Here is a 144179-nt window from a genome sequence, read left to right as displayed (position 1 = left end):
TCCCTCACTCCCTCTAAAAAAAAAAAAAAAAAAAAAGAAAGAAAGAAAGAAAGAAAGAAAGAAAGAAAGAAAGAAAGAAAGAAAATTCATGAGTCCTCAATGATACAGATAAATAAACAAATGGGGGAAAAAGAAATGCTTCTTGCAGTTTAATACCAAGTAATGTAGAAGGGATGAAGAAATTAGAAAATGAACATTTCTCAACCAATAGAGTAATAATCAGGTAAGAAATAGCAATAGCTATTAGTAGTAGTAGTAGCTATTATTTAGCAAGGATGCTAAAACTAATCCATGATTGTAGGCAGAGGAACAGGATTTTACAGTTTCAAAATCTCTCTCCACAAAATAATTGCTAATTCAAAAATCTAAAAAACATCATACCTTTATAGTAGAGAAACCTCAGAGACACCAGCTCACTTAAGTGATCAAAGCTAACATCACCAGTAATGAAAAAATTTGGCACCATGTGCCATATGATTAGATGCAAGGAAAAGAGAAAAGTATCACTTCTGTGAGATTTTGTTCAAAAAATGCATGGCCTGGATATAATTCTGAAGAAACATTAAATAAACCCAAACTGAGGAACAACCTCTCAAAAACTGGGCTATAATCTTCAAAAATGATATAGCTGAGAAAGGAAAGGAAAGGAAAGGAGGAATTATTTCAAAATACATGAGACAACCAGGTATCACAATCGATCCTGGATTGCATCTTGTGTCATAAAGGACATTATTGAGACAACTGGCCAACCTTGCATGAAGTCTCTGGGATAAGGATGCACAGAATTTTTTTTCTTTTCTTTTTTCTTTTTAGTTCAATTCTTGCAACTCTTCTCCAAATTTAAGACTATTCCAAAATTAAAAGTAAAAAAAAACAAAAAGCCCCAAAAAACAAAAAGTATTTAAAATGTTCTTCCTTGACAATGACTCCAGTGATTGAATGTCCTAAAAGTTAGGTTCATATAAGAAATATCTGGTACATTTGCAGAACCAAGTTGAAATACCGAACACACGGTAAGTAGTGAGTCACCAATGCTTCACCTGTAAATTACTGGTATTGTTATTATTAGTAGTTAACATTCATTAGCACCCACATTGCTGTACATAATACAGCAAAAGTAATGGCTCCTTCAAAGAGCTGTTCTATAAAATACAAACTTCTCCATAGGCGCATATCCAAATACAATGTCTCTAAAGGGGTGGAGAGCCATGGGTCAGCTCTCACAAAGACAGAACTAGACTCAGGCTTTTCCTCTCCTTTCTGCTTCAGGTTAAAGGAGGTGCAATCCAGGTGTTCACACATTACCAGGTTACTGCTGTGTAGGTTGAAAGGAATGACACAAGGTCATGGCCAATTTAGTATTACACCACACCTGTGAAACCTGAGGCCACCAACATTTCAGCAAGGCTGTGTAATTAAAGTGGTGACACATATTACTTAGAAATATTATTGACTTCCAGGACACAGCAGAAGCCCTCTGTCCACCTAACATTCAATTACAAATGGGGTCAGAGAAAGGCAGCAAAAGGCAGAACCTGGAGGAAACGGTGGTTAGCTGTTTGCTGCTCCTCCTTGGGAATCAGACCTCCCAGAACATTCCTCTCTGCAGCCAGGAAGCAAACTTTTAGTGCTGCCTCTTGAAAAATCTCTTTAATTATCTCATGCTTAATTTATGTCAGAATCTACCCTTCCCTCTCATAACACTGAGTTTTAAATAAACATTTGCTTATTAGTATATAGACCACAGATTGCCATATGCACAATTGGTACAGAAATAAGCAATATCACGTTGGAGAGAGTCACAGCTTGTTCACACCTAAAGAATCTCTGAAAACTAAATTGACAGAATGTCAGGGATTACAAGGCTCTTCCACACAAACCCTGGTATATCTGGGCCACTTCAGAGGAAATTTTATTGGTAAATTAATAAGAATAAAAATCATAAATTAGTAAGAGGAGGACAAGATTCTAAATAGTTAACATGTCATGGTTATTTTAATCCTTATAACAACTCTAAAAGGGCATATTATTGTTATCTGATTTTATAGTCGATGATATTGTGGCCAGAGAGGTTAACTAACTAACCTATCCAAAGGTACAGAGCTGATAAATAGTAAAACCAGCATTTGGACCCAGTTTGGTTCCAGAATCTAAAGCTCTTAACAATAATATCCTGCCTCTCTCTTAGAGAGCTTTATGGGTTATCACCACCACTATTTTCATTCAACTTTTTCTCTTCTATCAAGACTGAAATTCTAGTATTTCAAATCCAGGGGATTATATCAGTCTCTCTAAGATGAATGGGAATCCAGTTATTATTTGACATATGTTAGCTAGGCTTAAAGGGTATCAAGAACTTTTTTTGGGGGGGGGTATCAAGAATTTAAAGTATATTTGAGATGGAATTGAAACTTTAATCCAGTAAATATAAATTGGGGTGCCTGGGTGGCTCAGTTAGTTAAGTGTCCGACTCCTGATTCAGCTCAGGTCATGATCTCAGGGTCATAAGATTGAGCCCCATATTGGGCTCCATGCTCAGTTGTGAGTCTGGTTGAAATTCTCTCTCTCCCTCTGCCTCTGCATCTTCCTTTGCTTGCTCTCTCTCTCAAAATAAATAAAATCTTAAAAAAATAAATAAATGGCAGATAGTAGAATATAGATTAATGAGAACATTAATATTGATTTTATTTTAAGATAAAATGACAAAGCTCTACTTCTTTATACCCCCCAATCTATGTCCAGACTTGTAAGCATTCATGTAGCCTGATATATAGCAGCCTGATATATAGTGAAATAAGTGATTAAGCACTTAATGTGCCAAAAAACATCCGAAAGTAAAAATATCACAGTACCTGGGAAAAATCAAATTAAAGGTCGTATCTGTGATCCAGGAAACAAATTTCTCTGATCCTTTAAAATACACGTATTTTGATTAGATAATGAAAATTGCAAAGCACTAAATTTAATGTCTTATATCTTTTTAAAAAATTCTCATGCATGTGTGTGTATATACATTATGTTATGTAAAATATTAAATCTGTTTATGTATAAATAGAAGGGATTCCTATTCTAAAATATTGTTAACAATTACATAGACCAGTGTTAAACATCTCAGAAAAAATGTCTCTGAACATCTCAGAAAAAAAACTCTCTCTAAGCAACTCTGATATCAGTGAGCATGAACAACAATAAAAGTTTAGACTTTTTCTTATTTAAATTTTAACAAACTTTTGTCTGCAGCAGCAACAGAATACAAATGCTGCTACATTTAGAGTAAATATAGTGTGAGTAGAATACATCTTGGTAACAGAAAATAATGGCTCTAACTTCTGAAATTTAAGGAGCCTGTGTTCACCCTGTAGCTCCATCTCACTGACCAGGCTCCTTAGCCACCTCAAGCCACTTTGCTCTTCTATGAAACGCATCTACTAAAACTACTTACTTAAGTAAAAGGATTGCATGGCTATTTTTTTTAAAGATTTTATTTATTTATTAGAGACACACAGAGAAAGACACACACACACACACAGGCAGAGGGAGAAGCAGGCTCCATGCAGGGAGCCCGATGTGGGACTCTATCCTGGGTCTCCAGGATCATGCCCCAGGCGGAAGGTGGCACCAAACCGCTAAGCAACCAGAGCTGCCCTGCATGGCTATTTTTAAGTTCCAAATCTAGACATAAAAAAAAAAAAAAAAAAAAAAACAGGATTTCAGGAAAAAGAATCGAACCTTGGTATGTTGCATGGCCTTCGGGGCCTGAAAGCGGGAGATAAAAGCAAGACCCAAGCTAGTAACTGGAGTTCAGGTCAGGATGATAACAGTGGAAATGGAGATAAAAGGTGACTTCGGAGACATTTTAAGGGAAAAGATGACAAAATAAATTAATTTAAATATCATCTTAAAATAAGAATCAGATGATATCAAATCCTTAAATACTTCCCTATTAATTTTATTTTTGCTGTTTTTACTTCTTGCAGACCAACCTTCCACTTAAGACAAACTAGAAAAGCAACTTGTTTTTCAATCTATTTCAAGGGATCATAGAGCTGCAAGATACTAAGGATTTGGGGGAAAGAGCCAAAAGGAAAAAGAAGCCCAGAGAGATGAACCTTTGCTAGCTACCAGTGTCAGAAGTAAATTCTTCCTGGAGGATGACACCCTATAGAGCCTCAAATGTCACTGAAGTTTGTTTTGTTTTTTCTTAAAGATTTTATTTATTTATTCATGAGAGACATAGAGAAAGAGGCAGAGATATAGGCAGAGGGAGGAGCAGGCTCCCTGTGGGGAGCCAGATTTGGGACTCAGTCCTGGGACCCCAGGATCATGACGTGAGCCAAAGGCAGATGCTCAACCATGAGCCACCCAGGTGCCCAAATATCATTCAAGTTTTATTTATGATGTATGGTAGTCAGTCAGAAGAAAAACAGAAATATAAAAGGGTAAAATTTAATTAAAAAACATAAACAGACTCACAAATAACCAGATGTTGGTTTATCTGACAGGCATGAATTGAGGAAACTCTACAAATCCCAACCAAAAGAGATATAAAGGAAACCACCCCTAGACACATAGTCAAATTGCAAAACCTGAACACCAAGAAAAATCTTTTTCTTTTTTTAAAGATTATTTATTTGAGGAGAGAGAGAGAGAGAGAGAGAACAAAAGGGGCAGAGGGAGAGGGAGAGAGGATCTCAAGTAGACTCTATGTTGAGCGTGGAGCCCAATGTGGGGCTCTATCCTAGGATCCTGAGACCATGACCTGAGGTGAAACCAAGAGTCAGGCACTTAATTATGCCACCCAGGTGACCCCAAGAAAAATCACGTAAATAACTAGAGAATAAAAGATATATTACCCTCATATGAGCAAAAGAATGTATTAACAGCTGACCTCCCAACAAGAAGACAGTTAAAGGACATGCTTTATTTTTTAAAGATTTTTTATTTTTAAGTAATCTCTACACCTAAGGTGGGCTTGAACTCACAATCCCAAGATCAAGTTGCATGTTCCACCAACTGAGCCAGCCAGGTGCCCCTAGAATGATGTGCTTTAATTTAAAGTGACAAAAACAACAACAAAAACCAACTTAAAATTCTATACTCGGTAAAATAAGTATTTCCAGAAACCAAACATAGAAGGATTTGTTGTTAGCAGATCATACTAGAGAAAACAGTAAAATAAGTTCTTTAGGCAGAAGGGAAATGATCCCAGATTACGCCTCAAGAGATTCAAGAAAAAGTAGAGAGCAGAAGGAATAAGTATGCAATAAATAAATAAATAACTGTGTTTTAGGAGCTCTTCAATGTGTATAAAATATACAATAATAACCTCTATCTCATAAAGGAAGTAAATTCAGTTAAAAGTACTTTATGTTTCTGTATCGTTCAAAAAAAATATAAGTGGCAAAAGTGCTGATTTATATTAGACCTCACTGTATCAGGGATGTATGTTGTAATTATGGTAACAAAAAAAGAATCAGTAGAAAACTTTATAATAAAAAAAAGAATAAAACAATAAATCAAAAAGAAGGGGAAAATATATTAAAAAGAAACAGAAATGGTCAAATGAAAAATATGATGGTAGATTTAAACACAAATAGCAGTAATTTGTAATTAAATACGTAAAAACTAAATAAGGGGCTCCTGGGTGGCGTAGTTGGTTAAGTATCTGACTCTTGGTTTTAGTGAAGATTGAAATCTTGGTGGTGAGATCGAAACCCATATTGGGCTCTGCACTCATTGTGGGGTCTGCTTGGGATTATCTCTCCCTCTCCCTCTGCCCCTCCTGCTCATTTTCTCTTTCTCTCTCTCTCTCTCTCTCTAAACCAAATAAATTTTAAAGAAAGAGAGTGCGTGTGTGAGAGAGAGAGAAAGAGAAAGAGAGAGAGAGAGAGAGAGAGAGACTAAATAAAAGCCAACTATTCTCATTTAAAACTCAGCAGTTGAGCATCTGCCTTTGGCTCAGGACGTGTTCCTGAAGTTCCAGGATCGAGTCCCACATCGAGCTCCTGAATGGAGCCTGCATATGTCTCTGCCTCTGTCTGTGTCTCTCATGAATAAATAAATAAAATCTTTTTAAAAACAAAACCAGTTATCAAATTGGATAAAAATGTTTTACCCTGCTTGCTCAACTTCATGTCCTGCCCTTCTCTTCTTTTCTCACTATTCTAATCATGCTAGTTTTTTTCTCTCAGTTCTCAACTCCATGTAGTGATTGTCCATGTCAGGGCCTTTGCAGCTAATGTTCCCTCTACCTGAAATGCTTTTTCTTCTAGTCCTCCCATAGCTCTTTGGACAGATCAGAAAAACTTCAAACAACTTTATCCAAAGAAAGTTATTCCTCTTGTTGTCCATTCCTCTGTCCTTTGTTTCCTTCATAGCACTTTCCATATTTTATATTTGTTTTTTGATTATCTTTTGTCTGACTCCCTCATTAGCAGTGAGCTTCATTCACTTGGCTTATTATGTAGCTATGTGGGTGGTTAGCATGTGCACATGCAGTGCAGTGTTTTAAGATTTAGGATTATGACCACGGATAAATTCCCAACACTGGTGGAGCTTACTTTCTATGCAGGAGACAGAAACAGCACCCATCTCTGTTTTGCTTCCTGTTGTATTCCAAACACCTGGCAAGGGGAGGTAGTCATTCAAATACATCTTGAATGTCTGATATATGTGCCAGATAACTTACAAGCCTTTCAGAAAATAACCCTGTAACAGAGGTAGTATCACTGTTTTAAAGTAAGAAGGCTGCAACTCAGGGAAATAAAATAACTTCTATTCAGTCACAGAGCTAATGCATGCCAAGAGTAGGATTAAAACCTCTTTATTTTTTTTTATTAAAGATTTTATTTATTCATGAGACACACACACACACACACACACACACAGAGAGAGAGAGAGAGAGAGAGGCAGAGACACGGGCAGAGGGAGAAGCAGGCTCCATGCAGGAAACCTGATGTGGGACTCGATCCTGAGAGTCCTGGATCACGCTCTGAGCCAAAGGCAGGCACTAAACAGCTGAGCCACCCAGGGATCCTCTAAAACTTCTCTTTAAAATTTAAAACAAGCACCGGTTTTTAGCACCGGGAGTTGCTGACAGATTGATCAAACAACAGCAACAAACCATCTTTGTCTAGTAAACTGAGAGACTGGAAGTATTTATTAATCAAATATGTCAGGGGTTTAGTCTAGGCCATTTGGCACTACCTATTTTATTTAGATGTTGCTACTATAATAAACGTATGATTTTTCCTTATCATACCTGTTAGTCCCAAACTAACTGGATATAATCATTGAAATCTGTGATATGTAAAGTTCCCACGGGGATTACAGAAAAGCAACATTTTAGGCACTAGTTATTATATTACCTCTAAGTCTCTAACTGGCCTCTATCTTTTCTGAGATGAGCAGGACTACTTATACATTTCTAGGATTCCTTATGCCTCTTAGCATAAAGTATATACATGGTCCATGGAAGGAAAAGCGTTTATTTCATAGATTGCCTTTCCCCGGGGTTCTCTCAGATTTCCCTCAAGCTATCAGATCTGAGACATCCCTAAATCAGACAAAGTTCTCAGTTTGATTATTTTGACATCAGTCAAGCCAACAGACAATCCTACCATACAAGAAAAAGAAAAAGAGAGAGAGATCTGGGATGTCTAGATGGTTCAACGGTTGAACATCTGCCTTTAGCTCAATTCGTGATCCTGGTCCAGGAATTGAGTCCCGTATTGGGTTCCATGTGAGGAGCCTGCTTCTCCCTCTATGTCTCTTTTGTCTCTGCCACTCTCCCTGTGTCTCTCATGAATAAATAAATAAAATTTTAAAACAAGAGAGAGATCTAAGGCAGCCAGGTAAATGTTCACCTAGCCAGTTCTATTTATGGTCTCTTTATTTCTGCCACTAAACATACCATCCCTCTGTCATTCCCAACAATGGTTTCTAAATCTGGCTGCTGTAGGAGTTTTAAAAAGCTAGGAAGAGTTAGAAAATAAATTACTGGCTCCATCCCCTAGATATTTGATTCAAAATGTCCAAGGTAGAGCCTAGGGAGTTTTAAAAGCTCCTTAAACCATTTTGAAGTACAGCAATTTTGGCAAAATGTTGCTCTAGGGAACTCCATTTTGTTACTGACCCATTACAGGGTATCTACAGATAGATTAATGTTGGATTAAGGGACACAAGCCTTTCCCATTTTTATATTTAAGAAAAAATACTTTGGCCCACTAGATTAGATACCCAGGGTTTCCAAACACTTGCTGCTGGGTTATTCCATTTTTGCATTAAAAAGGAAACAAATGGGGCACCTGGGTGGCTCAGTGGTTGAGCATCTGCCTTTGGCTCAGGTCGTGATCCTGGGGTCTTGGGATCCAGTCCCATTCAGGCTCCCTGCAGGAAGCCTGCTTCTGCCTCTACCTATGTCTCTGCCTCTGTGTCTCTCATGAATAAATAAATGAAATCTTTAAAAAAAAAAAAAAAAGGAAACAAATGACTCTTCATACTCATGTTGGCATTATATAAAGCACGATAGAAAGGCAAAAGTCCTTTTTTAACCAGAGACTGTTCTATGGCAGATGTCTTCCAGTACAAAATCTTTTAAAAACTTTTATTGGGGAAGTCTAAACACTGAATGGATATTTGTTTTGAAGGAGTATTTTCTTTTACATGTGATGATATTGAGATTGTTTTTAAGAAGAGTACTTATTGGGGCACCTGGGTGGCTTGGTCCATTAAGCATCTAACTCTTGATTTCAGCTCAGGTCATGATCTCAGGGTCCTAGATCTAGCCCCATGTCAGGCTCCATGCTGAACGTGGAGCCTGCTTTAGATTCTCTCTGCCTCTACTTTTCCACCCTGCCCCACCATGCTCTCTCTCCAAAACAAGAAAAAAAAAGTGCTTATCTTTTAGAGACACACACCAAAATATTTATAAATAAAATGGAATTTTTAGGACTTCAAAATAATACCGGGGGTGGTGGGGAAGTGGCCAAGAAGGCAGTAAGTGGGAATACAGAGAATGGGATTGGCCAGGGGTAACCCTCTTGGGTCCCCTCCCTCCTTGGGAGCTTTGTACTATCATTTTGCTATCACTCAATAAACTTTGTTTTGCTGCCCACCAAAAAAAAAAACAAAAAACAAAAACAAAAATGGAATTGGCCAGGAGTCGGTAATTACTGAAACTAGATGAGAAATACTTGGGTGTACATTATGCTATTCTACTTTTATAGAAGTTTGAGATTTGTCATAATAAAAGGTTAAGATTTTTATTTTAAACTAGAGAATCAATGAAATGAGTCAGCCTCAACATTCCTCTTCAACCACCTATTTTAGAATCCTACACATCTTAGGATATTTAGCATATAGTATACAAGCAAAGCTCTCTTTTTTTGTTTATATGTACATGTATAAAAATAAATTTATAAGATGACATTTAAAAGAGTGTTTCTGCTGGCTTGACTAAAGTTCATTCAACTAGGTTTCACTAGACACCTACTATAAATCAAACATCATGCTTTTGAAAAAAGCATGTTTAAAAAAGGCTTGAATCTTATGGTACTGTAATTATTTATCTTAATTCTTTTTTTTTTTTTTTAACATGATAAGTGACTGGATTTTCTGTTAAACTCAATGGTTAACTTTAACGAAAATCAGAATCACCTGATGGGCTAAATCCCAAACTTTTATATTCATAGGTCTAGAATAGACCCTCAGAATCAGCATTTCTAGCAAGTTTCTTGGTAATGCTAATACTTCTGGTCCAGGGACTACACTTTGAGAACCACTGTGTTAACCGATACCGGTCTCAATCACTTAGAGGAGGTAAATACAGCGCATGTGCACACCACACACACACACACACACACACACACACACACACACACAGCTGCATTACCTGTTAGTCTTCAAACAGGAAGGGAAGGGGTGGGGACAACGATCCAGATAGTACTTCTATTTTGGCACTGCTTTAATTTCTTCCTTATTACAGACTCAGAGAAGAGACAGCCAAAGAAAGTATGGGTTTATTTTGGCTAATAATCCAGGATATTCTACCCAACTTGTTTATAACCCAACACCTAATGTCAGTAATCTCAACCTCAGCAAAACATAAGCAGAACACATAAAAATATGGCCCCAAACTGAAACTAACTGGAAAATAACACAGCACACATATCCATCTAGCAAACACATTATCACCACACTACCAGATATGTCCACAAATACTGACAAGTTTCCAAAGGGTCAGCATACAGATCCCTACTTATCATTAGGTAAAATCTGAAAATTGATAACAATCTTGAGGCAGTTTGAACAGTGTACACGGTTCCAGATGTTTAATTTCTGCTGTGAAGTATTCTATTTTGATTTGTGTCTATACCAAAAAATAACCATGTTTTAAAATTTTGTTTGTTTCTTACAAGGGAAGGTGAGATTATATTGTGCTAAAATAGACTGGTGCTTTAGAAATTTATGGAAATGACCCAGATACCAAGAGAATTCAGTATGTTTAGTCTTTCCCAAGTTCCACCAAGTTCCCATTTCATACCATGATGCAGGAATGCTAAAAAAAAAAAAAAAAAAAAAAAAAGGCAGCCTGGGTGGCCCAGCGGTTTAGCGCTGACTTCAGCTCAGGGTGTGACCCCGGGGTCCCGGGATCAAGTCCCACGTCGGGCTCCCTGCATGGAGCCTGCTTCTTCCTCTGCCTGTGTCTCTGCCTCTCATGAATAAATAAATAAAATTTAAAAAAAAATTAAGAGCTTTTTGTGTCACGTTCCCCTACAAAATAAGTTTTCTTTAAATACATCTGTCAGAAAATATTCTATTAATAGCAAATATCCATTAAATGTTTACTATGTGTCAGGTACTCACTAAATATCATACTGTTTCATCTAATCCTTTTAGGCAATTAAACTCAAACAGCAGGCATCTGCCTCAGTTTACCAGTGAAGAAACTAAGGCTGAGGGCAAATAAATTGTCCAAAATGAAAGTAGTGCATGGTGGATCTAAGGTCCAAATCTGAATTTCTATAGCCATTATCAACTGCCTCTCAACACCTACTAATCCATACCAATTAACAATAATAGCTACCATTTATTGAGTTGCGAATTGGTGAGGCACTAAGTAGTTTACATAATTTCACCCAATCCTCTCAAAATTCTATGTGACAGTCTTCATTTTCCCAGGAGGGCATTCACATCATGAGAAGTTTCAAAGTACATGCCAAAAGGTCACAAGTGAATAGTGGGAGAGTCAGGATTTGAATCCAAATCTCACTCCAAATCTCCTGTTGTTTTTAGGTAGCATACTTGTCCTCCTAAACTAGCTTTCCATGTAGCTATTCCTGTTTCTAACTTGCATATGGAGAATTTAATACATACTTCAGCTGTGGTTTGTTGAGACTATTCTCTCTGATTATCATGTTTTAATATTAACTTTATGATTATTAGTTTATCATGCTATATTTTTCATATCAAGTTTTTTTAAAGATTTATTTTATTTGAGAGAATGCACACTAGAGCAGGGTGGGGGGCAGGAGAAGGAGACGCTCTCAAACAGATTCCCCACTGAGCAGAGACCAATGAGGAATACAATCCTATGATCCCGTGATCATGACCTAAGCTGAAACGAGTCAGACACCCAACTGAGCCACCCAGGCATCCCATTCATATTAAGCTTCAGATAACTCAATCTTCCGTAAAATTTGTAACTGAATCTGATCTCTAAATTAGGATGCCCTGACTCTACTTTTGGCTGATTCTTTTAAACTAAGTGTATATTTAGTATTTTAAGTTTTTTGTGGTAAGATATACACAAAATTTACTATTTTAACTACTTTTGGATGCATAACTCAGTGGCATTAAGTACATTCACAATGTTATACAAGCATCACTACTATTCATTTAAGAATCTTCTGCTAAATTTAAACCTTAAATGTAAAATTCCAACTTCAAATGATGGAATATTCAAAGTTCCAATTTGTATTACCTAAATGTTGACTGTTACATCGCCAAAAGTTTTTTAAAAATCAAATATTTTTTGTCTTTTGTTATCATTGAAGAAACTGTTGTATTTTCATTACTGATGAAATTCTTGTATTAACTAGAACCCTGAAACAGTCTACCAAAGACCTCCTTCCAGGTCACTATGAATTATTAATCAAACATGGTTTAGGTGTCAAATGCCTTGTACAAACAAAAACATTCTACGTCTAGGTCTTTCCCTCTGTTGAGAAACCATCATGCTTTTACAGACTAGTAATTCCCCCTCTACATACACTTATTTTTACTAGTAATTTCACTTTTCACCTTCCAAGGATTTATTCATTTTTCCATGATTCTTAGGGAACCTATGCTGGCTACATAAACTACACAACTTTTTTCCCCAAGTGTCTATAATCCATTTAGGAATAACCCCAGACTTCTTTATATTTAACTTATCTTTGATAATAGTTTGAATTTAGAGCTATCTGGTTCTTGATTAATATTGGATATTAAACAAAATCATCCTAAATATAAGAAAATATTTTAGAAATATACTTTGGAAAAGTCGTACCTTAATAAAAAACTAGATATAAAAACACTGCTAAACTCTTCAGGATGTATTTTAGGAAGACTCCTTAGCAAAATGGAAAATATTACGACCAGTTTTGGAGTTGAAAATGTGTTTTATACATCAAAGCTAGTAGAGTGTACACACCATTTTCTTTGTTGTTATAGTTGTGTGCTAAATATGAAAACACTTAGCGTGGATTGGCTCATCAAATTCTTAGGCTACAAAATAAGGGTCAAACATTTAAACTTTCAAGAGATAGTTAAAACAGTACTATTTCATACAGCAAGTATATAAAAAGTACAAGTGTGCTAAATATCTAAACCCATTCACTGATTTTGTTTTTTGTTTTTTCAGCAAGCCTTATTAATCCATCATACATTTAGTGATTAGAGTATGCATCATGATTTCATTTAGTGAAAGTTAAAAACAAAAAAGAGTTCTTCCGGAAAACAGCCTTTGGTGCAATGTCAGACTTGAGGAAAACCCAACCTACTATGGGACTATGTAAACCCAGCTGTCAGATGTTTTTGCACACCTAATTAAAAGCTTTACCAAATGGAAATACATTAAAACTCAAACTCTGTTCTCCTAGTGCCTCCAGTAGTTTATTGGTAATTATCCACATTTTTATAAATATAAACATTCTAAGTGACTGTCACTAGTGCAGTACATTTAACAATGAAAGCTCCACAGGAAGCTACTTCGTTTTGTGTGTAACAAGAATCAAGGTTCCAAAAACTTAACAGAACAAACCCTCAAAACAGAAACCCCAAATCAAAACAAAACCCTGCTAGCAAAGTGCAGTTCTTTTGGTTATCTTTAGAACAAACAGCTGTTGGCTATACACACAAAAATTATGCTGATTTGCTAATAATATATGACCACTGGAAGTAAGTCCTTGCTTATAGATAAGAATTAGGCAAAGGGTTGTCCTTTTAATTTACAGGGGCTTTTTGGATTCCAGGGTAAACGGCACCAGCGAATTTTCACAAAACATAGCTTTGCTACTTTCCCCTTCATTTTCTAGAATCATAATTCTTATCTGCAGTACTGCCTCATTTCTTCCCACCTTATAATCAGGACTGGACGGCCCACATAACACTGCTTAGATTGTAAACAAAAAATTAAAGCTCAGAGCACTTACAGGATATCTCTTACATTTTCACTCCACAGTGCATCAAGTGTTGATTATAAAGCTTCTGCTCCTCCCAAAACACTACAAAAATATATGAAACCACATCTGTGTTCAGCCAGCAAGGATCAATAAAACAAATATTTTACCACTGGAATTACCTTAGAAACTATGTATTGTAATTATGTCCTCTTGACTGAATCCCTCAATTGCTTTCTTCATAAATCCATACATATACCAAGCATACGCGTTTATTAGTCTACATGCCCTAATTTACTATATAAAAGAATCAAGTAAATTATTTTAGGTTCTTCGAGTGAAAGTGCTTCTGATAATAAACTATTTCTGTAACAGCCCTAAATCCCCAAAAAAGAGTTTTAAACCTGACCATGGAGAAAGATGCATAGCTACTTCTAAAAAGTAAAAAACTACACACCGAAACATGCATTGTCAGGAAAACTAATCCATGCACTTGAATATGCCCCCAATATCTTATTTTTATTATTTCAAGTTAGACCAACTTAAACATTGTCTAGAATTAAGATATAGCATTACATCATTGGATTCCAGAAAATGTCAAAATTCATTTGGCCAAAACTTAAAAAAGCAAACACTTCTTTCTTTATCCCTTACTGGTTGGACCAATGTGATCGATATAACTGTATATATATTAATCTATCTTAACATTTCCATCCATTAGCATTTTATCTTAACATACAAAGCCTCATATGCTATTTCCTCGTAAAGGCTTCCCCCCACAAGATGTAAGGACAAAACACTAGGCAGACATTCTTCAAAGTTTTATTTCACTAACTTCAGGTCAAATTTCCACAACTGTTTTCTGGTCAATAAACTATCCATGCTTGGCTTCCCAGAATGGTAGTACCAAAAGCTTTGTGGGGTAGGGAGAAGAGACCATTTTAAGAAGCACTGCATTTACTCATTTTCCACAAGGCAAAAGAGTTGGGCATCGGATTGTTCAACAAAACAAAGCTTTATCAGCATCCAGGAGGGCAGGCGGGCAAACCAGGCTGTAGACACTCTTCCATTTGTCAACATCAGACCAGAGAAAACCTACTCCACACAGATATAAAAAGGATCACCATTCATCTTTTCTTTTTCTGTTGCCGCAACATTTTTCTTCTTTTAATTATCATATCATGTAGTTTCTCAAGTCCTTCCTTTAGTCCATCTCCTATGATTGCACAGGTGGGCTGTAAATGCCAGGGAGTTGATGAGCTCAGTTCACCCATTGCTAACAATTTCTCAATTTCTGACAGAGACAGTGAGTTCCTCAGGTCCTGTTTGTTAGCAACGATAAGTACAGGGACTCCCTGATTTTCTGATATCCTGGTTATTTTATGAAGTTCAGTTTTGGCTTCTTCCATTCTTTCAACATCAACAGAGTCCACAACAAACACGATGCCATCTGTGCATCTGGTATAGGACTTCCACAGTGGCCTTAGTTTCTCCTGGCCACCTACATCCCAGAAGTGAAAAGTGACTGTTTTAGAATTTCCCAAGGTTACCTTAATTTTTTCAGTGTTAAATCCTTTGGTAGGTACAGTATTTACAAATTCGTTGAACTGCAGCCTATATAATACAGTCGTCTTTCCGGCACAGTCCAAACCCAGAATAACAATGTGAAAGGACTGAAATGAAGGCAGGCTGGACAAGATAGAAGTCTGGTCTGACAGTCCATTCCCCATTTCCAGGTGCAAGTTAGGTGTTCCAAACTGAAATGCTTTCTTCTTACCGCTTTACTACTTCTCCTCCTAGGGGATCCGGCTACCAGACTGCTGAGGGGGAAAAAAAAATGAGTAAGTTATTCTGGTAGAGAAATAACGTACTATAACAACTGTTTTTTCTCCCTCTCTGCTTTAAACGAGCAAGACGAGCAGCTTGAAAAATAAAACTTGCTTCGGCAAACAAACCACATGAGCTATGAAACGTACGCAAACCAAGGCATCTGACAGAACAATCCTTGTGATTGCAATTCTTTTAACGATTCAAGAAAATTGCAGAAACACGCACTTCTCTACTCCCCTGGGTTCCCAAATCTCAAAGACCTCATTCCGAGGACAACCTAGTCACCGGTATACGGTCCAGGCACAGAAGTGCCTCTTGGGGGGCAGAAAACCCCTAACGCATAATCAATCCTATCTTGGGGAATCTCCTTTCCACGTGCTTAAGAGCCCACCCAAGGTCACTATCCTTCCCCCTGCCCCACCAAATTAGTACAGCGCGCTCACCTCCGGAACTGGAGTCTGGGTCCAAACGAGAAAGCATTTGGTAGGCGTTTTTTGACGCGGGGTTTTGCGGGGAGACGCACCTCCCGTCCGCTCGGCTTAGCTCTCGGCGCAGCTCTGGCAGTTGCAGCGCTAGAACCCGGAGACTCACGCTGGCCACGCCCACTCCTCACGGCCCACCCATGAGCCCGAATGCCATTGGCCAGCCGCGACGGCGCGTCCCCGAGAAGCCCGCCCCCGCGCCCCCATTGGCTAGAGCAACTGCCGCTCCCGGCGCGGCCGAGCCGGGTTCTCTCCCGGTCCACCGGCACCACCTGTTGCCCTTAAGTTAGAAAACAAGGCGCCCGGGGAGGCAGCCGAGTGGCCCCTGCAGGTGAGGGGGCGCCTGGGCCGGTCGGTCGGTCGGGTCGCCGCCAGCGCGCTCGCTCCGCCCGCCCGCCCGCCCCGCGCACCTGCTGCGCGGCCCGCGGACGCCGCGCCGCGGCTCTCACATCCGGGGCCCGCGGTCACCGCCGCGCGTTAACCCTTTGTCCGCTGGCCCGGGTGCTCGCGGTGGCCACGCCGGCCGCCAGACGCGAAGGACTGGCTGTGCGGCCCCCGCAGGGGCAGGCCCACCGCCCCCGCAGCGAGACCCGTCGCCTCGGCCCTCCGCCCCGGGCCGGCAGGGCGTGGCCACAGCAGCCGCCCGCCCCTCCGCGGCTCACCTGAGTCACAGCCCCTCCTCGTCGGGAGCCGACGTCGCTCACAGCCGCTCAGGAGCACGCTGGTACCTGCCGGGAGGCAGCAGGGAGGCCCGGTCGGTGGCCCGGGACGAGACGCAGCTCCCAGGGGCGCCGGGCGGGCGCCGCGCGCCAGGCCGCCTAACGGTGCTCGGCCGATGGCTCCCCGCGCCGGCCGCGGCCCCGCCCCCGAGGAGCGCTCGCGCGGGCGCTGGCCGGTGGGGGGCGCGCGGGAGCCGGTCTCCTAGCAACGCCAAAACAAGGCCGCGTTCGAACCGGCCGGGGGGCGGGGCTTCCGGCCTCAGCCTCGCGGCGCCTGCGGCCTCGCACGCTCCCCCGGCCCCGCGGGCTCCCCGCCCTGCGCTGCCTACCCCAGGGCGCCTCCCGGGGACCTCGGGGCGGGGGCCGGTGACGTAGGGTCAGATCTCGGAAGACACCAGACGGGGCGGGCCCCTTATATAACGGGGTGACGTGGGCGTGCCTCGGTAGCTGCCCGGAGCGCCTGGGCCAGACCAGTGTCTGGAGCTCACCTTCCTTTTGCAAAGCAAATAAATTCTCTCTCTCTCTCTCTCCCTCTCTCTCTCTCCCTCTCTCTCTCTCTCTCTCCCTCTCTCTCTCTCTCTCTCTCTCTCTCTCTCTCTCTCTCTCTCTCTCGATGATCCGAGCAACATCCCCGTGAGGTAGAAATATCCTGGTTTTGCAAATGAGGAAATAAACTGGAAGATTAAAGAGCTGAGTCTGTTGACCCAAAGAAAATAAGTGGTGTGTCCCTGGAACTTAAAAGTCTGCTAGTCATTAAATGCTTAATGCTTCCCAATGTATAATTCTGACCTTAAATGTCAGTTGCGTGCTTGACCCATACATCTGCAAATACTGAACACTTAACAGGCTGTAGGCACAATTCTATGTGCCTGGGGATAGAACGGTGAGCAAATCAGACCTTGTCTTTGCTCTCGTGAAATACTGGTCTCACGGACAAAAAGGAAGTAACCAAGTTGCTGCATGAATAATTTAATTAAAAGGTGATCAGTGATCATTTCAGGGTACTTAAGACAACATCGGAGGAGGGGTAAATGGGAAAGTGTCAGTCGACAAACATCTTTTTGGTGGGGGCTGTAAGAGATTGGAACTTGGAGGAATTTACATGGTGCACTTTAAGGAAACATTGCACTTTTTTTTTTTTTTAATATTTATTTTAGGGAGGGAGAGGGAGAGAGTCTCAAGCAAGCAAAGACTGGGAGCCAGAGGAGGGCCTTGATCTTACCACCCTAAGATCAGGGCCCTGAGATCACCACCTGAGACAAAATCAAAGAGTCGGATGCTTAACTGAACCACCCAGGCACCCCAAACATTGCACTTTTTAAATGTAGATTGAAGTTTCCTCAAGGAAATTTTTTTATTTCTCTTAACACCATTATTGCTAGTGATGTTTATTGCCTTTACGACTACCATAGAAACAGTACTTCTCTTACTAGGTTTTAAAAAATAAACATGAAACCTTAGGACTAAGCGCAGTGTGTATTTTCGAGACAGCAACACCGATTTTGAAAATAAAGCCAGAAGTCTCAAATAGCATATTCTATCAAGTCATTCAATATAGTATAAGCTATAGCTTGCTGTATTGGTTATAATTGTGGAACTTCTTTGGCCATTTATAGTAATGAACAAGTAAGGGATACAGGGCTTCATGCAATGACTCATTTCCTCTTCTTAGAAATTTAACAAGTATTCCTTATTGAACTGGAAAAAATTGCAAATTGTCATTACATGAAGAATTAAGAACCAGAGTCCATAACAGCCTTCTGTTTACAATAGTTTACAATCAAGTAGGCCCTTCCGATATTAGTTGCGAGGATGCATATTTGTATAGTTTTCCCTGCAGCAAAACGGAGGAGATAGGAAAATACTGAGAGCTTCTACCCTTGCAGAATCCCCTTCACTGAACTGCACTGAATGCTATAACCTAGGCTTATAATTAATATGGGCAAACTAAAGCCTGTGTGCATGCGGCCACATCGGGAGATAAGCATGGCTTTTACATGTTTAAAGGGGTACAACAGAGAAGATAAGGCTATACAATAGATGCTGTCTGTGGCCTCCAAAACCTAGAATATTTGCTCTCCAGCTCTTTATAGAAAAATGATACTCCTCCTCTATAATAACAACCACACAAAAACTGCAACAAATGATATAAAAGTGATGAAATTTCTGGAATACACTGTCTACTTAGTTGCACAGTCTTCCTATAGAAGGCAAGTTCAGATATTTTGATGCTATTCTAGGAAAATGTTCCCTTTAAGTTGTAGTTCATAGGCTATGTGCTGAGATACTCCCGGGTGCCTCAGAATTCATGGGGATTCTATGGGATATTTTAACTTTTTTGAGGGAAACACAGTGCCATCTGTTGGACTCTCTTGACCATTGTAACTATTGTCTGGCTCTATCTATTTAAATAGAATATTGGGATATTTCTTCTGGCCTGAGGCACCATGAAAAAATTATTTAGACACTACAGGCTCTGTGAACCTCTGCCTTTAGTTATGGTTTTCCAAACTTTGCTAATAATGAGCATCTGGTAGTGCTTGTAAAAATATACATTCCCGGTCTCCATCACAGACCAGCTAAATCCAAATCATTTGGGGAGGGGTTGGTGATCTGTATCCAACAAGAATTCCAGGTAATTAATGATTAGATATTTTGAAGAAATACTGATCTTAAGAAATTGATAAGGTTTCTCCTTTTAAATACTACAACTGAGTAATTTACCTTGTTTCTCCTTTTTGAATACCAGGACCCAGATAAAATCTGACGCCAATAGCATTTTTCCTCTCTCCCATAATCTGATTTTCTATTATATGCTTAAATTAAGTAGTCACACACCGTAGCTAATGTCCTGCATGACCTTTGCCAATCCTTACTTTTATATACTGTTTTCTAGGATACCTCACTTCATTTGCTTCGGTAGGTACTTACTGGAATCTCTCAAGTTGGAGAGTCTGTGTAAACAGAAGGCATGGACTATGCTGGAAAGAATTGATTCAGTGCAGACAACAGATACATAGCACATAATTACTATGATATACAATAGGACTTGTGAGTGGTAAAATAGAAATTATTATCAAGTCCTATGCTTGTACAAACTATCTGACAGAGTCAGGGTGGCTTAATTGAAAAAGATGTAATTTTAAAGCTGAATATTAAAAGAATTCAACACCAAACTGATGTAGGGGAGTAGAATTGCAGGTGGAAGCAACAGTATGCAGAGAATGGAAGCATAAAGCTTATGACATGTTCAAACACATCCAAAAATAGGAGATTACAATTTTCCATGGGGAAAAAATATTTGATAGGGAAACTTTAATACCCACACTCAACACTAGATAGATCATCCAGGCAGAAAAATCAATGAGGAAACAGCTTTCAAACAACACTATGGAACAAACAGACACATACAGAAGCAGAATATATATTCTTCTCAAACCCACAGGGAACATTATCCAAGACAGATCATATGTTAGACCACAAAACAAGTCTCAATAAATTCAGGAAGATTGAGAGTACATCAAGTATATTTTCTGACCCCAATGGCATGAAACTAGAAGTCACTAACAGGAGGAAAATTGGAAAAATTTCAAATACATGGAAATTAAATAACATATTCTTGAACAATCAATAGATCAAAGAAGAAGTCAAAAGAGAAAAGGAATATCATGAGAAATGAAAATGAAACACAGCATAATAAAACTTATCAGTTGCAGCAAAAGCAATTTTAAGAGCAAAGTTTATAGCTATAAATATCTACATTAAGAAAAAGTAAAGATGTCAAATAAGCATCATTAATACCTCAAGCCTGGTTCAAAGTATGCAAACCAATAAATGTGATTCACCACATTAATAGAATGAAGGATACAAATCATATGATCACCTCAAAAGATTCAGAAAAAGCATTTGAAAAAATTTAACATTTTATGATAAAAACCCTCAGTAAATTATGTATAAAAAATGTATCTCAGGATAATACAGGCCATATATGTAGCCCACAGCTGCATCATACCCAATGATGAAAGATTGAAAGCTTTTCCTCTTAGACCACTTTCACCATTCCTGCTTAATGTAACACTGGAAGTTCTAGCCAGAGTAATTAAGCAAGAAAATGAAATATAAGTCATCTAAATCAGAAAAGAAGAAGTAAAATTGTCCCTGTAGTTATGATCTTATATATAGAAAACACTAAAGACTCCACAAAAAAACTGTACCAACTAATAAACTCAATAAAGTTGCAAGATAGAAAATTAACACACAAAAATCTGATGTGTATTTATACACTAACAAGCTAAAAAACTAAACAAAATAAAACAATCTCACAATAACATTAAAATGAATAGAATATGTAGGAATAAATTAAATTAAGAAGATAAAAGATCTGTTCACTGAAAATAGAACACTGATGAAAGAAATTGAAGAAGACACAAATAAATGAAAAGATATTGTGTGTTCATAGATTTGAAGAATTAATATTGTTAAACTGTCCACACTAACCAAAGCAATCTATAGATTGAACGCAATTTCTCTCCAAATTCTAGTGGCATTTTTCAAAGAAATATGAAAAATTATCCTAAAATCCATATGAAATCACAAGAGACCCCAAATAACGAAAGCAATCTTGAAAAAGAACAAAGGGTCACACTTTGTGTTTTCAAAGTATATTAAAAACCATAGAAATGGAAACAGTGTGGCGCTGCCATAAAAACAGACAATGGAGTAGAACTGAGATCCCAGAAATCACCATGTATAATATGGTCAACTGATTTATGACAAAGGAGCCAAGAAACTCAATAGGAAAAGGATAGTCTCTTCAACAGAAGAGGATTAGAAAACTGGATATTCATATGCTTAAGAACAAATTAGACTCTTATCTTTAAAATACTTTAAAAGACTCTTATCTTTATCAGTTGAAGTCATATATATATTATATATAATATAGAAATATATATTTCTATAGAAGAAAATATAACGAAGAAGCTCCTCGACATTGGACTTGGCAATGATTTTTTGGATATGACACCAAAAGCACAAGAAATAAAAACAAAAATCGATACGTGAAACTACATCAAACTAAAAAGCTTCTGCACAGGGGCACTGGGGTGGCTTAGTTGGTAAGCATTCAACTCTTGATTTCTTCTCAGGTCATGATCTCACGGTTGTGAGATTGGGCCCCTCATCAAACTCCATGCTGGGTGTGAAGCCTGCTTGGGATTCTCTCTCTCCCTTGCCCATGGCCCCTCTCCTCTCTAAAAAAATATAAATCAATCAATCAAACAAACAAAAGGCTCCTGCCCTGCAAAAGAAATAATCAACAAAATTAAAAGATAAGCTATGGAATAAAAGAAGATATTTGCAAACTATCTATATGATAATGGATAGATATGGGGTTAATACCTAAAATATGTAAGGAATTCATATGACTCAATAACCAAAAAGCCAAAAATAAAACAATATAAACATAATCCAATCAAAATGGACAAAGGACCTGAATAGACATTTTTCCAAAGGCATATTAATGACCGGCTGATTTACCAAAAGGTGCTCAACATCACTAATCATCAGGCAAATGTGAATCAAAACCACAATGAGATATCATTTTGCACCTGTTAGAATGACAGTCATGAAGACAACAGATGACCTGTTGGTGAGGATGTGGAGAAAAGGGACCCTTGTGCACTGCTGCTGAGAATATAAATTGGTGCAGCCACTGTGGAAAACGTTATGGAGATGTCTCAAAAAATTAAAAATAAAACTGTGATGTGATCCAGAAATAAAATGAAATCACTATTTGAAGAAAGAATCTGCACCCCTATGTTTATTGCAAAATTATTCACAATACTAAGACATGGAAACAACCTGTGTCAATTGATGAATGAATAAAGAAAATGTGCTATATGTACACAATTGAATATTTTTTGGCCATAAAAAAGAAGGAAATTCTGCCATTTGCAATCTGAATGAACTTGGAGTATAAAATGCTAAGTGAAATAAATCAGAGAAAGAAAAATACTGTATGATATCACTTATGTGTGAATCTTAAAAAGTTGAACCACAGAAGCAGAGGGTAGAATGATGATTGCCAAGGGTTGGCAGGAAGGAAAAATCGGGAGATATTGATCAAGGGTACAGACTTCCAGTTTAGGTTCTGAGGATCTAATTAATGTACAGCATGGCTTCTGTAGTTAACAATACTGTATTGTTACTTGAAAGTTACTAAGAGAGTAGATCTGAAATGTTATCACCACACACATGCACATACACACAAGTGTGACAGATAATTTAGATAACCTTATTGTAGTATTTCACAATATTTCAAACCATCACTTTGTACACATTAAACTTATACAATGTTACCTCTCAGTTATATCTCAAGAAAACCGGGGGTTGGGGGGGGGAGATGTGCCAGCAAAATGATAGATTTTCCCAAGCCCCAAATGATAGAATAAAAATGCTTGCATTTTATGTTTCTAAATCTGTTAATATCACTCATATTATGGTAAATTATTCATGTTTCATAACCTCATAGTCAGAAAGGTTTTTTTGAGCTACACTCCATTTTAAATGGTCTCTTGTACTCCTCTGCCAAAGACCCAGCATGTTCGAAACTTAATTATCACTTCATTATCACTCTTGTTGAAACATGGCCCTGCTCTTTTAGTCCTTGTTTTGGCTGATGGTAGTTCATTTAATAGCCCCAAGTAGAATTGCAGAGCCATTTTAAAAATTCTCCGATGTCCCACTTAAAATTAGCCACCAATGTCTCTTTAATCCATTTCTTTCTTTACATTCTATTTCCAGTACTTACATCTGGTTTTCATAATGTCTCTCCTAAACTAGTTAATTTACCTCCTAACTGATTTTTCAGTTAATAGGCAGTGGCGCTGGGATTTGTCCCCTACGTCTGGCACCAGTGTCTGTTTTCTTCTTCATTATACTCTAGGGAGTCCACAATTTAAGCTAACTCACTTTGATCCACTATAGCATAAAGCCAAAGTACAATTTGACAAGACTTTAAAAAGAAAACGTCAGAAGGGAAGTACAATCCCAAATTTACATAGAATGACCCTTAGATAAGAATTCACCAGGTCCACAGGTCCAAAACCCTCTCCATGAACTTCTTTAATGGGCAGCTTCAAGGACTACCTTCACCTGGTTTCAAGTCACAGGACAGTTTGTCCCTTCCTCAGAGAGGGCTGTCACATGCCGCTGGATTCCTAGTCATGCCCAGCTGCCAAAATACACACTGGTGGAGGGATTCATGCCACACCAAACAAGGTCTACTTTCTATGTCCCTATTTCCTGGCCTTGGACGTGCCTCTTCAGGCATGCTTGACAGTGAGAATGTCCAGTCTAACAGGATCCCAGTAAGACTATCACATCAGAACAGAAGAGTCCCGATTCTTCTTGTTTTAACAAGCACGGTATGTTGGGGCACCTGGTTGGCTCAGTTGGTTAAGTGTCTACCTTTAGCTCAGGTCATGATCCCAGGGCCTGAGACTGAGCCTTGTGGTGGACCACCTACTCTTTGCAGAGTCTGCTTTTCCCTCTTCCTCTTTCTCTCCACCCCCCTCACCCATGTTCTCCCTCAAATAAATAAAATATTAAAAAACAACAACAAGCACGGTGTGTTATATTTGATTTCATCAGTCCAGTCTTATCCTATCCTTCCGTTTCTATCTTCTAACATGAATATTGTCATCTTCCCCATCACATTCATGTCCTCTTGCTGGAATGCTCCAAAGCTCAGTCTTTGGATCTTTATACTCTCTCCTTAGGCAATCTCATCTAGGACCAGGACTTTAAATACCTTTACTCCCTCAAATTTGTTTCCAACCTGGACCTATTCCCTGAATTCCACAACTGAGAATATAAACATCAGAAAAAATTCCTAAACCTCCTTTTCCCCATCCTATATATTAGCACTCAATTTACCAACTTGCTCAGAGCAAGAGCCTGGGAGTCATCTTCATACACCACATCTAATCCATCCCACAGACACATACATCCAAACCAAATCACTTCTTACCACCCTACTGCTGCCTTACCACTCCACATTTCAGTCTATGTCCAGGGTGTCTCTGGTCCTGTCCGTGGTCTCTGTGCTTTTGAGGGAAAGTGGGAATGCTCTTCCCTCAGGCTCAAATGTCAGCACCTAAGAGAGGCCTTCCCAAACATCTCATCTAAAGTATCTACCCTGGGGCACCTGGATGGCTCAGTCGGTTAAAGTGTCAGACTTGGGGGCACCTGGGTGGCTCAGCAGCTGGGCGTCAGCCTTTGGTTCCGGTTGTGATCCCTGGGTCCTGGGATAGAGTCCTGCATCGGGCTCCCTGCAGGGAACTTGCTCCTCCCTCTGCCTATGTCTCTGCCTCTTTCTGTGTCTCTCATGGATAAATAAACAAAATCCTTTCAAAAAAAAAGTGTCAGACTTGATCTCAGGGTTGTGAGTTCAACCCCACTGTGGAGCCCACTTAAAAAAATAAAAAGTTAAAAAATAAAGTATCTGCTTGAGCAACCTCCTATCCTCCTCACCACTTTCTCTTACTCTGCTTTGTTTCTTCTTCCTAGAATTTGTATTTGTATGTGTACTCTGTCTACTTCCTTTTCCATTAAAAGTTCTAGGAGGCAAGCATAACGTCAATGTCATGTGCCACACTACCCCTCAGTGTCTATTGCGGTGTCTGGCACATAGTAGGAAATCAGAATTTATTGAAGGAATGTTTCATATCCTAAGAATAATTGCTCAAACAGGAACCCAGTAATCTCCATACAAACAAGTGACAATTTTATTTTATTTATTTTATTATTTTTTACAAGTGATAATTTTAAAGATATATTTCTACTCAGAGGGGAAAAAACAAAACAACTTGTACCTATTTATTACTAAACAGGCAGCAGATCCTACAGAAACAGCTTTGAAGGCTCCTGGGTGATTCAGTCTGTTAAGTGTCTGCCTTTGGCCCAGGTCATGATCTCAGGATCCTGGGATCCAGCCCCACACCGCACCACACCCAGCTCCCTGCTCAGTGGGGAGCCTGCTTCTCCCTCTCCCTCTATCTCTCTTCCCCACCTCCCCACTTGTGCTCTCTGCTCTCACTTGTGCTCCCTCTCTCAAACAAATAAATACAATCTTTTAAAAAAGAGATAAACAGCTTTGAATGCACCATTATGACGAAATAGAATGTTTAGCTTCTCCATGTAAAATATCTTCATTAGACTTAACAGTTATTTCACTACTCCTAAGACCAGTCATCAGGTGCTGGCTGTTTTTTTTTTTTTTTTTTTTTTTTTTTTTATAACTAATGGACCCCTTCAGGTGGTTTCTCAGTCCTAAGAGCAAGGGGACCCAAAGTAGTGTTCAGATCTTTACAACTTTTGAGGCAGTAGCTAATTACAATTTTGAGAATGGTAGTTTCCTCTACCTTCAAACCATCCGTGTTTCAGATATTTTAGCTCAAGTGTCAGCCAGACTTCTATTTTCAGCTTTTCCATTTCTTTGTTCTTACCCAATATTTGCTTCTTTGCTTTGTTAGTGGTAGTTAGTTAACCTGTGGTGAGGGTGGGAGAACAGTTACCACAGTGTACTAGATTAACACTGTCACACTGTTCCTCAGAGATAAGGAGTAAAAACATTATTACCACGAGTCGAGAATGGGCAGGAATTCCCCTTTTCAATTTTTCAAAATGTATCTTTATACTTTTAATGTCCAGGATTCATATGTGCCTGATATAAAATATGTAACAATCGCTCGTGAAATGATTGTTTAAAATAACTATATATAACTGAAGTGCTCCCTCTTTGTCAAAGACAGAATAAGCAATTAAATAACTGATTTCAAATTCTCTAAACTGAACATCTAGGGACACCTGGCTGGTTCCATCAGTAGAGCGTGTGACTCTTCATCTCAGGGTTGTGAGTTTGAGCACCACATTTTTAAGTAGAGATTACTTAAAATAAAATCTTTAAAATAAAAAATAAAAAGAAATAAACTGAGCACCTGTATAGTTAGTGAGGGAAATTAGATATTACCCCAAATAGCATCGATATTATAGTACTTCAGGGTGTCTTAATTAAGACAAAACAACATTCTAACATCTAACCAAACAGTATGCAGCCGAAATATTGCCTCAAATAGTCTCCCAATTATTAAAAAAATCCTAGCAGTTTGAGGTATCCATAAATGAGCTTTATGAATATACATAAATATATTAGTTTTCTTTACAAGAAACCACCTCGTAAGTAATTTTATTGGGACAATTTAGAAAAACTATGGCCTAATATCCTATGGAAAATGAGAAGAGAAAAGCTCAGTTACATTACTCTTGAGCCCATTTTATTTGTTTGTTAATTCACTTGCTTAAACACAAATTCCACAAAGATTTTTTTAGAGCAGTACCCTAGTATTGAAACAGATATTTAGAAAACCACAAGTTGATCTTTGTCCTAATGCATGCATGTGTGTGTGTGTGTGTGTGTGCGTGTGTGTGTGTATAATGGCATTAGAGTAGTTGACCCGATGAGGCTCTCGAAGGAAGACAAAGTTAAGTCAAGTAATCAAATATGATGTACAAATTCTGAGGAAGGAATAACTAATTTATGATGTTAAGTAATATAATAAACTACTTTTTCATTGTCTTACATTTAGTATTTAAGGGCAGCTTGAAGTTTGGTTTATTTTAAAATCATAAGTCAAGTAGAATCTTCGCTTCCTTTCTATGAGTTCTCATGTACCAATGAAAACCAAATGCTTCACTGGGAACTTTGTTCTTGACAGATGAAAAGAAAAGATTATTTAAGAGAAAAAGAGGACAATTAAAGTACATCACATGTGTTTAGATATCAACATATCTCTCACTGAATAAATAATATATTTTTGTTGCCTATGGAGAATATTACAAAACCTAGATGAGCTTTCTGTTGTGATGCAGAAGTTATATTTAAAGCTTAACCCCAAATACAAAAAGCCTTCTAAACTTTATTTTATTTTAAATTTCTACTCCTTATTTTGGTTTACAATCCAGTTTACATCGAGGAAATCTCTGAGCACATCTGACATGCATATTGAATGCTTCCGTGCTACCAAATGTATGACATCAGTTAATGCACTTTGATGCTTGTGTTGCTGAGCATCGAAAACTTTATTAGGGTTAAAAATATATGATTCAGAGCTATACATAATGCTGTGAAAATATCTGAAGACAAGGACTTACCTTCAATCAGGAAGAGCAGGTTCACATCACTGAAAAGATGTTGTTCAAGCTGAGTCTCCAAGAAAGCTTTGAGCGCTGCATGTGCTAGGGGAAGGCAGGACAAAGGACAGGCCAGGAGGAGGAGCTGCATTCCCAGAAGAAGGAACAGCATAAGCAAAGGCACCGGAGAAAATTAGGGTGTGCTCCAACTAAATAGCAAGTAATTTGTCAATGAATGAGAATGAGGGCTCTGTGACATGAGGCTGATTCAGAAAGGGGGAAAAATTGACCCTGATAGTGAAGAGTCTTGAATATCTTGGTAATGAAGTTGGATTTCAGCCATTGATGACTCCTTAGTATTATCACCCCAGCCTAAGTTAGTTCTAAAGTCTACACACAGGACTTAGTAGAGAGCCTGACCAGAGTAGTAACTCCTTAAAAATAAGTGATATTGTTCTATTTCTTGATAGTGGTTAAAAAGATGTGTTCACTTTCTTATAGGTTACCAAGCTGCATAACTTAGGATTTCTGTGCGTTTTTGTTTGTTTGTTTGTTTGCATTTATTTCATGTTTTTTTTTTTTTAAATAAGGATAAAAAAGAAAAAAGTTTAAGATGTTACAAAAGAATGATCCTGGACTGGGGCTGAACAAACTTTTGGATGCAATGATCACTTGCCAAAAATTACTTGCCATGTGAAAGGTCATTGAGGACCTCCCAGAGAATAGTTTCAGTAGAAGTGGTGAAAAAAAAAAAAAAAAAAAAAAAAAAAAAAAAACAAAAAAAAACCAACTACTCAATTAAGTGTCAATAAAACAACTCTAGGTATTACTAAAGAAATAGATTACGTTTTAGTGTAGACAAAAAAATTGGTATCCCCATAAATTACCTCTTCCCATCAGAAAGCAAAGTTAATATTTTAGCAAAATGAACCATGTTTACAATATAGATTTGAATACCCCCCAAACAACTCTATGTATCCCTGAAGTTGTAATACTCCACTTTGTAGGGCTTTCGTTACTGTTTTTTTGGCTTGCTTTCTAACCCCATCTGCTACCCTTCCCTCATCCTCACCTCCCTACCCCCATTCCTGTGCTTCATCCACAAGGAACTACTACTTCTCCAGGTATTCCCTAGCAAACCATGCTAATTCATGCCTTTGTCCTTTGTATACGATGCCCAAAATGTCCCCTTTCAAGGCCTGGATTGACCCTTGTTCTCTTGGAGGTAATGTACAAGGTTCCAGAGCATGCACCTTGGTGATTCTTTTCTGTTTCCCAAGCAGAGTAAATCACTCTTTTCTTTGTGTCGGTTTCATGTACCTACCACTATATAAGCATCATCACTTTGAAATTCTGTTTTCATGTCTAATTCTCCTGCTAGACTCTTTGATCTCCAATGCCTTGCGCAACACTGGTACAGAATTTATCACAGCAAGGTGATTTATTAGGCTGATTACTTTTTTAATCCAGCCACATCTGCCATGTAAAAGTTGCCAACTGCCTCTCTGCCTGGGAGTCGGTGTAAGTCTCCTTGAGGCATATCTCTGGTTGTAAAGAAGCAGTTTAAATGCCCTTTTTAGTTAAATAAATGCAAGGCTATTGGGTAAAAATTGTCTAGGGAATAAGACAGAATAGGGCCCTTTTTTTTGGTAAACAGTACTGCCACTCCAAATGGATTTGTTGGTTAGGAAAAGGTTCCTTGGTCTGAAGCCAAGGAACTTCTTGGGTGGAAGAGGAATAAAAGACATGTAACTTACTGAAGATTCTTTTCTTTTCTTTTCTTTTCTTTTCTTTTTTTTTTAGATTGACATGGTCTCAAGCCAAGGCATAAAGCAGGGAGGGGCTTCAGGTGGGAACTTCTGTAAGAGAAGTGGGGGGAGGGTCTGCCCTGGGATCTAGATTCAGCAGCAGGGTTTGAACAGAGATGGGAGTAAGGCCTTGTTCTGATACACACCATGGATGAATGCAAACGTCCCTCCTCATCCTGCCTTCCCAGCATGGTGGACTTCCTCTGGATGTAAGCTCACTCTTCCTCTATGTCAGAACTACTTCAGGCTTTGCAGATATCTCTACCAATAAGAACATTATGATAGTAGGTCTTGTCTGGAACAGCAACACTGCAGGACAGACCAAAACAAAGTGGGTGAAAAACAGGCCAATGGGAAACTGGTCATATTATCCTCAACCCCATCATCACAAAGTATTTAAAAGTAAGGCTAGTTCTTTAAGTTCCCATGGTTATGGGATCATTCAGGGAGAGAGGAGAGGCCCCAAAAGGAAGACTGTGGTCTTCCTGCTAACCCAATATTTGATTCTGAGCTGGTCTTATTTTGAAAAATAAGATTTGTGAGCTGACTTGTACCCTCCACTCTTGAGGTAGGTCCCACCAGCTACAGAATGAATAGTCCAAGATTTTTTTTTTTTTTTTTTCAGGTGAAGACTGCCGGTTTCAGGTCTGTGTTTTGAGAAGATTACTCTGGCAAAAAAAAAAAAAAAAAAAGGTTAAGAATAGAGGGAGAACTAGTCAGGCAGATTAACCAGGTAAGACTCCTGCTTAGAGGTAATGGAAGTCCTAAATAAGATTAGTAATATGGAGATAATAATATGAAGAGAAGATTGACAGGTCCTACAAACTGATACAGGAGGCGAGAAAATGGTGTTGTATGGCTCTCACGTATTGAGACAGAGTAACTAGGAAAATGTTAGAACCATTAACAAAAGATAGGAAACACAAAGTGTAATCGACTTGGGAGAATTTAACCAGTCTGAAGCAAGAAGGCAGGCTTGGCGTGGTGGTGTCACAGGTGTACGCACACAGCAGAGGGTAACACAGTCATCTTCAAAACTGTCATCAGAATCAGCTGGTGAAAAAAACCAGAATCACCTGGTGAGGATTGTTTGTATAATCCAGAAATTTCTGTTACAGATGGAATTTTTAGATTATGGTTGGATTACATCATGATTGATTAAGCAGATAACACATTTTGCTTTCCTCACACTGCTACAAAACACCCTTCATTATAATATGACCATGGGCAGAAAGTAGCAGGTAAATAACGATTTATTAACAGCAAGCATTAAAATAAAAGGTGTTTTCTTGGACAACAGCCACTTCATGTGGTTTTGTGCCTCCTAAATCAGTGATTTTTAGAAGTGTAAGGCTTTTAAAAATACATTTTTAAAAAATACATAAGGATTCCTGTGCTATTAAGAGTTCTGGAAGGGCAATATTCAGCAATTCTAGGTAAAAATCATGTCTGGATTTGCTTGATTTTATATCCGTTTTAAAGCCATACTCATTATCATTTTGTTTAAAAGGTGCAGGAAAATTTTTTCCATACGAGTAAAAATTTTTAGATTCTAATTCTCTTGTTTAATTTTTTCATTGAAACATCTGCTTTACTACCACACTTTGTGATAATGCATGGTCTCCTAGGAATACAACTCTAACGTATGGTCAAAAGATGTCCCAGTTTTCCCATCCAGATCTATCACATCAGACTATGTCAGGCTAAGGTCTTACACCACTTTTAGAATCAGAAGTAGCTGGAAACCACTGACTGAAGTTGAGGACAGAAGTCGGTACAGAATAAATTTCCAGGGCTGCTGGCATCGATGCAGGGTAGGTGTAATTACTAGAGACAAGGGGAGGACAGAAACTTGGAGGAAAGCCTGTATTTTCACGTTCACAGAAATATCTAAGAGTTGCATTACTTGGCACAATTGGTCAACTGTCAGGAGACGGTCAGAAGACGCGGTGCCAGAGGAGATGGGAGTCGGAAGAGGCGTGTTTGCTCTGGCAGGGGAGACTGCTCCTGCCTTCTGCATACAACCCGGCCGGGCCATCTGAACCCCGGGATGTTCGGGTGGGACTGGAAGAGGGCGTGGGCAGAGGTCCAGCGGGGAGCTGCTACTGGCCAGCTTCCTGGCATCAACCCTGCTAAGCGCTCACACACCGCCCTTCCTCGTTAGAAGGGACCCTAGGGCAGGCCCGGCCACCTGCTGCGCAGCCAGCAGCAGTCTACAGCGGAGCACGCCCACGGGGCGAAAGGGCGCCCTCTGCAGGTGGTACCGCGCCAGGGGAAGACTCCAGCAACAGTTTTTAAAATCCTGCGAGTCCCACACCTGCCAACCCGCAGGCCTTTAGAAAATATTCCGAGAGTGAATAAATTAGCCAATTCCGTGCTCCTTGGGGTCTTCGTACCTCATCTCCTCCTTGGCTTGTTTTTGGGGGCATTGAATGAAGCTAGTCTATGCATAACACCAACAATGTTAGTTACAATAGTACTTTATTTTATACGATTTCATAACATAAAAAGAGTATTTCATCTATTTTTTTTATTTTTAAAGATATAATTTATTTATTCATGAGAGACACACAGAGAGAGGCAGAGACACAGGCAGAGGGAGAAGCAGGCTCCCTGCGGGGAGCCCAATTGGGAACTCAGTCCCAGGACCCCAGGATCACACCCTGAGCCAAAGGCAGAGGCTCAACCACTGATCCCCAGGCATCCTAGTATTTTATTATATATGACTACTTTTATTTGTCAACTTCCTAAAGAGCACAGAACTTCTTAACCACAAGCATTTTGGTTATAAGTAATTAGGATTTAAAAATTACTCCAAGCTCCTGACATTTCTGGCATAAAACAAGTAAACTGCAAAGATGCAGCATAAAACAAGTAAACTGCATAAAACGAGTAAACTGCAAAGATGCAGATGTCTGACCTATTGAAAAGAAAGGTAAAATTGTTGGCTATTTGTGAGTAATTTAATGAACAAACTGCTAAATTTGAAATCTGGTAAATCATTAACATTTTATAAAGCTCAATTTGTTAAATATATGAAGACCAGTTATAGTCTACAAATTTATTTAAAACGTGAGTTTTTCCCCATTCTTCAATTATCCTTGGAACTGCCTTCCAAGCAAGATCTGTGTGATTTGTCCCAATCTTATTAATGAAGAACCTGAGGTTCTGTGAGGCTAAGTGATTTATTTGCCAAGGGTCACTAAACTGTTTTTCTTTCTTTCTGTCTTTCTTTCTTTCTTTCTTTCTTTCTTTCTTTCTTTCTTCCTTTCTTTCTTTCTTTTTTTAGATTGATTTATCTTAGAGAGCTTGCACGACCAGAGGGCCGTGCAAGGAGGGGCCGAGGGACAAGGAGAGAGGGAGAGAAGTGGACTCCCCAACTGAGCCCAACAGGGCTTGATCCCACCACCCTGAGATCATGACCTGAGCCAAAATCAAGGGTGGGACACTTAACCGATTGAGCCACCCAGGGGCCCACTAAGCTAGTGTTTTGGAACTGTAACTTAGCTAACTCCAGGTAAGAGCTCTGTCTGTAACCACTTGCTGACTTAACTCCAGGAGGTGGGGAGCAAGGGAGGGAAGAAAGTTATTTCAAAAAATTTCCAGGATAGGGCAGCAAAAAAATAAGGAAGGTCAATATGTTTTGAAAGTACATTTTCTGTTTTTAGCACGTTAATTCCTCCATATGCTTCATTTATCATGAAGACCTAGTGTTCGAGGATTAGTAACCATCAGTCTGGAATCTATTGACAGTTGGTAGCAAATTTATGATGTTCTCAATCCAAAAGGAGTGTATGGTCTTAAAGCATATCCCTATGTGGTTTCAATGATTAATTTCATTAATTAATTCTCAATTGAGGCATGAAATCAAGTTTAAGCTTAACACTCATAGAGAAATACTGGTGTTGAGGGGCTGTCCTGCTATCTTCTATTTAAAGACAGCACTGCCTTTTGTAGAAAATTGGAGCTATTCTCCATGACACATGTGATCACCAAGTGGTCTTCAAATGTTCTTTAGAATCACAACTCTCTGTGATACAAATTGAAAGTGTGCTGGATAGCTTATGAAGCTGAGGGTCAATATACTTCCTCAGAAATCTAAAAATTAAATCCTCCTAATAAACTGAGAAATCACTTCTGTTATAAGTCATAACTTAAGACATTACATAAAAATACAATACCATGCCAGGTTCTCAAACATTTCTATAATACCGAAATTAAACTTGTCTCCAGGATACATATTAAATATAATAAGGCAATGTTGTGTTTCACAAAAAATCTGAAATATTAGAAAGCTGTGCATGTGAATTACTACAAAGATAAATAGTACTGAAATTTGAATTCTTGCTTGTAATATAGAACAAAATAGAACCCAACCCTATCCTTTTTGTCTCATACCAGAAAAAAATTTTATTTCATTATGAAATAGAGGTATAGAGAAAGTATAAATGATCCACCAGAATATGTTAACATTTGACTCTAATAATATTTGCTAAACTATTAGTATCAGAAGATCAAGTTAAAATGTAATGTTTTGTATCTCAGAGTAAAATTATACTTATTTTTAGTTCTGTTCATATATTTAAATGAGAAATATATTTGGGAAATAATTTTGTATATTCTATTTTAATAAGGAAATTATACATGATGAATATGGTTAATATTTTCCACTTTTTGTCAGTAAATAGAGTTTCCATTTATTTAGTCAGAGGTTAGTGGAGGGCATTTGATTAGCTTATAATGCAGAAATGAAAAGTGGAATATAATTTGATCTTCTGAAGTTCATATACAACTTGTAAAGTTACAAAGTATAATACTTTTTAAAATTATTTTATTTATTTATTTGAGAGAGGAGAGCACAAGCTGGGGAGAGGCAGAAGGAGAGGGAGAAGGAGGCCCCTCTGAGCAGGGGAGCCCGATGTGGAATTAGATCCCAGGACTCTGGCAGACGCTTAACAGACTGAACCACCCAGGCACCCTACAAAGTATAATTATGTGTAATACAGCCAAAAACATTTGTTTCCTTCTTCAAAGAAATTGATGCTAAAATCAGGCTTCTAAAAATCAATTACCGTTTAATATTTTGTATTCAAAACTATAATTTCCAAACAATTAAAAAATTCCATTTGTTTAGATTTTACTTCGATATTAACGAATATTATATTATCAGATACAGAAATTTAAAGTCTTACTGAATTGCCAAAATATGTAAATATTTGTATATTAAAAAGTTATATGCAACTGCTGCTGGGAATACACAATGGTGCAGCTGCTTTGAAAAACTGTCTGGCAGTTCCTCAAAAGGTTAAACAGAATTACCATAGAAGCCAGCAGTTCCACCCCGGGTATCTTCTCAAGAGAAATGAAAACATGTTCATGCAAAAATTTGTGTATGAATGTTCACATCAGCATTTTTCATAATAGCCAAAAAGTGGAAATAACCCAAATGTCCATCAAAGGATGAATGGATAAACAAAATGTGGTGTGTCCATACAAAGGAATATTATTTGGCGATAAGAATAAATGCAATACTGTTGCATACTATAACATGGATGAACCTTGAAAACATGCCAGGTGAAAAAAAATGAGTCACAAGGACCACCTATTGTCTGATTCCATTTGTATGAAATGTCTAGTTTGGGCAAATGTATAGCAACAGAAAGGATTATTTGTGACTGCCTAGGGCTAGAAAGAGAGAAGGATAGGGACAAATGGTGAATGACTGCTAATGGGTCTGAGGTTTCTTCTTCTGGTGACAAAAATGTCCTAAAATTGATCTTGAATATGACCATATAATTGAATATACCAAAAATCATGTAGTTGTTTTTTCTTTTTTTAAAGGAGGGCAGTAGCAATCTCTCAAACACTAACCAGTTCATGCAAGTAAATCATGTTTCTTTTTAAAAAGACTTACATACTCAGATACAAGGATATCTAGCACATTCAGGGTGGTGAAAAACAAAACAAACACAAAACAGTTTGCAATACTCCACTTCTCCAGGATAGTTGTACAGGCTACCATTCACGGTGTGTTCAGAACAACAGACATTTGACTGAATTCTTTACGGTTCTTTTACTCCGAAAGGCCCATATGCTCTGGCTTTAATAGATCTTGAGTTTTTGTATCAAAATATCTGGTCATCTGAAGAGTGATTGACTGACAAGGAACTAATGAGCATGTACTACCTTCAGTTACATATGCAAGACTTCCCACATCAACAGAATGCAGTTGAGGGGTTCAGTTTAGGATTGGGTCCACTACATGTTTTCATCTCACAGATAATTCATTCCAAATAAAGTATAAAAATTGCACTGCTACAACATCAAAGAAGAGGACTAAACAAAGATTAAATGAAGGTATTTGGCAATCCACTGTGCCAGGAGATGGAGACACAGATCTTAGTTTTGGCAGCTGTGTTTGTATACATTCTAATCCGGGCTGAACATTCAGACTCCTTACCAAGCTGAACACTCATGTGACTGGTAAGACTTTGGCATAAACACAGACAGTGTTATGTATATGAATTCCTTCTGCAGCCTGATATTTATGTCTTGGAAATTAAACATGCATGTGTACGAAGGCAGAGTATATCTGCACATACATACAATATTTATAGAGTCTCTTCTTGCCAGCACTGGGCTAGGCTCTGGGGAAATGAGATGCATATTGATCCCTATTTATAAAAAAAAACCAAACCATGTGAAACATACAAGATGTTCTTTAACCATTGTTGTAATAGATCTCACCACGTATTCTTTTCCTTCATGATATTAGTGCTAAGCACACTATAAATTATTTAATCAAATGCACAGAACACTAAAATCTAAATTTGCTCAGTTTTCGTCTGTACCTCTTCTACAGACGTAACTTTAAGTGACTAAAAGAGACCAGGGCACCAGATTTCTCTTTCGCCATGCTGAGGAGCTCTGACAATAAAATATTTCCCACGTGGAAGGAAGAAACTTTTGGCTCATTCTTAGATTTTTAAGGTATCTGAAATGATCTACTAGAGCAACTTATGACGGAACTTTCTGCAGTATCCGCTGATATTCTGGAATCACAGCCCTCGCTGACATAAGAATTAAAGGTGATTGTATCAGAAATTCATATTTTTTTCCAGGAAACCCTCAATTCCAACAGTTTGGTCTGCAGCAGCAGTTGAGGTTCCAAGCTGCCAACAAATGAAATCAGTTCCACTTAGTGAAGCAGAAAGGGAACATATAAAAATGTCAGAGAGCTCTTTGAATCTGTGGGAGAGCCAGAGACCCAGGCTTTGGGGCTGCACGGCCAAAACCTATGCCAAACTTCTTTCAAGAAATTTCCTGTACCAGGTCTTTCTATGATGTCACCTCACACTCCCTCCTCAGCTCCTGAGCTCCCACGGTAACTGCTCTCACAGACCTCTGCAAAGACTGTTGGAGCTGCATCTGACAGGTGGTGCTTGGGTTTTATCCTCAATCACTCAGCAACTTTGAGACTGAAGACACCTCTTTCTCCCAGATTTCTCAGATATCACAGTCTTGTGTTCCTCTCCTGCCTTCTTTGGCCTTTTCTTTTGAGTGCCCTCAGAAGCCTTTATTTTCCCTACAGTATTACTTAAATATTATTATTTCCCAGCCTTTGACCTTGACCTCACCTCTTCTTTCTCCAAATACCTCTTAGGGCTTCTGCATTTCCTCTCATGGTTCTGAAAATCATCTAAATGATGACAACTCCCAGATCTGTATCTTAGAGATACAGCCTAAGCTCCTGATCTGTGTGGCCAACATTGACACTCGCATGGATGGCCTCATGGACATCACAGACTCAAAATCCTCAAAACCAAGTTCATAGTCCTCCCTCAAGGTTTGCCTGTTTCCACACTCTGTCTCTCTCCCATGAAATGACAACACCACTCTCTCAGCTGACTGGGCCAGAAAACTGCCATCGCCTTTGCTCATCTATTTGTCTCACCCTTTATGTCCGTCTGTATGCAGAGTTCTCCCTATTGATTTGCTACTTCAGTATCTTTCAAAACTGCTCACTTCTCTCCATCCTTGACGTGACTACTCTAGTTTATACCGTTACTGTCTCATGCTTGGATGGCTGCCAGCCTCAGTGGCTGTCCTGCCTCCATTCTCGCCCCTTCCAGTACATTCTCTACACTGCAGCCAAGGGAACTTTCTATTATGCAAATTCGGCTACTGGCTTCTTTTTCTAAAATCTTTTAGTTCTGTCCCAAATGTTCCAAGGATAAAGTCCAAACTCTTTAACATGTTTTAAGGTCTTTCACTGATCTTGTTTCTGCTTGCTCGTCCGCCTTAATCTTCACACACAATGCACCAGCCGTCTTCACTAGATGAGATTACATCCAGCTATATGTAAACACTGACCCAAATAACTGAAATTGGGGGGGGGGTGTCTGTTATTATTATTTTTTACCATATCAAGAAATTCAAGGGTAGACAGTTCAGGGCTAGAACAGTGACACCATGATATCATCAACCGCCTGGGCTTCTTATTACATCTTTCAACACCACCACCCACAGCTCGGGCTTTCCTCCTTATGGTTACTTCATGGTTTCAAAATGGCTGCTCCACCTCTAGAAGTACTTCCATATTCCAGAGAGGAGATAAGAGAGAAAGCAACAGGGAAGAAGAGATAGCACCTCTGTCAAGAGAGCAAAACCTACTTATAAAGCACCTAAACGTCTGCTGATATTTCATTCATTGGCCAGAACTCTGCAAATGGCCCTTAATTCTACATCAAGCAAAAACAAGTAGGTTTTTGTTTTTGTTTTTGGTGTTTGTTTTTTATATCTTTTAACCTAGATGTTTTTCTCCTTTGAATAAAATCAGAGTTCGGTTCATAAGAAAGAAGTAAAAAATTACATATGGACTAAATAATAGCATTTACCACGGGAGCTTTCTCTGAATTCCTGAAATATGAAACATTCTCTGGAAGATCCTTTGGTCGTTGTCTCTGTTCTCTTTACCCTGGAAGAGTTTTCCATGACACTTATTTGCCTGGCTAACATCTACTTATTCTTCAGGTCTAGCTTAAATGTCATTTCTTGTAAAATATCTACTTTGAGGCCCTCTTATTCTACTATCCCTCATATTCCAGACTAGCCTTCCTACTATTCTTAGCATGATTGACTTATTAAAATGTGTTATAATTTTCTCTTTAATGCTCCAACTTTTCCACTAGACTGTGCCTATTTTGATCACCACTGCATGTTTGTAGCACATAGTATATATACTCAATATAAATTATTGAATAGATACAAAATAAACATGAATAGGATAGTGATTGAAAAGATACATCTACATTATACATTATAATATGTTTATATAGTCAACATTGTATAAAGACATCCAAAAAATTAGAACATGCTTGAAAATAAATATAGGGTGAATCCTATGAGATGGGTTAATTTTATTTGCAATTAGTAATACGCCCCTCTGCCCTCTGTCATGGTGCTAGGATTATCCTTCCCTGGGCTACTTGCTTATTTCTCTAAGAGGTATCATACTCAGGTGTTAGTACATTTAAAACAGATCAATGAGATTCAAAGGAGCTAGTTACTTTGAAGAAATGAACAACTACTATAAAGATCAGGATTAAAGAATAGAATATATCAGGTAATGGGTCAAAGGGGAAATTCTATATTTGTCTCTCACTTAGGCAATGAACACTAACTAGAGCAAAATAGCTTTATTTGCACTTTGTGAATCCTTAGTCATGTTTTAAACAATCAACTTTCAAATGTTATTCTGCATCCTCTCACATTTGCCAATATCTTAGCACATACTAAATAAATATTTTTTGGATAAAATATGTACCAGGAAAGTGACATTTTCCTCATATTAGGAGAAAAATAATGGAAATTTATAAAACTTAGCTTAGAAATGCTTGTCTAGGGATTTTCATATGATATCATGCAAAATGCTAAGACTCCAGGCAGGCTTCTTAAGCTTAATTTTTTCTCAGGGCAGAATTCAATACTTCTTTGCTAATCACTCCTTATGATCTATACTGATGATTTAACACAGAAATCCTCCCTTTTGGCTAATCATGGGCTCAAAATCTAGATAAAGTATTAATGATTTAACGCTTTCTGAAAATTAAAGAAAAATTAAAATATAAACTGAAAAGTAAGATTCAGGACATGTTTATCTTTACTAGCCTCATTCTAATTGGGACAGCCATCAGAGAATAGGCTTTGGGAAAATAAGCCTCAGCTCTGAATCAAATAAACAATTTAACTCTAAATTTTCACTAATATGAATTATGAAAGGCACTAAAGTGATGAGATCTGGGCGAAACATTTGTATTTTCAATGAGCTATCATAAAGTCGTGAACACATGATGAAAACAATTAAATAACGAATAACTTGAAGGTATAAGTGAGGTCAAAAGTCAACTTGTAAATAAACCATTTCTTATGCATTTTATATATCTTCATCTCACATGCTGTAATATGAGGGGCTTCTTGGATTTTTCTGGCAAATGTTTGTTACCAAACCTAAAACCAGTATTTCCCCATTTTTTTCTCTCTTATTCCATTTTCCCCCTAACCTTTATTCAGGTATAATTGGTACATGACATTGTGTAGGTTTAAGATGTACATGTTGTTTGAAATACTTATATATTGCAAAATGATTACCACCTTTTTTTGTGGTGAGAACTTTTAAGATCTACTCTCTTAGCAACATTCAATTATCTACTACAGTATTATTAGCTACGATACCCAAGCTAAATATTAGATCCTCTGAACTTTTTGTTTCCAACTCATTTCAGTGGGCTGCCGCCAAAAGCTCAGAGTCCTTGTCGGCTTCCCTGGCTATTGGAAGGTCTACCTCCATGCACAACATTGCTTCCCATAGAACTTGCCAGACTCTGCCAGGGGAATTATTTTTTGTACTTTTATTGTTCTTTAATCAATTCTTTGTTTTGGATTCTGCTCATTCTCTTAGCCTGTTTTTCAGCTTTAATTTAAATTATCCTCTAATTATGCTTATGACACTTCCAACTCAACTTCCGTGCTCGGCTGTGCTTCTCAAGTGCAACTGGTTCAGGGAATGAAGAACTTCAACTTTAGTTTCCTATCCTTATACTATTATACTGCCTGGTGTCTTAAAAAGGGTGCAGAGGGGGATCCCTGGGTGGCGCAGCGGTTTAGCGCCTGCCTTTGGCCCAGGGCGCGATCCTGGAGACCCGGGATCGAATCCCACATCGGGCTCCCGGTGCATGGAGCCTGCTTCTCCCTCTGCCTATGTCTCTGTCTCTGTCTCTCTCTCTCTCTCTGTGTGTGACTATCATAAATAAATAAAAGTTTAAAAAAAATACTTAAAAAAAAAGGGGGGCAGAGGTTAGTAGAACCTTGCTCAATATTTGTTCACAGGAGACCAAACTATTGGTACTTTCTCCCACTCACTATCCCAAATGTTTTACCTTTTCCAGTCCAAATAAACCCTTTCTCTTATTACTGAATCTCCCTCAGGAAAAAAAAAAAACTAAACTAAACTAAAAAGATCTTCCCACTAATAACACACAAGAGCCTTCTTCCCTCTTTAGATGTTCTTGCCTCATAAATATATCACTCAGGCTTGTCTTTGGAGAAGTCAGAGTGATACATGATAGTCCTGCTTCACCCAGACTGATTACTGGTCAGCAACAGCCCTGGCCTCTCAGAATCACTGAGCCGTGTTCGAGGACACATGAACACCAAAGTGCTAAAGGATGCCAAGCCATAGTCACCCCTCACCTTGTCCAGTCTCCTTTCTTAGAAGGTTTCAAGAACATTTTTCATGTTGAGCTGTTACATGGTCACGTCTTCCTAACTTCTGAGAGATAAATGGATGGTACATTGCTGATGTGCTCAGGATTTCTCAAGGTGCTTAAGCAAATCCCTTCCTCCCGACAAAGGCAGGGATAGGGCAGTGGTACAAACTTAGTTGTGTCTAGTTGAAACTATCTTGATATAGGAAGACACTCCCATTTTTCCTGCTCTGAACTATATTCTGCATTTCAATTGTAGAAAAGGTGCTCCAATTTCTAGTGTAGGTCTGGGTAGTGGGGAGGTTTCATTACCACGTAGAAGCACTGAGACTTTCATGGGTATTGGCTAATGCCAGGGCATAGAAGTCAGAAGTGTATGCTCTGTGTTCAAGTCATAGCTCAGCCAGTTTTACTAGGCTGTGTGTTGGACATTATCAGGGAAGATAACAGGAAAAGACCTATGTCCATCTAGGCTTCTACTCTCTGCTTATTTATACAAGAAAATTTAAGTTGCAGTGTTCATTTGTACCTGTGAATGTGACCTCTTCCTAAAAGGGTTCTTGCAGTTGTAACTAAGGCTCTTGAAATTGGATCATCCTGAATTAATTGGGTGTGCCCTAAACCCAATGACAGGTGTCCTTACAAGAAGAAAAGACACAGTGAAGGAGGCCTTGTGAAGGATTGGTGATGAGCCAAGCAACACCTGGACCTTCCAGAATCCAAAAGAGGAAAGATTCTGCCCTAAAGTCTTCATAGTGACCATGACCCAGAGGACACCTTGATTTTGGATTTCTGCTTCCAGAACTGTGAGAGAATAGATTTCTGTTGTCTTAAGCCACCAAGTTTGTCATAATTTGTGATGGCCACCTTAGGAAACAACATACAATTTGTGAAAGTAATGAAATACAGTTAAATCATAAGATTTGCAATCCTCCCAACGCACCCTCCCTTCCAAGGAGGCAAGCGTCTTGTGTGAGCTATTATTTGCTCGTTTGTTTTCATTGTTTTGTGCTTGATTATGCTGAAGGGTAAAAAGGAGAGTAATGTTAAGAGTAGGAATTGGGCTAATGGCGGAGGACAGGGAGGGTGGCAAGTGAGTAAGTGAGAAATACAGCAGCTTCTGCAAAGAGCAGATTTGGGAGAAGGCCTGCTCTATGTTCTACTATATTAACCCCCTTTTTGTGGCCTTCTCAAGAGAACTGCAACAAACCCTAAAACTACTTCAAAGGCTTCCTGGAGCTGGGTCTTTGTCTCTTTAGGTTCCATTTCTACACTGAGATTAGTGTGGTGGTGAGGGGCACTTACATTAGGTTACATTTTTATAACCAGAAAATAAAGGTAATTTCTCTTTGACAAAACAAAATGTGTGTGTGTGTGTGTGTGTGTGTGTGTGTGTGGTGTGTGAACACCAGGGTATTCTTGATATCTTATATTAGAGATGGCTACAGATGTTCAAGAAAAGAAAAGATTCCTTTACTTCTACCCCGACCCATCCAGACTGACACAGCCAGGATCTATGCCTCCAATTGAACAACAGATGTTTTCTGCTAGTCTTGAGAGCTATCCCTGCATGATTTGCCTGGGAAACTGACCCTGAAAGTATTATTCCCTTATCTAAAAATGGAAATTGCTTGTCAAATCTGCCTTCTGGGCTCTGTATCACTAATTCACTTAGAATCTGCTGTAGCCTTGAGCAGCTGCAAATAGGCTCCCAAACTCCTTCTTTGGCCCCATAGCCTGAATACTTTAGCACTTCAAATGTGCCATAATCTACATGCAGGGTATCTCCCCAGTATTAGCAATATTACGGAATGGCAATATTACAGAACCCCTTAAGGCCCCAGTAGCCAATGTACAGATGAGGCCCAAACATGAGACTACCCCTGCTCTGAACACTTTGCTTTTGCTAATTGCCATTTGATCTTGAACGAGTGAGGCCGTTGTGTTTACCAAATACTTACGTAGAGTAGGCTGCATACATAAAAATTCCAGGGCTAAGTGTGGAGCGACCTGTATAAAGTGGGGGACTGTATATTTTGCATGGGGCAACCTAGGGCCAGGATTTGCCACTGTGCCATTTTAGCCAACTACTGTATTAAATATATTAGGTGTGGTTTAGAATAAGAACAGTGATTTGTATTATGTGTACTCATGATATCTGACTACAGGTCAAGTAGTACTAAAATAGATTATTTAAACCATTTTCTTTCCCTAAGTGACCATAGAGACACTTATTCTGGATTTTATCTCCTTCATTAATACAAAGCTATCATGGTGATGTTATATATTCACACTAAAATGGCACATGATCTCTAGCACACCACTTATCTCCACTCCAGACATCGCCTGTTCAGAGAATCTCCTGACTCCATGGAGAAGTCTAACTATCTGATGTATAACTTCTGATTTTTTAGAGGTGTTGTTCAGATACAGTCAAATCTGTATTTACCTGTCTACTGTTTCCCATCCATAGAGAAGTGCATAGACAAATAAGTCAGTAAATGTGCTCTCAAAAAGCATATGTAGAGGTACTGTAGTCTATATCCGCCCGCCCTTGAATTAAAAAAGACAGGCACTTCACCCAGAGTGGGTTAGGCTCTACAGCAATTACAATGTCTTATTTCTCATATTCCATGAATTCTCCAGCTTCGCTGATGCCCTGAGGTAATTTGTATCTAAAAGAAATGATAGGATTGATATAAATACCTCCAGGACTTCTTCCCAAAGGCAAAGGGCACAGAAAAGAAGCAAGATCATATAAATGAGCCTTGGCATCAGCTTTCGTCACAATCACCCTTTCCAAGCATCGGGTCCTTCTAAAATGAGGGAGACAGCCTCCCTTCAATTGCCTGCCTGCCTTTTTTCATCTTATTCCCTGAACTCTATCTGATATGAGCTCTGTTCTGCATAACAAACACCTAAAATGTTAAGCACGACTGTTTTCCAGGAGATATATTGTTACTGAAGACTCCATATTCAGCTGCTATTTCCAGTTCATTGGAAAAGGAAGAGGTCAGGAGGGATTTCTACTTGTGTAGCATCTTTGGTGGGTCATTGTTCCATTGAAAACATGTCCCCATTCATCTCTTCCTTTGACGGTTCTAGGGAGTTGAGGGCCATCCCCCACTGTTCTTCCTCCATTGCAGGGATCATCCGTCCTCTGTGAGGAAAGATATTATAAAATATATTCCAGCTACAGATCTAGCACAAGCCAATGCCAATGTCAGATAATTAGGAAAATTGAAATAATCTCATTCTTGTTTATTTGTTTATTTGGGAGTTGACATTAGCCAGAATAATTTGGATAACATCAACATTAATCTTAATTCATGAATTATTAAAACCTTAGACTGTGTCACAGTAAATTTGCAGGAATAATATTTTAATTCAGTACTGTTTGCAATCAGTATGGAAATGCATTTTATGATGAAGCATTTTTAATAAAGGTGTCATTTTTATCATAACAACATTAAACATTATCCTCCTAAAGAAAATGGACTTTGTCATAGTAACTAAATCAAAAAGCCTGTTTTTTCAGAGGTTCTAGAAAACATTAGGACTGCTGAATTCTTATTTTGGTATTAGGAGAAAAATGTGTTGGAAATTATCATTCTGAAGAGATGGAGATCGAATGAAATACATGCAAATACCATAGTCCTTTCTGTGCTGAACATGACATCTTAATACAGGACTGTTATTGTCAAATAAGACAGCTGATGTCAGTATGAAAGAGAAAAACACAACACAAGTTGCAAAGCACAAAGCAAATAATACCTCTGATTTGCCTTCCATTGATTGCATTATACAAGGAAATTGCTAATCAGTAATTTCATTTCTTTGCCAATGCGAAAAAATAAATTTATCACCTAAAAATTCAGTTATATCTTTTGGTGCACTTTTGTATGCATTTCTGTTGGGTATATACCATGGAGTGAAATTTCTGGTTCCTGGAGTATGTATGGATATGCTCATTTTAATCGAAAGCAAAAGTTTTTCAAAACCAATGTATCAACTGAAACTTGAACGAGCAGTGGATGAGAGTTCTAGGTGCACCATACCCTCGCTAGTATTTTTACTTGGTATTGCCAAGTAAAATACTTGATTTCAGCCATTCCCTAATGAATACTGAAGTTGAAGCACTTTTTGTAGATATAATGGCTTTCCTTATATTATTTTTTGTGAAGTGCATTTATAAGCCTCTCCCCCAACCCCGCAGGTTGTTTGTCTTACCCAGGGACAACACAGCCAATTGGAATGAATGGTTATTCTCCTTATGCTGGGCATATGTCGGTCTTTGAATTCAAACTCTGTTCAAATCCATTGAGCTTAAAATAAATGTTAGGTTTTTTTTTTTTCCTTCTAATTCAAAGTAAGGTTCAACTTGATATTTTTAGTAGAAGCGTTAGTTGCTCTATACAACAGTATATGTTTACAGCTTGGAGCTTTGGGAAATGGCTGGCAGGAAAACTGCTGCATGGCTGAATGATGAGTCTGCTGGACAGATGCTTAATGTTTGAATCTATAGTGGGTTTCTAACCATTACTGGAGGCCAAATGTTGCTAAAAATACAATATGGGGGCAATTTTCCTTACCAGAACTGTTAGAAGTAGGTGGTGTGAAGAATAATTCAATAAGCTACTGAGATAGGAGATGGAAGTATCAAGAAGTATGCTTGAGTAAGTACAGATGATCTCAAAGTGGCTCTCCAAGGCAGATGACTTCTAATCAACTGTATTTTCTAATAGGAAACTGTATCATATTTTTTTCTTTTATGCTTTCTGAGAGCATATGTTTTTGCTCTGATGCATTCAGAAACCATACAGCTGTGCTTTCTTCTTTCTCCTTTTTTTTTTTTTTAACATTTTATTATTTATTAGAGAGAGTGAGAGAACCAGTGGTGGAGGCAGAGAGAGAGAAGAAAGAGAGACCGAGAGAGAGAGAGAGAGAGAGAGAGAGAGAGAGAGAGAAGCAGGCTCCTTGCTCAGCAGGAATCCCAATTCAGGGCCCCAACCCAGGACCCTGAGATCATGACCTGAGGCAAAAGCAGATGCTTAACCAACTGAGTCACTCAGGCACTCCTTCTCTTCTCCTTCTTTTGGACAGGCTACAACTCCACAACAAAACTGAATAATCATTTTAGGCTTTCACAACCTTGTAATCTTACTACCTCTCCCATCTAAGTTTACCATTCAATAGATATTAACTGAAATCCTTCTATATGCCTAGAAATCAGAGATAAGAAAAAAAAAAACCACGAGATAAGCTACAGAACCATAGTCAAATACAATTCACATTGAGTCACTAATCTTGCTCTTTATTAATTTTGTGAAAAAGTACTCTTTATATTTCTTTCTCACCAGCCTTAAGTATATTAAGCTTGCCTGATAAGATACTTATTTTTCAAAAGACTTTATTTATTTATTTAGCAGAGAGAGGGAGAGAGAGCACATGCACACAGAATCAGGGGGAGTGGGAGAGGGAGAAGCAGACTCCTTGCTGAGCAGGGAGCCCCTACATTGGGCTCAAGCCCAAGACTCCAGAATTATGACCTGAGCCAAAGGCAGACATTTAACAGTACTGAGCCACCCAGGCGCCCCTGATAAGATACTTATAAATAAATTTTTTTATTATTTTTCATTCCATTATTATTCCTAGAAATAGTTAAATGCCTTCCTATAACATTTTTGTCAAATGCTCAAGTACTATCTTCATTAGTATATAGGTTAAGCTTCTATAGCAAGAAGATTCCTTTTTAGGTAAACATCCATTGGTAAACATCAGTAATGAACCATGTGGCCACAATGTACTTCGAGAAAGGCTGAGAAACTTTAGTTTTATCTGGCCAGCCATGTATTTGCTAAAATTTGAGTCAGTTCCATGATTAGAAGGCGTTAAGGGATACTGAATACTAAGTGGCTTCTACCATGACCTATTTGTATGGTAACTAAGTTATCTCCTGTCTCTTTTATCTCACATACATCTTTTCCAAGAGTGAACAAGGTAAGAGTTCAATCCAGTTTAGCTCAAAATCTAGAATGTCTATGTTTCAGGATTTTTTTGTCCCTTAGTGCTGGTGGTTCTTGGTCATTCCACTTGAAAGAATGAAGAGATAGACCAGATGAAGAGTGGTGGGCCACAAATCAAAGTTTGTTGAGTGATAGTACAAAGCTCCTGAAGAGGGAGGGCACCCAAGAGGGTTGCTGTTGGACTTTCTAAGTCTAGAGGTTTTTATGAGATTGTTGGTGGGGTGCTTTAATCTGATTAACCCTCCTCCCTGCACCTGTCACTCAATCAGGTTTTTGTCCACCTGCTCATCTACCTATCAGGGAGTTGCTCACGTGGGAAATGGTGGAGGGATCCTTCCTGGGTGGTGTAGAATAACAGGATGGGGTCTTTTTCCTTTTAAGGGTAGCTTCCTCTTAGGAAGGGGGGCCCCTTGCCCTGCCCGCCTTTCTTCCACCTCTTCTCCATTATCTAGGTGATGCAAAATTATTTCCATGCACCTCAATGAGGCTTTGTCTGGTTCCTGTGACCCATAAAGTAGTAGATACTCTCACTGTCATGCCTCCAGCCCCCAAGTCGCCACTCACAAGTGTAAATACCCTGACCTAACGCAATGAAATAGAACCAGGAAAACTGCAAGAAAAATTCCTACTTGGACGTGCAGAGAATGGGAAACATACAGAATCACTTGTCTAGAGCAGTGCTGAAATCTTGCTGGGCAGAAAGTATGAAGACTACCCTTATTCCTTAATGAAATCCTGCTCTGCTCTCTGAAAAAAGTCTCTTGTCCATTGTCTTCTTGGTCTCCAGGCTTCCTTCTGTGGGAAATTCTCCTCTGGCCATAATCCCCTGGGACACAACTACTATGCGTATTGGAGAGCATACCTTCTTTTCTACTCTAAATGGGGTAATAGACAAGGGGTTCTAGGTCTTGAGCACGAGTAGTACAAGTTTCTGAGCTCTCTGCTGAGAGGATCTCAGGAGGTGCTTTATGGTTAAATAATCACAAGTGTGTGTGTACCAGACTTGTAAGTTCTTTAGTGGTATAATTGGCTCAAAACCAGAATTGACTCCTTGTCTACTTGGTTCCAGGTAGTTGTAAATGAAAGAAACTACAAGCAGAGGCTTTATCTGAATACCACCCTAATAGTGGTATCATCCCTCTCTCCCTTACATTTAAGAGCAGCTACATTGAGTGGAAAAACCCCCTTAATCTGATTTTGGATTGGCTCCCATTCCTGGTTGAGAACACTTAAAGGAAGGCTCTTGAATAAGGTCCTGAGTGACAACTTTATCTACTGTTATTTTGTTTATAGAAACAGTTGGCTTTTCCAAGTTACTAATCCCTTAGTCAATTTAGATTAAAGGCCACCTGCTGAGAAGAGAGCCGATTTAGCTCCCCTTTCATCTCTGCTCTAAACTGATTAATTCTTGCCTGACTTCATCTCTCTTAGAGCACATTGCTAAAAACTGCAAGGAACAGCCAACACACATTAACATTCTGCATTTTCTCAACCTTAGCAGGCATCTGATCTGCCTTCTTAGTTACCACTGGTAACAGTTTTATTTAATGTTTTAGCATATAAAGGATTATGGGCATCTCAGCCTACAATATGTACTACTCCTAGCAAATGTTTTTTTGGTGGTGGTGGTGGTTTTTTTTTTTTTTTTTTAAGAAAGAGAACACACAGAGAGAGAGAGAGAGAGAGAGCGCGAGCAGGAGGGGGGTCCGGTAGTGGGCAGAGGGAGAGGGAGAAGCAGAATCCTCGCGGAGTAGGGAGCCTGATGCGGGGGCTGGATCCCAGGACTCTGGGATCATGACCTGAGCTGAAGCCAGATGTTTAATCAAGTGAGCCACTCAGGTGCCCTAGCAAGTCTATCATTAAAGCAGGATGCCATATGTTAGAACATTTTTATGAAAAACTACACTTCTGATAGAGGTTTTTATATTAATTAGAGTACAAGCTGAACTGTTCTATAGAGACTGCACAGTACAGTGGCTCGCCTATGACACAATGTTCTTTCTTTTTATCTATCAATCTTAAAATAAGTAGATCCAAGTCATAGTAGAGAAGGTCTGTCATCCACTACATGTGGCTTCTGTCTCTGGGCCCAAGGTAACCATTTAAGCTCTCATCACTTTCCAACTAGCGGGAAGGGGACTAGAAAAGTGGAGGACTAAGAACTTCCTTTTTAGGAATTGACTAGAAACCTGCCCATATAACTCAAAGAACTTAGGAGCATATGTCATTGGCCAGAATCTAGTCAGATGACATCACCTTGTTACTGGAAACGAGAAGACTGTGAACTATGAAGACATGTAGGTAGGTTTCTATTACTCAAAGGAAAAAGAGAAAAATGGATAATACAGACCAATTAGTGAATACAAATATCACATTAATATGTTTTGTTCCTCCTTTTCTTCTGTTTTTGACATCACTTTGAGTGAAATAGCTCACATATTTAGAAACAGTATTTTTAGCTCCCAAGTTATATACAAAATTATATATTTTCAATCTAGATTTCATATCCTTTGGATATTCAGGCAGTCTATCAGCACCAAATCACTATCAATAAAAGGTTTTTATTTGCAATACGCTCTGCTTTTTTGTTCTTTGTCCTTCAAGTTACACTCAATTTTTTTCAGAGCTAAAGAGAACACCTCTCAAAACTTCTACTTTCTGAATGTTCAATATAATTGCAATGTCTTACTGATGTGCTTGATGGGAGAAGATTGTTTCTGGGAAATGCAAAATGTGAGTGGATATATAAAATGGTTATTAACACTCCACCATTAGGTGGATATTTTTCTTCCAAAAAACTCCTTCCAAAAATACTCCTGTAAATTAAGGAATATTCCCTATCTTCTGCATAGGTGTTTAATTTTTTACTTTTCACCTTTGCATCTGTAACAAATCTTATTGATCACAAAGTACTTCAGATCAGTAAGAGTTTCAGGCATTCAGCTTTCTTTTTCTTCACCATCACCACACCCTCCTCACCATTATTGTTTTATTTATTCTACTCTATCCTTCAGCTTCTGCCAACATCCCCTCCTTTTGACTTCTGGCAGTCAGCAGCCACACTCACTGGGGAAGGCTGTTTTCTATGTGGATTGTAAGGTGACTAGGCAAACAAATGCATACTCACCTACTAGAGAAACTGAGGTTAAAAAGTCATTAAGCAATTTATCTAATATACCCATCCCACTAGTAATGATAGAGCCAGGGTCCTTCCCAAGGTCTCTTTTAGTTAAAGCACCTACCAAGACCCAATGTAGTGTTCTTTAGTGTGGTGTTGGTATTACAACCAATGACATTGCTTTCTGACAAAACAAAGGAAGTCTAATAGATCAGATTTATATTATGTACCATCGTAGGGATGCCCAGGAGGGAATCTGGTTCTGCTGAGACTGAGTAGTTTCTTTTCTGTGGGGAAAAAACATGCCTGGAATGAAATTATACCTTTTCCTTTTTGGTCTCATGTAATGATCATCCTTAAAGTCAACAAGCACTAAATACATTTAAAAAATTAAAACCCATAGAGCTAGAAATTTTAGGATCATAGAATATTTTAACTACAGAGTACCGTAATCCTTACTAGGAAATAGAACATAATAAGTTTGCTATTAGTGTTTTTTCATTAAAAGCTGTGGAATCATTATTTTGTGGCTATTTTTGAGCTTGTGGCTACACATTCTTTTGAGCTTGTGGCAGGTTTGGTACTAGAATATGAAGTGATTCGCTCCTCTGCAACATTTATAAAATTCCTTGAGAAATATATTGTGTTTGGCTGCAGCCTCTTTTCCTAAGGAATATCATCATGGGAACATAAAGAAGAGGGTTATGTGGATTCTGTAGGGATGGTTAGGCATTATATAAATTTTCCGCTTTGAGTAACTGATGACCTCTTGGGGTCTAAAACATTACAAAGGCAAGTATCAAATACAGACTTAAATGAGCAGCTGATTCAAGGATTGTAAAAACAGATGTTATCTATAGTGCCCTTGTAAAGGCTCATGTAAAATAATACTTGACCTAATAAAAATATGACCTTTTTTGAAGTACTTTTATATTCAGAAGTCAAAATTTCAAATAATGATTCTTCTCGTTCGAACCTGGGTTGAATATTATGCACCATTAGAAGTCTGTTGGCTAACCTTGCTGATGACCTGCTGAGACTATTATCATTCTAGCAGTGTCTCTACTGTATCTTCAAATACATGGAAATTCACTGATATCCTGTGCTGAGAATAGAAAAATACCATTCTCAAAAACCAAAGCTCAAAAATCTCTTATGAAATTAGACCCTTAGTTGTTTAAATATTTTGTTTGTGGCTAAACCTCAATGATATACTGTACCTACTCCCTTGTCTCCATAATTGTCCCATATTTACTTTTGTCTTTTAAGTAGTGTTACTATAATTGTACAGACAGTCCCCAGGATGAGGTATTTCTTTCTGCCTCCATTTATAAGATTTCTCCATTTACAAAGTTACTGTTGGAGCAAGAACAGCAACTTTGCAAGAATTAGGAAAGAGATGAAATGCTGACTAGATTTCCCTCCAGCTACAATTATATTTATTTTCTATTTAGGAGATGAGGGTCTAGGTTGAAGGTGGAACAGATGGAAGGGAGTCAGAACGGATGGAAGGGAGTCAGAAAATCTATCAGTTCCTCAGTTTTCCCCCAATATGCCAAGTGATTGGAATACTGATTTCATTTTATTTATACCTTTCTACCCAGTGTAGTAGGTGGAATAACAAACCCTCCAAGATGACCACATCTGTCTGGAACCTGTGGATATATTACCTTACATGGCAAAAGGACTGTAGATGTGATTAAATTAAGGGTCTTGAAATGGAGAGACTATCCAGGAGAACCCAATGTAATTAGAAAGACCCTTATAACTGTAAGAAGGAGTGGAAGTAGGAAAGTCAGTCAGAGAATGGGATGCTACTAATGGTCACATAGCAGAGGTCAGGAAGGGAGAGAGAGAGAAAGGTTTTTTTGAAAATGCTACACTGTCAGCTTTAAAGATGGCAGAAGTGGCCACGGGCCAAGGAATGCAGGAGGCCATTAGGGGCTGGAAGAGGCAAGGAGAGGGATTCTCCCCCCAAAGCCTCCAGAAGGATCACAACACTGATGATCCATTTTGTAATTCTGAGCTCCAGAGCTGGAAGACAATATATTTGTGTTGTTTTAAGCCATAAAATTCAGGATAATTTGTAACAGAAGCAATAGGAAATGAATATACCATGATTCAGCAACATCAATTTTAAATATAGAATATCAAATTTTTAGTGTTTAAAACTAAAAAATATATATATACACACGTACTTGTATCCATATATTTTAGTATCTGCTAAATAATGAAGTCTTAGGTACAAGGTCTCTACGTCATGATGATAAGAATATGGCAAATTTAGTTAATTAATCTGAAGGTCTTATTTGTCCTTTATGGTGAAACATCATGTTAAAAAAAGAATGCAGCTATCTTATCATGTGGCAATATCTCATTTTAGCTGACTTCCTTAAGTTTCTCTGTAGTAACACACTACTTTTTTTCCACTTTGAAATGTAGCTCTTCTAGGTTTGGGATTCTTGACCTTGGCAACATTGACAGGTTGGACTAAATAATCCTTTGTTGTGAGGGGCTCTCCTGTGCTTTAGGATGTGTGGTGGCATCCCTGGGTTCCAACCACTAGATGCGAGTAGCACTTGAATGTTCCCTCGCTGTGACAAGCCAAAAATGTCACCAGACATTGACAAGAGTCCGCTGGAGAGCAAAATTAGCTCTAGTTGAAAGTCACTGCTTCAGGTAGTGCACAATTGTGGGCGGCCATGGATTAGCTGGAGTAACTAAACCAAACCAGGTCCGGACTTGCGTCCCTCATTCACTCAAAAGGCTCGGGAGCCTAAAGGGTGAATAGTTGGTTGACGCTTGAGAAAGGGCTTGAGCAATGGTTTTCAGAGCTTGCTTTTACGTGATTGCCCACGTAGATACAATTTATTCTGGCCTGGTCATAAACTTAAATAAGGGTCTGTGCTGTCCTTGCTGGTCTGTTAACCATATATAATGTTCCTTCGAGGTATATACACCTGGAGCAACAAGCTTATCTATTGACCAGGACCCTAAATCTTCTGGTGCCTGTGGGTCTGTCTTGCATGCTGATAAAGGGAAAGCTTGGAGGGATTCACAAATATGCTAAGAATGGACACTTCCTTATCTTTGTTTTGCTTATGCTATATAATATTGTAGAACCTTGAATAAAGCTGACACTGCTTGGACATCATCCACTGTGTCCCTCCTGTCCCCATCTCTTTTCTTTTCTCTTTTCTTTTCTTTTCTTTTCTTTTCTTTTCTTTTCTTTTCTTTCTTTTCTTTACTTTTTCTTTTTCTTTTTCTTTCTTTCTTCTTCTTTTCTTTTTTCTTTTCTTTTCTTTCTTTTCCTTTTTTCTTCTTTTCTTTTTTCTTTTCTTTTTTTTTCTTTTCTTTTATTTCCCTCAGGACCCTGAGCATGTTGCCACAGAGCACGCAACACAATTTGATGATGAATATCCCTTAAGCATCCACTAGAACATTCACAAGTATATGATTATATTGTTGGAATATTATCGGAAAGGCACGGGCTGTTGTGTGACTAAAGAAAGCCAACATCCTTACCAAAGCATTCTTATCATGGACACCCTTGGATTTCTTGCCTCACTGAGATCTTTTTCTCATCCTCTTTGCTGCTCCTCCCCATCTCTCAGGCTTCTGCATGATGGAATATCCTGGGACTCGGTTATCCTGTCAGATGCCTTCTTTATCTACACTCACACCCCATGTCATCATGTTTGCTCTCACATCTTTAAATGTATCCATACACTGACTCACAGCAAATATATGTCCCTGGCCATGAATTCTCTATTGAACTTGAATAGCTTACCTGACAACTACATTGACAGCCCAGTAGGATAAGCATCTCAAAAGGAACATGTTCAACTCCTGTTTCCCAGTCAAGCTTCTCCTCCCACAGCATTTCTCAGCTCAGTAAATGGCAAGTCCTCTGAGAATCGTTTTCTCTCATTTTCTCACACCATTATCAAATCCATTATCTTCTTATCGGCTATATATTCCAAACATATCAGAATCCAGTCCCTCCTTACCAACTCCCGTCAGCTCTGGCCTGGATTATAATCAAAGGCTCTTCACTGGCCTCTCCTTCCAGGCTCACCAACCTCACTCTCTTCTTAACTCAGCAGCCAAAGCGATCCTCTTTAAATGTGAGACAAATCATGTTACTCCAACATATCTCACCCAGAGGGAAAATTAAAATACCACAATTTCTATGTGATCTGTGCTTCTATTACCTTTCTGCCTCATCTCCCACATTTCCCCATCCCTCTCTAGCCACACGGGCTTCCTTACAGTGCCTTGAACAAGCCAAGCAGCTTCTTTTCCCTCTGCATGAAAGACTCTGCTGGATCTGCCCAGAGATATGTCCTCAGTATTAGTCAGTAACTATGATTCTCCAGAGAAACAAATCCAATAGGAGGGATGTATGTGTGCATGTGTATAATTGAGAATTATTTTTAAGAAATTTGCTCCAGTGATTATGAAAGCTGAGAAGGCCCCTGATATGTTGTCTACAAGCTGAAGACCCAGGAAAACTGGTGGTATAAATTCCCATCTGAGTACAAAGTCCTGAAAACCAATAGAGCTGATGCTATAAATCATCATCCTAGGGCAGCAAACTGGTATTTCAACTCAAGTAGTTAGAGAGAGCCAATTCAACCTTCTGCCATCTTTTTTTTTCTATTCAGGCCCTCCACAGATTGGATGAAGGGCCATCTGCTTTACCCAGTCTACTGGTTCGAATGCTAATCCCTTTGAGAAACACCTCCATGGACACACTCAGAAACAATGTTTAACCAGATATCTGGGCATCTCATGGCTGGGTCACAAAGTTAACCATCACAGACTCATTCGCTTACTTTCTTTAGGTCTCTGATCAAATGTCGTCTTAGAAAGGCCTTTTCTGTTCGCTCCATCTACAATAGAATCCCTCATCCCACAAATGCTATCCTCTCTGGCTTTATTTTCTTTATAACACTTAGTGCTGTACAGCACAATACATATTTGGTTATTTACTTCTTTTCTGTTTCTACCCACTAAACTGTAGCTCCATTGAGGACAGGGTATCCTTAATTATCTGCCCTGTGCTGTATCACCAGTTCAAGGATGTATACCAGGATATATCCTGGTACACACACACACACACACACACACACACACACACACACACAGATAGCCTGGCATGTAGCAAATATATTATAAAAATCAATATATGATTGCACTCTGTTGAACCTCAAATTTAGAAGATAGTATAAAATATTTTTTGAGTGAGAACACAGCCACATTTGACCTGCTTAGAAGCACCATTCTCTTTCAATATAAAACAGAAATAAATATGACTGTATTTCTGTGTTTTTTTTACAAACGAGTAAAGCCTGTCTTTATTAATGTGGAGAAAGAGTGCCCTCTACTGTGCTGTTTAGATGTACACAGTTCTGAAGGCTTTTAAAACGTCCTAATTTTTGTTTTAATCAGGTGGTAGATCATTGTTTAAACGAATTTGAAAAGAGTTACAAATAGCTTCCATTCTTATTACTTTAAAGTAAAATTCTAGGATAAACAGAAAATAAATTTTAAGCTGTTGGAGCGTGGATTTTTTAAAATGGAGTATTGACTGCCTCAAATTTGATTTGAGGCTAGAATAGGACATGGACAGAAATTTTAAGGCAAAGGGATATTTGCTAGTTATCAAATACGTGTTTAAAAGACAAATAATTATAGTTTTCACTATTCCTGCATATGAAAATAATTTAAGTATGCTCCCTGTTTAATGAAGAGGGCTCTGGAGCTGGAGAGAGCTGTATTTGATTTGCAGAGGGTTAGGGTTAGACTAGGTTTCTATCTTTGCTGCATATTACGATCACCTGGGAACATTTAAAGGCTATTAATACCCAGATAACTTTCACAAGGAATATTTCTTCCTTTTCAATCTTTGAGTCTTTTAGTTCATTCTCTTATCTTATTGAAGTAGTTCTCCATGGAGGGGCCATTGTGCTTCTGTTTCCCCAGGGACATTTGGAAATGTCTGGAAGCATTTCCAATTGGTATACTGTGGGTAGAGGAGAGTGCTACTGGTATTGGGTAAGCAGAGGCCAGAGATGATACTAATCATCCTGTAATGTACAGGACAGCCCCCCTTAAAACAAAGAGGTATCAAAATGCCAATATTGCCAAAGTTTAGAAACCCTGCCTTATTAGGCTGCTTATAACCTCCAGTAAAATATGGAATAGAAAAAATAAGCACAAACAACTGTATTTTGCTCCAGATCTGAGTGGGAAACATTTGTTTCCCACTTTCAGATAGGATGCACTTTTTTTTTTTTTTTTTGCAAAAACCCCTTTTAAAATCGAGGAACTTCCATTCTATTTCTAGTTTGCTGAGAGTTTTGTTATGAATGGTTATTTAATTTTATTAAATGCTTTGCTGCATTAATTCAAATGTTCATATGGTTTTCCCTTCGTAGTCTTAATAAGGAGAATTCTTGACAAATTTTTAAATGTTAAAATGTATTCCATGGATAAACTCCTTTGCTTTTGTCATACTGTTGAATTTGATTTTTTATATTTTAAAAGATTTTTAATCTATGTCTTGAGAAATGCTGGTATGTTTTCTTTCTTATAATCTGCTTCTTTTTGGTATCCAGGTATACTGGCTTCATAAATGAGTCAGGACATTTTTTTTCTTAATCATCTTCTATTATGTGGAAGAGTCTGTATAGAACTGGTTTTGTTGCTTTCTTAAATGCTTGACAGAGGTCACCAGTGAAGTCCAGTTAAGCCTAGACTTCGCTAGGATATATAACTATGAATTCAATTTCTTTGGTATGCACACGTTTTGCTACTCAGGTGGCAAAATAAGGTGCTCCTTATTGAGTTAGCATTATTAGTCCCTGTCTTCCAAGGAATCTGCCTGTTAGTGTTAAATTTATAAGCATAAAATTATGTTTCTTATTTTTTAGTGTCTACAGGTTCTATGGTAATAGAACCTCTTTTTTCTGATATTAGTAATTCATATTTCTTCCCTTTTCCTGGATGACTCTGTTCTAATCATTCCATCTCTCTGCTTTCTTTGAGCTGTTTGCTCTTCCTTCAGTTTCTTAAGGTTGAAGCTTACATCATTGACTTAAGGCCTTTCTATTTATTCTGTTAACATTTACTGTTTTCAAGTTTCTTTTAAATACTGAGTTAGCCATGCTTTTGATATGCTGCATTCCAATTTTCACTGACATAAAAATATTTTCTCATTTCCCTTGGGATCTCTCCTTTCATCCAAAGATTTGGAGATTAGCCAGATATCTCCCTGTCATTCACACGTAGTTTAACTCCACTATGGTTAGAAACCATTGTATGATTTTTCAATACTTTACACTTGTTGAAATTTGTTTTATGCCCCAGAGTATTTGGTGACTATTTTAAATGCTCTTAAAGAGCAAATATGTATATTTCTATTACTGGTGGAGTATTCAGTACCTATCAATCAGGTTAAGCTGGTTGAGAACATTGTTTGAGACCTCTAGGTTCTTACTGATTTTCTTCTCACTGTACCAGCTATTGAATGATGGATTTCCCTATTCAGATGTAATTCTATGTTTTCTTCTATTATTTTCACAGTTTCCTTTTCACTTTAACTTTTTGAACTATGTAAACTTTATCTAGGCACATGTACTAAAATGTTGATCCAACCTTTTCTTTTTCTTCTCCCAACACCAAAGCAGCTCATCATTAATATTTTAGGTAGTATGGTAAGGATGGTATTTCAGAGAAAATTATTTTAGAAAATTTGTAAAATACACAGCATACATTAAAAATATCTAATGTAAGTCTTTAAAACTAAAAGGGAAGAAATCATAGTGGAGAAAAAAATAAGACAGCAAGAGTTTTGATAACTCATTTTTGAACTACAACATATGTATCCTGTATCTATAGATATAGTTATATAATGAATATTATTCTTTTATTTTGACCAGAATTTCATCCCTCTGAATAATGTCCATTGTAGAAGTTATTTTTGAAGCCACTTCTCTAGTAAACTTGCAAAATAACACAAAAAATGGTAAGACAAAACAATAGTTCACTTTACATAGATTCCTTGTTTCCTGATCTTTTACTCAGTTAATATCACTATCTGATTTCTTATTTAAAATTCCTGAGATTGGGGTGCCTGTGTGTCTCAGTCGGTTAAGTGTTTGCATTCGGCTCTGGTCATGGATCTCAGGATCCTGGGACAGATATCCACAGAGACTAATATGTGGCTCCCTGCTCAGCGGGGAGTCTGCTTCACCTTCTCCCTCTGTCCCTCACCACTCATGCTCTCAAATAAATAAAATAAAATAAAAATTCCTGAGAATTCTACTTCTGACTAGAATACTTATTTCTGGTTAGCACTTCGGTTTCCTGGATTCACTAAATTTTCTTTTCTAGCCATACATTTCATACAAAAATGAGTGTGCTCTATTATCTGAAGCAAGGAAAGGTCTGTAAAAGCACTAGTATCTGAAAACCAACTATATTCGTTTCAGGTTTTTTAAAGATTTTATTTATTTATTTATGAAAGACACAGAGAAAGAGAGGCACAGACACAGGCAGAGGGAGCCTGATGCAGGACTTGATCCCAGGACCCCAGGATCATGCTCTGAGCCGAAGGCAGAAGCTCAACCACTGAGCCACCCAGAAGTTCCTTGTTTTGGTTTCTCATCCCAAAAGTCTTTGAGGAAAATCAAAGAGAAGAAATAAATCTAAGGTTCATATTAAAAATTAATAAGCAATAGCTCTGTTCAAGAAAAATAGAAAGTTATAAAACTTTTACATCAATTAGGCTGTCTGAAACTGCATTTTAAATCCAGAAGACTAATTTCTATGGAGGTTCACATATAATTTGAGTTTTAAGACTATCATATCATAGAACAATGATCCTTTTATAATCCACCAATCACCTTTTTGGAAGTAGATGGGTTTCCCTCCCCCTCACAGTGATTTAATCTGATTTGCAGGTGTTTCTCCAAGCCATAGCAGATATTGGTGTGAAACTCAAAAACAGCAACTCCCTAGCTTCCTTCCAGGTAATTTTTCTAAATCCTCTGTTTCCCATCTCTCCACCAGCTGCCCTCCACTTGACTAAATGTAGGGCTTCTAAGTCTTCTTGGTATAGCGGCTGTAGTCACTGGTAATTTCTGGGGCCACCTCCAGGGTTCCAGTTGGGCACTGCTGCCCAGTAGACACATCCCCCACACAGGGCTTGCGCTGATGAGTGGCTGCCTCCTTCAGTGTCACCATTCCTGCCTCTGAGTACTTGGGTTTGGAGTCTAGGAAAGCAATCCTTTCACAGCTCAGGCTTAAAGCAGCTGTTCTGCTTAAGATGAATTGGTTCTAGTCCAATGGTGATAGGAGAGAACCCTAAGGAATCTCCCTGCTTCTTTAGAATTCAGGCACGTGAGAATGAAGCCATGCCATCGGGCACACTCCCGCCTCTGCGCCTGGCACGATCACAGGCCCATTCCTCCCCCAAGTCCATGTTTCAACGTCATCTACCCAACAAGACCTTCTGTGACCACCCTATTCAAATTGCACTCCGCCTCACTCTCACCTATTATTTTCCTGTCCTCCTTCCCTATGTGTCTTTCCTCCATAGAACTTATATTCTAATACATTTTAAAATATAGTGTAGTCCCCATTATCCATGGGGGATACATTCTGAGATCCCCGGTGGATGCTTGAAACTAAGGTTAGTACAGAACCCTATATATACATTTTTTCCTATACATACATAGCTTTGATAACTTTTTTTAAAAAAGATTTTATTTATTCATGAGAGACAGAGAGAGATAGAGGCAGAGACACAGGCAGAGGGAGAAGCAGGCTCCATGCAGGGAGCCCGACGTGGGACTCGATCCTGGGCCTCCAGGATCACACCCTGGGCTGAAGGCGGTGCTAAACCGCTGAGCCACCTGGGCTGCCTTTGATAATGTTTAATTTATAAATTAGCTCTTACAAGAGTTTAACAACAATGAACTAGAACAATTATAACTATGTACTGCAATAAAAGTTATGTGAATGTGGGCTTTCTCTCTCTCAAAATATCTTATTGCACTGTACTTACCCTTTCTCCTGTGGTGAGGTGAGATGGTAAAATGCCTACGTGATGCAGTGAAGTAAATGTCACAGCCCTTGTGTCGTAGCGTTAGGCTCCCATTGACCCTCTGAGTATAAGTCGGGAGGATCATCTGCTACAGAGCAGACCACAGCTGACCACGGTTAACTGAAACCATGCAAGGCAAGACTGAGGGTTAAGTGGGGACCACTGTACCACTCAGTGCCTGTGTTTTTGTTAGCTTCTTTCCTGGAATATAAACTCCATGACTGTTTGGGTTTTGTTTATTTCGTTCATGTTGGATTCAAAGATGCGAGACCCAGGAGATGCCTATTATAAAAAAAAAATATTTACTGACTGAAGGAATAGTCCCTGGAAGTGCAGCTTCTCAGGGCTTCCTCATCACTCATATAAGCTGCAGGTCCCCACAAGACCATTCACTTTTTGGCTATAATGACACTGGGCTCACTTCTCCATGCCAGGACCCAGTCTGAAACACATAACACCATTCATTTCCCCCAGAGAGAGTATGAGAATTCCTCAGATCGCTCCTTGACTCCAAATCCCCTTTCCATGGAAATGTAGCTCCTGCTCCTCAACAAGCCACTTCCTAGCCTCCTGCCAAAGTTGATTTCTGCTTTACTGGAGCTCCACCTTCTGCCCTACTCCTGTTTTCTGGGGTCCGTTAAATTATTTGAACAGGAGGCTGGGAGACTGATGTGGCTCTAATACTCTGGAGACCTATGTAAGCAAACCAAAGTCTAAACCTATAAATGCCCCAAGGTTAAAAAATAAAAACCTGAGGACAACCAAGCACAAATAGCCAACTGGGCTTTAAGCCCAGCCAATCAACAATTTCCTTAATTTGCTTTACTTTTTCTCTATAAAAGTCTTTCCCTGAGCTCTGCCCAATCCAAACTGATTTTTGCTCAAATAAACTCTTGAGGTGTTTAATATGCCTCAGTTTATCTTTTAATGGGGCCCAACTTTCATATGCACTGGTATTTAAATCTTTCATAATTATGTAACCTTGGAAAAGTTGTTTAATTTTGACTACTTAATGAGGATGAATTAAGAAATATTAAATTCGTATTTATTTATGCATAAAAGTATTTAACCTTAAAACTAATTGTGTCATTAACTCACACGTCATATTTAAATAAAATGTCACAACAAAAAACCTTTCCAAAAAGAGATGCATTTTAATGATGAAAGACAGCATTAGTGAATTTTTTCGTACATAACCTTTGTGGTGTTAAACATGTACTGTCAAATACATATATCCAACCGGATAAGACTATAATTATTTTGTCATGAAAAAGCTGTGATTTCAAAGGCTTTTAAAAAGGCAAAAATGGTAAAGTTACTCTTAGAAATGACACTTAGGAGTCAATGATATCAGAGTCACATTGGCTGAAGGAAAATAACAACAAACTTTTAACCCTTCTTAACATAAACCCCACTGCAAATACACAATTCTTCACAACACATAGGAAAGTGAATAACCTCAAGAGGCATTATGGCTTAGTTCTCTCCTGTATTAACAAACTTGGCTAAAGGCTCCTGAATTATAAAATCCTCTGACAAATTCCCCTAGATTATATGCAGCTTTTCACTTTTAAAAGGTCATATAAAAAGATATAAATCAGTTTCCAGCAGAGCTAATATTGGTTCAAAATATTACAAAATATTACAAAAATTTATTTAGGTTATTTTAAAATACTAATGTAAGAAAATTCTAGTTTTAAAAAAATTTCAAACCAATCCTAGGCATTAAAAAATAGCCATATGGCGGCTGAGGTTAATTTTCTAAAGCCAAGCAAACAAAAAAAAAAACCCTTTCTTCCCCTCAAAACAGCAATGAGACAGTTGCTCCATAATATTTGTTTGTTTGTTTTCCTACAAAAACCAGTTTACCATTTTCTGGAATCCCAGCCTAGGAACCAGCCTGTGAATGTGGGTGGTTCATGGCCCTGTTTTACAATGACAATTGGTGTCCTCTTGTCTCTTCCAGAAGGGTCAGTCTCAAGATACATTTTGGCTATAAAGAATTGAAAGATAAACACATCATTAGTTGTTGTTTTTTAAATTTATTTAAATTCAATTTAATTAACATATATTGTATTATTAATTTCAGAGGTGGAATGTAGTGATTCATCAGTTGCGTACAACTCCCAGTGATATTACATCAACTGCCCTCCTTACTGCCCATCACCCAGTTACCCCATCCCCCCACTCCCCTCCCCTCCAGCAACCCTCAGTTTGTTCCCTAGAGTTAAGAGTCTTGTATGGTTTGCTTCCCTCTCTGTTTTCCTTATTTTATTTTTTTCCCTTCCCCTATGTTCATGTGTTTTGTTTCTTAAATTCCACATGAGTGAAATCACATGGTATTTGTCTTTCTCTGACTTATTTCACTTAGCAGAATACACTCTAGCTCCAACCACATCATTGCAAATGGCAAGATTTCATTCTTTTTGATGGCTAAGTAATATTCCATTCCATATGTGTGTGTGTGTGTGTATCCATTCATCTGTTGAGGGACATCTGGCTCTTTCCATACTTTGGCTATTGTGGACATTGCTGCTATAAACATTGGGGTGAATGTGCCCCCTCAAATCACTATGTTTGTATTCTTTGGATAAATACCTAGTAGTGCAATTGCTGGGTTGTAGAGTCAGTTTTGATTAAACTAAAATTTATAGAATGAAAAGTATTCCAATAAAAGTAATGAATCAAATTTCCATTGCCCCAAAGTAGCCAAATACTGTTCCATATGAACAATTCCTTATTGATTTATCTCCTTGCACATGACAGTCTAATGATTGCCTAAAAAATTTCAAACTTTATAGAATTATCCTTATGGCATAATTATTCTTGTACTTTTCAAAAATTAAAAAAAAACTGTGCCAAAAAGAACAGTACTACTCAAAAAGAATTTTTAAAAATCTACGTTATCATAGTGATAGAGGTCTTATATTTCTATAATAAATACCATTAATTGAATTTAAAGTTTTCAGAATTAATTAATCATGTTCTAAATTAGGTAACAAAACATTTTTCTTATTCTTACTATGAAGTGCTTCAGTTAAAAAAAATCCATTACTCTTTAGTTCTGAAAGTGAAAGCTTACTAGATTCCTCTCAGTTTTAATATGTAGTTTTGAAGAATGTGGTGAAAAGAACAGTCAAGATCTTAGTAATAACCACTCAGGGTAAATGTCATCACTGTTCATGGGATCTCGCTTACCAGACTTCAGAGACTCTGTTCTCTCGACTTCATTGGCATCTTTGCCAACCCAAATAAAAATCTGAAAAATGAAACAATAATAATATGTACTGTTTGGGGAGTATCAACTTGGTGCAAGCCCTATGCAAAGTGCCTTCACACATCGCTTATTTCATCTTCACAGCAAGTCCTGAAGTTAGGGATCCTCGTGGAGAAGGAGGTGCAGAGAAGTTCCATCCTTCTCCCAATGTTTGCACTTATTAGGAGACACTCTAAATTGATAGCCAGCCAGTGACTCCAGAATTCAAATTCTGGCATTTCAGGTTTATATAGTATTTTCTAGTTTATCGACTTTCTCAAAACAACATATTGGCTCTTTTCTGCAGGCACCCCTTGGGGTTGTAAGGCAGTCTTGATCCCCATATTATTATTATCTTGGGGGGACCACACTTAGCTTGTTTGTGAGGACCTCAGACTCCCTTGCAAAACCTCTGTCTTAAGCCTGTAGTATACACCTAAAACTGTATCCTCTAACACTTTGGTGTAAGTGCTATAATGATTAGTATTTAAATACTGAGGTTTTTTTTTTAACTGATATAATTACATATTCTGTATGTATCTTCTTGTCAAACGTGTAGGTTGTGAACTTCAATACTGAAATATCTCTATTACCTTATATTTAAATCACTTTAAAATAACTTGTTGGCAGACAAATTTTGACCCAATTAGTTTTGATTGTATTCTAATTCATACTGAAAGCACTGAAATATTTACTTGCAGGGCACAGAACAAACCATAACAGCACAGTCATAAAAATGAAAAATATGATCTAAAAAATGAAATGTAGTAAGGGAAATCATCTCAAGTATCTATGACTATAGAACGGACTACAAACGGAAATAATTAAATTCTCCTGAATAAGGAAATGCCATTCTTATTTTATAATTCTTAATATAGAAAAGGTGTTTTATTCACATGACATTTTAAATTTCCTATCTACAAATAAGTGATCCATTCACCTGGAGAGAATCTATGACTAATTCCAAATTCACATATGGTGATTCTAGACCAAGAAGCCAAGGAGTAATATGATCAAATGACTTTAGCAATTAAGAACAGACCCAGAATTAACAATTACTGGGGTCGACTCTAAGATGAGGCCTAATTCAGATATGGGTTTCTTTTTATATATATATATTTTATTTATTCGTTCATGAGAGTCACAGAGAGAGAAAGAGAGGCAGAGACACAGGCAGAGGGAGAAACAGGCTCCATGCAGGGAGCCCAGTGTGGGACTCGATCCCAGATCTCCATGATCACGACCTGGACCGAAGGCGGCACTAAACCACTGAGCCACCTATGCTGCCCCAGATATGGGTTTCATAATTGTTCTATACAATTTAGTTCCTAATATATTTACTTTTCCCTTTCACTATTATTAGCTTACACAAAGGCTAAAACAACAACAAAAAAATCCAACTATCAGGCACAGCATGCCAAATCACCATTCATTTTCTCCCAAATAAAGATACACACAACAGTAACATATTTTACTGTTTAGATTCAAAATTATTCTGCATCTGCCTCTTCCCCAGAGCAGAGGTCCCCTATGATGACTTCTTGTTAGATTTTAAGAAAAATTCTAAATCTTTCAGTCTTCCCCATGGCACTATACCCCCATGGCATTGCACCCACTAGTGTGTTTACTAGTTAAATGAATGGATGAATGCATGAATAAATTGGGAATGAATGAATTTTAGAAATAAATGAAAAATAGAAGTTTTTTGCCTAAAACTATACACCCACAGATGGTAGCCATAGAATTTTTCCACATTAAGAAATCAATTTGCTATATGTATTAGTTTTATTGTTTTTGCCAAACTATGTTGTCTTTTTAAAATACAGCCTAAATCTATTTATTATTAGACTTGTCATTTTTCAAAGTTGGTTTTGTCAGCTCCCAAGTATAAGCACAGCAAATATAGTTTTACCTGTTCCCAAGCATCTAGTAACATGACATCATCTTCTGCTAAATCATCCTGGGTGAACTCTCCTGGAACCTCTTCAATCTGAAATGTATGAAAAAGTTTTATGATCAAACAGTAAAGCAATAACTTTTCTAATACACAGGTTACAAACACACCGTATTTTTTGGAGCACCACAAAAATAAAGCCTGATAGTCACTTTTTGGGTTCTTTTTGGATAATAAAGGTTTAGATAATTGTTTATCTGTTTACTCATGTATCACAAACTGATGGAATCTTATCTGGGAAGCACAGTGCTTCATATAAACACTGCACCAGAATGCCTTAGGTAGGCTATCGCTCATTTGTGACAAGCTGCTTCACAGATTTCCATTGTCTTTCTAGTCCCTAAAGACACTGGAGTTTATGGTCTAAGTATTAAATTTGTCTTTTATTTTGTAGGTCAAGGTTATTATCATTATTTTTTAAAGGTTTATTCATTTATTTAAGAGAGAGAGACCACAAGCAGGGGGAGGAGCAGAGGGAAAGGGTGAAGCCTCAGACTCCCCACTGAGCACGGAGTCCTACTTGGGGCTTCATCCCAGGGCCCTGAGATCATGACCTGAGCCCAAATCAAGAGTCAGTTGCTTAACCAACTAAGCCACCCAGGAGCCTGGTCAAGAATATTTTAATAAGATCAATAGGTCTGGTCATTTTCTAAACCAACTATTTTTGCCAAGATGATATAATATTCCATATGCAAAGCTTTATTATAATTATTTTAAATGGTTAAATTGTGTTCTCTGTAGTTGACATTAAAGGTTACTGGGAAGGGTTAGTTTAATGCACCCACTACCAGTGGCAGATATTTATCTGAAGTCCAAAATTTTTAAAGGATTCTGGATAATGAACCCCCTGATTTTTAGGAAGATGTAGCAGATCAGATTACAGTTCTTAATTCTTTTCTCCTTCCCTCTGCTGTGTGACTCTGTAGTATAGTTGAGTAAGTGGAGGTGCCCTCAGCCTTGGCCATGTCATATTAGCAAATGTGACTCATCAGAGGCCCTCTTGCACTCCTGGGCTCAGTCACTGAAAAACAGGCATGAATCCAACCTGTAGCCCAAAGGAGAACCTCCCAGCTGGGCCTGGCCCAGGTAAATTTGGTCCCAGGCAACCTGCAGTTTCATATTTGTTGTAATCTGATAAAGCTTTGAGACTGTTATACAGAAAACAAACAAAAACTACTTACAGAAGGCAAAAACTTAGTTTGTATTATCTTTTTTATGGAATATTTACCAATCACAGAGTGATTTAAAAAAGCAAAAACTTTAAATATCACTTACTCCATATAAAGCATGATTCTAAAATCTTTTATATGAACAACTAATTTCATATTCATACAACTGAATGAAGTGGGTACTAGGATTTTCCCCACTTTACAGATGAGAATACTACAGCACAGAAGAGGGTAAGTAACCAGCCTAAGGTCACATAGCCAGTAAGTAGTATCACCAAGTAAGTGATACTGCACAGGCAGATGGGATCTTAAACCTGTGCTTTTAAACCATAGGCTCTGCTGTCTTGTGTGAATCAATATGCCTAAAGTCTACTTTCTGATTATGATAGCCAGATCAAATACTTGTTAATGACATTTTTTCCTTAAATTGTGAAGGAAATGGTCAGAGTTACAAATATCAAACAAGAAAATGAATAGGTGTAGGGGAAAGTATATTTCCCTTAAATATATTCATGACAAAAACAAAGACTAATAGATTTTTTTGAACCTGACTGAGAACAAAGCCTAGGTATTATTTTTGTAAAACCTATCTTCATTGGAAACAAGCATGTCATTTACAGCAATATTAGTATATAATACTAATAAGAAATTACAGAATGATTAGTTGAAAAAGAAGTTGTTTGGATGCCATATCAAATTAACAGTTAAAAGAGTAAAATAACATTATTTCTAACAAGTTTCTAAAATTCAGGGATTTCTGCGCAAAATAAAATAAAATAAAATAAATAAAATAAAATAATAAAATAAAATTCAGGGATTTCCTAGGAAGTAGTGAGCAACTGTGGTGCCCAGCAACCAAATATTTATCACAATTCAAATCTTTAATTTGAATCTTAATTTTTAGGGCAAATCACTTATAATCTTCAAATGTGGTTTAAACATGAGCAGTTTCTTCCTCAAAAAACCTAGCAGGTCAAACAGAAAACAGAATTTTTATGGTTAAAGTGAGATAAGAGGGTTGTACTCCAGGATATCTTGGAGCCCAGTATAAAATCAGTCCTGTACACCAGATACTTCAAAATGTCTGGAATTCAAAGCCTGTGTGTGAATGACTATAAAATAGAATATTCTTGCTGATTTCAGTTTATTTGCAGGTGTGTACGTAGCTTTCAATGATTCTGCCCAATGATCATAATATTTTCATAATATTTCTAGGCAGTCAACGTGGTGAAACTTTTTATTCCCTGGGAAACTGAAGTGTAAAACTGACACAGTTTGATCAGAAACTACCATGGTTTCCCACAGAAAGTGTCAAATTATTAAATCAGTAAATCCAACCACATGCATATTCATACAGCAACAACCTCATGCTGACACAGGTGCAAAGTAGCTGCTATTTTTAAAAGCAGCTTTATTTATATAGTACTTTACAGTATTCCTACGTTTTGACATCCATTACACCATTGACTCCTTTCCTGTGTATGTGTGTTCCTCACTCTTTTTTATTGTAGTTAAATACATATAACATAAAAATTACAATTTTAATCATTTTCAAGTGTGTATGTATATATTCATATATTCTATAGTATCCACCTCCAGACATTTTCATCTTCCCAAACTGATTTCCACACCTACTAAACATTAACTCCCCATACTAACTTCCCCTCACTTCTTTCTTTTTTTTGAAAACAGGCATTTATCTAATTTCAGAATTACATGTAAGATAGACCTGTTTTAGTTCTTTCCACAGTTTTGCTTTATTGCTTACCTGTTTTCCTATTTTGTTTAGGTATCTCATACATTTTTATTTTATTTTATTTCAATTCTATTTAAATTCAATTAATTAACATCTAATGTATTGTTGGTTTCAGAGGCAGAGATGATTCATCAGTCTTATATATACCCAGTGCTCATTACATTACGTGTCCTCCTTAATGCCTATCACCCAGTTACCCGCCCCCCCACTCCCCTCGAGCAACCCTCAGTTTGTTTCCTATGATTAAGAGTCTCTTATGGTTTGTCTCTCTAATTTCATCTTGTTTTATTTTTTCCTCTCTTCCCCTAAGCTCCTCTGCTTTGTTTCTTAAATTTCACATAGGAGTAAGATCATATGATAATTGTCTTTCTCTGATTGACTTATTTCACTTAGCCTAATATCCTCTAGTTCCGTCCATGTCATTGCAAATGGTAAGATTTCATTTTTTTGATGGCTGAGTAGTAGTCCTATACGTATACGATGGAATACTACTCAGACGTCATTGACTCTTAAAACCACCGTCTGTAGAGCTAAGATTATCAACTGCTGTTTGCAGATAAGAGGGCTAAAACTGAGAATCACAGCAATGACATGGCTGAAAAGTGTTAGAGCCACACCAGAATGCCTCTCCCAATGTTGTTTGGTTCTACCCCAGTATTTCGCAAGACACTCACAACAAATCTTCCAGTTTTATTAGAGCAGCCATAAAGCCGAGGCGGGTGGTCTTCAGCCTGTGTTTCTAGCAGTGGAGAGGTCTGGTAGTCTTTTTTCCCTCCAAGGGAATTCCAAAATTCCTCTGTGAAAAACACAATGAGTTATCCATTGCATTTCCAGGAGCAGAGAGTTGGTCTTGCCTTATTTTTTTTTAATAATAAATTTATTTTTTATTGGTGTTCAATTTGCCAACATACAGAATAACACCCAGTGCTCATCCCATCAAGTGTCCCCCTCAGTGCCTGTCACCCATTCACCCCTACCCCCCGCCCTCCTCCCCTTCCACCACCCCTAGTTCATTTCCCAGAGTTAGGAGTCTTCATGTTATCTCTCCCTTTCTGATATTTCCTACCCATTTCTTTTCCCTTCCCTTCTATTCCCTTTCACTATTATTTATATTCCCCAAATGAATGAGACCATATAATGTTTGTCCTTCTCCAATTGACTTATTTCACTCAGCATAATACCCTCCAGTTCCATCCACGTTGAAGCAAATGGTGGGTATTTGTCATTTCTAATGGCTGAGTAATATTCCATTGTATACATAACTGGTCTTGCCTTATATTAACAAATGATATTATTTCACCTTGACCTTAATGTCAAGAAACTACTTAAATATAGCAGGTATCTTCACCCACTTTTGAAACTAATGGAAGGATTTACAATGCCCTATAAGTGCTTTGAAGGTCTTATTTATGAAAATAATGAATTATATGATAAGCAATTGTACCAAACAGAAGTCCTGGCTAGTGTCCTTGACACTGCAGTACACACCTGGTTCCTTGCCTTCTTGAATCTTTGTGGTTTTGCATTTGAGGACACTTGCCACATACTCAGCTCCTTTCTCCTCCTCCTGGCTAGCGCCTTTTCCTATCCAGATGTAGCCATTGTTTTGTCTCAGTTTCAAGACAAAAACATCATTGGAATTCAAAGACTGTGCATCAACATCTACCTAGAATATAAAGAAAAATGACACAGTGATTCAAATTCATTGCGACTCCCTCAATAAACATGTCTGAGAAACTGACAGGGACAAACCATCCATCGCCTTCTGTCCTGATCCCAGGGTGGCACTGGGACACCACGATGGCCTTAGAAATACCAGTAGCACCTTGCTCTGTATCACTTTAATGCTCAACTGCCTGCAGAGAGCAGCACAGGGCTCTAAGAATAAAAGTAGCCAAACTTAAGTAACAAGTAACAAAGATAATATTCAAAGAAACCATAAGAACAAGTATGGGCTATGATTGATGTTTTGGAAGTGGGTGTAATATGCATACATGATATACATAAAGCAAAGATGTTCAGTTCTTCTCTGCTAAAGAAAGTTTTCCAAATAACCAAAGCGACACCTACCCAAAGCAATCTACAGATTCAATGCAATCCCTATGAAAATACCAACAGCATTTTCCCACAGAACTAGAACAAACAATCCTAAAATTTGTATTGAACTACAAAATACCCTGAATAGCTGAAGCAATCTTGAAAAGGAAAAACAAAACTAGAGGTATCACAATTCCAAACTTCCAAGGTATACTACAAAGCTGTAGTGATCAAAACAGTATGGTAAGGTACAAAAATAGACACAAAGATAAGTGGAACAGAATACAAAAGCCCAGTAATAAAGCCACACTTATATGGTCAATTAATCTTTGACAAAGAAGGCAAGATTATGCAATGGAAAAAAGTCTCTTCAACATGTGGTATTGGGAAAACTGGAGAGCTAAATGCAAAAGAATGAAATTGAACCACTTTCTTACACCACACAAAAAAATTAACTCAAAATGGATTAAAGACCTAAATGGGAGACCTGAACTACAAAATTCTTGAAAGACAGCACAGCTAGTCATTTCTCTGACATCGGCCATGACAGCATCTTTCTAGATATGTCTCCTGAGGCAAGAGAAACAAAAGCAAAAATCAACTATTGACACTACATCAAAACAAAACAAACTTCTGCACAGCAAAGGAAATAACCAACAAAACTAAAAGACACCCTACTGAATGCGAGAAGATATTTGCAAGTGATAAATCTGAAAAAGGGTTAGTATCGAAAATATTTAAAGAACTTAAATAACTCAACACCAAAAGAGCAAATAATCCAATTAAAATTGGGCAGAAGACATGAACAGACATCTCTCCAAAGAAGACATCCAGATGGCCAACAGACACATGAAAAGATGCTCAACATCACTCATCATCAGGGAAATGCAAATTAAAAACACAATGAGGGATCACCTCACACCTGTCAGAGGGCTAAAATCAAAAACACAACCGTTGTGCACTGTTGGTGGGAATGTAAACTTGTGCAGCGACTGTGGAAGACAGTATGGAGGTTCTTCAAAAAGCTAAAATTAGAACTACACTATGATCCAGTAATAGCATGACTGGGTATTTACCCAAAGAATCTGAGAACACAAATTTGAAAGGATATATGTGCCTGTGTTTATTGAAGCATTATTTACAACAGCCAAATGATGGAAGCAGCCCAAGTGTCCAATGATGGGTAAATGGATAAAGAAGAAGTAGTATATATATATATATCATTCAGCCATAAAAAGCAAGGAGATCTTGCCATTTGACAACATAAATGATCTACGGAGTATAATATTAAGTGAAACAAGACAGAGAAAAACAAATACCATATAACTTCACTCATATGTGGAATTTAAGAAACAAAGCAAATGAACAAAGGGAAAAAAAAAGAGACAAACCAAAACAGATCCCTAACTATACAGAACAAACAGAGCTACCAGAGGAGAGGTGGGGGGATGAGTGAAATACACGAAGGGGATTAAGAGTACACCTATTACCATGAGTACCTAGTAATGTACAGAATTGTTGAATCACTATATTGTACATCTGAAAATAATATAATACTATATATTAACTACACTGAAATTTTTTTAAAGCTACCAAAGGACACCTAAAAAATCATAAAACAGGGACTGGAGTCCAATGTCAGCAAAGAAATAACAATGCAAATTCACTAAAGGGTTCTCTGAGCTCTGATAAATTGTAACTCAAATTGTGTAAGACTTTAGCAGATTAGTAACACAGCACTGATATGTCCCTTTCTTTCAACCAAGAAGCTGTGGCCACTGTCTGAGATCAGCTAGGTTAGCATAGTTCTGCTCTCTATGATCACAGAGAAATGAGAAGGACCCACTTGGGCTCAGGCTTTGGCCTGAAGGGGAGGCTGAAAGTGCAACATCAGGGCAGGGCAAGCATGTACAGTCACAGGCCAAAGGTCCTATGATGGCCCTGTGCCTTCATGCCTATAAACTTGTGATTCTGTGACTCTGTGTCAGACTCTGTGAGGACCTCTGTCTGACCACATGACTATGTGACTATGACAGTATATGAATGACTTTCTGCACCACTGAGGGACTCAATGTGATGAAGAAGAATCAGTGAGCAAGCCTGAAATGCAGCAGCCATGACAGAGAAACAAAATCAAGGGTGGAAAAAAAAAAAATCAGGGTGGTGTTCTGAGCCCAAGGGCTGAGGGAGTTTCAAGAAGGAAGTGATGCTGAGCTGCCCAATGATGGTGTTTCGTCAACTGAGTTGAGCTGCCATTAATTATGTGGACAGTTGGATTTCACCAAGTTCATCAGGACCCTATTCCCAGAAAGAGCACTAAAGGAGGAAGAAATAGATACTGGAAGTTTTATTTTTATTAATATTTTTATTAAAGTATACTTGACATACAATCTGTTGGAAATGTTAAAGATGTGTTCCAAGGGTTGGTTACAATCATCTCTTTTTTGTAGGAACAAAGCCTTTTGGACTAAGAGTCAAAGGAATCTACCAGATGTGATGATGGAGACTAATAAGAACCAGGATTGCCAATTTCCTCATCCCAATGTCTCCTTATTGCTACAAAGAGCTTAGATGATAGACAGGGGACAATAGGCCCCCACACAGAGCAGTGTGACATCAGGAAGGTAGTTCCAAAATAGAACATTATTCAGCTTTAGCCTCCCAAGAGATGAAAATAGAAAGCTTTACAAACAATGATTCTGATGAGCACATTTCAGACAGGAGGGGAATGTGAAGGACAGTTTGAGAGGCAGCAAGCAAACAAAGAAACCACATCATAAGCAGCTCACATGTCTCATAAGAACATGCATGCCAGAAGAGACCAGGAATGCAAGGATTCTCACTGACTCTTCCATCTAAAATCAGCTGAGAGTGCCTGCAGAGGAGAGCTTACTGGTTAATGTGACAGATTAAAAAGTATATATATATGTATATATATCATAATTGAACACATGAGAATCTGTGTACAGAATGTTCTAGATGAGGTCAATACATATGACGGCATTTAAATGATATGACTGAATGAGAATGCCATGGAGACGGCCAAGACTGAGCGTTGGGGGGTTTGGAAGACACACAGAGGAAGAGAAGCAGAAACTGGATTGGCGTGAGAAGTGGAGTGAAAACACTCTTCAGAAGTTTGGAGGAAATCTTGATAAGTGTGGTGCTTCAAAGGTCTTAGAGAAAAAAACAAAAAACAGTGTTTCAAGAAGCTAGGGAAGAATGATTACGGCAAAGGCCATTGGAAGCTTAAGGAAAGAGGTCAGAAAGAGGTTTGACTCCGTTAAAGGCAGGCATGAGGTAACAGGCCATCAGTGGCCAGAATGAGAGGAGAAAGGGCTTAACCATGAAGGGACAGGGAGTGAGTGAGGACAATGCTTTGAGGGCCTGTGCTCTTAAGCAGGACAGAGAAAACAACATGGCAGCTGGGAAGATCAGGGTTAAGAGAGTTTTTAAAGGAAGACAGGAGCGTTTTAAAGGCATGCTTGCATTCTGAAGTAAATGATCCAGAGAGGAAGAAGGCGCTGCTGATACAGAAGAGTAAGGAGATCACTGCCCACCATAATGATGAACTGGAAGTGAAGTAAGAACACGAGACCAAGGGAAATTCAGGAAAGCCCGTAGGAAGGCAAGAAGGCAGGGGTTATGGACAGAAGTTGGAGGTTCTGTCCTCAGCGAGACAATGGCTGAAGCCACCATAGAATAAGAGAGGAAGGACTGGCAGCTCCATGGATGGCGGCACCAGGAAGCTAAGGGAGGAAGAGTCTGATAAGAAGGACAAAAGTCAAAGAGGCAAGAGTGAGCAAGGGGAGTACCCTACCCACACCCCTACCTGGTAAGAGGACATTGGGGAAAAACAACTATAGAGGGCTGCATGAGACTCTGTGTCCTCAGAGGACAGTCACAGAGCAAGAAGGTAATGGGGGAGGCTGGTTTAGAGAAGAGGTTGCAGGTGGAGGGTATGCCATGACCTGCCCAGTGTCAAGGGCTTGGCTGAATGGATTGTGTGAACGGGAGGGTTGGCGGGTGGGTCCGAATGTGGGGGTTACAGAATGTGTAGGGCAGTTTAGGTATGACTGGAGAGCCTTGAGATTTTTTTTTTTATAAATTTATTTTTTATTGATGCTCAATTTACCAACATACAGAATAACACCCAGTGCTCATCCTGTCCAGTGCCCCCCTCAGTGCCTTGAGATTTCAATGGTGACTGAGGTGTCTGGGTCATGAAAGGTGATGGATTATCTAGAGGTCAAAACACTCAGCCATTTAAACACCTGGGCCTACTGGCTTGTCCATACCTGGAGGTCTTCTTGTCTTCTGACCTGTGATATGGGGTTTGAGTTCTTTGACAGCTGCTGTCAGAGACAGCTTATTTGGCCGGTTGAGTAATGGCTCTGGCCCAATATAGGGAAGCTTGCCTTCCGCATTTGTTACAGTTGTACCAAGAAGGGTTTTCCCTCTCAAATTTTCTCTGTGTGACCACCTGACCATCACCTGCCATCCATCTTCCTCCAGGCCTTTCAAGATAAAGCTTCAATTGCCTCAGGCCCTTGACCATTTGATCTGTTACATTATTCTTAAAATTCATTTGTTTTGATACAATGCAACTGAAAAGTGTGAGAGGCCTGGTCTCTACAGTTAACTTTTTACTTGGTTCTCCTGCTTTTTTTTGTTTTGTTTTGTTTTGTTTTGTTCTTATGAGAATAATGGATTAATTTTCAAAAGACAGGGAGTTTACTTGACAATTTTTTTGAAGACTCATATTTGTTAATGGCTCAGGTCCACTGGGAAGTCCATAAATAGGGCACGTTTTATTGAATGCATGACATTACCTCCATGATTCTGGTGATCGATGCCAGGTTTCTCCGGACTTGAAAGAGGCGTGTAGGGGGAGCAGGTGCCTGACCTCCTTTCTTTGATGTTCCATTCTTGTAAATAATGAGCGGTTTGTCTTTGAACAAACTCAGCAGGTGAGCAGGCTCTTTGCCTTGGGAGACTCGGATCTGGGAGGGCGGTGGATAAAAGAAATGTGATGAAGGGCACACGAAGGAGGGTTCTATTTCCACATGTGTTATTTTCCTTTTAGAAAACAAAACAAAAAATAAATAATCCAGAGCAGGAGGCATGATGATTATCAGATAATATAGGTTAATGCTAATCAGGCACAGTGTTCTTTACTTAAGAGTCTTTGACTCTAGACACAGTTCGCTGAGCCATTTCTTGTAGGGGGAAACATCACCCTACTGCACCACTTCCTGCATCCAGAAAGTATAAAATCGTGTGTTCATGGCCATCTTCAAAAGAGAAAAAACAACAAAGTGCTGATGTAAGTCACTGTAAAAATTACTCTTTCTTAAAGAGCACCCACATTTGATAGCTGTGTAGTGACACTCTTGTTTCTGAAATGTTTTGGATCTTGTTCAGAAGATAAAGAGATGTGCATGTAAATGCTTCCAAAAATAAGATGACACCGAAGCATACTCATTACTTGTACATATCTACAACTATGAAATGAAAAATTATGATAACATAGCCTCTAAGCATCAAAATCTGGCAACAATAAATACAATATATTTTCTACTTTTTATTCATAGAAATGGTAATATATTTGCTTAATACAAGCACTTTAAAAATATGTAATATAAGGACTTTTCAGGATAAGAAAATTGAAAAAAGTAAATGGTAAATTATTTAATTTCACCTATTAGCTTAACACCAGATATTGGATTAGAAATGAGTTTCCTATTTTTTTTTTTTTTTAAGATTTTATGTATTTATTCATGAGAGACGCGGGGGGGGGGGGGGGGGCGGGGCAACAACACAGGCAGAGGGAGAAGCAGGCTCCATGGACTCGATCCAGGGTCTCCAGGATCATGCCCTGGGCTGAAGGCAAGCACTAAACCGCTGAGCCACCCAGGCTGCCCGAGCTTCCTATTTCTTACATAAATTATTGATGCAATTTTTTACATAGTTCAACTTTTGTGTAAGTTCTCTATATTTTTTCAATTATTTTGCCCTATGCTAAAAATGAACTGTCTTACACTCCTAGTGTGTCTTTTTCTAGAAGCCAAGTAAATGAGAATGCTGATGCACATACCATAGCAGAGAGGTCTAAAGAACGTTGAAAATAATTAACTTTCTTTCTTATTTTATTAAAAAAATTTTTAAGTAAATTCTATGCCCAATGTGGGGCTTGAGCTCACAACTGCAAGATCAAGATTCACATGCTCTACTGACAGAACCAGCCAGGCACCCCTTACAGATATCTTCCAATTAGTAGACATTCAAATAAGCAAGTAGTAACTTATGAAAATGTCTTTTAAGTCACAAGGTTAGCTAGGATTACCTAAAAAACTGTTGTTGGCTTGGCATTTCCTGTAACAGTGAGAAAATTTCAACTGCCAACATAAAAAAAAAGACGGCCCCTGATTAAGACCCATTTTCCACTGCTAAATTAAAATAAAAGAGATAAAAAGTAAGTTGAAAAACTTTCACTACTGCTAATGTACACTACAAAGAATTTTAAAACAGCAGTACAGCACTGGAGCTGCTTATACATTATTGTAAACTACTGCCATCTAGTGATTAAACTAAACATTACCATTTCATTGTGAATTTAGGATTCAGTGAGCTAATATTTTTTTTTTTTCCAGTGGGCTAATAATAATTAATGGAAATTCATTCACTGGGCATACCAAATATTTTATTACAAAAGACAGAATTTATAAAGCACAATGTAGATCTTCAAAGTTTTTGCATATTTTGGTAAGGAACACTTTAAAGATCAATTACATGACACTGATGTCAGTTCTTAACTAGAAATATTTCTTCAAGGGGATCCCCGGGTGGCTCAGTGGTTTAGCACCTGCCTTCAGCCCAGGGTGTGATCCTGGAGTCCTGGGATCGAGTTCCCATTGGGATCCCTGCATGGAGCCTGCTTCTCCCTCTGCCTGTGTCTCTGCCTCTCTCTCTCTCTCTCTGTGTCTCTTATGAATAAATAAAATATTAAAAAAAATTTCTTCAAGAAGTGAATGTAACAGTTCATGGGAAAGTAGAATTCAGTGCATTTTAAAAATTCAGTCATCTTGCTAATTTATAAAAAAAAATTAAAAAGTTTATATGAACATTTACATTTACATTCAAATTGCTTTATATATATCTGTTAACAAGCACCAAGACAGGAAAGAAACCAGCAGGAAGACCAAATTTAGCGTCCACATCTTAGATTCTCTGTACTAAAATATTTGACTTACCTCCCTATTTAATTATTACCCTTTAAGAAGTAAAGACACATTTACAATGATTTGAAAACTGGAAAGTGATCACCTGGAAATAATAACTTGGGTAGAATCGTTTAATGTCAACTGTCAATTCTTTGGGTTCCTTAGATCTATTAATAGCTTTTTGTTTTTGTTTTTAGTTTTGTTTGCTCTCTCTTTTCCAGAATCTGAGAGAAATAGTATGGCATTAAAGTAGGAATATTTAAGTTGCAAAATGAAAAAGATGCAATATTTAGAAAATGTCATATTCCCATCCCAACTTGAGAGGAAGGCTTTAACGAATCATCTGGCTAGCAAAACTTTAACTTGCGTGTGCTCTGGGAGTAAAACTATCCCAACCTGCACAGCCTGTCCTCTGAGGGACCTATCCAACTGAACCGTCAGGAATGCAGATGTTGTCAGTTCGTCTCGTGTGGCATTCGCTCCTTGCCTGGAGGAACCAAAGTAAAATAAATTAGTTTGTATTTACATTTTAAGACTTTCTAATGTAGGCATTTCAGAGACTTAAGTCATTATGAAAGATCAAGATGAAACCGTTTTGACGTGATATACCCACAGAAGCTATTGTTTTTTGAAAGTACTAACACTGAGCCATGGACTGCCCTGTGCGTTGCCTAGGACTACACATGATAATTATATTTCTGTCCTCATTTTATAGAAAAAAATATTGAGGCTTAGCTCCTTATATAACATAGCTAAGTAATCAGGGCAGTCTCATTTCAAGTTGGAGCTGCCTATTTTGGGAAACCATCTCCACAGTAAAAATAATACATTTGAGTAGAATAGGAGCCTCATCTGTTAGGCTGGATATTAGAAGCATCCTATCATTACATGAATGTTTGGTGACCATAGTAACAAATGTCTGGACCCAGAAAAATCAAGAAAATAATCATCAGAAGTAGGGAGTGGAGTGGCCCTGTTTTGTCATTCTAGCGATTCTTTAAAGGAATTATCAGTAAAACCATAAAAGTGGCTTACTTCTACCAGAGACCCAGATAATAAGGGCCAATAAATCAGTTCATTCAGTTCATTTCCAATTTCTCTTTCTAAGGTAGCTTGTGATTATATCTCCAAACTCTAGCTTAACCTGTAAAGCAACTTTTGGGAGATCTGCTTGTTTGATGACTTTGTGGGGGTCGGGAGGGAAGCCAAAGCACTGAGCAGTTTCTTTCTAGCCTATTTTCTCATCTCTGTCTCACTAGGGGTTAGCAGGAGAAACACTAATCCTGGAAATGGATTTGAGAAGTTAACCAAGGCACCCAGGTGGCTTAGATGGTTTGGCATCCAACTCTTCATTTCAGCTTGGGTCATGATCTCAAGGTCATGAGATCAATCTCCACATTGGGGGCTTGAGAATTTCTCTGTCTCCTTCTGCCCCTCTCCCCCCACTTGCACACATGCTCTCTCTTTCTAAAATAAATAAATAAATCTTTTTTTTTTTTAAGAAGTTAACCATATCTTTTCTTCTGAAATTTTAAGAGTGACCTACTTGTCCAATACCCAGAACAGATTAGCAGTAACCTCCCATCCTGGGCAACACACACATATACATACACACACTACACACACCCCAAAACACTGGGTACAGGAAACATGCTTTGTTTATTTCAGAATATTTCATTGCACCAACAGGGTGAAATGATATAAAAATGTTCACAATGGGGGCGGGGGGCAAAAAAAAAAAAGGGACATGCTCACATGAAGCACATATTTGAAAGAAAATTAAAAATGTTTTCCCTAATAAAGACACTCATGAAAATATAGTCCTTTAATGCTAATAGCCTAAATTTTCAAGGAGCCTATAATGTGAACAAACACTTCTGTGAACCACCAGGACCACAGAGTGGGGAGTAACAGAACTGTGGGTGACAGCTGGATCTGTTACCACTTGTCATTTCTCTGACACATCTGCAATTCCCTGACTTCTCCATTTCCTCTTTGTTTCTGTAGAAAAACACTCAACTGACTATCGACAGTATCACCAAATTTTTGTTTCAATTCCCATTTTTTTACCTCTGAAGTATTTCAACAAGCAAACCTGGAAAGCCTCACCAAACTTACACCTTTGGACACTCTCAATACATTTTTCACTACTTGGGGCACCTGGGTGGTTCAGTGCTTGAGTGTCTGCCTTTGGCTCAGGGCATGATCCCAGGGTCCTGGGACTGAGTCCTGCATTGAGCTCCCCATGAGGAGCCTGCTTCTCCCTCTACCTATGTCACTGCCTCTGTGTGTCTCTCATGAGTGAATAAAATTTTTAAAAAGTTTTTCTTCACTATTTACCTCTTCTACTCCATGGCAAAGTGACCCATGCACCCAACCACACAGATTCAGACCAGTTTGCTTTATGGATCTCTGATGCAGGGGGTTAAATACGCTACTGCAACTAATACATAATAAAGTTGCTCTTTGTCTCTAGCTTTGAAAATCTATGTTTGGGCGCTGGCGGTGGGGAGCAACAGTCTACTTTGACATGATTTCTTCTTTATAAACTTTTGGCGCTTGTTACAAATTAAAAATAAATGCTGCATGAAAATGGAATTTATTGCTTTGAGAGATTCATCATTGCCATTGTTCAACAATATTTGTTTAATTTCAATTACCTGACATTCCAGAGAAAAGATCACTGCTGAAATGTTTTTTCACCCTACCATTTTAGAATATAAGTGGTTTCAGGAATAAAAACAATAACGTATATGTGTGTTCAGTAGTTAATTCCAGTCCTTCACCTTCTGCTGTGCCTCCTGGACTTAAACATTTGCACCCCTGCACCAAAATTATCACATCAACTGTGAAGTTGTTTAGTTTGAAAGATAATCTTCAAGAGATCTGCTTATTTTCTAAATATCTCTTCACTGTTCTCATACAAGCTTTGAAGTCCTACAAACCATGCAATGTTAACAAACTTCTGTATTTAACATCCATGATATTAAATGGCAAAGACTCTCAAAAGGACTCTCAGGTATCTAACTTATATTCTTGATATTTTATAAAAACGCAATTCTCATCATAGAAAACCCAAACACATAAAATTGAAAAGAACAAATTAAATGATCTCTCCCTCCATTCTTGTCCCATCCCAAAGAGAGTAACTATTAAGAGTGTGGCATATTCTCAACTTTTCCCTTTGCATTTTTTACAGTGAGGGTCAAACCTGCTCTCCTCCTAAGTTTTCTATCTCAGTGAATGAAACACTACCCACTTGTGCATGGACTAGAAATCTGGGGTCACCCTTGATGTGGTCATCTTGTTTCCCATAGCCAGTCGTTCAGATGCCAACACCTTAATACCACACATTGGTATTGAGTTCTCTCCCTGATGCTTTCAACACTCAGTTCTGGCCACATTCTCATTCAGCTGGATGACTGCAACACATTCCCAATGGCCTCTCCTGCCAACGATCTTCTCCTATCAGTCCATTCTCATAGAGATGTCAACCAGAACAACTTCTCTAAGAGGAAAGCCAATCATACTACTGCTCTGAGCAAACTCTTTGACTGGTTTCCAATACCCTGAAAATAAAGTTCATGCTCCCCAGACACTTACAAGGCCATTCACCGGTTGGCTCCTTCTGATTTCTCCGATTTTATCTTTTGCTCCCTAACTTTGCTTGTTACTAGTAGATGAGAGCATACTTTCTCTGCATTGCTTAGAAAAACTTCTCTATTTGCTGGCCTGCCTCGCTGATACTTCTGCTTCTGCTTAGATGTCCCTTCTTCTAGGAGCCCTAGGAGTGGGCTTAGAGATCTTGTCTTGAATTTCCCAAAGATCAGCTTGATTTTATCTTAAAATACTTCATACTTTATTGAAGTGCCTAATCACCTGCTTCCTTTCAAAGTGTAAATTCTTAAAACACAGGTCATATATTTTTTTTAACCACTCTATCTTTAGTATGTATCTAGCACAGTGCTTGCCACATAGAAAGTGTTCAGTGAATACTTTCAAATAATTTGAGAAATAGTAACTGCATTTAACATTGATCATCTGATTTCATCTGTTTTAGTTATATCCACATAGTTATTCACATAGATTACAAATTGTTAATTTTTCAAAATAGTCTTTTGAATTCCTTGCTTAGTCTTTCTTGTTTGATCTAAGTGCCACGATCAATTATATTTTTCATATACAAAAGAGACTTAAAGGACACCTGGGTGGCTCAGCGGTTGGGCGCCTGCCTTCCGCTCAGGTCATGATCATGGCATCCAGGATCGAGTCCCACATCAAGCTCCCTGCAAGGAGCCTGCTTCTCCCTCTGCCTATATCTCTGCCTCTCTCTCTCAGTCTCTCTCATGAATAAATAAATAAATCTTAAAAAAAAAAAGAGTTAGACGAAGACTAAGAAACAGAATGTAAAAGAAAAGCTGACTGAGAACAACTGATTATCCCTACAAATGCCAGGCTTTGTACAAATACTTTTCTGAATTAAAATTTTGGAAGAGGAAATGCCAAATGGCCAAATACCAAGGTATAGCTGCACTCAGCTTTAGACTTAAAGAGAGCTATAGATCAAGGTGTGAGATGTTGCTTCACCAATTACGACAGTTGTGAATGTGGGGCAAATTACTTAATCCGTTTGATTCTCCCTTCCCCTTATTTTTGAAAATAACACGGTTGTAAGGAACAAACATAATAAATGGAAACATCTAGCACTTTGCTAGTACAAACACGCTGCTCCAAAAAATGGTTGCTATGAAGATGACACCTTAAACACAGAGTCAAATAGCTAAATACATTAATCCTTGACAGAGTATGATGGGAACCATTGCCTAAGGCAGTGCAGTGCCTGTTAATCATGAAAGTGCATGTGAATCATCTGGTGATCTTTTTAAAATGCATGTTATACTTTAGTGGGTCAAAGGTGGGTATTGGGATTCTACATTTCTAACTAGCTCACTGATGATGCTGATGCTTCTGGTTCCCAGACCACCCTTTGGGTACCAGAGCCTACAGGATAAAGATAATCATTCCATCTCCTGAACATGGTTGGGTTCAAGGCACTGGTCAATGTAAGTGGTAGGTGGTCACACTATAGGATGGAGGTGAATCTGTCAACTGGTAGGACCCTCACCATGTCAGCAGAGACCTGCGTCCATGTACCACATAGGCAAAAGTAGGATTCTCTTCACCCCTGCACCTCCTACCCACACCTCTCAGTTTTATGATCTTCTTTGAAAAGGTTTTTCTTTTTTAAAGTTTTATTTCTTCTCAGAAATATTTTATTTTACCTGATTTCTGTTAACAAAAAATTTGAGAATCACACACTATATGACTTGTTGCAGAATCCTCATGCCTTTGGAATAGCCCAGCATGGTATGTATACTTAACTTACCTGATTGGATATTTCCCATTGGTCAGGGACTTAGCATGGACTCTTAGTAAACTTAACCCTCAGTTAACTCAAATCATTATGCAAAACCATATAAGATGTGGATACACTGGCATTTTTTTTCTCTTCTATTGCCACAAATTTCATGAGGACCAAGAGTAAAATGCATCATTTTGAAACAGGGTCATAAATTATATATATATCACTTAGAGGGTTTGCCTCACTGCAATTTCACAGCTCCAATTAAGATGGACTTCGGTGAAATTTAACAATAAGCATACATGGTAGCCAGTGCTGGCCAGCTGGAGTTAGCTTGCAAGGGAGGTGAAATATTCAACTACATACCCACTAAAAGAATACTACATTTGGATATCAAAATCTTTTTCCTAGACTAGAAAGAATGATTTTTTGAAAAAGATTTATTTATTTATTTGAGAGAGTGAGAGCATGCATGAGTGGGGGGAGGGCCAGAGGGAGAAGGAGAGAATCTCCAGCAGATTCCTCACTGAGTGGAAGAGGCAGACCCTGGACTTGTTCTCATGACCCTGAGATCCTGACCCTGAGATGATGACCTGAGCTGAAATAAAGAGAGGCTGAATCAACTAAGTCACTCAGATGCCCTTAGAAAGGATGATTTTCATCTAACCTCCTCATGCTTGTGGACAGGAGTTACAAAATATAGTCAAAAATCATACTGAAATAAAATTCCACATGCATGCTATACAAATCTCACTGGACTAACTATAGGATAATTCTACCCCATATCCCATGGAATTTAATGAAATGTCACTTTGGAGCAGAATCTGCCTTCTTTGAAACTTGAGATTTATGAAAGAGGAAAACTTACCATGTGTAGATAATCTGTCCTCCAGGATAAGTATAGAGGATAATGTAGCAGTCACCACCATAGAATTCACCATATGAATTCTGGTCAATTTCGACCCTACCATTATTTTCTACACGCCAAATCTGAAAGGAATGGAATGTGTACCAAAATTAAAATTTTCTTGATCTAATAGTACTTTTCAGAAGGCAAAATATTAAAATTTTCTTGACCTAATAGTACTTTTCAGAAGTTAAAAAAACTTTTTTTAGACCTATTGTTATGTTAAACAATTTTTAAATTACTTTTCTAACTAGTTTTCAAATTAAACAATGAGAAGAAATTTTATCAGTTTGACAATTTTGTTGACTGATTTTTTAGGTGCTTATATTTTTTGTATCCTCCATAGTACTTAGCTCAGTTCTGAGCCTATTAATACATACCTACTGTTCGATTGGTTAGTGAAAATAACATGAGACTTCAGTGGAATAATGAAGTAAAACATTCAGCCCAGAAATATATCCCTTGTATAAAATATTTCAATCCTCTGGGAGATAACTTGTTTGTTAAAAATTTTTTTTTCCCTGCGCTGTAAGGCATGAAACCAATATCTCCTCAGGCAACAGTGACAGATTGGGACCAAATAATCAATATGCCAATTGCCTGAATATTTTCAAGAGGTGCCATCCAGACATAAGACTGAAAAGATAAAAGTAGGCAGAACCAGTTTTTTTCTAGTTTCTCATCCTCATCACAGATTAAAAACACTCCAAGTTGGAGAGATGAGAGTTTTAGATGAACCAAGAAAGTAACAGGAGAGAGCCTGCCAGGCACTTTGTGTATGCAGGCCCCACTGGGGAGGGGGGAGGTAGAGGATATGCCCCTTGCTTTAAAATTTGGAGATGAACAAGTGGCAGTGCTTTCAGAGAGAAGCATGACATCCTGGTGAGCTGAGGAGAAACAGCAGCACTGCCAGGCTAAACCCAAAAAAATCTAGAGAACGTTTCCAGACTTCAGAAGTCCTGGGATGACTCAAGACATCTCAGAGACAATGTGACCTGACAAAGGAGACTGCAGGTGATGCTGGGGAACCAAATCTGAAACAAGGCTCTCTGGCTGTGCTGAGCTTAAGAAAAACATTATCTGAGTAGGAGACAGACCCAGACCAGAAGCTGATACCCCTCGGACAATGGCCATAAGAAGCATTTGTCCCTTGGCAGTTCCCACAACCCTTGGAGAGCTTAGATTCACACTGTGTGTCTTTGAAAAGAGGAAAAACTACTTCCTAAGTCTCTCAACCATATACCTTGCTCCAAACACTGTAGGAAGCCTTGGGAATACAACAATAAAATATTCAATCCCTGCCCTCAAGGAACTATCAAGAGGGCTAGGAAGAAAAATGATCAATTCTGCAATATTTTATGATGGGTTCTGTGAAAAATATTACTTATAGTTTGAGCACAGAGGAAGGCTGCTTCAGGGCAGAGGGAAGGCTTTTTAAAGAGATGCAGCTTGTGACTGAACGGAATTATGAAGGAGTACATGTGGAGACTTTAGCCAGAGGGAGAAGGGAGGGGTGGAGCCCTCAGGCAGTGGAAAGGTGAGACAGAGAGGAAAGCAAGGATCGAATTATGAAAGTTCTTGCAGGCCCAGATGAAGTTCAATGTTCTCAGGAAGACTATGGAGAGCCATTAAAATATTTTATGAGAAGATGTGACATTACCCAGTTTTTATTAAGTGAGATTACTCCACAGTAGAGGGTGAAGAGAGTTGAATTAAGGAGAATTATAGGGTGTTATTAGCATTTTTTTGGCAAAAAAGGGGAATAATAAACAATTTGAATGCTCTAAAAATATCTGTGATTTTAGCACATACCCATTTTACTTTTGTGAATACCTGTAAGGTACAAGGAAAGGTCTAATAATGGTAGTTGCTACACTCAAAGCAATTTGCCCTGACTGGACAATCCCAGTTCCAGGAGCAGGAGCAATTCTGGACCAGGAAAAAGACAGCTGGGTTCCATATCACATCTCTGAGATGATAATGAAGTGATCTTGCACGAATCACCTAACTTCCTGGGATCTCAACATACACATTGTAAAGCAGGATTGAAGGTCAGCGAGTATCTTTTCTGGCTTTAAATTTCCTGATTTAATATATAGTCACTGACCATCTTCATTAACAAATAAAATTAACAAGTAAAAGTACAATGTTTGTAGTTCTCTGAAATTACATTTCCAGGTATACTGGTGTAAGTGGTCTTGATGAAAACAAACACACAGAAACAGAAACAGCCAAATACCTCCACTTTGCCGGAACCATCATCCACCATATTGTGCTGGGCAGCCATCTGTGGAGAAGTATGTAGTTTTGAGGCATCAAATGGAATTTGTTTTATTCGAGCCACTTTCTCGGTAACATACACTTTCCCAAAGCCATCACTCTGATCCTTCTCTCTCCAGTCCTTAAAGAACTGTTTGAAGATCGGTGTTTCCCCTCCTTCTGGAAGAACTTGAATCTAAAATTTAAAAAAATAATAATAATAATAATTACAAAAAGAAAATAGAGGAAAGTCATTCATCCAGTAGTGGAGAAAATACTAAGGAAATGAAAAGACTATCTTGGTTTCTGCAATGACCAATGGAAACTTAGAAGCTGGGATCCTTAAGTGAATGTAACATGGAAGGTTATCAGATATCAAGGTAAAACAGTCCAACGCTCCTTTCTGTCATAGCGAAAGTGAATGCACTGAATTTGGATGCTGGAAGAAAGAACAAAGTTCTCTCGTGTTACCATGACAGTCAAATATGTATGACTATTTTTCTCCATTGGGCTTATAAGAGGTCTGTAACCTGGAAGAAATGATCTCGTTATGTTCCTTGGGTCAGGACATAAAACTAAAGAGAAAGGATGAGGCTGAAAGACTCAGAAAAGGCGGAGTAAATAGGTGGCAGGTGTCTAAACTGATGTCGATGAAGCCAAATCTTAACTGGGAATTAGCCCATGTCTGGACAACTTGCTCTACGGACTAACTGGAAAGTCCTCTCAGTTCACCCAGCTGTGGTTGATTATCTTCACTGAAATGCTGTGGAGGAAGTAGATGGGGTCTTTTTTTCATCATGCAGGTCCACAGATGGTCTGATAGGTAGTTTCTGCAAAATTCCATCCTCACAAAATTCCAACCATTCCCTATGGTTCTAGGGACACAGGACACAATGCGACACACACATAAGGGAAGGAGGACTTCCATGCATATGTTACTTTGAACCAAATTCTCTCATGAGTTTTGTAGAGATATGATGAGTTCCCATATTTTTAATTTTTTACTAGCCAGCTCATTTGCACACATACCTGGGTATTGGTGGAATAATTCATCTGCTTTAGGAACTCTTCAGCTGTCTTCATTGCAGCCTTTCTCTCCTGGGGATTAGCATCTTTACCTAAAATGGAGGACAAATGAAAAAGACAGAATCTCAGAGAAGGAAGATATCATATGATTAAGAAATATTTGTGCACCAAGCAATGAACATAATTACAACTTAAATATAACAATGAGAATGGAAAAATTTCCTAGTATGTTAAATATAGTTAGTAATATAATGATCGCCTTATATAAAAAAGACTTTTTATATTGCCCTAATGCTTTCTTTAACACTATCATTCTTGACATGATACTAGTAGGAAGAAAATAGGGTTTTGATGTCTGCATTTTATATGCGCTATTTACAGATCAAGTCTCAAAAAGATAGTCTTTTTTTAAATCAGAAAATATGTTTTCTTTACCTTTCCAAAGAAATAGCTGTAAACCTGAAGCGCTGCTACAATGTCAATGACATTTTTTACCTTTCCATACGAAAACTTGTTTTGCAGCACCATGATCCAAAATAAAGCATTCTTCAGAAAGCAGCATTGCCATGGAGAAGGGGTTTTCTTCTGCAACCACAGTCACTCTCATGGATCCACTGGCATCTGAAACCTAATATAAAACCCATGAGCTTGTTTGCAGATAATAAAAATGTTCTAAAATTACATTATGGTGATGGTTGTACAACTCTGTAAACATAATAACAACCATCAGATTGTATGCTTTAAACGTGTATAGTATGTAAATTGTATCTCCACAAAGCTCTTTAAAAGAAAAAAAATAACAAAAATCCATGAGCCAAATTATACCCTAAAAGGTTTTTTAAAAGTTCTTTGGACAATCAATAAAACTAAAAAACAATATACAGAATGGGAGATGATATGTTTAGATGGCATATCTGATAAAGGGTGAGTATCCCAAATATATAAAGAACTTACGTAACTCAACACCAAAAGACCCCAAACAGCCCAATTAAAGATGGGCAAAAAAGACATGAACAGACGTTTGTCCAAAGAAGACATTCAGATGGCCAACAGACACATGAAAAGATGCTCATCATGCTTATTATCAGGGAAATGAAAATCAAAACCATAACGCAGTATCACTTAAACCTGTCAGATTGACTAAAATAAAAAGCACAAGAAACAACAAGTGATGGCAAAAATGAGGAGAAAAAGAAACCTTTCATGCACTGTTGGTGGCAATGCAAACTGGTACAGCCACTGTAGAAAACAGAATGGGGGTTCTTAAAAAAGTAAAAATAGAGCTACCATATGATCCAGTAATTCCACTACTGGGTATTTATTTACCCAAGAATATGAAAACACTAATTTTTCAAAGATTTTATTTATTTATTCATGAGAGACACAGAGAGAGAGGCAGAGACATAGGCAGAGGGAGAAGCAGGCTCCATACAGGGAGCCCGACGTGGGACTCGATCCCAGGCCTCCAGAATCACACCCTGGGACGAAGGCGGGGCTAAACCACCGAGTCACCCGGGCTGCCCAAAAACACTAATTTGAAAAGATCTATGCAGCTACATAGGTTTGTAACAGCGTCATCTACGATAGCCAAATTATGGAAACAGCCCAAGCATCCACTGACTGATAAATATAGAAAGAAGATATGGTATGTATATAAACAATATTCTCAGCCATAGAAAGAATGAAGTTTTGCCATTTGCAACAACAAGAATAGATCTAGACTTTAATGCTAAGTGAAATAAGTCAGTCAGAGAAAGACAAATACAATGTGATGCTACTCATATGTGGAATTTAGGAAACAAAACAAATGAACAAAGGAAAAAGAGAGAGAGAGAGAGAGAGAAACCAAGAAACAGATTCTTAACTATAGAGAATAAACTGATGGTTACCAGAGGGAAGGGGGGGGATGAGTGAAATGGGTGAAAGGGACTATGAGTACATTTATTACCATGAGCACTGAGTAATGTATAGAATTGTTGAATCACTATATTGTACACTTAAAACTAACATAACACCGTGGAATTTTTTTTTTAAGTCTTTTGGGGTAAAAGAACCATTAAAAAAAGGTTAAGCTTCAACACCAGACCTAAAGCATCAGAAAATAATCATAATAGTAATGGCTAAGGTTTGTAGAGATTTCTATATAATAGGCACCAAGTGATGAACTTTACATGATTACTAATTTTTAGAACAATCTTTTCAACTAGATAATAATCTTACACTCATTCTATATAATAAAAGCTAAAGCTTAAACATTTATTCATTCAACATTTACTGAGTGCCTACCATACACTAAGCACTATACTAAGAAGGCATTGGTACATTATAGTCTATGCTTATAGACTGTTTTCAAATTAAATCCTGTAATTTAAGTATATTTTGTGTAAGTTGTCGAAGTAGATTTCTTCTGTCACAAATAGTTACTTACTTAGACTCCTGAAGTTTGGAAATAACCACAGAACATTTATTTAGGGGCACCTAGGTGGCTCAGTCTATTAAGCATTTACCTTTGGCTTAGGTCATGATCTCAGGGTCTTGAGATCAGGCCCTTTTTCCAGTTCCCTGTTTAGCAGGGAGTCTGCTTCTCCCTCTCCCTCTGCCCCTGCCTGTGTGCTCTCTGTCTCAAACAAACAAATAAAATCCTAAAAATAAAAATTAAAAAGTACATTTTTTTAAAAGCTGGAGGTGGTCTTGCAAAATTGAAAGTGATATTAATGCCCAGGTTAGAATTCACTGTTTTTCAAAGGCCAGCTTGTTAGTTACCTGGTACTTGATAAATATGCAGACTCCAGGGCTCTCCCAAGATTAGTGGTTGTTTTTCAGCATTGTGGTGGGGTTTGAATCCTGGTATTTTTTTGTTTTTTTTTGTTGTTGTTGTTGTTTTTTAGAAATTGCCTAGGTGACTCTGCTTCCCAGCTATGTTCTGCAATCCCAAATTACAGTACTTTCAGACAGATTTTTATTTTACATATAAGCAATACATTATATATCCACTAGAGGGAGCAATGATTCAGGATTAACATTTTCACATTTTAAAATATTTTAGTTCATAATGCTCTCCAAGAGGAAGGATGGTTTTATTTGATGATGTGGCATAAAAGATATTTAAGCTGTTGAAAGGGGATTTTGTAAGCAGTAGTGAAAAAAAAAAAGTGCCATTAAGACTTTACTTTCAGGGCAGCCCGGGTGGCTTAGGGGTTTAGCGCTGCCTTCAGCCCAGGGTGTGATCTTGGAGACTCAAGATCTAGTCCGTTGCCGGGCTCCCTGCATGGAGCCTGCTTCTCCCTCTGCCTGTCTCTGCTCCACCCCCCTTTCTACTATTAATTAATTAATTGAGAGAGAGAGAGCACACGCACTGGGGTTGGGGCAAAGGGAAAGGAAAGGCAAAGGCTAAGCAGACTGTGCCCCAACACTCGGAGATCCAGACCTGAGTGGAAACCAAGAGTCCCAGGCTCAACTGATTGAGCCATTGAGGTGACCCGTGAAGTCTTTAGAATAACAATTGCTGTGTGACTTATATTAAAATCATCAGTATTTAGCAGAAGTGGTGACTACATGTTCCTTTGCCCTCTAGGAAGAAAATAATAGACTTCCCCTTTACAAAATGCAAGTTATTAGACACATTTGATCTTCATTCAGATCAGTTTCTGAGCTAGAAGTTCCCTTAAAGAAGAGCATATGTAACTCCTTCCAGTGATGACTGATGACTACTTAGTTCTGCAAAGAGATTAATGGTCTGTTCTAAATCATGTGCTTGGAAAGTTACAAGGGGTGGGAACTCTTGAAGAATCCCATTTGAGCAGTCTCTTCAAATGGTATATCTGTAGCTTCTGTTACTTTCACCAGCAATAAAATTATAAAATCATGGAGTCATAAGGAACCTAAAAAAAATCTCATGTAATCTTTTTTTTTTTTTTTTTTTTTTTCAGATAAAAAAAACTGAGATCCAGCATGGTCATATCTTGCCCAAGGTCATCTAGTGGGTGATCACCACAAGGTCTCCAATGCCCAGGATAGGGCTGTTTTTACCCTGTTTCCTCCCAGCTGTTTGATTTGATAGCTTTGCCCTCCTGTAACATTAAAATAATGTGAAGATTTTATAGTTTATCACAATTTTATAAGAAAAAGTTTCCCAAGTATTTTTATTCCATGAAGGAAACATTTTATTGAATGTCATATATATCAAAACATATTGTTGCAAACTATCACACAACCCTATTTAATTTTATTTAAGTTGTAGCAATCATTTCACTTATTATTTGACATTTTTAAGAAAAGTAAGTAACAAAAAGAGGAATTTTAATAAGCACACTAGAGCAAAGAATGGATTCTGCCTACATACTTCTCTTTGAGAGCAACAAGAATTATCAGCTGTAGCAGAGTCCTTTCCATAACAGGCCTCTGGGCTACATCCAGTCTAGTAAAAACAACAGAACTCACTAACAGTGAACTTACCATGTAGAGTTTGGCCATTTTCCTGTTAGTTATGTCTGCTACGATGTCGTCATCATCGTCTCCATCCCTGAGCTCAGGCTTTGTCCCTAAAACCTAGAAAAAAGTGACCAGATAAAAAGATAAAGATCTCTCATTAAAGGACGCAGGGTTTAGCTTTTTTTTTTTTTTTTTTTTTTTTTAAGTAAACTATCTTATATTTCTAAAGACACAGATTATAAAATATTTGCAGTTAAAACGACCAGGCTCAAACATTTCTCACCAATCATACCACACTGGCCTTTTCCCAAGGATCAAATGAATCAGTTGCATTAAGTAAACAAACACTGAATTTGCCATGATGTGAACTTCCAAGAAAGTAAAATCCTACACTTTGAAAGCACAGGTGTTCATATTATTTTAGACTAGTAGGAATCAATTAAAATATGATTTCTAAATTCACTTCCATAACAGAATTTCTTCTTGTGACCTCCACTTCTAGAAGTAATCTATAGGTTTAATTGCAAAAACTTGTATCAAATTACTATTTGAGGGTAGAGTACCGTTATCATTAGATAAAGGACAAATTCTTGACTACACAATGCTATTTCCTGCTACATATATGGCATAGTTTCTGGAGCATAAGAGATACTCAATAAGTGATTGTCAAATAATAAACGAACGTATTTATTCTCTGAATATATGATATAATCCAAATGTTCAAGTATATAAGGCATTATTAGAAAGTACATTTGAATCTGCTTTGATTTTCTACTCACTACAATCACAAAAATATAGGTATACAAAGCAACCTAACTGATTAAATTAATTGACACAAATATAATATGTCAAGGACAGGAAAAAAATATAAACTTACTCTAAATAATGTGACTTTTAGAACAACATAAGCATAATTCAAGTTTAGAACATGCAAAGAAGATATTCATTTAGATTCAATAAATATTTCATATACATTTCATATACAATATTTCATATACAAACACCTGCATAATGTGTTTTATTTCACTACAATACATTGTGTGAAAATACATACTGCCAAATACCAGGCAACAATAAAAATGTATATAAATTCTAATCCTTGTTCAAGTATGGACACTGCCTCCAGTTTAGAAACACATTACAGAAGCTATTTTCTCTGGGAACATGCAGATCTTTCTGTTGACACAGTGATCAATAAAACATTTTAATTATTGTATATATCAAATGATGATGATACAGTTTTTCTTTTTTGCTAAAAGTAGGATCAAGACAAAAATTAAAACACTTGCAAAGGTGCTTTTTTTTTAAACAACTTTACTGTGCTAGAAGTTTGCATGTCTTCTAAGAGCAGGAACAGGCTCCTTATGCACCCTTTCGTGATTCAGCTTCAACCAGGATAGTAGTTTGGAATCAACAATTTGGGTTGAGGACACATCTAATACTTGGAAGTTTCCCAGTGGGCCAAGTGAGTCTGAGATTTGGGACACACTCTAACTTTTAATTTTCAGACAACAATTCCCATATGAGCCAAGGATCTTAATTAGCCTCTCAAAGGATTGTAGCATAGTTGGGAGTTGAACCCGTGGGATTTACCAGAAACAGGCTTAACTGCACGGTAGGGGAATGGTGTACATTGTCAGGTATTGCCAAGAATCATTTTAAAGTTCAGTTGAGGGATCCCTGGGTGGCGCAGCGGTTTGGCGCCTGCCTTTGGCCCAGGGCGCGATCCTGGAGACCCGGGATCAAATCCCACGCCGGGCTCCCGGTGCATGGAGCCTGCTTCTCCCTCTGCCTGTGTCTCTGCCTCTCTCTCTCTCTCTCTCTCTCTCTCTCTCTCTCTCTCCGTGTGTGACTATCATAAATAAATAAAAATTAAAAAAAATAAAGTTCAGTTGAACAACTAAGCATTTACCAAATACCTCTCTGGGGTATGAGTAAACAAATGAGTTTCTAACCACCTTCCCAGACCTTAAGGATACTATATCTTGCCTGGAAAGAGAAAAATAATTAAACATGTTCTCTTTATCAACTAAGCTATATATTTTGATCCTTGAAATAAACTATAAATACAGCTTTTTTTTATAAGTAGGATAATGCCTAAATTTAAAACATTCATTTTAAGTTTCTCAAGTGATTATCATGAACTTATATGATCCTTGGTGGATAAAAAAACATATATTTTGACAATATAAAGAGGAAAGGAAACAGAGAAGTCTTATCTGAGAATGTTTCTTAAAAATTTCTTCTATTGTCCTAGCCAAGACCTGTCACTCAAGCTTGGAGCCTCCCTGCCCCTCCCCTTCCTTCAATTATTTTCTGTAAATTTCCACTTAAAAGTATCATCATCCTTTAAAATGCTCCAGACTGAACTTAGCTTTCTTTAAAACAAACAAACAAACAAAAAAAAAAGATTCTATTCATTTATTCGAGAGACACAGAAAGAAAGAGAGAGAGGCAGAGACACAGGCAGAGGGAGAAAGAGGCTCCATGCAGGGAGCCTGACGTGGGACTCGATCCAGGGTCCCCAGGATCACGCCCTGGGCTGAAGGCAAGCGCTAAACTGCTGAGCCACTCAGGGATCCCTGAACTTAGCTTTCCACAAAACTCACCATTCGCAATCCTCCATTTGTGTCAGTGAATCTCTATTCTATTCACCTGGACTTAAAATCAGGAGGTTAATTTTGGATACTTCCTGTCCTCCATATTGATCTCTTACCCTCATAGTCATTCCATTCTACTTCTTTATCATAATGTTTAGAGTCACCTTATTCCCATCTTAGCAAAGTCCCTCACCACCTGAGTCAATTGATGGGTTGCACCTACTCCTGTCAGTTCCTTCCTGCCCTCAGGGCTCACCTCATTTTTTTTTCATCCAGAAAGTTATCCTGTACCCTGGATGGGAGGCCCCTTATTTCACTTTGCTCCTAAGTTTCAAAAATATGACTTCAAGGATCCCTGGGTGGCTCAGTGGCTTAGTGCCTGCCTTTGGCCCAGGGCGTGATCCTGGAGTCCTGGGATTGAGTCCCATGTAGGGGTCCTTGCATGGAGGCCGCATCTCCCTCCCACCCCCCTCTCTGTCTGTCTCTCATGAATAAATAAAATCTTTAAAAAAAATTATGACTCCAGATAAAGGTTTCTATCTTAAATCTGCACCGGTGATTCTTAAAGTTCAATGCAGTCAAGCAATATGTGGGTAACCTGATAAAATAAACAATCTCAACTGCCAGCCATTAGGTCAGTAGGTTTGGGGTGAGGCCCCAGAATCTACACTCCAGATGATGCCAAACTGGCTGCCAAAACTCTGTCTGGATTCCAAAGCCCTCTCAGAGACTGGATGTTACCTACACTGCATTATTTCTCAGCATTCTCTGCCCTCTCTCCTTCTCTCACCAAACTGATATTTTCAGCATCCCTGGTGGGAACCACATACTTTCCTTCCCCAGAGCTTTACCGAATGCTGTGTGTAACTTCAACCTGGGTTGACTGCAGGTGGTAGAAGCAAAAACTGAACAATTATCCTTTGGCTGGTTCAGCCAATTATAATTAGCACAGTAATAGTTATTGAATTATTGCCTATTGAATGTCTACTATGAGTTACACACTGTATCAGGAGTTTGGGACACATACTATTTTATCTTTATGAGGGATTCCATAAGCTAGATACTGTTATCCTCATTTTACAGAAAAAGTCACTGATGCTTAAAGAGGTAAAGTGATCGTCTCACAGAACTGCTAAATATTGAGGCTTAAATTCTGTCAGAGATCCCTTTAATGCCATAATTTCAATAACTTTAATTTTTTTTTTAAGAGAGCCAAGAGAGAATGGAAAGCATGGAGGGAGGGGTAGAAGGAGAAAGAGAATCTTAAGCAGGATCCACTCCCATCACGGAGCCCAATGCAGGGCTCAATCTCATGACCCTGAGAGATCATGACCTAAGCCGAAATCATGACCTGAGCCAAAATCAAGAGTTGGGTGCCTAACCAACTAAGCCACCTAGGCTCCCCTTACTAGTTATCTCATTAATGAATGACCTTAAATCAAATCTTTTTTTTTAAAGATTTTATTTATTTATTCATGAGAAACAGAGAAAGAGGCAGATACATAGGCAGAGGGAGAAGCAGACTCCCTGTGGAGAACCTGATGTGGGACTCAATCCCAGGACCCCAGGATCACGCCCTGAGCGGAAGGCAGGCACTCAACCACTGAGCCACCCAGGCATCCCTAAATAAAATCTTTGATGTGGGTTAGTTTATATTTGTGTGAAACTCATGATTTTATTTGTTTGAAACTATCCTTTAATACCTAGTACCCTTCCTATCTAAACCACATGTATTGAAACTTGTTGATATTTATTACCTTTTATTGTGTATTACATGTCTTCAGCTAATGCTTCTCAAGTGCTACTATGTGCCATGCCAGGGACTTTATAAATTTTGTTTAAAATATGCTTACAGGAGCACCTAGGTAGCTCATTGGGTTAAGTGTCCAACTCTTGCTTTCAGCTCAGGTAATGATCTCAGGGTTGTGAGACCGAGTGCAAGTCGGGCTTCACACTGAGTGTGAGGCCAGCTTAGGATTTTCCTCTCTCCCTCTGCCCCTCCCTCCACTCTTGTGTGCTCGCTTGCTCTCTCTCAAAAAAAAAAAAAAAAATTAAAATAAATTAAAAAACAAAAGATGCTTATATACCCCTACTTACCAGACACCAGTCTATGAACATTAGATTTAACAAGCCATTTCATCTTCACATCAACTGGGCAGTTATTATATCATTTGATGCTTCAAGAAACAGACTAAGTAACTTGTCCACAGTCATGCAGCTTACAACAAAGGACAGAGTCAGGATTTGAACTCTGGCTCCAGAGCGTATGCTCTTAACTAACATGCTGTGCTGCCTCTGTAGCCACTTCAAAAGGGTCTTCACATTTAGTTGTGCAGGCCTGGTCTCTAGCAATAAAACAGAATTGTTTCATAGCAGAGATATGTACAGGGACCACTCTTAGTTCTCTCTTTCTGCTTAGAGCAATACTAGCATGTGTACTGTGCGGCACATATGCTAGTTCATCTGGTGACCATGCTCTGCCCCCCTCCCTCCACAGCTGTTCTCATTTCTCTCCAAATCCTCTCTCTACTCCCCTTCTTATCGGTTCTGCCCATGCTGTGGGCATGGAAGGCTGGCAGAGGGAAGTTCTTGTGTCACATCACGGGGCTGTGTGAGCAAACAGCTCTTCAAACAAGATAGGACAGTATTCAATAACATGAAAGAGCTACCAGGAATGTAAAATAAAACAACCCTTCTTTACCCATGAAATTGTTAAAAGTTAGGAGGCAACTTATAACATCTGATGTTGGGAAAGCTTCTGTATTCAATCAACCACTCTGGTGAGAAGGCAAATTCTGGAAAGTGCCTAGAAGTAGGTAATAGAAACTCAAGAAACAGACCAATTATTTAACCCAATAATTCTATTCTGGTAGTTTATTCTAAGGAAATAATTAAAATACATGAAAGAATCAACCTAAAAATACATCACAGCATTTTACATATTAAAAAACAAACCAGGGCAGTCCTGGTGGCCCAGCGGTTTAGTGCCACCTTCAGCCCAGGGCATGATCCTGGAGACCTGGAGACCCAGGATCAAGTCCCATATCAGGCTCCCTGCATGGAGTCTGCTTCTCCCTCTGCCTGTGTCTCTGCCTCTCTCTCTCTCTCTGTGTCTCTCATGAATAAATAAATAAAATCTTTTTTAAAAAAATAATAAAATAAAAAATAAAAAACAAACCACATAAATGCCTAACATGAAAGGGATTGATTAAATAAATTAGGGTGTATCAACAGAATGGAAAACTATAGAGACATTAAAATATTATAAAAATCATGTGATGGTCAAGAAATGTTCAGAATAATATAAATTTAGCTTGCAAAGCATTATCTACAATATGAAATCTTTCTTGTGAAAGCACAGAAATACATACATGAAAACGAAGATCAGGAAAAATTTAGTTACTTTTTTCCTAAAAGGTGGGACTTGAGGATATATTTTGTCTCTACTATGACTATGTATATTATGTAAAATTTCAATAATAAGCAGATATTTGTCTTTAATAAATACAACTGCAAAAGCTTTTATTAAACAAAAAATACTGACATCTTGTTTTTGTATTTATTTTCTCTCCCCATGGAAGAAATAGTTGGCATTTCATTACTTCAAACACAGTAATTGTAACTCCTTTTAATTTATAATCTATCTTAGGTTTCTCCCTCAGGCTTTTTCACTCAGTTCATCAAAGCATAGTAACTATTCTTGATGGATTCCTAAATGCTCTAGGAATTTTAGTCAGAGAAACTTTTGTTAATGTAAAGATCTACAGGTGGCCACCAGTGACAAAGGGCCTTAATTTTTCATCAAGAAAGTAAATGATTCCAAAGGTCATGGGTGCTACTTTGTTATAGGTGTGGTATTAGCAGAAAAATGGGAGTATCTCTATCTTCTCTCTCTGTTTGTTAGTAACATAATGGAAATGTTTAACAACTAAAGACACTAAGTACATTAGAGAGGTTGGAAATTTGTGGGAATATAATTTTATTCTATGCCAAAGTAGAGCTTTTGTTCTGCTGTTCACTCTTTGTCTTCAACAGGAGTTCAGTTCAAAATAATCCAGGAGATATTTATATTGAATCATTAGAGCAAGTACACCAGCTTGCTTTAGATTCACAGTCCTCTAGCTTTGGGTTTTCTGGGTTCTCATGACATGGGTCTAGTCCATCCTTAGTGTTCTGTGTTTTTTCTCTATGACCCATGGGGACTTTTTCTTTTAAGACATAAATAGGCCTATGTGTAAGTTCATTTAAGAAAGAAGGACCAGGGGATCCCTGGGTGGCGCAGCGGTTTGGTGCCTGCCTTTGGCCCAGGGCGTGATCCTGGAGACCCGGGATCGAATCCCACATCAGGTTCCCGGTGCATGGAGCCTGCTTCTTCCTCTGCCTATGTCTCTGCCTCTCTCTCTCTGTGACTATCATAAATTAAAAAAAAAAAAAAAAAAAAGGACCAGGAAGTTAAAAAAAAAAAATGCTCTCTCTTCATAATCTTTACTTAATCTTCACATTTGCATCTGTCTTTATTTATTTTGAATCTTTTAGCCAGCCTCACCTATTTGGGATATGAAATTCCAACATTTCTGATCTTGCTCCCTCAAGTGCGCTTTCTCTATTTTAACTTTCTATAGATAACTCAGGATGTTTGAACAAGTAAGTATTCAGAGTGAATGGTAGGAAAAGAAGGGATAATACATAGCCTGGAGGAAGAACAATATCTAACTTAAGACTCCAAAAAAAAAAAAAAAAAAAAAAAAAAAAAAAAAAAAAAAAGACTCCAGATCACTCTGGATGAAAATGTTCCAATTGGTATCAAGTCCTCAAAGAATTTAACATAAAAAAGTCTCATGTGCTTCTCAACTGTGATTTCAGCTGGACAGATTAGGAAAATGAGAATGAGAGAAGCTAGGAATTTTGCCTGAAGTCCAAGTCTAGTAAATAGTAAAGCGAGGATGCAAACCCCAGGCCTCCCAACTCCCCACAGCATAGGAGACATCACAGTCTTCTTACTGTTACCACTTAAATACAAAGGAGGCTCTCAGGTCCCAAGAGCTAATGTTTTAATTACCCAGAAATTCTCCTGTCTTATTTCCCTTCCCTAACTGGGAAAAAAAAATTAGTTGATTGTTAACATATGGTGAACAGAAATAAACTATAAAGGCAAAATATAGCCTTGTTATATTGCTTCCAAGTAATTTATGGTGTAAGTCAGATAAATATTTGATAACAGGGAAGACATACAGAGATATAAAATCACAGGCAATTCTCAGAAAAGCTATGACCTCATTTAGCTAGCTCCACCTAATCTGGATATGAAGTTCCAACATTTGCTCTCCTGATCTCAGTGGTGTGCGTCCCTGCCTCTGAAACACCTCTACTCCATTACTGATAAATCAAATAAAAAGGGTAATTTAATACATCAAGTAGTGGGTAAAGTTATTTTAGACTGAAAGAAAGCATATTAAGTACATGTTTGGATAAAAGATTAAAGTGGTTTATGAGTCTGCAGGAGAGGTTTGGTTATTTAATAATCTGGGCCAGGAGTGTCCAATAGAATTTTCTGTAACTGAAATATTCCACATCTCTCCTTTAGAATATGGTAGTCATTAGCTACCTGCAACTACTGAGTACCTGAAATATGGCTAGCATAACCAGGTAACTGGATTTTTTATTTTACTTAATTTTACTTAATTTAAGTCAGAATTTAAATAGCCATTTGTGTCAGCCAATGCTGTATTTGACAGTGTACCTCTAGAGGGCTCAGAGAATGCTGTGGCCTTGGACAACTCACCATGATGCAGGTCTCATTCTTTGACAGTAGCATCAGGGTATTGGAGATCAGATTTAGAGGGTCCAATTTACAAGAAAGTTAACTCTTAAGTTATGGTAATATGGAGAGCAAATTAAAAGTTACTATACAATGGAAAGCTAACTTATAAGATACTATAGTATGGAAAAAGCTAACATAACTTACGTATTAAAATACATAAGCCAGAATGCCAACTTGTTAAATTAGAGCAGTTGTCTTAATTGGCTACATATTAGAACCATCTGGGGACTTAGGATAATAAGTACTAAAGTCTGAATCTGAGCCCAAAATCCTGATTGAAGCCCTGGCACTGTGTATTTTCAAACCCCTCTGGGCCTGGTTCTGTGATATATTCACAATTTTAGTGGCATCAGCTTTGTTAACCTGGCTTATCTATCTCAACATCAGGACAGGTCTTCTAAGCATTTCTGATGTTGAAATAGCTTCTCAGGGAACTCTTCCCTGGACAAACTGTCATGGCCTGCAGTCAGGAAGCTGCCCCCGAGCAAATTTCAGGTAAAGATTTTAGCCCATCTACCCTTTCTAGGAATCATAAAATCTGTTTCTGTTTGGTTTGTTAAGACTGGAAGCCCATTTGGACATTACTATGTCCAGAGTGACTCTGTGACTTTGTTCCCACCCCTAAAATGGTCTAATAATTAATGCTATTCACAATCATCATGATGATTTAGTGAAATAATGTATGTGAAGTGACTGTCACTGTACCTGGCATGTCGTGAGAACTCCCCAAAAGTTAGGTCTCATCCTTTCTCCACCTTTATATACATAGAATGAAACTTGCCTTGCTCAGAGGGTCATTCTCTCTCCTTGGCAAGACGTTGCCATTCACCACTGTGATTCTTTGCATGATAATTTTACCATTGAATTTCTTGCCACATACCTCCCTGTGGACTTATGTTTACTTATTCACTTATTACTTGTTCATGTCTTGATCTAATGATGTCACTAAGAACTCCATATGTCTTGACAGTGCACTCTTGTCAAAGTCTTATATTTTAGATTTAAAACAAGTTGAAGACAGTTCTAAATATCCCTGTTCAAGCAAAACCTGAAGATAGTCTCCTATGCATCAGCAAAGGAATAATTAATAATGCTGAGAAGGAAAATAAGATCATCTCTTCTCTACAATTGAAATATATATGATACCATTAGTCTTTGGTTATGAAGCAGATTCTCTGGTCTTCCCATCTGTTTCAATCATATCTCCCCATTTAGTCCGGTACATATGATCTTATCTTGGTGAGTCAGCATATATCAGTTACAGTTTATTTATCAGTAAGGTTTAGGTATGGAGTATCTATGATATATCCCATTGGAAAGGGTTGGGAGCTATAATGATTAGTAAGTTAGCTCTGGCCCCTGTCCTCAGTGAGCGGACGTTCAGTGCTGGGATGCTAAAGGAGTTTCGCCTGTCCTTGCATTTACAAATGCCAGTATAGGCAGTGGCTGCAGGAGCAGTCTGCAGAAAAAGATACTGAGGTTGCTTCCAAATTTAGTGAGGAAGTTTAACATGATCCACCAGTTATTACACTCATGGACAAATAAGAGAAGTAGCAGGACACACTTCATTTGTTTTCAACCCTATGAAAATAGCCTGGAAGGATTCTCAAATTCAGAGATGTTCAGAGAGTGTGTCTTGTCCAGAGAGGATTGGCAGCTTCTCTATGATTTACTTCCTTCATCCATAAAGTAAAGATATAGAGATCCCATTGGTGCTCTGCCCATTTCACCTTGGTCTACCTCAGAGGTCATCTGTAATTAATTTCTTAAAGATCTAAGCCCTCTGCTCTCTGTTTGATGGCATTATCTGGCCACCGAGCTGTACTGTATGTTTCCACACAAAGGAAGGCTGGAATTCTGGGAAGTTAACACCCAAAGAGTGACCCTCAGCCCATGAAGGATGGGAATTACTAGGTAAATCCTGCAGCAACCTCAACCACCTGTGGACTAATTCTGAAGTGTGTTCCATATAGCTTCTCATAGGGTCCCTCTGGGACTAGCCCCAGTTTCCCAGAGCAGTAAACTATGTATTTACAAAGTATTGCCTCACTTTACTCCTATTTTCTGCTTCCAGGATCATCTTCCAAATAACCACCTGCCCCCAAGTCCTTGTATAGCATTGGCTTTTGGAGGAACACAAACTAAGACAGGATAGAACAGATCTACAGGGCTGTTGTAAGAATGAAATGAGCTCATTCTTGTAAAGATGATAGAAGAACGTTAGTCACATGATAGGCACTGGATGTTTGCTATGATGGTTTGCTGTTGTCACCTCATCTGCAGAAAAAAAAAGTCACAAATTTGTTTCTTAGATTATGGAATTTCTGTGTTAATGATAATAATTACTTGTATGATACAAAGAAAGCATAACTAGAAAGATTAAGGAACAAACAAAACTCAGCCTGCTAGTGAGCCACTTGCCTTTATCACCCCAGAACAAAAAGATGAGAGAAATTATGTCATCACATAGCAATAGAACCCCATGACAGTGAATATCACAGCAACTTATATTTAATTGTATTGCATTTGTTGCTTGCTTTGAGATAGTTTTTAATTAACGTATTTGTCTTGTCCATGCACTCTGTCAGACTTCATTAAAATCTACATTCAGTTGGGTTTGCTTTTTAGTTGCCAGTATTCATTGAAATTGGGCATTGGTAATTTAATTTCTCCATTATGCATGGCATAGTACCTCATTTCCCTGTATATCTGCATGGCTCTTATTTGTTTGCATGCACGTACTTATATATTTTAATATTTTTTAACCGTATGTTTGTATCTTTTTCCTGACTAGTAGAATGTTATACCTACAACTAAGGATTGCCTCTTGGTTTCTACTGAAAACATACTGTATGTACCTGAACAAATCATGTTTTCCTGACAAAGTTACTTTAAAATTCTTTTTTAAAAAGATTTAATTATTTATTTGAGAGAGAGAGAGAGAGTGAGTGAGAGAGAGAAAGAGCAAGGGGAGGGACAGAAGGGGAAGGAGAAGCAGACTCCCCACTGAGTGGGGAGCCCAAAGTAGGGCTCAATCCCAGGACTCCAGGATCATGACCTGGGCCAAAGGCAGCTGCTTTTCAGTTGCCTGAGCCACTTATGTGCCTCTAAAATCCTTTTTATAAATAAATATGTATATTTATACAGGTTATATATATATACATATATAGATTGAGATAAGATAAATTATCTAAAATTGCTTAAAGAAAACATATTCTTACTGTTAGGTTTTTATTATATAGTATCACTAATATAAGAAACATGAGAAATATAAATAAGGAAAATTAAATCTGACATTCTAGTTTAATATTTATATTAGTTTATTAATTCTAATATAGACCTGTGGAGACAAAGATCTATCCTTCTATATAGTCCATCTGTCTTAGAATTGTACTATCTTATTTACAGGTCCTATCACACTATTCCCTCACCTCAGCTACCAACTAAGGAAAAATTATCTCATTCAGAAATGATTGCCAAGAGGTATTAATTTGGGTTTGGTAAATAAAAGTGACACCTGATCAGTAAGTTCACAAGTCTTCATGTTGAACTTTGGTGTGACAAAGTGGAAGATTATTTGAAATATTATATTGCAGCATATGGTAAACTATACTATTACTGTATCTTATCTTTGTTCAGAAGGTCCTGGGGCTCCTGGGTGGCTATTGTGTAAGTGTCTGACTTGGTTTCAACTCAGGTCGTGATCTCAGGGTCCTGGAATGGAACCCCACATTGAGCTCTGTGCTCAGTGGGGAGTCTGTTTGAGACTTTCTCTCCCTCTGCCCTTCCTCCCACTCATGCACTCTCTTTAAAATAAATAAATCTTTTTTAAAAAACCCAAAAATGAATATTTCAACTTCAACCACTAAATCAATTGGTGAGAAAGAAAATGAGTATCTGAATTGAATACTAGAAATCCAAATAAAAGATTCATTAAAATAAATGACAACAATGAATGGTGCCTTGAACAGTGCCTGGCATACAGTGAACTATCAATAAATGGCATATAAAATTAACTCTGACAAGAAAAAAAAAGAAACAGAGCCATAGCAAGCACAGTGTTCTTGAAAGCATTATAACCCTGCAGCATGGCTACTTGTCAGTATAATTCTTCAGATTTTGACCATGTACTAAACATCATGGCTGTAATGCAAAATGGAGAAAATGATTTAATTCCAATGCAGTAGAGAAAAGAATAGGAGAAAAGTATTTTCTGGCCCTCTGATATTTTCTAGGCAAGACTAAACTGGAGAGAGTGGCAAACATGTTGAATCCTTTTAACTGAAAAACCTTGAAATGGTTAAGCCCATAAATGGACCTTCTCTTTCTACATGGCTCTCATAATAATGTTATTTCGGTCAATGAATACTGATGAGCACCTACATGCCAGACACCATGCCGCTAGAATGGGAAATTACAAAATCTTTAAGATATTATTTAATTTCCCAAAAATTTACAAAAAGGCCCTGGAAAATAAAGGAGGCATAAACAAGGAAGCTAAAGCTATTTGAACAGCACACAAGGATAAGTGTTTCTCTGATAAAATCTTTGTCTCACTGTCAAAGTGTTTACTGTGTCTATTTACCAAATTAATATCTCGAGCTACTCAAATTTCTGCTCTTACAGAGCTGTGACTAACAATGAAATCTGTAAGAAGGCAAGAGATAATAGCTTACTGAGTGATTTGTATGTGTGTGGCTATTACAAACCCACAAAACAACCTTAGGTCTTACATTTAAGGAGCTCCAAATACCCACGTTTGTTCCCAGATGCTTTTAAAAAGCAATGTGATTTTTATTTTTGTATTACTTTTCTATAGATCTTTAGATCCTTTAAAAAATATTATATATTCATTGTTCTAAAATGGTCATGAGGCGGATTTTCAAAACAGCGCCCTATTTCTATACTTGGAACTTCTACAGTTCATTTGATACTAGTCTACAAAGATAAATAGGGATTGATGTATCTAATCAAAGATTATCCCCAGAAAACAGTTCCTCCCACTATCTATAACATCATGTCAAAATGATCATGCTTGATTTAAACATACAATAATATTTTAGTTAAAAGTTTAAAATGTGATCTCATGTAAGTCCAATAAACCCAAGATTATTCTAGGAAACAAACATTTCCACAAAGAAATTTTAAGGAATGTTGACAGAATTCTAAATTTCCAAATTCCAATTTTTTTCTTTCTTAATCATACTTTACATGCTGAAATGTATGAATATTTCAAAGCTTATTATTAAATGTTCAAAATCACTCCTGGTTTTACTTTTCCATAAATTTATACATAAGAAGTTCAGAGGCATTAGTAATATGCACAGTCTTTTGATGTTAAGTTTGGGGGAAGAATAAAACAAATACATGGAGTGATTTCAAAAATAAAGCTCTATATTTGGGTAGTTCCTTGGAGTTCATGGGCCATATTCATTTTTAATCTAGTCATGAGAAGCAGCAGCACCGGGATGCGGGCCACAGCCAAGCAAAGTGGTCAAGGCCAGTGAACAGCCCTGTTGTGTGCTAGTCAGTGAGAGATGTGGGTTTTTGTGGTTGCTGGACACTAAGTGGGGAGGTGACCCGACCTGGGAGGAAGGATTCTACAGATAAGGGTATCTAGCTTCAGCTCCAGAGAACTGTATTTTTACCACAGAATGAAAAGTTTTAGACCAGTTACTTATTTCTTACCATGCTACATGCTTTCACGTACGTGAAAGTACGTGCTGCCTAATACATGGGAAGGTAAATATAAACAATCCCAAGATTCAGTTGCTGCTTTCCAAAAGGTTAGTTGTAACTATCTGTCTGCAGATAGAAGACTAGTAGAATATATGAGCTGTCCCTTATCTAAATATCAACTGCTCTTACATAAATGCAGTGGACTTTAAAACCATCAATAGTGTGGCTTTTTCAAATCTTCACCAACACTATTATCAAAACATAGGAAAGTTTTTTAAGAGGTACTGCTATCCTCCAGAAAACAGAAAAACAAATGTAATGGGTTTCTGGTACCATGTAGCTCACAGCAAATTGTATTACTTATCCAAATATGAATGTGCAAGGAGTTCGAGTTGTAATGGTGACACAGATATAAAGGCAGTGTAATACCTTCCCTCAAGGAACTTAGAGTGGAAGTGATAACATAAATTTTATTTGGCAAAATACTTTGAAAAAATAGGACTAAAGTTTCACTGTTTGCCTAAATGAACATCTCTAAAGAGTAATTTCAGAAATATCTGCACTATTCAACTCTAGATTATACTCACAAGATGCTCTGCTGGGAACATCGTGCATATCCAATCAACTTGCCAAGAGAATGATTAAAAGGATTATTTTATTTTCAAGCTGTCAATTATGACTTATAATAAGATGAACACAAGTCCCATGTTGGGAGAGTCTTTTGGAGGTTAATCTAGCCTATTTGTTATTTTTAGACAGTCTAAAATACATGAATTTTATCATGAGAAGGCTTCCAATAATGGTGGTATCCAACCATGCTTTCTGGTGTTTGCGGACCCTCACAATCTGCTCCCACTTTCTGACTCTGTCTTAGCTCTAGTGTGTGCTTCTCTTCTCAATCAGATGACAAAGTAAGCAGTTTCTGAGCTTCATTGGGAACCAACCCAGTGTTCAATAAATGCTTATTAGCTGGACATAATATGGTATTCCAGCTTTCCTTCCGATCTTCTTTTTGTCCAGAATCTGAAACAACGATTGTGCATGGCTTTCCAGGGAGCCTTCACATTTTCATAAGAACAAGAAAGCTAACAGTTAGCAATAGAGCAGTTACTTAAAATCTTCTGTAGTATTTTTGCTGCCAGTATTCCACCATGAGCATTTATAATTATTATAGACTTCAGAAGTTCATTAAATCATTGAAAGAAGTCTTTCTGAATTAGAAAAATTAGTTGATTTTTGTTCTCATTTCAAAAACTTGCCTTTTCTGCATTCTCTTTTTGTTATCTACCAGATGCTGTTCTTTAAAAAATGAAAGTCTATAAAACAGTTAAATTATTGACCTTAACAATTTTTCCTGAGGGCACTTTTTTTAGCTTGCCTCCTAATGTTTAGAGGATAAATAGGACCAATGAAGAAAGTCTAGAACCTTAGGGTTAGTGACATATTTAATTCTACTTCACATTCATTGTTTATTTATTTTAAATAGGAAAAGAAGAGCAAGAAAAAAGCATTACATAATTAATGAGCAGCTTTTCCTGGTAAATACATTTACAGTGAAGAAAAAACATGCACAGGGTAAAATGTGATTTTAGTTATAGGCTCTAGTTAGTTCCATGTACAGGATAATTTTCCTATTTAGAAATATGAATTTTTAAGAGTGCTAAAGACACAGATAAGAGGCTGAACACACACCCTATTTCCCCACAGAGTCTTGTGAACACATGCTCTCTCCCAATCCTGTCTGGTGAGTGCCCCCTGTTACTCTCCAAAGTGTTTTGGTTTGAAGGATTAATTTATGACCATCCTAGACATAAGCCATTTTAAAATTTTATGAACATTACAGTATGAACGTAATAGTATGAAAAGATAGCTGAAATACCAAGAAATAAAGGTGAATTCTCCAAAAAACTCTCAGAAAAAGTATTTTTCACTATTCATAGTGAAATGTGTTGATGTGTTAGAAAGACACATTCTGAATATTCCACATCGAATATGGAGTAATGATGTAATCATGTAACTGGCTTCGTTATGTCAAGTCCTTGATTTTAAGCTATTACTAACCTTCATATAGAGACTTCAAAGCTTTTGAAGATAAATAACTTTAAAAGAGTCTTATTAAAAACGAATCACTTAAAAGGACAGTTTTAAAAGATATTTTGAGGGATCCCTGGGTGGCTCAACAGTTTAGCACCTGCCTTTGGCCCAGGGCGTGATCCTGGAGTCCTGGATCAAGTCCCACATCGCACTCCCTGCATGGAGCCCTCTTCTCTCTCTGCCTGTGTCTCTGCCTCTCTCTCTCTCTGTCTCTCAATAATAAATAAAATCTTTTAAAAAAACACAAAAAAATGAAAATCCCCTAACACAAAAACATCACATTTTACATTAAGGATGACGCCCCTTATCTCTATCACTAATGTTTTAAGATCAAAGTTATATTTTTACAATTTTCTTCTTTAGGTTTGTATTTCCTTTTTTTTTTTTTTAAAGATTTCATTTATTTATTCATGAGAGACACACACAGAGAGAGAGAGAGAGAGAGAGGCAGACACACAGGCAGAGGGAGGAGCAGGCTCCATTCAGGGAGCCCGACGTGTGACTCGATTCCGGATCTCCAGGATCAGGCCCTGGGCTTAAGGCGGTGCTAAACTGCTGAGCCACCCGGGCTACCCTGCATTCCCTTTTAAATTTAACAGTGTAATATATTGACTGCTTAAACTTTTTTTCTCTCAAAACTCTGAATGAAATCCAATAAGCAAGCAAATGTATACACGCAGTAGGTGCCAAGCCTGTGGCTTCCTTCACTTTCTGGAACAGAGTACAAATGACTTGGTAATTAAACACAGAAACTGCCAAAAAGACAAGGCAGGATCATAGATCATTGGAACCCAAAGGGACCACAGAAGCCGCTGTGTCTAACCCTGCCCTTTACAAATGAGGAACAAGAAACAACAGAGGTTAAGGGACTTACTTGGGACCCAAGAGGACAGAGGAAAAGCTAGTCTGAGAGTTAGGGCCCCTTCACTACTCCACCAGGACGAATCTCAGTCCTCAGTCCACTCTTACCAAAGCATGGTTATTGAAAGGAGACATTACTATCAACTAGAAATGCATCTTATTTATAGATTTTTGCTTCCAAATATGAAATTTGGAAGACTTAAGTGGTGATTAACTCTCTAGAACAGAGGCCTTGAAAGAATATTAAAAGTTCAAGAAATTGTTTTGAAGTTCTCAAAGTGTAACTTATTAGTGATGTTATTATGACTATTGAAACCCAGTTAATCCCTAATTTTGCTTTGTTTTTTTTTAGTTGACCTTTTTTTACCTGATTACAAAAGGAAAACACACAAAAAAATAAAAATAAAATGAAATAAAATACACATCTATTATAATAAATTTTGAAAATACAAGGACAAATTAAAAAATTACAAGGAGTCATATGCTAGGAGTCAAAGACAATACTGGTAATTTTGGCAATATTTCAGCATATTTCTTCCCAGATATATATATGAATATATCTATATGCCTACCTACATATAAACTTACATATTAAGAATATATAGCTATATACTGACCTACAAACCTACACACACACATATTATTTATAAAATTTTATATCCTGCCTTTTCTCTTAGCATTTGACCATGAATATCTTCCCAATGAATAAAAGTCATTTAAAACATCACTAACATGAAAGTCGTGTTCGGTGGTTATTAAAATACTAAAGTTTAAAGACATGACAATAAAATGATCTCATATAATTTTTGATCACTGGATTATGTAGACTTACTGTGAGAACCTGGTGGAGTCTTCGATGTAAATCTCACAAAATTGTGGAACACACTTCCACCCAACCAGGGCCAGGTCCTTCTGGAATTTTTAGCTCTTACAATTGTCCAGCCACTTGTCACAATTCTGATTATCCTAGTCCATCTCTACTTCCAGGCACTGGTTCTTGCTGAGTTTCCCTCTGTGATTCTCCTCTGAGTTCTCCAGACCCGGAGTTTTTATTCCCTCCCAAGAGTTAAAAAGGAAGAATGCTGAATAAAGACATCTGAGAGCAGTGGTTCCTAAGCAGAGTCCACATGCCTAGAAGCGATGTGGCACAGGGTAGAGCTCCTGGACCCCTGCCCAGACCCAGATCGGCGGGAATAAGAGCAGCTGCTGGTGCTGGGAGGCAGCAGAGCCACTGCTCAGCTCAAGGGTCCCTGCCACATCCACGGTGCCATCGCCTGACATCGGACGCCAACACTGCCACAGCTGCCACCGCCTGTGCTCCGAGCCACCGGCTGCCTGCAGGCAGAGGCGTCATGGGATTCTGGAAGTTGTCCCCGTTTCTGGCTATTGGTCTCCTGGTCATGTATCAAGCAGGCATCCTACAGGCTGCACCATTCAGGTCTGCCTTGGAGAACCCACTGGAATCTGCTACACTCACTGAGGACGAAATATGGGTCCTACTGACTGCAGTGGTGAAGGACTATGTGCAGATGAAGGCTCGTGAGCTGCAGCAGGAGCAGGAGACTGAGGGCTCCAGCCTCACTGCCCAGAAGAGCTCCTGCAAGGATGGCCCCTGTGTGACCAACCGTCTGGAAGGCTGGCTGGCCAGAGCTGAGCGCATGGTGAAAAACACCTTCATGCCCACTGATGTGGACCCTGAAGCCTTCGGGCACCAGCACAAGGAGCTTGCAGCCTGAGCAGCAGTGACATGACCCCAGGAAGAAGGTCACCATGAAGCGAACTCTACTTCTCTTAACTTATAATAAAAACAACTTATAGAATGCAGAGCATGGAAGACACACACATATGCATGCTTACTATTAAAACATTGTGTCTTGTTTGAAATAAAGTAAAACTAAATAAAGAGAATAAAATCATTGCAAAAAAAAAAATATCAACATTTTGTGTTGCAAGACACCATACTGTGAGCTACGTAAGGATGAGGACTTCATTCCGTTCATGACTCCATCCTCAGTGTCCAGCAAGGACTTGGTGCAGCCTCTGAACCTAATATTTATTGAAGTTCTTGCATAAAACCTTAACCCCTTCTCACAGATAAAGCCTGAAAGGAAGCCTTTTCTTCTAAGGTCTTTCCCAAGGTTCTTTCTCTTATACCCCCAAATAACTACAAGGAGAAGGGGGGCAAAGGGCAGAATTCTTTTTGCTACTTTTGAGATTATTACTTAAATGTCCTCAGATGAAAACACTTCAAGATTCATGCCTTCCCCTTATCCCTTCATGATACCTTCATCTATTGACTTCCCAAATGGTCCCCTCATTTACTAACGGCTTTGGCATCTAACAGCCTTCCTTTCAGCCTTGCCAAGCTATCACAATCATGGGTGACTCCCAAGGCCACCATACACTTGTATAAAAAAAAAAATGATATTATTGTAAAGTAAATCTTGACAGGGTTCTGTGAAGTCAGGTGGGAACAGTTAGTGCCTGATATACCACAGGTGTCCAATAAATACTGTTGAATGGACAAATGGGAATCAATGTACCAACAAGTATCAAGATAACTTGAATATGATTATATCCTTGAATCAAAATCAAAATCTTAAAATATAAAATATATACACTTAGGCACTCACTTCAGTTTTCTTAAAGGGGAAAAATTGGTTACAACCAAATATCCAAGACTGACGTGATTGCTAAATAAATAGCAAAGGTATAAAGAGCTGTGGAGATAATTTTCAAATTAATTTAATAACTATACTAAAACCATATGCACCTTGCCAATAATTCTTAGTTTAAAATTACTGAAATATTTAAAATATTGGTATATTTATTCTCTTGGAATAAGATTTTATTTCATTCTTTTCATAAAATAATGAATGCTGAAATTGAAGACTATCACTGTATTAAAAAATGTATATTCAGAGGCTCACACGAATAAACTATTTTCTTTCCAAAATATGCTCTTATGGTCAATGCCAAAAGTGTTACCCATCTGTCCACCTATACGACAGATGATGGGAGTCAGAGCTTCCTCCAGTGGTCATACCATTGGTGAAAGAAAACAGTCACGACTTTCTATTTTCTCTGTATCATGACTTAGATAACCTTGATGTTTCCCCTTACTTAATCTTAGCCGAGCCCCAGTATTAGAGAATTTGTTAAAACTAAAACACACACACACACACACACACACACACACACACCCTACTTAGAGTGGTAAACCTTCAAAAAACAACACAAGTCACAATACCCTTCTGAGCTCTGATGGTTCACTTCCTTCTTCCACCACAATGAGTTGAGATCTTCCTTTTCTTTCATTGTCCCGAATGCCAATGGCAACCTGGCTTGCCTTCAGACGCTCGTATTTGTTGCACGAGGAACCACACCATTGGTAAATTTCCTAAAAGAAAGAGACAAATCTTTTAACCCAGAAATAGGTGGAAGACATTTAGCCCTGTTGTAATACCCAAGGTGATTAATTAGGAAAAAACAAAAAGATATAAAAAATAAAAGCTATCTATTATGGAGGCATATATAATTTTATGTATTTCTCTCTCATTCTCTATCCTGTTGCTTTCAGTTAGCATGATAAAGTAACCATTTTTTAAACATAATTTATCTCACCATTCTTTGTGTATAATCCACTCATTACAATTTATGAAAATAAACTAGTACGTATTACTTAAATTTAAAACAATAATTTTACCATATTTCAGAAAGGTAGTCAAAAATCTACTCTATAATATACTCTTGATGATTATAAAAACTGATCTAACACTTTTTGTAAAGCAATTTAATGAGTCTTATCAATAGCCATAAAAAGAATTAAAACCTTTGACCCAGTAATATCACTATCTGGAGTTCATTTTAATAAATCACTCAGAAAAATTAGGAAAAAGCCATATGTATACAGATTTTTATTGCTATATAATTATATTAATGAGGCATTGGAAAGACATTAAATATTCTATAATAGGATAATAATTACATATCACTATGATACATGGAAAAAACAGATACTTAATATCAAAGTTATATTTAGAAATCTATAAAAATAAAAACAAAATGACAGTTTGATGTATTCTAAAATAAACAGATTATATTAGCTGTGATTTAGGTTAAAATAATGTATATTTTTTTGGTTTGGGTACAGTGTTCAGAGGATACAGAAAAATAAAAGAATAATAAAATATCTTCTCCATTAAATGTGGTCTTAATGAAAAAGAAAAATTCAATGGTACCTAGGCTTGGTGGGGGCATGGAAATGGGTGTTATCACATTCTATTTGGGTTGTATAAACTGGCAGTCTTTTTCTAAAGAAGTTTGGTATCATATCAAAAAATTACATATGATTTTAGGGTTAGGAAATTCCATTTCTAGGGATTTATACTACAGAAATATTCAAACATGGTATACAAAAACAAAGAAAACAAAACAAAAACCCCACAAATGTCCATTAGTAGGGCGATGGTTATATACATGTCATTATGTGGAGACTGCAGATTGTTCTTTGATGCCTAAAAGCTGAGAAAAGTGTTTAAATACTGACACAGAAAATCATTCAAGGTATACCATCAAGAATAAAATAAAGCCACAGAATAATCTAGTTCCATTTAAGTAAAAACAGAAACATAAGGTCTGTTTGCAAATAAAGATTTTTAAAGATACACAGTTTTAACAGATGGAGAGAGGCATGTATACGTAGAAAGTCTTCAAATTTTATCTAGGTTGAGGGTTTTTTTCTTTTTTTAAGATTTTATTTATGTATTTGGCAGAGTGCGTGAGCACAAGCAAGGGGAGCAGCAGGAAGAGGGAGAGGGAGAAGAGACTTGGGGCTTGATCCCAGGATCATGACCTGAGCCAAAGGCAGATACTTAACCAACTGAACCACCCAGGTACCCCTCTTTTTTTTAATGTCACATTAGGTGCCTATAATGAGCTAGATGTTGGGGACAGAGAAAAGAATAAGAGAAGCTAGCAAGGAGAGATTGACACAGAGACAGCTAATGCTAATAATGTATTTGTACCACACTTGCTTTCAAAACCACACGGTTCATGTGGTCCGTCGTGGAGAGGTGCTTAAGAGTAGTGGTTAAGTGTGAAGGACACAGACCAGGCCACAACTTACCAGCTGTATGACCTTGTGTTCACAATTTTAAAAAGAGCACGTCAATTAACAACAGCAAAACAAACAGCACCCAAGCATCTGGAGAGAATAGCTCTTTTCTCTGATGATAAAACATTTCTAGTCCAGAGTCATTTCTTTATTCCCAAATACTTTACTGATTGCCTAAAACAGGCAGGCTCCCTTCTAGGCCCTGGGGGTTCAACTTTGAATCACATAGGCCTAGGGTAGTCTCTCTGATTTCCCCCACCCTCTCCAGGTTCCTGACTCACCTATTCCATACTCCTCTTCAAGAATAAAAGAGGCATTTTAGAAATTCAAGTCTTTATAAGAAATATAATAAAAAAGACTGTGCGTCTTGCAATTCCTTTCACTGTAGAATCTGAACTAGTCTACGTGGTCAAGGTGTATTTCTTTTCCATTTTGAAAAGAATGGTGCACTGCCATTGTTTTCTCTCTCGTTTCTTTTCTACATCTGGATATCTGAATATGAGACTCACATTTTGAATCAATCTGAATACTATGCCCAGGTCAGCAGTTACAAAAAGTGAGAACAAATGGTCCCCAGTGATCAGTCAGGGCCTATAACTGTGCATTAAAATCAGGTAGTAGAGTAGGAAGGTGATTTTAAAAATGCAGATACCCGAGCAGAACCCTGAGGGACTCTCAGGTGTATTCCCGGCAGCCCTGTTTTTTGAATGCTCCCCAGAAGATCCTAGCACTCAACTCAGGCTGAGAACCCCTGCTGGTGGCCTTGAGCACAGTGCAACTGGATGGCATTTACAGAGAATCTATAACGTCTCATTATCCAGTACAGCCAAGCACGCTACTCTAAGTATACCTAGGCTTAGGTTGTTAGCTCAGATACCTTTCCTATCTTATTCCAGGAGATTTTGCTAAAAATTCTCTTCTCAGTAGGTCTGAGAAGGCAAACTTCCAATATTTGCATGACAGTGAAATATAGGCGGTAGATCTAGATTTCTAGATTTCTCAGACCTGTTAGCAACTTTCACTACTGACTTGCTGTGTGTTTATATAATTGTCTAACAGGTGTTTATGTTCTCCTCACCTCAGCTGTATAAATGACCTCTCATCTACTTCAAAGGGGTTATATAGAATCACACGAAATTTTATTAGCTTCTATAAAGCATTATGGAAGCTTGGTAAAATGTGTTTAGAAGAGAATTGTAGATAATATTTGACTAACACAATTATTATTTAATGTAGAATTTTACAATATTCCATGGATCCTAAAATATTTTCTATGACATTACCTTAGGTTGGGAGTTTTTATGTGCAGTATCTGTTCACAGGTAACTTCAATTGTAGAAAATATTCCTCACCATTACTGACAGACCTCAGTTTCTACTTTTAAAATAGCAAAAAGAACAAAGCTGGAGATCTCACAAGCCATGATTTCAAAGCTACAGTAATCAAAACATCAGGGTGCAGGTACAAAAAAAAGACATATGGAACAGAACAGACAGCCCAGAAATAAACCCATGCTTATATAGTCCATTAACCTATAACAAAAGATGCAAGAATATGCTTTGGAGAAAAGATAGTCTCTTCAATGTGTGGTGTGGGGAAAACTGGACAGCTGCATGCTAAAGAATAAAACTGGACTACTTGCTTATGCCACACACAAAAACAAAGCCAAAATAGATTAAAGACCTAAATGTAAGACCTGAAACCATTAAATTCCTAAAGGAAATCACAGGTAGATTTATCTACCTGGACATCAGCCTTAGCAACATTTTTCTGGACATGTCTCTTCATGCAAGGGAAAGAAAAGCAAAAACGTGTAATTGGGACTACATCAAACTAAAAAGCTTCTGCACAGTGAAGGAAACCATCGACAAAATGAAAGGGCAACGTACTGAATAGGAGAAAATATTTGCAAATGATATATCCAATAAGGAGTTAATATCCAAAAACATATAAAAAGCTCATACAACTCAACACCAAAAAAGCGATCTTATCTTAAAATGGGCAGAGGACCTGACTAGACATGTTTCCAACAAAGATATACAGATAAATGGCCAACAGACACAGGAAGACATGCTCAATATCACTACTCATCAGGGAAATGCAAATCAAAACTACAATGAGATACTGCCTTATCCCTGTTAGAATGGTTAGAATCAAAAAGAGAAGAAATAACAAGGATTGGCGAGGATGTGGAGAAAAGGGAACCCTCACTTAATGGGAATGTAACTTTGTGCAACCACTGTGGAAAATGGTATGGAGGTTCCTCAAAAAGTTAAAAGTAGATCTACCACGTGATCAGCAATTCCACTGCTGGGTGTTTAACAAAGAAAAAAAAAAGAAAAGAAAAGAAAAAAGAAAACACTAACATGAAAAGCTATGTACACACTCCATGTTCAGTGGAGCATTATTTATAATAGCCAAGCTATGTAAGCAAGCTACATGTCCACTGATAAATGAATAGGTAAAGAAAACATACACACATGCACTTATCATCCAGTCATAAAAAAGAATGAGGTCTTACTATTTGTGACAATATGGATGGATCTAAAGGGTAGTATGGTAAGAAAAATAAGTCAGACAGAGAAAGACAAATATGTGATTTCACTTAAATGTGGAATCTAAAAAAATAAAACCCACAAACAGAATCATAAACACAGAACAAACTAGTGGTTGCCAGATGGGAGAGGGGTGGGTAAAACAGGTGCAGAAAATTAAGAGGTATAAACTTCCAGTTATAAATAAATCACAAGAATGAAAGTTACAGCATAGAGAATAAACTCATTAACAGTGTAATAATGTTGTATGGTGACAGAGGGAAACTACACTTATCCTGGTGAAGTGTGTAATGTACAGAGCAGTCAAATCACTATGTTGTACATTTGAAACTAATATAGCATTGTATGTTAACTACACTTCAATAAAAAAATTTTTAAGAAGCAAAAACATATCTAGGAAATGCTCATAAAAATAATAAAACTGTTAAAAGCAAAATGTTCCTTTTTAACTCAAAGATGACCCAATTACCAAAGAAAAGTGTTACAGAAAATTTGTTAATTGGGCATGAAAATGAATGCTTTGTGTTATACTTACTCTTTTATTATTTTCACTTAATTTTGTGCTATTTATATAAAAGTGATGTATTATCCTATTTCCTAGACTTAATTTTCAGGGGTTAATTCAGACAAGAAATACAATAAAATGTGGACTTTAATTATAAATTGCCAAAAGCCAAAATTGTTTAAAGAGTTATATTAATTTAAAAGCACTTTTCTTTGGATGCTACTTCAGTTTTTCTGCAAATATATTCATTCAATTATGGCAGCAACACATTAAAACATGCTTTAGATTTTAAACAGAAAATCTGTTTAGATTTTAAGTAGAACTTTAGCAATTCATTAAACGAGTAATTTAAATTCTATCATGGGTGGATGATGTGGTTAAGACATCTCATTTTAACAAAGCTCTACTGTGCTAAATAAATGTGTATAGTACTATTAATAAGCTGTACTGCCAACACTTACTCTATTTAGAGGTAGTTGGTTAAGACCACTTCACCACTCTGTATTTCCTTGAATACAAGGAAACTCTGTATTCAATTGGCCCTGTGCTTGAAAAATGCTCCTATAATTCAACTTACCCTGTTTTTTGGATAAAGCGAATTAAAACAAAACAAAACAAAATAAGAATGCTACAGAGAGCTAAAAAATGCCTGAATTGATGTAACAGGTTGATACATATTATTACAACAAAAACTTATCATATATGTTTCATTTATAATACTTTAATGGGGAATTGGGTAAAAATTATTTTGTAAATCTGATTTAAGCAGATGAGACCCTGAAAATTATAAAGCAAACATGGTTTCAGAGAAAGCTATTTACCCTCTAAGATGCTAAAAAATTTAACAATTCAACACTAAATATTAATAATGCTTAGGGGCGCCTGGGTGGCTTAGTAATTGAGTGTCTGCCCTTGGCTCAGGTCCTGATCCTAGGCTCTAGGGATGAGCCCCACCCCCCCGCCCCCCGCCCCCGCCCCCGCATTGGGTTCCCTGCAGGGAGCCTGCTTCTCCCTCTGCCTATGTCTCTGCCTCTCTCTCTGTTTTTCATGAATAAATAAATAAAATCTTTAAAATAAAATAAATAAATGTTATACTTATTTGGGGAAAGGGACAAAACCCCAGTCAATATGAAGTATACACTCAATTCAGAATGAAATTCACTTAAACTTTGGCCAAAGTTTATTGATGTACATGTTGTCCATGAACACCCTATAGTTGAAGATTGTGAAATTATAACTATTGTATAATTGTATAAATTATTTATATATTGTATACTGTATTTATATCATTGTGATTGTATAATATACAGACTATTAAAGGAAAACAAAATCATTATGGATAACTGGAAAAGTAAATAAGGGAATAAAGACAAATCTGTTATGGATTTTGCTTGGACCACCAATAATCAGAAATAAAAGCCAGTGAATGATATTTATGGAAACAACCATACTGGGGATAGACTAGAAGTCTCTAAAATTTCCTTTAAACTATGTGGTCAGAGTTAACAAGTAAAACATCAAAGTACAGCCAAACCTCATTTGGGAGCAGGAAATTGAGCAGAAATAAAACAATGCTCAAGGACGCCCTTGGAGGGAAGCAAGATTTCAGAAGCTAAGTTTAAGGGAGGACCCAGAACAGCCCATGTGATGTTGACTCATAACATGTGCAAAGAATTCAGCATAGACCTGTTACCCTTTTGTTCTTTTCTAAGTTATTTATTCTAAATACATTTACAATTTTATAAAAGGAGAAGGGTGGCCAGACCTCTTCCTCTCCCTTGCCTCTACTGGCTTTACTTTTACTGTGTTTATTTCTCCCTTAGCTCTAGTTAACAAAATATAAAAGCTCATCCAGATATCCCTCTCTGCTGGAGACTCTCTAAGCATGACTTAAACACCATCATGACTTGTGAGATACCTCCAAGAATTTACCTTGTTCTATTTTTAAACTTTAAACCAGGGTGGGGTTTTTTTTTTTTAGTTTTTGGATGAACAAGAGTTTATTTACAACTCATTTTGTTGTTGTGCAAAGCCGAACCAACTCAGTATCATTCAGTGATGCATATATGTATTTTTATAAACACCTCTGATTATAGAATGGGAGATGAATGGAGTGGGTATGCATGGCCACTAAAGGCTTGGTGACTGGAGAGGAAGGGATTGCATGTGAACCAGGGCAGAGCAGTGGCAATGAAGAAGACAAGAATCAAAGGATCACTAGAAAGTTAAGGCCTCCAGAATTGTCAACAATGCCGTTGGAATGTGTACTGGAAGACAAGGAGAGAGGGACATGACTTGGACCCTTCTAGCTTGGCTGCTGGTAGTGATGTCACTTACTGGGACCAGGTGACAGTTTTTGGAGCATTCTTTTTTTTTTTTTTTTTTTTTTTTTTGAAGAGAGTGAGGTAGAGGCAGAGACCTGGCAGAGGGAGAAGCAGGCTTCCCATGGGGAGCCCAATGTGGGACTCGATCCTAGGACCCTGGGATCACGACCTGAGCCAAAGGCAGATGCTCAACCACTGAGCCACCCGAGTGCCCCTGGAGCATTCTTTTCATAGGGATAATGAGTTCATAGGGATAATGAGAGTTAGTGAAATCATGTTCTTTATATTCTTCAGAGTATTTGGAAAATCAAAGAAGTTTTAGTCGTATTTCATCACAAATAATTTCTGGCAGCCACATGAGTTGGTGACTTAACTATTTTTAACTGATCTACTGGTTTTTCAGATGTGTAGGTCCCTAAATTTTTTCAGATCCCTAAATTTTCCAGTACCTTTAGATAAAATGACCTGGGGTAGGGCCTAAAAAGTACTCACACCAAAGTCCCATCTCAAAACTTTAAAATCAGGATCTTTAGGGTTCTTATCACATGGGCCTCGGTTATTTTAAAAACTCTTCCTAATGATTCTAATGTGAAACTATGAGAATGAAAACATAAATCCTAAGACCTTGGGAGGTGTCTTTCCTAGTGCTCTCATTTATTTTCCAACTGTAACGTGTCTGTGTCTTCATTCCAGCATTTCCTACCTTCTACCTTGTCATACTCCGGGCTGTGCATGTGTGTGTCTGTGCCTCTCGTCATTTGATAGGACCTAGAGGTCAAAAACTATCTGGCTTCCATCTTCATATTCCACCACTCAGCACACACTAAGTGCATAATAAATACCATTCATCCCTACTTTTGTTGCAGGGTAATTTTAGAGATTTACCATTATTATCTTTTTTCATTATCTTTCCTTTTTGTCTCAAGGCTTTCTTTCCCCTTACAAATCTAGTGGAATGCATAAAGACAAATTTATTCAGAACAAAGAAGACTTTTGCTCACTTTTTTGTTCTAAAATAAGTATTTTTAAGTCATAGCAGAAATGAAGGTCCAAAAGTCAACATAGGTTGAATTTATTTTTTAAATTTTTTAAAAAGATTATTTATTTGAGAGAGAGAGAGAGAGAATGCACAAGCAGGCAAAAGGAGAAGGAGAAGCAGACTACTCACCAAGCAGGGAGCCCAAATCAGGGCTTGATCCCAGGACCGTTGATCACAACCTGAGCTGAAAGACATTCAACCTACTGAGCCACCCAGGCACCTCAATATAGGTTTAATTTAAAATAACCTGGATTTTGTTAAAGCTTTCTGAGGGAAGGAGTAAGGATGCAGCAATTTACAGAAAATTGGTCTTGTACATCAAGAACCAGAGTCTTGATCTTAGGGGCTACAGTGTATTGCAGGAACCACACTGAAATGTCAGAAGACTGGTTTTTCAATTCCAAGAAGAGAAAATTATTGGGATTACAAGAGAATGGGAAGCTTGATCAGATATAATTAATCTTTGAGAAGAGCTCAGTACATTTCCCTCCAACATGTTTGTAATATATTCATCTGTGACCCTGAGCATTAGAATAGAAAAACTGTGGGCAGTGTCTAAGCATCAGACCAATGGGCACTGGTACAATATGGGTACAGTGTCTTCACAATTGCATGGGTATGGGAAAAATAAGTCAGAATTCCCAAGGGGCTATCGTAGTGGCTAATACAACCAGAAAGGGTCTTGGGATGCCTGGGTGGCTCAGCGGCTGAGTGTCTGCCTTTGGCTCAAGGTGTGATCCCAGAGTCCTGGGATGGAGTTCCGCATCGGGCTTCCTGCGAGGCACCTGCTTCTTCTTCTGCCTATGTCTCTGCCTCTCTCTCTCATGTGTGTCTCTCATGAATAAAAAAGTTTTTTTTTAAATAAAAAAAAAGAAAGGGTCTTGCAATGGATAAGTGGACATATCAGAAAACCAAAGTAAGGCCAATGATATTTTCTATCACAAGTCTTGGGACCGAGGCCAAAGCCCAAAGCTCAAGAATGAATGAAATGGCCGAGCTTCATTGAATATTAGAGAGCAGTGAGGGCTAAAGACTGCAAACAGACTCACTTCTATTCTCAACCCAGTCCTCCATCCTCCAGCCATAATATCACACACATATCCCCTGTACCTGAGAGATGAAAAAGGGGACAGGTGGGATAAGTTTGGATTGTATTAATGATAAACAAGGTTCACCTTACTAGGGCAAGATTATTTTATTTTTAACCCTTCTGTGGAAATAGAAGCTCCACTATGAACTCAGGTTTAGCTATAGGTGAAAAAAGAAAATTGTATCTCTATCCACATGACTGCATGAGACTGTATGCTTTGTGTTGGACAGATATACATTTGCTGAAACATCTGTTGAGTGAGTATAAGTTCCGAACCTTCTACTAAGGACAAAGTGAGTGAGTAAGGCTAATAAATGAATGGACAGGCAATGTGGCAAATGCTCAGGCAAGTCTGCAAGGTGATAGGAAATATGAGATAATGGCTTACCTAATTCTACAGGGGTGCAACGTGGGACAGGGGAAGGAGGGAGGAAGAGGCCAAGGAACACATCATAAAAAAAGCAGTATCAGAGTTGAATATTTAAGGAGAGGATTATCAGATACATACCAAAGAAGCGATACAGAGCAGGAGTAGATTCTCCGCAGATGAAACAATGTATGCAAAGCAAAACCATGATGACCTGAGGAAGAGAGTAGGTCTAGCAACGGACTGAATGGGCAGCCCTTGGGAGAAGTCATCTCGATGACTTCTAGGAATGAGAGCATGAAGTTGATGAGTTCCATTTTTATTGTTGAGTTTGAGGTTCTTGTGATACACACAAGAAATATCTGGGAGGTAGTCGGAAACACTGACAGAGCTCAGGCAAGAGGTCAGAGTGAGACTATAAAATTAAGATTTACTGATGGGTGAGTAGTTCAAGTTTTGGGTGAAGAGTAAATTTGCTCAGAAAGAATGTATAAAGAGACAATGATCAAAAGTGGAATCCTTAAAAAAATAAACAAACTTGAGGAGGTGGGCAGACCATGCGAGAAGAATGAGAAAGAATGGCTTGAAAGGGAGGAAAAGCAGAAAGCCAGGGGAGGAGTGAGGCTGAAGTAAAAAGAATAATAAATAATGTCAACTGCAGCACAAGAATGGAGCAAATAATGAACCAAGTGTCCACTGGATCTAGCAGAAGGCATTGCTGCCATAGGATGGACAGATGCAAAGTAAGGGTGGGAGTGAAAGTCAGGAAACGTGGGTTGCAGACCAACATGCAAATGAGGAAGTATAGATTGCTGTTTTCAAAGCAGGGAACAATGAGAGAGGGGGCTATAGGTTATAAATAGCAAAGTGAGTGGGGCAAAGCTGCATAACTGACCAAACAAGTTAATAAGGAAACGGAACATGCCCAACAGCGCAATTAGTAACTCACCACAAAAATCCCTCCTCCTGTGAAATCCAACTCTCCACTAGTGGTGGCTCGGACACATATTTCTAAAAGAGCTCTACATCCCAAACTTTGAGCTTCTTGACTCTATTATCACTCACATTCTGTAGTTACTGATGGCTTTGCTGCATTATATTTTGAGGTGACTTTGTTAGTCATTTCCACACTACCTCAACTACCTCATAGCTTTAAAAATAGTGAGAAAATGATTATCAATAAATTCAACCAACATTAAAATACACTGCTCAAAATCACTTCAAAGATTTGGTAAATTCCAAATTGCTAAGATTGAGCCATGTTCCGTATTATTTTCTGAGAATACACTAAACTAAGATAGCTTATCCAAATCATCCTCTAAAATGTTGATGATTTCTTATTTTCAAAGTGATTAAATGGTTAATTTTATAATCTCATACTTTTAATTGAGGTGGTTACAGGGTCCTATCTAGGAGATATTGACTTTATTTTCAAATCCTATAACAGGGAATCCCTGGGTGGATCAGTGGTTTGGCACCTGCCTTCGGCCCAGGGCGTGATCCTGGAGTCCCGGGATCGAGGCCCACATCAGGCTGCCTGCATGGAGCCTGCTTCTCCCTCTGCTGTGTCTCTGTCCCTCTCTGCGTGTCTTTCATGAATAAATAAAATATTTTTTAAAAAATCCTATAACAGCATATGTTTCAAAGGTATATGACATATCATATTAATGAGAGTGATTGTTGATCAAAAAAGTTGACTTCCTCAAACACAATCAAAATATAGGATCTAGGTTATATCCATAACCTTAGTTTGGGCCAGCTGGCACTAGTTGGAAGAGAACTTTGATGTCTGACCTACTTTTTTCATACCTGGATAATAAAACAAACTTGAAGAAATTGCAATGGCTTCTTTTCTTACTCTCTGATGCAGAATTTGGTTATTACATAACCCAATAACTGCTACCGAAATATTCTGGCAGAGAAAATTTTGGTCTCATATCCTTCTCTGTTTACTGTGTCACACCCCAAAAATAAAGTCTCCAAGGTAATTGCAAGATCTTATCACCATTTAGAAATTATTGACAACATACCAACTGGTTAAAGGTTAGTAACACACAAAGAGATCATGTGAATAAATGAAAGTGTATGAAGACTGCTTGAATCCTACCAGGGTATCCCTTTATGGTACAGTATACTTCTATAACATAAGAGATAATCAACTATCTCTGCAACAAAATCATTCCAAATGTCTCTAACCAGGCATTAGAGCAGGAGACAACTTAAAAAGTCATTAAAGGTAATTATATAAAATAAAGGTGATTTACTATTAAGAAGATAAATGTCCTAGAATCTCAAAATCAAGGCTCTGTCCCTAACATATGAGTTTGTATTTATGGGTCATACTCCCATGGCAGACATCACCTATGGGAAGACGATATGTCAGTGGAACTACAATCTGCCTACTGTAGCACCCAACTATCTAAGCCATTGTGGAAGCTCAATACTTCATTAACAATACTACATTTGGAAGATTTTAAGCTAGATTAGACATAATTCTGAATTGAGCAAATTCTGAAACTGTTGCAAGATACTCTGTTAAGGAGCCATACCATTTTATACCCTATCAAGTTAGCTTAGGGTAGTGAAAAGAATGTAAGTAAACTAAGAATAGAAAACCCCACATCAGACCCAGGTCACCACTAAACCTAATTTAATGCAAGCGACTTGCTTACACCCTCTAGGCTTTTTTTCTCTTGTGAAACCATTACGACAATTGTCATTTCCAGATGTGACTCTGTGTCAGAGAAGACTGAATCATAGTCAGCTAAGGGTAGAAATACCATGAGAATCAGAGGCAGATGAAAACAATGAGGAAGTTAAGGCTTTGGAGAGTTTAATGGCTTGCTCAAGATTAAAGAGTAGGTGGTTAGAAAGCTGAACTGGCAGTCATTCACAGTAGTTAAAGAGATTAGTGCATGTGTGGAGCAATTTACATTACACATGAAAAGTTATTTTAAGAAAGAAATATGTTCAAGTCATGGCAGTGATGAGTTACATTATCAACAGGAAGTGTCTCTTCTGTTTAGGGGCCCCAAAGATCATCTCATCAAACACTCAACTTTAATAGACAGGAATCTGAGATTGAAATCAGCTTGGATAAAAAAAACCAGTCTCTTTTTTTCTGTGAAAAATACTATCTTATATGTTACATTATCAAGGGATAAAGGGCTATAAAAATATAAGTGGTTGAGATGAATGTTGAGGTAGATAATTAATTATTATGCATAGGCTTGCGAGATTCCGGATGCTGTAAGTGTTTTTGGAACTGTGTGGCTTGATGATATGTGTGGGCATGGATTTGTATAAGTTATGGTGTTGGCTGCAGAACAACAGAAGGATGGAACAATATGTTTTCTGCCTCCATCTGAGGGTCAGGACTTAAACCGATTAGGAGAATGGGTTAGCATTTCTAGGAAAAAAGAACTTTTCCAAGAAATATGGCAAGATGCAGGACTGTGATACTGCCATTGTAAGGGCAGATATCTAAGTGTGACATGGAGAATTGTACTTTGGGCATTATTAGTATTATGATCCCAACTGCACACACAACCTGGTGTGATCCAAGATAGTCGAATTATACTTTAGCAGTCATAAAACTCTAGGTGTATCCTGAGAGAAACCCACAAAGTTTATAGCTTGGGGCCATCTTCCAAATGATTTATAACCTTCGGACACTTAATCTCAGTGCTGTTGCCAAATTAAGATTGCCTTAACAGAACGAACCTTGACTGTGTAGCTTCATTTTCAAAACCCTTAGTATCCGTTTCCTAGGCATGAGGAATAAACTCTTTTGGCTTTTGTCTGATGCTCTTCCCCCCAAATACTGCCCCTGAAGAGGCAGTAAAATGCAACACTCAGGTTGGAATCAGACCTCCCCAGGCTCTAATCCTGGCTTCACTGCTCACTGGCTGTGCATCCGGAAGCAGATCCCCCAGCCAGTGCAAGCCTCAGCTCCCTGAAGCAGCACAGGTCAGAGCAAGTCTCTGTACAATGCTCGGCCCAGAAATATTATTGACGACAAGCAGGATGATGATGTACGTGCTGTGAGAGAATGATGATCAGGAGGAGGAGGAGGAGGAGGAGGAGGGCAACACAGATGTGCTCTGTGCTCTCCTGCCTTCTCTGCTTTGCCCATGGGTTCTCAGTGGTAGGGAATGCCTTTTATTTCTACTTTATTTTAATTCTACCTTACAAAGTTTAAAAGACCCAACTTAAATCCCACTTTCTAGAATCTAGCACAGGACCTTGAAGCAATACTTCATTTCAAGATTAAATAAAGATTAAGAATAATATACCTGAACTTAGAGGGGCCTCTTTTCCTTGAAGAAAAGGTAAGTCGATATTGCCCAACCTATTAAGATGATACTTGATATCTGTACTTGTGCCTTTTCTTTTAATACCCTTAAATAATAAAAATTTATGAAACAGTATGGTGTAGTGTATGTGTGATCTAAATACTAAAATATCCCCTAAAAACCCCTCAGGCGGGCTGTTTAGATTCATCTTGGGTCCATTTGAAATTCTAGAAACTTTGCTTTCCGGGAAACCAATTTTCCCCTCAAGTAATGTTTTCCCACACCCAATTAAGGACAAAAATAATCAGCGGAAGCTCTGTCCAGACAGAAGGGTCAGTGTATGAAAAATTATTCAATATGTGCTCTATGCTAGGAAGAACTAAATCACTTCTCCATTCTAAACCTATCAAAGAAAATAAAAACTTTGAAGTCCCACTTTGTGTTATTTAAACACTTGCCAATTGGTCATATGATATGATTGTCTCTCACATAAACAAGACTTCTTCCCCGTGTGTAGAAAAGGTGATTCTCTTCCACGACACGTACATCTTACTTGATCTGAAGACAATTCACTTCCCTTTAGCTGTCTGCATTTGCATGTTACACTTACAGTGCCAAGATCAATGATGAAGCAGTCGCCCTTGTTGAAACTGTCCCAGGTGAGAGGAACTTCCGTGGCCCTGACCACTCTCCGACCTTTCACATGCAGGAGCCTCTTAGCAGTCAAGTCATTCGTGAGAACATGATTTAATCCAGATGCCACACCTCCAGCCTGATCAGTAGGAGGAAGACAAAGAAAAAAAAAAAAAAACAAAACAAAACAGATAAGGCTTCTAAGTAGATGCAAAAACATACAAAACCTGGTATGGTTATGTGTGTATATGGCACATATACCTGGTCTGGTATATGTGCCAGAACTGTCTTCAAGCCAAGATAAAACAGCTACCTAAGAGCATGTGAAAAACTTACTATGCAGAAGAGAATATCTTGGTGAATCAACACTTCTTTTTCTTTTAAGGCCTTCTGCTCCTCCTGTTTTAATCATTCAATTAACAGTGTATGTACTAAGTGTATGTATGTACTAATTAACTTAGTATGTAGTAAGAACCTTCAGTGTATAAAACCTGCTGCATAAATGAGCAGAAGTGGTACCTCTTGTCCTTTGGGAATGAATGATTCTAAAACCATTAAGTGAGAGACAGACAAGATTCCAGGGAAGAAGAAGACAGGAGGATAGAAGAGAGTCAGAGGTAATAAGAGCAAGTGAGGAGAGAACAAGACACCCCAAAATTCCCATGTCCACACAGTGTTAGGATAGAGAAAAGGAGCAGAGTGTAGTCAAATGTGGGTGGATCCTATAAATGACCTTTATTTTAACATTATAAAAAAAAATTTTCTGGGCACCTGGGCAGCTCAGTGGTTGAGCATCTCCCTTTGGCTCAGGTCATGATCCTGGGGTTCTGGGATCAAATTCCACATCAGGCTCCCTGCAGGGAGTCTGCTTCTCCCTCTGCCTGTCTCTGACTCTCTGTGTGTCTCTCATGAATAAATAAAACCTTAAAAATTTTTTTTCTTTGTTTCTTTTCTCTTTCAGTCTCTCTCTTTCTCTCTCTCTTCCTCTCTCCCTCCCTCCCTCTCTCTCTCTTCCTCCCTCTCTCTCTCCCTCCCTTTCTCTCTCTCTTTCTTTTCTTTCTTCATCAGGCTTAAGTATTTATATCCTAAATTCGGTTGCACATTTCCAAACAAAACAAAACAAAATAAAACTATATTCAATTTAAAAATGCTAAAGAAAACAATTAACTGTATCAAGTACATCTTGCCTTATTTGAAATCAGCTTTTACCTTTTCACTTCCTTTTTTTTAATTTTTTTTCTTTAAAGATTTTATCATTTCTTTAATTAAATCTTAGAAAGGATAATCTTATTTCCACAATTAATTATGAGGTAATGTGCATAGTAAAGATGCAATGCAAGCAAATCACTTTTATTGCTCAATGCCTCCTACAAAATACGGTAAGAAAATTAGCAGTATAGGAAATCTGTAAAATGATCCAATTTTCAAATTTATTCATAGGGGCACCTAGGTGGGTCAGGTGATTAAACATCTGACTCTCAGTTTCAGCTCAAGTCATGATCTCAGGGTTATGAGATCGAACCCCAAGTCAGGCTCAGTGTTCAGTGAAGGATCTGCTTGTCCCTCTCCCTCACCTTCTCTCCCTGAGCTCTCGCTCTCTCACAAATAAATGAATTAAACACTTTTTAAAAATTATTCATAAACATATAGAGTAAATCCAAAGAAAGAAGTTAAGCTGCCTATGTAATCATTAAGACATTCTTGAAATTTCCCCAGACTTTAAATTGCCACCATTCCCCAAGAAAAGACCCTCATGAAGAGAAAGGCTTTATTACTATAGGCTAAATGTTGACTGTAGGCCAACCATAAATTTTATGAAATATATAATAATTCCTCAATCAATAATTTCAAGATTGTCATAAATGAACAAACTATTATACAATAAAAATAAATACAAGTTTTCATCTATATACTACTGCTCTTAGCCATTTCACCTTTAAAAAAAAATAAGTACATTATGATCTGATAAACAGAGTTAAGAACACTGTCATCTGAAAAAGTCATAAAATATAAAACAGACTAGACTGAGGATACTTAACCTACTGTCACATAGTGAATCATCAGTGATATCTAGTCTGTGAACATTTAACAGTATTTTAAAAAATAATTTTGTCTTAATATTTGATGTGAAAAAGGCACAAAAGAAAACTGTAAGTTTCATATACATTTGTATTTGATAGTATTTCTGGAATAGTGCTTGAATTAACCCTAAAAACTCCCAGTCTCTTTCTACCTTCTCAAGGCAGAATGAAAGCAAGATGGATAACCCTCTATCAGTTACACTATAAACATGGTTTTACTGGCTGTTAGATGTTTGATGGTCGCTATTTACAATCATGGCTAAGAGCTGGGTCTTGCTCAGCTTGGGAAAGAAATTTAAGATAAGGAAGTAGTGGGAAATAATTATCCTTTAGAACTCTCTCAACCCCCTAAAACACCCCATTAAAAAAAAAAACCCTCAGATCAATTAAATGACATAAGAAGATGGTGTTCATGTTGCCTAGCTGAATCTTTCCCTTACACAGGATAACTAAATATGGCTGTTGCTGACTTGGTAATAGGTTTTGCCAAACTGTGCCCATTCCAAACATACACAATACTCTGTTTCACAGAGTAATCTTAAAGAAAACATTCATCCTGGTATTTGAACCATTTATTTATATTGAGAGCATCATAGTATGATTACCAGCATAGGCACTGAAGTCAGATGGTCACCAGGTCATATACCAGATATTAGACCTTATTAAATTACATAGTTTCTTACACCTCTTGTTTATTTATCTTAATAGGATGACAATGATAGAAACTGCACCATGGGGGTGCCATTTGATGAAATGAGATGATATACATGAAGTGCTTAGCACATTCTTATAAGCATGAAATTAAACACAAGAGCATAGCCTTTGCTATTCTGGGGCACCCGGGTGGCTTAATCAGTTAAGCATCTGACTCTTGGTTTTGGCTCAGGTCATGATCTCAGTCATGATCTGAGGATCGTGAGATCAAGCCCCGAGTCAGGCTCCAGGCTCATAATGGAGTTATCATGGAGTTTGAGATTATCTCTTTCTGCCTCTGCCCCTCCCCCTGCTCTCTCTCTCTTTCGTTCTCTCTTCTCTCCCTCCCCCCGCACTGCCTCAAAGACTAAAATATAGTCTTTGCTCTTCTGGGTGGCAAATTATCTTTGCTTCCACATTTCCTATTGAGTATTTTGCAACTGCACATATTGTAATCTGCTCGATGTCACTAGTGATAAGACAGTGAACTAATTTTCTTGCTGATAAATTTGACCTCCATTCGCAAATACCTTCTTTCAAAAAAAAATGCTGATTTGTAGTGATTTTGATGTTGATAATTATAATTATCTTATAACTGTAAAATCGCTTTTATATCCACTTTTAAATATATATCCAGAAGTTTGATTTCAGAGGTCCTGCTAATAGCCAGAAGGATTAATATCACAAGTTCCTACCGACTGTATATGCACTATGTATTTTATTATTTAATTTGATCCTTAATCCTTACCAACACCTATATGAGAAAGCTGTTGTTACACCCATTATACATTTGAGGAAACTGAGCACAGAAAGCTTACACACTTGCCCTGAGGTAAACAAGTCATATGTAGCAGAAATGGGTTCATAACCAGGGTGATATAATAGGACACGGTTTTAGTAACTATAAGACCCAGCTTATTCAAAATGCTGGTTTCACTGACATAAAAGAAGTTTCAGGATCATTTGACATAAACTGTAGGAACTTATGCAAATTAAATAAAATGAGAAGGCATATATAGTTTCATATTTGGGACTGCTCATAGCCTAGAGTAAAAAAATGATTTCACGAGAGAAGAGAACCTATTAAGTATTTATCCTCATCTCAATAGCATCACAAACTATTCACTAAGGCTCTGATCAGGTAAAAATAGAAATAAACCACGGCATGGTAATAGATTTAACATATATACTCAGAAGTCTAGTTTACCTCTGAGGTTTACAGTCTTCAGTAAGCTAATATGCTCAAAGGGCGAGGCGGGGTCTGCATATCATCTGTTGGAGCATGTCTGATTTTGAAAAGGATTGCTTCTGAAATGTTTCTCTAAGGAGGTATTTCTGAAACTAACTGGGCACTCCTGGGAACAGGGGAATTGTGAAGGATGGCCAATCTACAAGGCTCATGGAGGGAATTCCAGAAAAAAAGGCTGTCCTTCACTGAAGGTTGCCTTAAAAGGAAAGAACTATTTAACTTGTTTGTTCTTTTTGCTCGCCTTTTCAGAAGTAAAGCCAGTTGAGGATTAGTATTTCAGGCCAAAACACATATATTGTGTTTTTGGCAATGTATGTATATTCGACTTTATGAGGCTGAACCACATATATATTCAACTCAATGATTTGTTTCTATTTCTATCATTTCCAAGATCAAACCAACTTTTTGGGAAATGTGTGAATAGTCCTTTCTATTAACTGGAATTATAATTGTTATAAATACTGAATTAAGATATTCTAGAATAACTGAGATTCCCAAGTCTTGGGTTATTTGTGGCAAATTCAGAGGTTCTCTAGAATATCATAAACAAAAACTATTAATAACTAAATTGCCAATATTTATTAACTGAAGTAACTCCACAAAATTTTAACGGGTTTTCTTGTGACAAAATTATTGCAAGCTCCTAACTTTATTAAAAATTAACCTACTTAAAAAAAAATTAACCTACTAAATGAAAGCAAGTCAGAGTATTTCACATATTACACCCATGTTCCACAAACATTTATTGAGCACCTACTATGTGTCTGGCAGGTACTGGCATATATCATTAAGAAAACAGAAACAAAAACAAAACAAAACAACAACAACAAAAATAAACCCTACCCTCAATGAACTTTCATTCTGTAAAGACATAAGATGTAGATGGATAGGAAGAGAAAGGGGGTCATAATAGAAACAGTTCAAGAGAGCTGCTTACCTTGTATTTCAGACCTCCTTTGAAATAGCCAACAAAATCAGTGGACTCGTAGCCCTGCAGCTCTCTACTCTGCACTGGCTTGCCGCCCAGATAGTCATCCAACTGAACGGTAAAGATCGCAGCCGCTGTGCTTTCATCCTGAGTACACTCTTTTCCTGAAACAGCAAAGGACGGCACCTCATTTACCAAGCAAGGAAAAGGATTAAGGCAGAATTTTTGATAAGATAAAGCTCAGGGACACCTGGGTGGCTCAGTGGTTGAGTGTCTGCCTTCGGCCCAGGGCGTGATCCTGGAGTCCCGAGATTGAGTCCCACATCGGGCTCCCTGCGTGGAGCCTGCTTCTCCCTCTGCCTGTGTCTCTAATGAAGTTTAGAAGCTCTAACAATACTACAGTTCACATGAGATCCCAATTGAATGTATTCACCAAAGCTGAAGGGAGTCAGCCACATTAATGAAAGAATTGTATTTCTTTATATTCCTCTCTCTCAAAGGGAACCTTTGTAGCAACTTATCTTCTCAGGACAAAAATAAATAAATAAATAAATAAACACTAGCTATAAGAGTATTTGACATAGTATCAATTTTGTGACTTGTTGGGGTCAAAGTAAAAAAAATACATATGCGATTTTGCGATGTGAAAGAACACTAGTGCCATTCTGTCCACCTTCCCATCCGTAAATGAGATTACCAATAAAGACACAGATGTAGATTTGCACAGATGTTTTAAGAGGGAAGTTTAAATCAAAGTTAATATCAAAAGTGTTAAGGACAATTGTTTGACAAAAACATTCTTACTTGAGCACAAGTTGAAACACAAATTTCTTTAGACAGATGTAAATGGCCAGGCATGCAATTAATGAATGACCTAGAAGTAAATTAATTAAATTATACTATCATTTGTTGATGCTTGTGTACTGCTCTGGGCCAAGAAATACCAGTATGAATAAACTAGAATCCCTGCTCTAAAGAAGTTAAAAGATCCTAAAGAAGCCAATACCCTAAAGAAGCCAATACCAACCTCTGAATGTTAAAACCAGAATCCAATTCAGTGATATCATGTATGGTGATGCAATTTTAGCAATGTTCAGAAACATATGAACTTGCTCTATGAATTTTGCTTATGACCTCATTTATTTTCCCTCTTCCTTTTTTTAAAGATTGTATTTATTTATTTGAGAGAGTGAGCGGGCAAGAGAGAAGGAGCAGGGGGAGGAGCAAAGGGGGACCGAGAAGCCAATTTCTTGCTGAGCAGGGAGCCTGATGCCTCATGTGGGCTGATTCCGGGACCCCAGGATCACGACCTGTGTGGAAGGCAGATGCTTAAACAACTGAGCTATCCAGGACCCTTATTTTCCTTTTTCTGATGCCTTTTACCAATGTCTTTTACTGATCTCGTTCAAGTTATGATGCGTTCTTTGTGTTATTTTATATTATATTGCCATACATTATATTTGTACATATGCATATTTGTACATATGCCATACATTATATTTGTACATATGCTGCAAAATTCCTAAAATTGTTTTGGGGATGTGATGACAGGTACATGATCTCTCTGCTAAAAATTATAGAATGTTAATAAAAAAAACAAAGACCTTAATAAATATAAAAGCATAATGTTCATGGACTGTAAGTTCCAATATAACAAAGATGTTAATTTTCCCCGAGTTGACCTACAAGCTTAACATTATTCCTATAAAAAAAATCATAGGAAGATTGACTATAGATTACATAAGTTTATTGTAAAACTCATATGAAAAGGCACAGGTCCTGAAAGAGCTAAAACATCTTGACAAAAATAAGCTCCAAGGAATAACTCTATTTGATATTAAGGTTTTACTCTACAGGTACAGTAATTAAGACAGCATGGTATCGGGAGAAGGAGAGAGATAGATCAACAGACCAAATCTCCTCCACTGGTAACATCTTCCAAACTATGGTACACTTCGGTGTGCTACAGTGGACTAAAGCACAAGCATATAAGCACAGTACATCACAGAATACAAAACCCAAGATACTGATACAATTCTCTCATTTTTTTTCATATTTCCCCAATTTTATTTGTATTCATCTATGTGTGTTTAGTTCTCTAAAATTTGATCACATATAAACTCATGTATTCATCATCCCAGTCTAGATACTGTATAGTTCTATCACCAAAAAAAAAAAAAAAAAATCCCTTATGTTGCCATTTTATTTTTTTTTAATTTTTATTTATTTATGATAGTCACACACAGAGAGAGAGGCAGAGACATAGGCAGAGGGAGAAGCAGGCTCCATGCACCGGGAGCCCGACGTGGGATTCGATCCTGGGTCTCCAGGATCGCACCCTGGGCCAAAGGCAGGCGCTAAACCGCTGCGCCACCCAGGGATCCCATGTTGCCATTTTATAACTACCATATCTCCCACCTGCATCACCCAGCTCCCTACTCCATCCCAAAACTCGGATAACAATAAATCCAAAATTCTATCATTTCAAAATATTATATAAATGGAACTGAACAGTATGGAAACTTTTGGCTTCTCTTTTTTTTTAAGATTTCTTATTTATTTATTCATGAGAGACACAGAGAGAGAAAGAGGCAGAGACACAGGCAGAGGGAGAAGCAGGCTCCATGCAGGGAGCCCGACGTGGGCCTCGATCCAGGGTCTCCAGGATCACGCCCTGGGCTGAAGGCGGCGCTAAACCGCTGAGCCACCTGCGCTGCCTGACTTTAGTTTTTTTCACTCATTCTAATCTCCCGAGGATTCATCAGAGTTGTGTATATCAATAGTTTATTTTTTAATTGCTAAGTAATAGTCTCTGGGATACATTTGCCACAATTTGATGAAATCAGTCACCTGTGGAAGGGTATCTGGGCTGATTCAAACTTCTGTCTATTCAAATTAAGCTACTGTGGAATTCATGTGTAGACTTTTACACGTACATAAATTTTCATTTCTCTGAAATAAATGCTCATGAATGCAGTGCTGGATCATATGGCAGTTTCAAGTCTAATTTTCTAAGAAACCATCACTCTTCTTCATAATGGTTGTAGCATTTTACGTTTCCCCCTTAAGCAATGTATAAAAATCCAATTTCTCAGCATCTTCACCAGCCCTTGTATATTACACATTCCCTGACTTGTACACTGTATGCTGTAATCCAGTTCTTGGGATTCCCAGTGCCTTGGATAGAGCCTAGCATTGACTAGATATACCACAAATGTTTACTGCTCTCAAATACATTTATGCAAAATTAAAAACTGGAAAAGAGAAACAATGAGGGTGAGTGTTTGTAGCGCAGGTCCAGGATGTGCAGAGTAGCTTTATTATTAGCTGTGCTCAGAGACATGATGCTCTAAGTAATGAGGAGTAGAGGGTGGCTGCTTTTTTTTTTTTTTTTTAAGATTTTATTTATTCATGAGAGACAAAGAGCGAGCGAGAGAGGCAGAGACACAAGCAGAGGAAGAAGCAGGCTCCATGCAGGGAGCCCGAAGTGGGACTCGATCCCAGGTCCCCAGGATCAGGCCATGGGCCACAGGTGGCGCTAAACCTCTGAGCCACCCGGGCAGCCCAGGGTGGCTGCTTTTAAACTTCTAGGTACAAAGCTGAAATGGTTTTTATGGAAGGACCAGTGCAACAACTTGTAAGTCAAATGCGACAATTTCTTACTTTGTAAAGAAAAAAATAATACAGAAACAATCTGAGATATGCACAGGTATTATGGAAAGCCTTTGAGAGAGAGCAGGAAAGAGGACCCTTCCTCTCCTCTTCTCCTCCGTATGTCCTGCTGCTTCTTGTGTGCCCTTTGCTTCTCTTACCTGGCCTGTTTCTTGATTTTTATCCTATGTACCTTTCTACCCTAATCTGATTTTAACGTCGCTCCCCTTCAGCTTCCTTCCCACTGATCCTTTAGTTAAACTGCCTTTCTCCCTAAACTTTCCACTCTTCCCCCCTGGAACTTTTCCTCAATCTGTCTCTCTGATTAATCATCATGAATTCATCCAAATTTAGCTCTCAGGTTAGAATATTCTGGATGAAATCCAGCTTGCTTCAGGGAACTAAAGTAGGAAGGGCTGTAGAACAATTCCATCTAACGGCTCCATGGACCATTTTGTGCTAAACTTTTCCATGTTCCCCAAGATTTTCTCTCGGACAAGATCCCTTCCAATTGCCCTCCTTTTCTTTTTTTCTGTCAAAGCTTCTCTACTCCCCTGCTTCCCCATAACTGCAGATACTGTCTCTTTCACAGTGTCTAGCATGTTCTACCTGTGTTGTATCACCTTTTATCTTATTGTATCTTTGAGATTATAAACTTTCAGAGAGGATTCATAAACTATTCATATACAAAAACGCCTTACACAATGCTGGGCACTTTCAATAATTACTGAATGAATTAATTTATTAATACACTATTAACTTCAGTTTTAGATCATTAAAATCATGAAGTGTGGGGCACCTGGGTGGCTCAGTTACTTAAGCGTCTGCCTCCTGCTCAGGCCATGATCCCAGGGTGCTGGGATCCAACCCCATGTCGCCACACGGGGTGGGGGGGTACATGGGGCTTCCTGCTCAGCGGGGAGCCTACTTCTTCTCCTCCTTCTGCCTACCACTCCTCTGCTGGTGCACTCTCTTTCTCTGTCAAATAAATAAATAAAATCCTTTAAAAAAAAAAAAAAAAAGGCTGAAAAAAGTCATAAAGTGTTTCTGCCCAAAGCATTTTCTATTACAGTTTTCAAAATTGGTGAACACTAAATGAATAATTGAGTTAATGTGAATCTGTAAGTCCTAAAAAACAATTTGCTTAATAAGCGAGTTTCTTTGCATAAGAAAGAACCTATAGCATAAACCCCCTCCTAAAATAAACAAAACCCACAAACTGTGTTCAAAACTTCTTGCAGTCTTCTGATAAAGTCAAACTTAACTGTTGTCTACAGCAAGATATGAAGTCCCTTCACATCTCAATTCACCAAAATTACAAATGGGGCATTTCAGACACCTTGATTCATTCTAGATCCAAGTTCTGAATAGAAAGGCCAATCTGAGAACATTACTATTTTATCTGGCATCATTCATTTATAAACATGGTCTTATATTAAGGTTTCAGTGAATTCTGGTATAAGATATAAATAGATCACTGTCTATAACAGGAAAAGTGACACTACACTGGGAAGCCAAAATGTATCTGGAATTCAGCTAGGGTAAGCACAAAATCTTAATATCAAACGCTATAATAAAAAATCCTTCTTCCTCTTTGTATTTCTCATTTGGAGTGTGTTTCAGGTAGTGTGTTCACTACCATTGGGAATATCACTCCTTAAGGTTTCCTGCCATTTTAAATAAAATGTCAGAAATAAAAATGATGGCTTTTCAAGGACTGTGTGTGTGTGTGTGTGTGTGTGTGTGTGTGTGGTTTTGTGTGGTCTCCCCACAGGCTCAGGAATAAAGCTAAAAATAAAGAAACAGAAGTCCAAGGGAGGCAAAGCTAGTTTTAAAAAAAGGCAAGAAGTCTCAAATAATCGGCACGTTGTTAGATGGGGTGTGCCCCCTGGCACAGGATCTTCCAGGGAGAGGCTGGACATTCAGGATGTTTACGAGTAAAAGTAGAAGGTAGAAAAAGTAGAGCACACAAGGCCCAGTATTCTGACAACCTGGCCCAAGTGCAGCCCAAAATAATTACTACTCCTGAAGGAGCTGTTTTGTTTCCCACTGTATCCTTGTTCAAATAGCTAAGTAATAATAATAATAATAATAATAATAATAATACGATTACAGTAAAGCAACTCATCTAAAAAATAAATATGCCATATCAAGCTATTTATATTATATTTATATTGAATATATCTATTTTTTTTTCTCCTTTCCATCCAGGATCGCCAACATCCCGATCAACAGGAATATTCTGTTAGCCACACGTGCGAGCAGTATGGTGCAAGTGGATTCTGATTTAAAGTCGCCCAGACCATTAATTGCCGAAATTTGTGGAGAAATAGAAGCCGGGGCCCAAGGGCAAAAAAATAAACATGAATTAATTAGAGAAAAGGGCGGCAGGAGTGGGGAGGTACTTCTCGCCAGCTGCGGCGGATGCCTACCAACTTGTCTGACTTGGTCTCCTCGCCCACCGGGAAACCAGGACTGAACCTGTCGGACGGCAGGTGAGCGGGCAGGTGAGCGGGCAGGTGAGCGGGGCTCGGCCTCAGCCTGCGTGCGCTAAGCAGCGGGAGGGGGGAGGCAGCGGGGTTTCCAATCTGGAGGTGAAACGGGGAGACGCGAGAGGAGCCAGCCTCCAAGCCCCGAGATCGGCCGGCGGAGGTCCAAGCCCGCGGGCTCAGGCTGCTCCCCACGTCCCCCGCCCCGCGTGCAGGCGCGCCCGCAAGAGCCGACTCTGGCGCGAAGAAGGCCACCCCACCCCCGCCGCACCCCACCTCCAGCCTTCGAATCCCAGCCTCCCCGCCGCCTCGCCCCTCCTCGACCTGTGCGCGTCGGGGTCCCTCGGCCTGCGCACCCCCCTGAGCCCCCCGCGCCTGCACCCCCTTACCCAGCCAGAGGTGCAGGCGGTAGGTGAAGCCCCGGCTCGCCTGGGCCTGGTGCAGCACCAGGTAGGCATCGCCCCCCACCCCGGCTGCGCCGCCCCTGCCTGCGCCCCCCCCCCCACCTGCGCCCCCCGGCCTGCGTCCCCTTGCCTGCTCCCCCACCGCCTGCGCGACCCGGGCTTGCTCCCCCCGCCTGCGCTCCCTGCCTGCGCCCCTCGCCTGCGCTCCCCCTGCCTGCTCCTCCTGCTTGCGCTTCTCCCTCGCCTGCGCCCCCCCCCGCTTGCGCCCTCCCTGCCTGCGCCCCCCCCTGCACTCCCCCTGCCAGCGCTTCTCCCTCGCCTTCGCTCCCCCTGCCTGCGCTCCCCCTGCCTGCTCCCCCTGCCTGCTCCCCCTGCCTGCGCTCCCCCTGCCTGCTCCCCCTGCCTGCTCCCCCTGCCTGCGCTCCCCCTGTCTGCTCCCCCTGCCTGCGCTCCCCCTGCCTGCTCCCCCTGCCTGCGCTCCCCCTGCCTGCGCTCCCCCTGCCTGCTACCCCTGCCTGCTCCCCCTGCCTGCGCCCCCCCGCGCCTGCGCTCCCCCTGCCTGCTCCCCCTGCCTGCGCCCCCCCGCCTGCGCTCCCCCTGCCTGCTCCCCCTGCCTGCGCTCCCCCCCGCCTGCGCCCCCTTACCCAGCCAGAAGTGCAGGCGGTAGGTGAAGCCGCGCCTCGCCTGGGCCGTGTGCAGCACCAGGTAGGCATCGCCCACGTAGAAGTCGCCGTGAGCGCTCGCGGGCACCGGCACCAGCTCGAGCCTCTCCACCCGCCAGACCTGCAGCCCCGCCTGCTTGCCGGCTCTGGCGAACTCTTCGTGGTACAGCCCCTGGGCCATGGCTCCGACGGGCACTGCTCCGGGAGAGGGCGCGGGACCTCGACGACCGGGAGGTCGGACCGAGCCGAGACCTGCGCCAGGGACCCGGCCCGGCGCGACTTTATAGGGCTCGCCCGGCGGGGAGGCGGGGCTGGGGGCGGGGGCGCCTTGGGGCTCGGATCGCCGCGCCGACGGCCGAACTCCTACGCCTGCTCCGAGTGAGCCGGAGAGTCCCGAGCTCAGAAACCGTGAGACCCGGAGGGACCTTACAGAGACTCCTGGAAATGCCTCCTAGCCTAAGGAAGGACATTTCTTTTCTGGCAGTAAATGGAGGAGATCAGCAACTTAAACTCTGGTGGGCGCATCCTTCTTTAAAAAAAAAGAGAGAGAGGGGATCCCTGGGTGGCTCAGGGTTTGGCGCCTGCCTTCGGCCCAGAGCGTGACCTGGAGACGCGGGATCGAGTCCCACGTCGGGCTCCCTGCATGGAGCCTGCTTCTCCCTCTGCCTGTGTCTCTGCCTCTCTGTGTGTATCTAATGAATAAACAAATAAAATCTTTAAAAAAAATAAAAATTAAAGAAAAATAAAAGAAAGGAAAGAGAGAAAATTGGCTATGTATCACTAACTCCTTCATTTACCGGCCGGTCTCTCCATTCCTGATAGCCGAAATTTCCGTCTTGATCTATGCAATTTGAAAATGCCATGAAAAACGTGTCAGGTTTCTTGGAAAGGTGAAAATCTGGAAGGCTGGTGGTCCTAATGCAGAGGACAGAGCTCTCGCAAATGCCCTGGGGTTCAGGAGCTGTGGTTAAGCTCTTTGCCACCTGCTTTCTTTGGCCTGGAAGGTTTCTGAAAAAAAAACGAGCCCTCCTCCTGGGGTATTCTCGAGCTGCATAGGGTCTGTGCTAATAGGCGCAGTTTGCCTTGTGAGTTACCTGGTACCTGGCTTCAAGCGGCTGAGTTCTCATTGTTCACCCTACAGTTTTTGCTTTGGCAGCACTATACCATTCATGTGGAATTTTACTCTTTACTTTGCATTCTTTTAACCGAAGCTGGTATGGCAAAGGATTTTGTTACTGAAAAAGCAAATCGCTCAGGATCTGAAGATTAAGAAAACTGATTTTTATGCATGTGCATTTTCTTTTACTGTTTCTCAAATTACAAGAGTCCCCAAAAGGTCACTAATAATGTATAAGTCAATTTTTCCTTGATTAATTTATGTTTGTGTGTAGATATTAGGTGACTATGGGAAAAAATTCAAAAGCACAAAGTTGTGAAATACAAAAATTAACTTCCATTTCACCTGCCACCCAGTTGCTTTCCCCAGAAGCAGCTAAGTTATCAACTTCTTCTGTATTTTTCCAAAAACACTCTTTTATCTACAAGAATATAGATAATATAGTTATTTTTTTCTCTAATAGAAATGGTACTATGCACACTGTTCTGAAACAATATATCAATATATATTAATACACAATGCTCCTAGAGCTGCCTTCTTTACTCTGTGGTAAATAGAAATATCATCTTAAAATGTACTGTAGCTTCATCTGACCAAGTTCATAGACATTTAAATGTTTTCTATCTTTTGCTAATACAATGTTATAAACATCATTTTTAATGTACTTTTTTCTACTCATGCATTATTATAACTGTGAGTTAGATTCCTAGAAATATAATCGCTGGAGGGATTGGAATTAAATGGTTTTGATGATAGTGGTGATAATTATGAAAGCAGTCATTACTCTTTATTGTTCTGCAGTGGTGGGCTATGGTACATCAATTCCTGCCTACATCTCTTGGTTCTGAGGCTTTCAGCAAGTTAGTGAACTGTAGTAAGTCTCAGGTTCCTCACCTATAAAATGGAAAAATAATAGTATTCTCCATAAAGGCTGTTATTTCCATTAAATGAGATGACACAAGTAAAGCATCTGTATGTGTTACATAGGAAATGCTCACTAATCATGAGCTATTATGGTAGGATTCCACATAGGCTTTCTTTTGCTTCTCTGGGTACTTTCTCCATCCTTCTGATCCTACAGTCTTCTTGTAGGGATGATAGCATAGACTAAAGCACTGGTCTTTCATGACCACTAGCATAGAGTTTGGTTGGCAATCAAAGTGGGAGAGGAGAGCAAGGTCAGAATATTTATTTACTTGGTTTCTTCTACCAACAGTCACTAACTCTATGTGGCTTTCTCTCTCTCTCTCTCTCTCCTTCTCTCTCTCTCTCGCTCTCTCTCTCTGTTTCCAGCAACCAGGTGCATTACAATTCTTGGTTTATCTGTCCTACTTCTTTATATAGCCTACAAAAAAAGAAAAAAAAAAGGACAACTTCTGGGATTTTCCTGTTTTGTGAATATCATGTGTTTATAGATTGAGATGCTGATTGATAAATATTAATAGCTATATTCTGTTTTTCCCCCTCCTAACCAAAACAATAATAGGTAAGTATAATGAGGCTCATTTTATACATGAGGAAACTAAGTAAGGCTTTGCGATTTGTCAAAGGTTGTCTAGCTAGGAATGGCTGAGGAGGAATTCAAGCTCATTATGTCTCATTCAGAAGTACATGCTATTTACACAAACTCATTCTCTCAGTCCAATGATTTGTCTAGGATTTGCTCACATAAATATACTTCATATTTTTACTTCTTCCAATTTATACCCCAAGAAGCATCTGATCTAATATGTCCCATGTAGCTCCAGGAAGTTTAGTTTGAACTGAGGCATTATATCTCTCGGTTTTCTTTTCTGTACAGGAGAAAGACTTTGTTCTCTTCCTTCCTCTTGTGAAAAATTATGAGAACTGATAATCTGGATACAAGATAACGTAAAAATCAGATTCATCAGTTCAGTTTCAGTTTCAGCAATAATTCCTTTCCTGTTAGTGAAGGAATTCCTTTTAATGAAGTAATAAAAATAAAAGGAAATTATTTCTTTTTAGTGAAGTAATTTAAAAAAGAACTTTAGTATGGATAAGCAGAATTTCCTCTTGCTTAAGCAGGACTAGGGTAAGACAGGTGAAGCACCTGCCTGGGATGCAAAATTTAGGAATGAAACAGAAAAGCTCAGTGATCAAGACCGATTCTCTTTCTTCTTCTTCTCCTCCTCCTCCTCCTCCTCCTCCTCCTCCTTCTTCTTTTTCTTCTTCTTCTTCTTCTTCTTCTTCTTCTTCTTCTTCTTCTTCTTCTTCTTCTTCTTCTTCTTCTTCTTTCAGAGAGAAAGAGAGAGAGAGAGATGAGGGGCAGAAGAAAGGGAGAAAGAGAGTCTCAAGGAGACTCCATGCCCAGCACAGAGTCTGATACAGGGCTGGATCTTATGAACCCTGAGATCATGATCTGAGCTGAAATCAACAGTTGGGCTCTTAACTGACTGAGCCACCCAGGCTCCCCAAGATCAATTATTTTTTAAGGCAGTATCATAACAAATCAAAATTGATGCAAAAACCATGACAAATATTAAAAGTTTTCAAATTAAGGTAGAATTGATAATAATGCTATCTGGGGCCATGTTGGAGACTAAGGCAGAGGAAAAATGCTGATCTTCCTTTACTTAAAATTTTGATATTTGGTTTGTCTTTTTTTGCATTAATTTTAGTATTTTTACAAGTAACATATTGAAATATTATTGATTTTGATGAAATCCTTTTTCCATTTCCCTTAGATTTTGTGCCTGAGGTAACTCACTTCTACTACATGAGTTCTGTCCTGACTAAGCAGCCTCCAGGCTTCAGTTTGCAGCTTCTTGTTAGACAGACCTCCCTAAATTGATCCTGCCAAGATCAAGTTCAGCTTGTCCAAAACAATCAATCTCATCATTCTCTCCAAACATGCTTCTCCTCTTCTTCCTAATTTCATTAACATGATGTAATTTTGACTCAGCTTTCTCATTTTGTCTCCACAGTTAATCAACCAGGGTATCCAAAATGCTTCTCAGTCCATCCCAGTGGCCTACTTTCTTGCTCTTGCTTTGAGTCTCATCTTGAGGAGAGGTATGCCTGGAAGTGAATGGCCTGGTTTATTTAGGCCTTTGAAGTAGGCTGAGGAATGGCCCCTGCACTTTTCAACTGACTGAACTTGGACACGTTACCTAACATTACTGTGTCTCATTTTTCTCACCTGTGGAATGGGAATACTGATTTAAAAAAATAAATAAAATACCTCATAGGAGTGTCATGATTAAGTGAATAAATAGACACAAACTTGGACTCACCCCTGACATATAGGAAGTTGAATTTCATAAATTCAACTGAAATTGATAGTGGCTAATCCACTCTCTAAATCCACTCCTATGAGAACAATATTTGTAATTCTGAAGGAGATAAGGACTGCCCATTTTCCATTCAAAAAAGTTTCCTAAAACCAGATAACAAATTCCCTTCCATGTCTAGATTTTCTCTCTCTCAAATTCTAGACTCTTAAGAGTGGATTATTTTCTCCCCTTTGTGTTATAGTACTTTTTCCATATCTGTCTTACCAATTCTTTACGTTTTAATTAAAGATGCATAGATTCAGGGATCCCTGGGTGGCACAGCGGTTTGGCGCCTGCCTTTGGCCCAGGGCGCGATCCTGGAGACCCGGGATCGAATCCCACATCGGGCTCCCAGTGCATGGAGCCTGCTTCTCCCTCTGCCTGTGTCTCTGCCTCTCTCTCTCTCTCTCTCTCTGTGACTATCATAAATAAATAAAAATTAAAAAAAAATAAAATATAAAAAAAAATAAAGATGCATAGATTCTAGGGTGCCTGGGTGGCTCACTCGGTCAAGCATCTGCCTTCAGCTAAGGTCTTGAT

At 38.4% G+C, this 144179-nt stretch overlaps 3 protein-coding genes and 1 long non-coding RNA gene across 9 annotated transcripts; 2 read left to right on the top strand and 2 right to left on the bottom strand.

Annotated features, from left to right (window-relative positions):
- Nucleotides 1-14467: 14467 nt before the first annotated feature.
- ARL4A (ADP ribosylation factor like GTPase 4A) lies at nucleotides 14468-16778 on the bottom strand. Of its 5 annotated transcripts, none has more exons than XM_025471183.3 (3): nucleotides 16636-16778; nucleotides 15935-16063; nucleotides 14468-15481 (listed from the first exon to the last, which is right to left on the bottom strand). In XM_025471183.3, the coding sequence occupies exon 3, from the start codon at nucleotides 15389-15391 to the stop codon at nucleotides 14789-14791; it is 603 nt and encodes a 200-aa protein (XP_025326968.1). In that variant the 5' UTR covers nucleotides 15392-15481; nucleotides 15935-16063; nucleotides 16636-16778; the 3' UTR covers nucleotides 14468-14788. The 5 variants fall into 5 exon arrangements, with proteins under 5 accessions (XP_025326968.1, XP_025326970.1, XP_025326971.1 ...); XM_025471185.3 differs by having other exon boundaries at nucleotides 14468-15478; XM_025471186.3 differs by lacking the exon at nucleotides 15935-16063 and having other exon boundaries at nucleotides 16636-16776.
- Nucleotides 16779-58537: 41759 nt separating this feature from the next.
- Nucleotides 58538-92033, top strand: LOC118350589 (uncharacterized). Its single transcript, XR_004804652.2, has 3 exons — nucleotides 58538-58631; nucleotides 59569-59637; nucleotides 91592-92033. It is a non-coding gene; the product is annotated as an uncharacterized LOC118350589 (long non-coding RNA).
- SCIN (scinderin) lies at nucleotides 61848-139504 on the bottom strand. Of its 2 annotated transcripts, XM_025471188.3 has the most exons (16): nucleotides 139212-139504; nucleotides 132033-132187; nucleotides 127050-127211; nucleotides 112399-112548; nucleotides 92118-92210; nucleotides 88158-88290; nucleotides 87666-87754; nucleotides 86617-86832; nucleotides 84339-84460; nucleotides 78505-78595; nucleotides 75718-75888; nucleotides 70337-70514; nucleotides 69523-69644; nucleotides 65882-65959; nucleotides 63912-63972; nucleotides 61848-62706 (listed from the first exon to the last, which is right to left on the bottom strand). In XM_025471188.3, exons 1-16 carry the CDS (start codon nucleotides 139408-139410, stop codon nucleotides 62579-62581), a joined length of 2148 nt encoding a protein of 715 aa, XP_025326973.1. In that variant the 5' UTR covers nucleotides 139411-139504; the 3' UTR covers nucleotides 61848-62578. The 2 variants fall into 2 exon arrangements, with proteins under 2 accessions (XP_025326973.1, XP_048949593.1); XM_049093636.1 differs by lacking the exons at nucleotides 112399-112548; nucleotides 127050-127211; nucleotides 132033-132187; nucleotides 139212-139504 and adding an exon at nucleotides 109981-110149.
- Nucleotides 110261-111087, top strand: LOC112674834 (calcitonin receptor-stimulating peptide 2-like). The gene has a single exon (XM_035698483.2). It carries the CDS (start codon nucleotides 110276-110278, stop codon nucleotides 110882-110884), a length of 609 nt encoding a protein of 202 aa, XP_035554376.1. The 5' UTR covers nucleotides 110261-110275; the 3' UTR covers nucleotides 110885-111087.
- Nucleotides 139505-144179: the final 4675 nt, after the last annotated feature.

Source organism: Canis lupus, chromosome 14, assembly GCF_003254725.2.
Source record: "Canis lupus dingo isolate Sandy chromosome 14, ASM325472v2, whole genome shotgun sequence".
In the NCBI taxonomy this organism is placed as follows: domain Eukaryota; kingdom Metazoa; phylum Chordata; class Mammalia; order Carnivora; family Canidae; genus Canis; species Canis lupus.
Note: the sequence above shows the minus strand (reverse complement) of the source record. Positions and strands in the feature narration are given on the sequence as shown.

What these genes read in the sequence shown, in the direction of transcription:
- LOC112674834 (XM_035698483.2), top strand. Translation starts at nt 110,276, where the DNA reads ATGCCTAGAAGCGATGTGGCACAGGGTAGAGCTCCTGGACCCCTGCCC.
- SCIN (XM_025471188.3), bottom strand. Translation starts at nt 139,410, where the DNA reads ATGGCCCAGGGGCTGTACCACGAAGAGTTCGCCAGAGCCGGCAAGCAG. An exon ending in AACCATCAGAGCTCAGAAGG is followed by an intron (nt 92,211 to 112,398) that starts GTATTGTGACTT and finishes ACTTTTTTCTAG; the next exon opens with GTTTTAGGGACAAAGCCTGA. An exon ending in TCAGAGGACAGGCTGTGCAG is followed by an intron (nt 75,889 to 78,504) that starts GTTGGGATAGTT and finishes CCGCCCTCCCAG; the next exon opens with ATCCGAGTCTCCCAAGGCAA.
- ARL4A (XM_025471183.3), bottom strand. Translation starts at nt 15,391, where the DNA reads ATGGGGAATGGACTGTCAGACCAGACTTCTATCTTGTCCAGCCTGCCT.